Source organism: Cinclus cinclus, chromosome 2, assembly GCF_963662255.1.
Source record: "Cinclus cinclus chromosome 2, bCinCin1.1, whole genome shotgun sequence".
NCBI lineage: Eukaryota > Metazoa > Chordata > Aves > Passeriformes > Cinclidae > Cinclus > Cinclus cinclus.
In genome coordinates, this window is record NC_085047.1 from 274816 (window position 1) to 398886 (window position 124071).

General features: G+C 45.0%; 3 protein-coding genes across 6 annotated transcripts; 2 read left to right on the plus strand and 1 right to left on the minus strand.

Moving 5' to 3' along the window:
• Nucleotides 1–26510: 26510 nt before the first annotated feature.
• SYNJ1 (synaptojanin 1) lies at nucleotides 26511–73857 on the plus strand. 2 transcript variants are annotated; one of them, XM_062515266.1, is made up of 28 exons: nucleotides 26511–27208; nucleotides 33162–33248; nucleotides 33641–33908; nucleotides 36202–36427; nucleotides 37663–37746; nucleotides 38301–38362; nucleotides 38650–38746; nucleotides 40016–40185; nucleotides 41910–41991; nucleotides 43203–43355; nucleotides 46378–46543; nucleotides 50798–50989; nucleotides 51363–51447; nucleotides 52471–52611; nucleotides 52956–53148; nucleotides 54358–54516; nucleotides 56462–56618; nucleotides 56948–57065; nucleotides 57174–57389; nucleotides 58018–58096; nucleotides 59102–59264; nucleotides 59893–60099; nucleotides 60751–60879; nucleotides 66103–66141; nucleotides 66233–66273; nucleotides 67382–67490; nucleotides 68430–68641; nucleotides 71740–73857. In XM_062515266.1, the coding sequence occupies exons 1-28, from the start codon at nucleotides 27085–27087 to the stop codon at nucleotides 72589–72591; spliced, it is 4611 nt and encodes a 1536-aa protein (XP_062371250.1). In that variant the 5' UTR covers nucleotides 26511–27084; the 3' UTR covers nucleotides 72592–73857. The 2 variants fall into 2 exon arrangements, with proteins under 2 accessions (XP_062371250.1, XP_062371252.1); XM_062515268.1 differs by lacking the exon at nucleotides 66103–66141.
• Nucleotides 73858–74032: 175 nt separating this feature from the next.
• On the plus strand, nucleotides 74033–81446 carry CFAP298 (cilia and flagella associated protein 298). 3 transcript variants are annotated; one of them, XM_062510879.1, is made up of 7 exons: nucleotides 74033–74156; nucleotides 76072–76239; nucleotides 77406–77473; nucleotides 78961–79119; nucleotides 79437–79568; nucleotides 80862–80957; nucleotides 81046–81446. In XM_062510879.1, exons 1-7 carry the CDS (start codon nucleotides 74057–74059, stop codon nucleotides 81154–81156), a joined length of 834 nt encoding a protein of 277 aa, XP_062366863.1. In that variant the 5' UTR covers nucleotides 74033–74056; the 3' UTR covers nucleotides 81157–81446. The 3 variants fall into 3 exon arrangements, with proteins under 3 accessions (XP_062366863.1, XP_062366853.1, XP_062366872.1); XM_062510869.1 differs by lacking the exon at nucleotides 74033–74156 and adding an exon at nucleotides 75115–75260; XM_062510888.1 differs by lacking the exons at nucleotides 74033–74156; nucleotides 80862–80957 and adding an exon at nucleotides 75115–75260.
• Nucleotides 81447–85805: 4359 nt separating this feature from the next.
• On the minus strand, nucleotides 85806–117983 carry EVA1C (eva-1 homolog C). The gene is made up of 8 exons (XM_062510903.1): nucleotides 117857–117983; nucleotides 104973–105169; nucleotides 101484–101607; nucleotides 98520–98672; nucleotides 91119–91262; nucleotides 87768–87839; nucleotides 87045–87137; nucleotides 85806–86200 (listed from the first exon to the last, which is right to left on the minus strand). The coding sequence occupies exons 1-8, from the start codon at nucleotides 117981–117983 to the stop codon at nucleotides 85806–85808; spliced, it is 1305 nt and encodes a 434-aa protein (XP_062366887.1).
• Between the last annotated feature and the right edge of the window lie 6088 nt (nucleotides 117984–124071).

Genomic DNA, 124071 nt, shown 5'->3' on the forward strand with positions numbered 1-124071 from the left:
TACATTTCAAGGCTTCTCCTTCTGGCACTGCATGCTTGCAGATCTGGACGGGCACGTTCAACTCCCCTCATGGCCACATTCAAAAACAATTCACCAGATTTGGCAGAGAATTCCCAAGAAAACTCAGGTGCCATCAGTGAGCAGAAAGTCCTTCGGGGTTTAGTTCCATCTCTCACCTGCTCCCAGTGGAGGGAAGATGGGCTTTAGTCACACATCACAGCAGCAGTGATGGAGCGGGGCTTTTTTATTCTAAAATGTAATGAAAGGTAATAAAAATAAACCAGGTCTGAGAGAAATGCCCTTTAAAGCCATTAAAGCTTTTTAAAGCCAAGGAGACCATCACCATGCCCGAGTTCAGTCTCCTATTCCTACTGGTTTTGGTATCAGCAAATCCATCAGGCTCTTTTCAGAACTAGTGCTTCATATCAACTAAACCTCTGGCTCCTCTTTATTTGCACTTACAGCCCCTTGCAGGAAGCTCTGCAGCCTTTTGTCCCCCATCCTGCATTGGAGAGAGGAGGGATATTAGTGACACACGCATGCACAAACAATCCTTCTGGCTCTTCAAAAAGTTCAAATCGCCTGTAATAAAATTGATACCAAGTAATATTGAGTCTCAGACTGTTCAAGAAAAGGGAAAGTGGAGCTTTCATGTCCCACTGAGTGCTGCTGAATAAAATCTTCCCCGTGAGTTTGCACACAGTAATAACATTTTTTTGACCAAACCAAAGTAAGAGTTTTTTGACCAAACAACTTAGGTCTGTGTGAGCACACTTTTTCCTTTGATGCTGATGGGAACAGAGCTCCTCTCTCTCACCTGAGTGCTGCTGAATAAAACGTACACCTAGGAAGAATGCAGGTGGGGAGAGATGAAAGGGTCAACTTGCTCCAAAGTACATCTAGCAGCACATAGGAGAGAAGCACACACTACTGAAACATTGTATCCAGAACCACAGGAACAGCGGGCTCGGAATTCTCAGCAGCTGCTCCCTTTGGCTACTTCAAGGACTTTCCCAGCCAGGGAACCCAGCCGGGGCTCCCGGCTAGAAAGGGCACCTTTGCCATAAAATGCCATGGAAACCTGCTCCAAACCAGCGCTGCAGCTGCTGCCGCATGCAGAGGACATCGGGCTGCTGCCAGCTGAAAGGGCGGGGGGGGGGGGGGGGGGAGCTGGAATTGTGCCTGGGAATTCTCCCGTGCCCGCTCTCCCCCCCCGCCCCGTCCTTCCGCCCCTCTCACCTCTCCGGCAGAGAGAGCAGCTGCCTCCTCCTGCGGGCTGCTCCCGGCTGCGGGCAGGGCGATGGCTCCGGGAGCTGGGCGGCCGCTCTTCCTTCGTCGATGCGTTCCCCGGGGGGCGGGGGGGGGGAGCGGAACCGGGAGCGCGGAGAGGTGGCGCGGCGGGACGGGAGTCGCTCTCCGCGACGGCGGCCGGGGAAGGACCCCGGCAGAGAGAGGGGCGGGCCCGCCGCTGCCTGTCGGCGCCCGCCGGGCTCCCGCGCGTCCGCGGCGCCGCTGAGCCCACAGACCGTGTGGGCACGATGGGAAACGCCGCGCAAAATCGCGCCGGGGCAGTGAGGGGGGGGCGATCGGCGTCGGCGTCGCGGGCAGGCAATGCAGTAGACACCCCGTGAGGGGTCCTCTTTTTCCCCGCCCCTTTCTGGCCGCCCTATGTAGAAGGTCGGGCGAGTGACGGTTGAGTCGCCATCTTGAGAAGGTCGAGACGCAATTTCCGCCCTTCCCTGCCGCCATCTTTGATACTGGCAGAAGCCATTTCCGGTGCCTCCGCCATCTTTGTTTCGGGAGGTGAAAAAAGAAGGCCCCCTACATTGGCGACTATTCAACTCGCCTGCCTGAATCCGGCCCCGAAACCGATCCCGCGTTCTCGGCGCGATTTTCCGTCGCCTTTTACGCGGCGCGGACGGGCGCGGACTGGCCAGCGGTGCTGGAAATGGCTCGTGGAACAGGCGGCGGGAGAGCGCGCGGTCGGCGCCGGGGGTCGCATTCAGGCAGGCGACTTCAATAGACACCATTATCTGGGGCTTTACAGTTACCACGACAACGGTGACAACGCACCGGAAGTGGCTTCTGCCAGGACCAAATTTGGCGCCAGGAAGGGCGGAAATTGCAGCGTGCCACTCCCAAGATGGCGACCTGGCCATCGCTCACCCGACCTTCTACATAGGACGGCAAAAAAAAGGGCGGGAAAAGAAGGACACACACACCCCCCCCCCCCCCCCCCACACCCCCCAGCGTATCTCTGCCGGGGCCCTATTGCGTCCGCCGTCCCGAGCGTCGCATCGGTCCCAGTGGAACGGCATCGTCACCTTGGGCCATCCGCCATCTTGAGAAGGTCACACGCCCCCACCGCCCTCCCGCAGCAGCGCCGAGGAGGAGCCCGTCGCCGCTTCGGGGCACGGCTGCAGTACCGCGCTGTGTCCACAAGGCGGCAGCACTGCCCGGGCTCCGGCTCCGGGCACGGCTGCAGTACCGATCTCTTCCCACAAGGCGGCAGCACTGCGGCCGAGCTCAGCCCGGGGCTGCGGCTCTTTGGGGACACGGGGGACACAGACAGAGAGACAGACACACACAGACAGAGAGACAGAGAGACAGAGAGACACACACACACACTGAGAGACAGACACACTGAGAGACAGACACACAGAGAGACACACAGACAGAGAGACAGACACACACAGACAGAGAGACAGAGAGACAGAGAGACACACAGACAGAGAGACAGACACACACACTGAGAGACAGACACACTGAGAGACAGACACACAGAGAGACACACAGACAGAGAGACAGACACACACACTGAGAGACAGACACACACACTGAGAGACACACAGAGAGACACACAGAGAGACAGACACACACACTGAGAGGCACACACACAGACAGAGAGACACACAGAGAGACACACAGACAGAGAGACAGACACACACACTGAGAGGCACACACACACACACACACACACACAGAGAGACAAGGGGCCAAAAAACATCGAGGTCCCTCCCTTTAAAAAATCCTACTAAACGAATGCCCCCCAAAAAACCCCGACCCAAACTAAAAAATCCCTGCCATGAATAAATTAAAAAAACCCCAAACCCATTAGATAGATATATATATATATAAATATATATATATATGTTTGTTAATAATTAATTTATATTCATAATCAATACCTATTTTTGGATATTGAATTTAATGTGTATTGGCATCAATTACAACATGGGTACAATATTATTTTTATTAAGAAATCTTTATATTACTAACATTTATATTTTATGTGTGTGTGTATATATGTATACACACACACACACACACACACACACACACACACACACACACACACACACACACTTATATATTCTATATCTTCACATTTTTACATCCTTTATGGAAAAGCCCGGCCTCTAACAAAACAGAAAATTAAAACCCCTTTATTTTAAAACTATATTTCAATTCATTTTTCTATTTATATTTGGCATACTTACGTGGAATTCATATATCCATATAGTCTACACATTATAAACCAGACACAGAGGACACGAGGCAGAAAGGGAGAGTGGCAGCAGAGACAACACGGGAAGAAAATGAAGATCGGGGTGCAGGATGAAATTAAAAAAAAAAACAAACAAACAAACAAAAAAAAAAAAAAACAAAAAAAAAACAAAACCAGAAAACAAAAACACGGCCAGCGGGACAGAGGCTCACCAAGAGAGGGTACAGTCAGGGAGCAGCACTGGGCAGCAGTCAGACTGGGCAGGGCTCCTTTTGGGCAAATATATTTACACGTAGGAGCCATTCCCTCCCTGGCATCTCATTTGTATTTAACCCCCACCCCGACCCCCCCAGAAAAACCTGAATTCCTATCACAAGGAATGTGCAGTCCTGGCTTCTCCCCGCCCAGGATTTGGACAGGGGACCTGGGCACAGCACACACACCTGTGAGTCAGGTGAATAAATCCCGGTTTACATTTCAAGGCTTCTCCTTCTGGCACTGCATGTTTGCAGATCTGGACGGGCACGTTCAACTCCCCTCATGGCCACATTCAAAAACAATTCACCAGATTTGGCAGAGAATTCCCAAGAAAACTCAGGTGCCATCAGTGAGCAGAAAGTCCTTCGGGGTTTAGTTCCATCTCTCACCTGCTCCCAGTGGAGGGAAGATGGGCTTTAGTCACACATCACAGCAGCAGTGATGGAGCGGGGCTTTTTTATTCTAAAATGTAATGAAAGGTAATAAAAATAAACCAGGTCTGAGAGAAATGCCCTTTAAAGCCATTAAAGCTTTTTAAAGCCAAGGAGACCATCACCATGCCCGAGTTCAGTCTCCTATTCCTACTGGTTTTGGTATCAGCAAATCCATCAGGCTCTTTTCAGAACTAGTGCTTCATATCAACTAAACCTCTGGCTCCTCTTTATTTGCACTTACAGCCCCTTGCAGGAAGCTCTGCAGCCTTTTGTCCCCCATCCTGCATTGGAGAGAGGAGGGATATTAGTGACACACGCATGCACAAACAATCCTTCTGGCTCTTCAAAAAGTTCAAATCGCCTGTAATAAAATTGATACCAAGTAATATTGAGTCTCAGACTGTTCAAGAAAAGGGAAAGTGGAGCTTTCATGTCCCACTGAGTGCTGCTGAATAAAATCTTCCCCGTGAGTTTGCACACAGTAATAACATTTTTTTGACCAAACCAAAGTAAGAGTTTTTTGACCAAACAACTTAGGTCTGTGTGAGCACACTTTTTCCTTTGATGCTGATGGGAACAGAGCTCCTCTCTCTCACCTGAGTGCTGCTGAATAAAACGTACACCTAGGAAGAATGCAGGTGGGGAGAGATGAAAGGGTCAACTTGCTCCAAAGTACATCTAGCAGCACATAGGAGAGAAGCACACACTACTGAAACATTGTATCCAGAACCACAGGAACAGCGGGCTCGGAATTCTCAGCAGCTGCTCCCTTTGGCTACTTCAAGGACTTTCCCAGCCAGGGAACCCAGCCGGGGCTCCCGGCTAGAAAGGGCACCTTTGCCATAAAATGCCATGGAAACCTGCTGGAAACCTGCTCCAAACCAGCGCTGCAGCTGCTGCCGCATGCAGAGGACATCGGGCTGCTGCCAGCTGAAAGGGGGGGCGGGGGGGGAGCTGGAATTGTGCCTGGGAATTCTCCCGTGCCCGCTCTCCCCCCCCGCCCCGTCCTTCCGCCCCTCTCACCTCTCCGGCAGAGAGAGCAGCTGCCTCCTCCTGCGGGCTGCTCCCGGCTGCGGGCAGGGCGATGGCTCCGGGAGCTGGGCGACCGCTCTTCCTTCGTCGATGCGTTCCCCGGGGGGCGGGGGGGGGGAGCGGAACCGTGAGCGCGGAGAGGTGGCGCGGCGGGACGGGAGTCGCTCTCCGCGACGGCGGCCGGGGAAGGACCCCGGCAGAGAGAGGGGCGGGCCCGCCGCTGCCTGTCGGCGCCCGCCGGGCTCCCGCGCGTCCGCGGCGCCGCTGAGCCCACAGCCCGTGTGGGCACGATGGGAAACGCCGCGCAAAATCGCGCCGGGGCAGTGAGGGGGGGGCGATCGGCGTCGGCGTCGCGGGCAGGCAATGCAGTAGACACCCCGTGAGGGGTCCTCTTTTTCCCCGCCCCTTTCTGGCCGCCCTATGTAGAAGGTCGGGCGAGTGACGGTTGAGTCGCCATCTTGAGAAGGTCGAGACGCAATTTCCGCCCTTCCCTGCCGCCATCTTTGATACTGGCAGAAGCCATTTCCGGTGCCTCCGCCATCTTTGTTTCGGGAGGTGAAAAAAGAAGGCCCCCTACATTGGCGACTATTCAACTCGCCTGCCTGAATCCGGCCCCGAAACCGATCCCGCGTTCTCGGCGCGATTTTCCGTCGCCTTTTACGCGGCGCGGACGGGCGCGGACTGGCCAGCGGTGCTGGAAATGGCTCGTGGAACAGGCGGCGGGAGAGCGCGCGGTCGGCGCCGGGGGTCGGATTCAGGCAGGCGACTTCAATAGACACCATTATCTGGGGCTTTACAGTTACCACGACAACGGTGGCAACGCACCGGAAGTGGCTTCTGCCAGGACCAAATTTGGCGCCAGGAAGGGCGGAAATTGCAGCGTGCCACTCCCAAGATGGCGACCTGGCCATCGCTCACCCGACCTTCTACATAGGACGGCAAAAAAAAGGGCGGGAAAAGAAGGACACACCCCCCCCCCCCCCCCCACACACACCCCCCAGCGTATCTCTGCCGGGGCCCTATTGCGTCCGCCGTCCCGAGCGTCGCATCGGTCCCAGTGGAACGGCATCGTCACCTTGGGCCATCCGCCATCTTGAGAAGGTCACACGCCCCCACCGCCCTCCCGCAGCAGCGCCGAGGAGGAGCCCGTCGCCGCTTCGGGGCACGGCTGCAGTACCGCGCTGTGTCCACAAGGCGGCAGCACTGCCCGGGCTCCGGCTCCGGGCACGGCTGCAGTACCGATCTCTTCCCACAAGGCGGCAGCACTGCGGCCGAGCTCAGCCCGGGGCTGCGGCTCTTTGGGGACACGGGGGACACAGACAGAGAGACAGACACACACAGACAGAGAGACAGAGAGACAGAGAGACAGAGAGACACACAGACAGAGAGACAGACACACACACTGAGAGACAGACACACTGAGAGACAGACACACAGAGAGACACACAGACAGAGAGACAGACACACACACTGAGAGACAGACACACACACTGAGAGACACACAGAGAGACACACAGACAGAGAGACAGACACACACACTGAGAGGCACACACACAGACAGAGAGACACACAGAGAGACACACAGACAGAGAGACAGACACACACACTGAGAGGCACACACACACACACACACACACACAGAGAGACAAGGGGCCAAAAAACATCGAGGTCCCTCCCTTTAAAAAATCCTACTAAACGAATGCCCCCCAAAAAACCCCGACCCAAACTAAAAAATCCCTGCCATGAATAAATTAAAAAAACCCCAAACCCATTAGATAGATATATATATATATATAAATATATATATATATGTTTGTTAATAATTAATTTATATTCATAATCAATACCTATTTTTGGATATTGAATTTAATGTGTATTGGCATCAATTACAACATGGGTACAATATTATTTTTATTAAGAAATCTTTATATTACTAACATTTATATTTTATGTGTGTGTGTATATATGTATACACACACACACACACACTTATATATTCTATATCTTCACATTTTTACATCCTTTATGGAAAAGCCCGGCCTCTAACAAAACAGAAAATTAAAACCCCTTTATTTTAAAACTATATTTCAATTCATTTTTCTATTTATATTTGGCATACTTACGTGGAATTCATATATCCATATAGTCTACACATTATAAACCAGACACAGAGGACACGAAGCAGAAAGGGAGAGTGGCAGCAGAGACGACACGGGAAGAAAATGAAGATCGGGGTGCAGGATGAAATTAAAAAAAAAAACAAACAAACAAACAAAAAAAAAAAAAAAAAAAAAAAAACAAAAAGAAACAAAACCAGAAAACAAAAACACGGCCAGCGGGACAGAGGCTCACCAAGAGAGGGTACAGTCAGGGAGCAGCACTGGGCAGCAGTCAGACTGGGCAGGGCTCCTTTTGGGCAAATATATTTACACGTAGGAGCCATTCCCTCCCTGGCATCTCATTTGTATTTAACCCCCACCCCGACCCCCCCAGAAAAACCTGAATTCCTATCACAAGGAATGTGCAGTCCTGGCTTCTCCCCGCCCAGGATTTGGACAGGGGACCTGGGCACAGCACACACACCTGTGAGTCAGGTGAATAAATCCCGGTTTACATTTCAAGGCTTCTCCTTCTGGCACTGCATGTTTGCAGATCTGGACGGGCACGTTCAACTCCCCTCATGGCCACATTCAAAAACAATTCACCAGATTTGGCAGAGAATTCCCAAGAAAACTCAGGTGCCATCAGTGAGCAGAAAGTCCTTCGGGGTTTAGTTCCATCTCTCACCTGCTCCCAGTGGAGGGAAGATGGGCTTTAGTCACACATCACAGCAGCAGTGATGGAGCGGGGCTTTTTTATTCTAAAATGTAATGAAAGGTAATAAAAATAAACCAGGTCTGAGAGAAATGCCCTTTAAAGCCATTAAAGCTTTTTAAAGCCAAGGAGACCATCACCATGCCCGAGTTCAGTCTCCTATTCCTACTGGTTTTGGTATCAACAAATCCATCAGGCTCTTTTCAGAACTAGTGCTTCATATCAACTAAACCTCTGGCTCCTCTTTATTTGCACTTACAGCCCCTTGCAGGAAGCTCTGCAGCCTTTTGTCCCCCATCCTGCATTGGAGAGAGGAGGGATATTAGTGACACACGCATGCACAAACAATCCTTCTGGCTCTTCAAAAAGTTCAAATCGCCTGTAATAAAATTGATACCAAGTAATATTGAGTCTCAGACTGTTCAAGAAAAGGGAAAGTGGAGCTTTCATGTCCCACTGAGTGCTGCTGAATAAAATCTTCCCCGTGAGTTTGCACACAGTAATAACATTTTTTTGACCAAACCAAAGTAAGAGTTTTTTGACCAAACAACTTAGGTCTGTGTGAGCACACTTTTTCCTTTGATGCTGATGGGAACAGAGCTCCTCTCTCTCACCTGAGTGCTGCTGAATAAAACGTACACCTAGGAAGAATGCAGGTGGGGAGAGATGAAAGGGTCAACTTGCTCCAAAGTACATCTAGCAGCACATAGGAGAGAAGCACACACTACTGAAACATTGTATCCAGAACCACAGGAACAGCGGGCTCGGAATTCTCAGCAGCTGCTCCCTTTGGCTACTTCAAGGACTTTCCCAGCCAGGGAACCCAGCCGGGGCTCCCGGCTAGAAAGGGCACCTTTGCCATAAAATGCCATGGAAACCTGCTGGAAACCTGCTCCAAACCAGCGCTGCAGCTGCTGCCGCATGCAGAGGACATCGGGCTGCTGCCAGCTGAAAGGGGGGGCGGGGGGGGAGCTGGAATTGTGCCTGGGAATTCTCCCGTGCCCGCTCTCCCCCCCCGCCCCGTCCTTCCGCCCCTCTCACCTCTCCGGCAGAGAGAGCAGCTGCCTCCTCCTGCGGGCTGCTCCCGGCTGCGGGCAGGGCGATGGCTCCGGGAGCTGGGCGACCGCTCTTCCTTCGTCGATGCGTTCCCCGGGGGGCGGGGGGGGGGAGCGGAACCGGGAGCGCGGAGAGGTGGCGCGGCGGGACGGGAGTCGCTCTCCGCGACGGCGGCCGGGGAAGGACCCCGGCAGAGAGAGGGGCGGGCCCGCCGCTGCCTGTCGGCGCCCGCCGGGCTCCCGCGCGTCCGCGGCGCCGCTGAGCCCACAGACCGTGTGGGCACGATGGGAAACGCCGCGCAAAATCGCGCCGGGGCAGTGAGGGGGGGGCGATCGGCGTCGGCGTCGCGGGCAGGCAATGCAGTAGACACCCCGTGAGGGGTCCTCTTTTTCCCCGCCCCTTTCTGGCCGCCCTATGTAGAAGGTCGGGCGAGTGACGGTTGAGTCGCCATCTTGAGAAGGTCGAGACGCAATTTCCGCCCTTCCCTGCCGCCATCTTTGATACTGGCAGAAGCCATTTCCGGTGCCTCCGCCATCTTTGTTTCGGGAGGTGAAAAAAGAAGGCCCCCTACATTGGCGACTATTCAACTCGCCTGCCTGAATCCGGCCCCGAAACCGATCCCGCGTTCTCGGCGCGATTTTCCGTCGCCTTTTACGCGGCGCGGACGGGCGCGGACTGGCCAGCGGTGCTGGAAATGGCTCGTGGAACAGGCGGCGGGAGAGCGCGCGGTCGGCGCCGGGGGTCGGATTCAGGCAGGCGACTTCAATAGACACCATTATCTGGGGCTTTACAGTTACCACGACAACGGTGGCAACGCACCGGAAGTGGCTTCTGCCAGGACCAAATTTGGCGCCAGGAAGGGCGGAAATTGCAGCGTGCCACTCCCAAGATGGCGACCTGGCCATCGCTCACCCGACCTTCTACATAGGACGGCAAAAAAAAGGGCGGGAAAAGAAGGACACACACCCCCCCCCCCCCCCCCCCACACCCCCCAGCGTATCTCTGCCGGGGCCCTATTGCGTCCGCCGTCCCGAGCGTCGCATCGGTCCCAGTGGAACGGCATCGTCACCTTGGGCCATCCGCCATCTTGAGAAGGTCACACGCCCCCACCGCCCTCCCGCAGCAGCGCCGAGGAGGAGCCCGTCGCCGCTTCGGGGCACGGCTGCAGTACCGCGCTGTGTCCACAAGGCGGCAGCACTGCCCGGGCTCCGGCTCCGGGCACGGCTGCAGTACCGATCTCTTCCCACAAGGCGGCAGCACTGCGGCCGAGCTCAGCCCGGGGCTGCGGCTCTTTGGGGACACGGGGGACACAGACAGAGAGACAGACACACACAGACAGAGAGACAGAGAGACACACAGACAGAGAGACAGACACACACACTGAGAGACAGACACACACACTGAGAGACAGACACACAGACAGAGAGACACACAGAGAGACACACAGACAGAGAGACAGACACACACACTGAGAGGCACACACACAGACAGAGAGACACACAGAGAGACACACAGACAGAGAGACAGACACACACACTGAGAGGCACACACACACACACACACACTGAGAGACAAGGGGCCAAAAAACATCGAGGTCCCTCCCTTTAAAAAATCCTACTAAACGAATGCCCCCCAAAAAACCCCGACCCAAACTAAAAAATCCCTGCCATGAATAAATTAAAAAAACCCCAAACCCATTAGATAGATATATATATATATATTTATAAATATATATATATGTTTGTTAATAATTAATTTATATTCATAATCAATACCTATTTTTGGATATTGAATTTAATGTGTATTGGCATCAATTACAACATGGGTACAATATTATTTTTATTAAGAAATCTTTATATTACTAACATTTATATTTTATGTGTGTGTGTATATATGTATACACACACACACACACACACACACACACTTATATATTCTATATCTTCACATTTTTACATCCTTTATGGAAAAGCCCGGCCTCTAACAAAACAGAAAATTAAAACCCCTTTATTTTAAAACTATATTTCAATTCATTTTTCTATTTATATTTGGCATACTTACGTGGAATTCATATATCCATATAGTCTACACATTATAAACCAGACACAGAGGACACGAAGCAGAAAGGGAGAGTGGCAGCAGAGACGACACGGGAAGAAAATGAAGATCGGGGTGCAGGATGAAATTAAAAAAAAAAACAAACAAACAAACAAACAAAAAAAAAAAAAAAAAAAAAAAAAAACAAAAAAAAACAAAACCAGAAAACAAAAACACGGCCAGCGGGACAGAGGCTCACCAAGAGAGGGTACAGTCAGGGAGCAGCACTGGGCAGCAGTCAGACTGGGCAGGGCTCCTTTTGGGCAAATATATTTACACGTAGGAGCCATTCCCTCCCTGGCATCTCATTTGTATTTAACCCCCACCCCGACCCCCCCAGAAAAACCTGAATTCCTATCACAAGGAATGTGCAGTCCTGGCTTCTCCCCGCCCAGGATTTGGACAGGGGACCTGGGCACAGCACACACACCTGTGAGTCAGGTGAATAAATCCCGGTTTACATTTCAAGGCTTCTCCTTCTGGCACTGCATGTTTGCAGATCTGGATGGGCACGTTCAACTCCCCTCATGGCCACATTCAAAAACAATTCACCAGATTTGGCAGAGAATTCCCAAGAAAACTCAGGTGCCATCAGTGAGCAGAAAGTCCTTCGGGGTTTAGTTCCATCTCTCACCTGCTCCCAGTGGAGGGAAGATGGGCTTTAGTCACACATCACAGCAGCAGTGATGGAGCGGGGCTTTTTTATTCTAAAATGTAATGAAAGGTAATAAAAATAAACCAGGTCTGAGAGAAATGCCCTTTAAAGCCATTAAAGCTTTTTAAAGCCAAGGAGACCATCACCATGCCCGAGTTCAGTCTCCTATTCCTACTGGTTTTGGTATCAGCAAATCCATCAGGCTCTTTTCAGAACTAGTGCTTCATATCAACTAAACCTCTGGCTCCTCTTTATTTGCACTTACAGCCCCTTGCAGGAAGCTCTGCAGCCTTTTGTCCCCCATCCTGCATTGGAGAGAGGAGGGATATTAGTGACACACGCATGCACAAACAATCCTTCTGGCTCTTCAAAAAGTTCAAATCGCCTGTAATAAAATTGATACCAAGTAATATTGAGTCTCAGACTGTTCAAGAAAAGGGAAAGTGGAGCTTTCATGTCCCACTGAGTGCTGCTGAATAAAATCTTCCCCGTGAGTTTGCACACAGTAATAACATTTTTTTGACCAAACCAAAGTAAGAGTTTTTTGACCAAACAACTTAGGTCTGTGTGAGCACACTTTTTCCTTTGATGCTGATGGGAACAGAGCTCCTTTCTCTCACCTGAGTGCTGCTGAATAAAACGTACACCTAGGAAGAATGCAGGTGGGGAGAGATGAAAGGGTCAACTTGCTCCAAAGTACATCTAGCAGCACATAGGAGAGAAGCACACACTACTGAAACATTGTATCCAGAACCACAGGAACAGCGGGCTCGGAATTCTCAGCAGCTGCTCCCTTTGGCTACTTCAAGGACTTTCCCAGCCAGGGAACCCAGCCGGGGCTCCCGGCTAGAAAGGGCACCTTTGCCATAAAATGCCATGGAAACCTGCTCCAAACCAGCGCTGCAGCTGCTGCCGCATGAAGAGGACACCGGGCTGCTGCCAGCTGAAAGGGGGGGGGGAGCTGGAATTGTGCCTGGGAATTCTCCCGTGCCCGCTCTCCCACCCCGCCCCGTCCTTCCGCCCCTCTCACCTTTCCGGCAGAGAGAGCAGCTGCCTCCTCCTGCGGGCTGCTCCCGGCTGCGGGCAGGGCGATGGCTCCGGGAGCTGGGCGACCGCTCTTCCTTCGTCGATGCGTTCCCCGGGCGGGAGCGGAACCGGGAGCGCGGAGAGGTGGCGCGGCGGGACGGGAGTCGCTCTCCGCGACGGCGGCCGGGGAAGGACCCCGGCAGAGAGAGGGGCGGGCCCGCCGCTGCCTGTCGGCGCCCGCCGGGCTCCCGCGCGTCCGCGGCGCCGCTGAGCCCACAGACCGTGTGGGCACGATGGGAAACGCCGCGCAAAATCGCGCCGGGGGGGGGGGGGGGGGGGGGGTGATCGGCGTCGGCGTCGCGGGCAGGCAATGCAGTAGACACCCCGTGAGGGGTCCTCTTTTCCCCCGCCCCTTTTTGGCCGCCCTATGTAGAAGGTCGGGCGAGTGACGGTTGAATCGCCATCTTGGGAAGGTCGAGACGCAATTTCCGCCCTTCCCTGCCGCCATCTTTGATACTGGCAGAAGCCATTTCCGGTGCCTCCGCCATCTTTGTTTAGGGAGGCGAAAAAGAAGGCCCCCTACACTGGCGACTATTCAACTCGCCTGCCTGAATCCGGCCCCGAAACCGACCCCGCGTTCTCGGCGCGATTTTCCGTCGCCTTTTACGCGGCGCGGACGGGCGCGGACTGGTCAGCGGTGCTGGAAATGGCTCGTGGAACAGGCGGCGGGAGAGCGCGCGGTCGGCGCCGGGGGTCGGATTCAGGCAGGCGACTTCAATAGACACCATTATCTGGGGCTTTACAGTTACCACGACAACGCTGACAACGCCACCGGAAGTGGCTTCTTCCAGGAACAAAGATGGCGCCAGGAAGGGCGGAAATTGCAGCGTGCCACTCCCAAGATGGCGACCCGGCCATCACTCACCCGACCTTCTACACAGGACGGCAAAGAAAGGGCGAGAAAAGAAGGACACACCCCCCCACCCCCCACCCCCTTCCAGCGTATCTCTGCCGGGGTCCTATTGCGTCCGCCGTCCCGAGCGTCGCATCGGTCCCAGTGGAACGGCATCGTCACCTTGGGCCATCCGCCATCTTGAGAAGGTCACACGCCCCGACCGCCCCCCCGCAGCAGCGCCGAGGAGGAGCCGGTCGCCGCTTCGGGGCACGGCTGCAGTACCGCGCTGTGTCCACAAGGCGGCAGCACTGCCCGGGCTCCGGCTCCGGGCACGGCTGCAGTACCGATCTCTTCCCACAAGGCGGCAGCACTGCGGCCGAGCTCAGCCCGGGGCTGCGCCTCTTTGGGGACACGGGGGACACAGACAGAGAGACAGACACACACAGACAGAGAGACAGAGAGACACACAGACAGAGAGACACACAGACAGAGAGACACACAGACAGACTGAGAGACAGACAGAGAGACACACAGACAGAGAGACACACAGACAGACAGAGAGACACACAGACAGACAGAGAGACACACAGAGAGACAGACAGAGACACACAGAGCGACAGACACAGAGACAGACAGACACACACACACACACACACACACAGGCAGAGAGAGAAGGGGCCAAGAAACATCGAGGTCCCTCCCAACAAAAAATGCCGCTAAACGAATGCTCCAAAGAAACCCGGACCAAAACTAAAAAAAAAATCCCGGCCATGAACAGATAGAAAACCCCCAAACCCTTTAGATATATATAATAAAATAAATCTGTTTGCTAATATTTCCTTTCTATACATAATCTTGACGTATTTTTACATACTCAATTTAATGTATATTATAACATAGCTACAATATTATTTTTTGGATTTTTTTCATATATATTTATATTCCTAATATTAATTTGTATTTTATATATATATACACACACATTTATATATATTTTCATAGTTTTATCCTATTTATTGTAAAGCCCTGCCTCAAACAAAATAGAAACAAAACCCCCTTTATTTAAAGCTATATTCAAATATATTTTTGTATTTTTATTTTTCATACTTATGTGTAACTTATGTATCTATATTATGTATATGTCATAAAACGCTATTAGAAAATATGCAATGGTAGGTATATTAAATACTACATATATATTTCTATTTATTTCTATTTCATATTTATATCTATACTTGCACATATTTATATTTGCATCTATAAGAATTTGTCTGTATATATATCTATGCATAAATATATAAATTATTATAATATCAATAATATCAACGATATAAATATTATATTATCCATAAAACATATGTTAATATTGTTTAGTATTGTAAATATATTTATGAGTAAATTTGATACATAAATATATTACTGTCTATTTGGATATTTATATTTTTGTTCATATTATGTATAAACAGCCCCACCTCTAACCAAATAAAACCAGTGCAACGTTGATTTTAAACTATTTTTAATTTTTTTATATATTTCTGTTCTCATATTGATAAGTTATATTTATACATTATATTTTCATTATTTATATTCTATACTATATATTTGATATAAATTTGTTACTTACCTTTGTTTGCATTTTCTATTGATACAAATATATTTCTGTTTTTCTATTCTTTATGTTTTGTATTTATTCTTTAGGTATTTGTATTCCTCACCCCCAAAATGAAGGCACAGAACCGCTCCAGCTGCCCTGGACGGCAGCACGGCCCTTGATGGGAACCCTTCCCACGGGTCCATGCCCCCAAAAAGGGACCCTGCTGGCACAAGGAAAGGGGGGGGCAGCCCCCAGGAGGGCTAAAGTTCCTCCCCAGCCCCGCAGACACAGAGGACACGAGGCAGAGAGTGGCAGCAGAGAGGACACAGGAAGAAAATGAAGATCGGGGTGCAGGATGAAATGGAAAAAATTAAAAAAGAAAGCGAAACCCAAAACAACGGCCAGCAGGGCAGAGGCTGCCCAAGAGAGGGTACAGCAAGGGAGCAGCACTGGGCAGCAGGTGCACACAGGTACGGGCACAGGGACAAAAACACAGACACGGTGCAGGACTAAGGGAAAAGGAGAGGAAGAAAGAAGGCAGGATAAAGACACAGGCAGGCAGGGAGACAAAAAGCAGGACAGAACAGGGAGAGGGACTGAGCGACATTTAGTTAATAAATATTAAGGATTTATCTCTTGAAAGAAAAAGGAGAACAAGAGAGAGTGAAGAAATGAAAGGGAATGAGAGGGGGAGCACACAGGGCAAAAAAGGAGCACAAAAGACACACTGGACTGGGAGAAGGGGTGGGAAGTTGGATGCAAGGCTGGAAGAAGAACAGGAACAAACCCCAGGACTAATTATTACAGAGCGTGGCTGGCGAACGTGTCAACAACCAGCAGCTCAAACAGAACAGGTCACGCTCACGGCTCGGCCCGGGACTCATCAATGAACATCTGGCTCTGGGCAGGGCCATAAAGCCCCTGATGGAACACCAGGTGAAAGCTGAAGGGCTGATGTGCTCCAGCTCTGGTCCTGCTCAGCCCCAGTCCCAGCCCGTGCTGCCAGTGAGCACCCTGAACCTCTTCTCAGCTGGTTTCTGCACAGCCAAACTCCTTCCTTCAAGTTCCTTCCAGCTCCATCTGCTCCTGGCACTGGGAGAAGTGAGAAGTGCTTAGCACAGCACAATGAATAGAACGCTCTCATTTTCAGAAGACACAGCTGGACAGACAGCAGCACTGCTTCGAGCCAGTTTGGGCACACCTTTCCCTTTTTGCAATCTGAGCTTTATTTTTGTGTCACGCCTGAAATTCTGAGTTCCTTAGTACTCTGCCCCAGTCCTTCCCTCTCCTCTCAACGCTGCTCTAGAATGATGAAAATTATACAATTTGTCACCAAAAAGAATTGCGTTGCACGTATCAGGCAAATGCTTTTATTCCTGGTCTGCTGGGGGAGGGGGGGAAACCCACAAAGGATGTGGTCATTCATTAGTGAATTAAATTTAGACTGAGAATTAAAAATATAACCCCACGTGAAAAGACAGTACTAATTTCTGGGGGAAAAATCCAGAGTCATCCTGCAGCTGTAAAAATCAGAACAACAGCCTCTGTTACACGTTGCTGTTGCTCATCATTCCTTCCAGGTGTGGCACAACTGGCTTCATACTTTTTGTTCCAGGCTTTCAAACGTGCACGCAAACTGTCAGGGTCCAGTGGAGAATTGCTGGCACCAACCTCACTGCCGGCTGGTATGCAGCTCTCTGCTTCCTCATCTCAGGAGTGCTTCTCTGCCTGTGCTGTTCTTAAAAATAGACACACATTAAAATATGAAATAACTTGTGTTCTGTGTTAAAAACACTACTGTCAGCTCTGTTTGTCAGCCTGTTTTTGACCTCAGAGCTCTTGGTTTGCATACAAATATCACAACCCCTGCTCCTTTACCCTAAGGGCCACTTCGTGCTGTCAGCTAACAGTGACATTCAGTATAATCTCTTAGAACTGCTTTCAGAAATGCAGAGTTTAATGAAAACTGTTTTCATTAAAACGTCGGCAGTGCTTATCCTGTAGCCTTTCAGAAAATGAAAATGCATCCGAGTTGCATAACAACTGTGAAATGCAGTATTATCATTTTCTAATACATACTACAGTTTGTTTTGCAAGGTGATTTGTGATTTCCTTTGCGTCCAAAATCACGCTCGATGGTAGGGAGGACACTTCTGCAGCTTTTAGTCCTGAACATACAAGACACAAATCAGGATTTCCTGAATGTAATTTTTATCCTTACCTTCCATTTTACGCCTTCCAGTATTACCTTTGCCTGTTTTTCTAAGGGGTAAAGATTTAATCTTTATTACAATAATTTTGGTATATTTTCCTCTTTCTGTGGTATTTTCTTTGTTTGGTTGGTTTTTAGGGGTTTTTTGACTTTTTGATTGTTTGTTTTGGATTTTTTTTTTTTTTGTTAATAAACAGTAAGGTTCAGAGAGTTAAAGACTAAAATGTCTACTTTGGTTTGATGCTGTCTCCTAAATACACCCCGACATCAAGTTACTGCTGGCAATTCTGTAAATGGGTAGAATGAGACATATTAGGGGGCTAAAAGGGGAAAAAAATACGGCACCATGGTGTCAACATCTTTCTCGGTTCAGCTTTTTAATTTGGCAGAAAATACAGAGCTTTTGCTAACTGCACTCTCAATTATATCCAGACATCCACTGGACATGGATGTCATTTCCCAGCTTCTTTGTCACCAACAGCCAAACTTCCAGATACTTGGGGTTAGAAAGAGATGTAAATATTTTTTCCTGCCCTAACACGATTTTTTTCAACTTTTCCTTTGACTGGAAAGTACCCCTGGAAAGTCTGCGGTTCATTGGGTGGTTTAATACTGCAGGTTTGAAAATGAAAAGGTCTCATGAAGAGCCCTTGCACCCTTCCCTAGAGTGTGACTTTTCTCAAGTAAGGTGAAGCCAAGACACCAGCACTGAGTTCCTGAAGGTCTCCTGTTCTCAGAGATGACTCTCTAGACACCCAGTTCTTCAGAGGCAGTGGTGGTGTAGCATCTAAAACTGAGCTTGTGCAGCCAAAATTAAACAAACTTATTCTGAAATGCCGACCAAGAAAGCCTTGAAGTCCTGTTACCTGAAGCTTAACTGGAATCATTTCTAGTCTTTGGTTACCAGAAGCTTGCAAAAGTCACGTGCAGCTGATTTCCTCCTGATGAAATGCTATCTAAATCAAGGAAACAACATCCAAATCTAGCGTTTGGAAACATGCAGATTTCTTGCAACGTTTGCCATTCACTCTTTCCTTTATTGACCCATACTTCATCAGCTGTACAATCTACACTATTACTTATTCTAAAGTTAAAGGAGAAATAAATCCACTTTACAGAGAGCACCGATGCTTTTGTAGACCCTCTCAAAATTGTCTTAGCCTAATATACTGTAAAACTCCTCTCTTTTTTAAAAAAACCTTGATGCCTTTTGCTGATGAAAAAGGGCCAACCTGCTGTTATCCAGTGATACCACTGCTTATGGCAGACGCATCGTGAGGTCTCTCCAGAACAGACATTCACTTCTGCAAGCACAGATTAAATCAACTCCAGCAGCCTGTGCTCAGAATGACTCCGCTCATTCAAACAGACACGAATCAAGGATACACCGACAGCAGGAAGATTGTTTTTTCACTGCAAAATATCATGTTAAGTCCTTCATACTACCCAAAACTGCTCTCTCTCTACGTAGTTACTTGAAGAAACACACCCCGATTTGGAACAAATTCTACATCCGCAGGTCTCTGCATCTCTCTCTTTGAGAGAGGCACAAACTCAAGAGAAACCTGTCATCAGAAAAAATACTGTTAGATGCCTAAAGACAGAAATAACACCTTGTGTAACTTTTGCCAACCCTAAGTCCCAGGGAAACCAGTTACCACAGTTCTTTTCCTCTGTGCATCCCTTAGAAAGTGTGTAAGTGTAAGCAATTTCCTCCTTATTTCCAGCACTGCTTCTCACACGCTGCACTTCAGCACAACTGGGATATAAAGCATCTCTATGACGTAGTTCCAGGAAATGTGTAGCAAACTCTATAAATGCCTCAATAAGGAAACAAGAAAGCAAATTTATTTTGGCAATGACCCAGACATAAAGAGTAATAAATGAGGAAAACTGAATCATCTCACGGATGTCCAGGTTTTCCTCCAAAGCACTGAAAAGCTAAACGAAAGCAAATGAAAATCCTTAAGGGATGAGTTCTACCATTGGCAAGTACATATTCTCCAACTCTCCCTCTCATTTCTCAACAGAAGGAACACATCAGAAACAAAAGAAAACCCAGATGCTTACAAAATCTGACCAGTGTCAGGAAAGACTGTCAAATGGTTGCTGAATTCACTCAAGGTATTCTTTATCAAAAGTGCAAGTGACAGAAAGTATCTGAGCTTTTCAAACCAAAACACCCACAGAATAAACTCTGAGGAGAAACAAACACCTGCACACGCCAAAGCTTTGGAACAGCCACCTGAGCTTGATGACATAACTAGCAATAGAGGTGAAACCTGCAGTCCATCTAAAATGATCTTCCACTTTTCTAAACAAGTTTCTAGCCTCTCTGACAAGTTCCTAAGCTGCGTGGTGGTTACTACCAGGCAACCACCAGGGAAAGAGGTTCACCTTTAACGTTCAGGCACAAAGCAAAACTCCAACTAAACTAAACAGGCAAAGCTAAACAGACTGGGTTATTTTCTTTCTAGGCAGTTACGAGCTTGCGAGCAAGCTGGAAAGAGAGGGTGAGCAGGGTACGGGTTTTAGATGAGCCAGAGGTTGTTTTCTCCACAGTAGCTCGTGTTGTGCTGGTTTGGGTTTGTGACCAAGCCAGGACTGACAACTCCCCCGTGTTTCAGGCACTGCAGAGCAGTTTGCACAGCGCCGAGGGCTGTTCTCACCCTGCTGCTCCTCACCTGCCCCACCAGCGAGCAGCCCGGGGGTGTTCCTGGAGCTGGGAGGGGACCCAGCCAGGATGGCCGGGCCAAACTGACCCGGGCGTGTCCCACACCATACTGCACCACCACACCACAAACCGGGAGCAAGGAGGAGGGAGGAGGGTCGCTCGGCCTGCCTGGGAACAGGCACTGTGAGGAAACGCCCGGACATCTGCCTGCCCTGGGAAGTGGGGAATGAAGTCCTCGTTCTGCTCCTGCACACGGCTTTCCTTCACTCACCGAACTCAGCCCACGAGTTCTCCTGCTTTCACCTTGCTCATCTCTGCCCCGTCTCACTGTGGGGAGCAGGTGAGCACCCGGCTGGTGCTTAGCAGCAGCCTGGGGTTAAATCACAGCAGCTTATGTCAGCACCTCATTCCTCTAGCACCGTAATTCTTACTGTCCACTGGTTATGAAAAATACCATAGTCACCCAAGAAACCTTTGCAAAAAAAAAAAAACAAAAAACATGTTAAATTCTGAGAAAATACTGCAGTTACTGCTTTCAGGATGACAAAACAACTCTAAGGCTTACATTTCTCTCAAAACGGAATTGCCTTTAAGTTCAACAGATATTCACAGGCAGCACAACAAATGCCAAAACCTTCTTGGGCACTGGTACCTCTGCCAAGCTCTTCCATAATGATAAGTGGCATATCATTAGCATTTTGTATGATGTACGTTAAATATTCAAAATATTTAAATAATTAATATGAAAAATATTCAAAGGGATATAAGTCCTACAAATGTGTATTTTTTAAAAAGGAATTTTTCATGTTATTCAGATGGAACATAATGCTGAATTTTTTTTTTTAAAAAATCTCTCGAGATACAGCAATTTTACCTCTTCAGAGCTTTCAAACAGCTGTCAGTTCTAAACAAGCCAAGACCTAAACTACAGCACTCTTCCACTGAACATATCACTTACCCTCAGGATGGGATCAGCTCGTGAGAGGAAACTGAGAGAGCTTAGGCCCCCACAAATGATAATGTAAAGTCTAAGCAAACCCAAACCTGTTGAAAGTACTGTCCAACAAAGCACTGATTTTGACTCACGCTGGAACATCTTTCTATCCAAGAGACCCCTGGTTTCCTGTGGTTTATCATAAAAGAGATGAAGGCTCAAGTTTGGATTGTTTTCCAAAGTACACTCTTTCGGTGGAAATACACCAGTACAATTTCTATTAGTTTAACAGTAACAATGGGCCTTGGACCTGGATAACTGTATTGCATCCCTCTTTCATTTCCTTCATGAATCTTGATGCATTTGTTTCCATACCATCATCCATACCTATTCTGGTAAAAAGCTGCTCTGCAATTCGAAAAGAACAAGACTCTGCTGGGACATAAGGACCTACAAAGCAAGTAAAATACAAGTTTGTCTCATCACTATGACATCTGCTTGAATACTGGGAACAAAAATTACTTTTCCTCTTGGCTTTTGTGCACAGCAGAGAATGCATCTTACTTGATAAAGTCTTCATGTTCTACCATTAATTTATAGTAGGATAATTAAAGAAGCTTATCACTGGAACTTGTAAGACATCATATGCCTGAAGCTGTTTGTGCATCTGAAGGCATGCAGAAAAAACAATCAGCTCTAGGATTGTTTCACATTTCTGTGGCCACTGATTTACTATTAAGTTTCCCAAAACATTAAGTTTCCCTAAAAACATTAAGTTTCCCAAAACCAAGATTATGTTGCCTTTATCAGACTTCAAAGCATAGTAATTTTACCCAACAGGAAAGAACAGGAACCTTTTGCCAAAAAGTTCACAGCCTGCTTTATTCGCATTAAACTCACGTCTTTGGGAGTCATTCCTCAACAACTTGCAGTTATCGGGGACTGAACCCACAGATGCACGATGGATACATTTTATTCTCCACTGCTAAGTAGCTTCCTTGTACAGAGCTGGGTCTTTGACTTGTGCTACCAGACTTCAAAGAAAAAAGTAATGAGGAATTCCTGAATATAAGAATGGGTCTGTTGGACTTTGCAACTAGTTGGTTTGCTTTTCTAACTTTAGTACTAGAACCTTGCAGTATTTGTTACTACTTTAATTTGAAGCGGTTGATCATTTCTCTATTCATCGCACCTGTCTGGAAGCATGTTTCTCTATGTAATTTAGGGATGCTCAAGGTCACGTGTTCCTTTGGCATGACTCACACACGTGTCCGTCTGACCAGCACGCTTACACGGGTGAGGACACTCACTACCAATGCAGCCTAAGGTGCTACACTGGGTTTTGGTGCTCCAAAGAACTAGGGCACGCAACTCTGCTTCTCTGAAGGTGGGCTGGGAAGGCTTCAGGAGACACAAATGGGGCCCCAGAAGTTTCCAGGGGCAGATCAAAAACCTTACAGTTACCTCTGTCAGCAACACAAGAGCTGGCAAATTACCTGTTAGCATTTTAGTTAGACATAATGTTACTCTGGAAGCTAATTCATTCAACTTGATAAATATTTTTAACCAGGAAAAAAACCCCAACAAAAACGTGCTGCAGAAGAGAATTACTCTCGGCCACTCTAACTCACCAGCCTGTGCCATCATTTGGCAGAGAGCAATCTGTTTCAGGTAGGTCAATTTTCGACTCACGTTCGGTCCTGTAGTAATGACAAAACTGTTGCCCTCTGTCAGGTACGTGTTGTCAGACACAGGTTTTTCCAGAGCTATCTTTTCAAGAATGGGATGCCATCCCTGCTTGATTGCTAAAGCATCGTTAAGTTCTGGACCTACTAAATGAGAAAAAAAGATGTAAAACACTGAGGAGTTAGTGTGGGAACCTTTACATTAATAAACGAGTATGTCTCAAAATAAAGTTGATTCTTCTGGAGCAGAACTCTTGGGAAGAATTACCGGCTGCTTTCAGGTACAGATTCTGATTGCCATGCAAGCCTTCATGATTTATACTATAAAATATATGATTTCTGATACATATGATTTACACTACAAAAAAAAAAAACAAACATAACTAAAACTCAGTTTAGAAATTAATGTTCCGTGGTTTTGTTCCCTAGTAAGTAGGGCTGGACTCCAGTAATAAAGAACGCAAAGAGCTGAAGCATTTTTATAAAGGACAAGGGCCGTGGACCTCTGTTACTTCTACATTTGTACCCTGTATTTGCATGGTGAACAAGAAAGTAGCATTCCTTCTACTTTTGCTGTATCTTACCATCTTAATTATTTGGCAATATACCGTGCCTACAAAGATCCACCGGATGCTGTAACTATCTCTACGGATTTCTGTCAGAATACAGTCCAAACACACAATCCTGGACAAGTGGCAGTAATTCAAACCCAACATTTAGGGCACGGCTCAGGCTGCAGCACCAAGTCAGTGCAGACAAATGATCCACGGAACCGTGGGACTTGCTGCCCCTCCTGCGCTGACAATTATGGCTGAGCAGTTCAGAACAAGAGCTGAGCAGACAGGACAGGAGAATCAACACCAAGCAAAAACCCCCTGTGCTTGGCAGCGGCGCGGCATCTCGGTCCAGGCTGTTGGTTTCTTTTCCCTTTCTTCACTGCAATTCACCTGGCACGGAGACTTCTCAATCCATCCAGTGAGACACATTTCCCTAAATAGACCCTCCGCACAAATGGGAAGTACAGAAAATCTCCCTGCCGCATTCATAAACCCTTCAACAAAGCCCTTGGAAAAGCAAGGGTGGTGTGGGATTGCCTGGAGTGCCAGCGGACTGAAGCGAAGGTGGAAAAGCCACACATGGCAAGCAACTGCCACTGCTTCCCTCTCCGGCCACTACAGCAAGCCCAGCTTGCCCGGAATTTCACGCTCAGTGTCTCTTAAAAGCTCAACAGATGAACAAAGGGGTACTCCAACATCTCCTTCCTGCGTACTTTAGGCAGCGCAGACCCACCGGGAGGAACTGGAATCCGAGGGCAGATCAAACATAGGATTCCTGCTTGCCACTCTCTCCACAGCCCTAGGCTGGGAAACAAAAGACAACAAACCTTTCAAAAACATCCTTGAGGCGTCTTGAGGATGCCCAGGCCCGGGAGAAAGCCCTTCCCCCCAGCCTCTTGGCCCTTTCCCACTCTGAGGAACTGTGCAAAAACACACCCAGAGCCAAGATGGACAGCCTGGGAAGCTTTCTGCACACCAAACACCATAGCCCTGAGCACCGGGAGCCTCAAGATGCTCTGGATACAACTCCCAGCCTCAGCGAACCCTGGGGAGTGAAACTCAGCAGAGGAAAAGAGGAACCCCGTGTCCCTCTGACGGACCCCTCACCACGAGCAGGCCCAGGCGCACTGCGGATCAGGCCGGCAGGGTCCCGCGCGGCGACCTCCCTCCTCAGAAAGGCGTCCTCCCGTCTGCCGGAACCCGGACCCCACGCTTTCAGCGCGACTTTCCGCGGCTCTTTTTGGTGCGGGGACACGGCTGGTGGGGTCAGTGTCTCTGGGGCAGGGCGGCAGGCAGCGGCAGGGTCGGCTCCGTGCCGGCCGCGCAGCGCGGCTCCCGCCGAGGACCCCATGGGAAACCCGAGGCGCGTCATAGGCGCTCGGGGAGCTCTGGGGACGGCGGAGCGGGAGCCGCGGGCGGTACCGCGGGGCGAGGCCCGGGCCAGGTGCGTCACCGGCGGCCGCGGTTCCGGCCCGGGCCCCGCCCGTGTCCGCCCGAGCAGCGCGGAACGCGGCGCTCGCTGACCTGCGGCCGCCCTGCTTCTGCCGTGCCAGCGGCAACTGCGCCAGGAACGGGGAAAATCCGCTTGGCTCGGGCAGCTGTGGAGTCTGTCTCCGAAACTGCTGGGCTTGTTCAGCCGGAGAAGAAATGAACGTGAGAATTCTTGAGGGGTCTGCAGCTTACTCCCGAGGAGCAGCTCTGACCTCTACTCTCTGTGACCGGTGGTAGGTCCCAGGGAGGGGCTGCAGTTCTGTCAATAGTGGGTTAGGCCGAGTAGCGGGAAAGGCTCTTCCCCCAGAGGGTGTTGGGCACTGCCCAGGCTCCCCAGGGAATGGCCACGGCCCCGAGGCTGCCAGAGCTCCAGGAGCGTTTGGAGACCGCTCCTAGGGATGCACGGGGAGGGATTGTTGGGGTGCCTGTGCAGGGACAGGGGTTGGACTGGATGGTCCCTGTGGGTCACTTCCAGTCCTGGGTATTCCCCGGTTCTATTCCGTGACTGCTGTCGGGAAGACGCCGACTTTAGCCGGCTCCCAGCCGAGCCGAGGAGCTGCGAGTATCGCAGCCCTTCGCGGTGGGCGGCTCGGTCCGCACAGCCGTTTCCGAGGCTGTCCCTTGGTTTTTGCTCCTCGTACCAATCCGGCAGCGGGCCTTGGGGCTAGCCGCGTTCGGCACACGGCGCGGTTCGCTTAAAGCGCAGCTCCGTCCCGCCGCCGCCCCAGCGCCCGCCCCCTTCTTGCCCTCGCTTCCGGGGCGGGCGGCGCAGTGCGGAAGGACGCGGGGCCGGAAGGAAGCGGATCGCGGTGGATGCCGCCGGCTCCGCGGCGCCGGGCGGTGAGCGCGGCGGTACCGCGGGTCCGGACCGGGGCCCGGGCGGCTCAGACGGGCTCGGGCGCTGCCGAGTCGGGGCGGGCGCTGCCAGGCGTGTCCCGCTGCGCTGTGCGGGAATGTGGCGGCCCGGCGGTGGCGGCCCCGCGGCTCGGCCGTGCCCTGAGCCCGCCCGGGCGCGGAGGGGGCGGGCGGAGTTCGGAGCGGGCGGGGCCGCGTCCGCTCCGGAGCTCGGGGAGCTGCCCGAGAGGGAGCGCGGAAAGCCCCGCTCCGGGTGCTCCGGAGCAATCTTCCTTCGCTGCGTGTTCCCGAGCCTCAGCACGGAAAACTTGGCTGCTCTCGCACTTGTTTATGGTTTGCTGCAGTGGGAGGGTTGTGGGTTTTTTTTTTCAAGATCTCGCTCGTGTGTGGCTGGCGGGCAGCGTCACCGCTACGACACTGCGATGTTTCAGCCGCCGCAGGGCAGGGTTTGAATCCAAACCAAGCCCTGGTTTCGTTTAAAGAAGGGAGGAGAAAAAATCCGGAAATAGGTTGACATTTTCCTACGATCCTTTCAAATGTCTTGACTGCTCCCGTGTTTAAAATACACTGTCCTTTTTACAAGGTCAGTATTAGTAAAATAGATGGAAAAAATTAAAGGCTGCCCCTCTGCTTTCGGTACTAGTTTACCATTAAGGTGGTTGCTAGTCTTCTGTATTGCTGGTAGCTGGAGAACATTTTTTTTTATTATTTCCCGAAGAAGAAATCCTGTTTATTAAGTATTGGGGCAGAAATTGCTTTAAACTAGAAGAGAGTAGGACTAGATGTAGCTTTGTTGCCTGAGAAGGTGGGCAGGCCCTGGCACAGGGTGCTCAGAGCATCTGTGGCTGCCCCTGGATCCCTCGCGGTGCCCAAGGCCAGGCTGGACACTGGGGCTTGGAGCAGCCTGGGACAGTGGGAGGTGTCCCTGCCGTGGCAGGGAGTGGAACTGTGTGAACTTTAAGGTCCCTTCCAACACAAACCAGGCTGGGATTCAGTAAAATTCTAGTCATCTCAGAAGCTTTTCAATAGAATCCACATTTTGAAAGGTATTTCTCTGGGTAGTTCTGGTTTTGAAACACTCTTATGTCACATCTTTAGGTAATCCCTGTATTTGTTTGGTCAGAGATTAGCTAAAGTGTCATGAGGCAGAAAGAGGGAGCAGGGGGTTTTGTTTGTTTTTGTTGAACATGTAAAATCCCTAGGAAAGGGTGTGGGTCAAAGCTGCTTTGCAGGAGGTGTCTCGAAGCACAGGGAGGTTTCACTAACATCATCTTGTGTTGGACAGGGCTGCCTGCGTTTGAGGCAAAATGGCTTTCAGTAAAGGATACCGTGTCTATCACAAGCTGGAGCCACTTCCCTTCAGCGTGATGGTGGAAACCAGGAACAGAGAAGAATGTCTCATGTTTGAGTCCGGAGCTGTGGCTGTCCTCTGTGAGTCGATCTGTTTTGATAACTACTGTGTCAGAAAGGTGCCAGGCTTGACGTTGTGTGAGCCATTTATATGTGGAATGGAAAGGAGCTACTCTTCTGTTTTTCTGTTTGCTGATGGTGAGGCTTCTGATTTACATGAGAAAAGAGACGTTTTCTTATTGTCATCTGTTGAGAGAGAATTTTGCATGTGTAATTACATTTCTTTATGCATCTGTATTTTCACGTTCACTGAATTTTCTTGTAATTGCTTCTAACATCATCTTGTTTCTTGGTTCTGAACAACCCTATTTCAAATACATGATAACTCATTGATGGGCTAATTCTCTGTGTTGCATTTCAAAACAATAAATTCTATATTCTTAAATGTTACATCATAATTTGGTTTTACCTCATTTTGTGTGATTTTTGGTAGCTTTTTGGTTGGTTTCTAGCTTTACTCTGTCGCTGTATTTTTAACCTATCTCGAGACTCTGTATTGATTTGTCTTGTGATAAAATGAGTAATATTTGCAGCAAGGTGTCTTGCACGGCAAAGTTATTTTTGCATGTTTTAAGTGAAAAATGTATGAGCTTTTTCCCTAAATTGTTGCTCCCTTCCGCTTTATTTTTTGGTGGAGGACAGTAAACTGAGAAATGCAGAAGAGAACCATAAGGCCTATACATAGGCTTTTTAAATATGTAAAATTATCAAATATGTTCGTGTTCTTTAGGAAGTGAAAGCATCTGGTTGCACGGCATTTCTGAGCTTGTTTTTGGTCCTTTGGCAGAAAGCTTTCATTCCATGGAAGTAGTTTTCTCCTTAGCCAGCACCTGTTAGAGGCCAGGCGGTGACTGACATGGTTGCTGCAGCTGTATGATGGTCCAGGTGAACAGTGGGTGCTTTTCTCCTATTTTTGAAATTCTTTCTTTTTCTGGTACAGTTTCTCCTTACTCTGCATTTAAGTAGTCTCCTTGACTTTGGTAGCAGTATCCATAAGGCACTGTAGTGTGGATTGGGGATAAATGTCCCATTCTAAAGGTAGTGAGCAGGTTTAGTGCAAGCCATAAAATGCTCTGAAGATTTGTGGAACAGGTTGTTCTAGCCTGTGTTTAGTAATTACGGGGCACGCTTGAGCTACTTAAGGGCCAGCAGATGAAAATTATTCATTCCTGAAGGTTATGCTCAGAAGGGGCAGCGAGTCACTTCTCATGCCCGGATACACTGCGGGCACCCGGATAAATATCTTTCCCTAAAAATTAAAATCCACCTCAAAGTTCTTGCGCACTTCCCTGCCTTCTTGTTACCAAGCAGAGGAAGCCAGACCTGAAGGAAGTTGGAAAGACTCACTCCTCTTGGATTCTGTACTCAGTGATAGCTGATTTTAATCTGCAGAGCACTATCCTTGGAATTCTAATTGGTAGGTTATGTCATAGTAAATGCTGATACTCAGCTGGAAGTAGTCACTGAGTATCGTTCTCAGTAACCTGAATGAGGAAGCTGCTTACTCTCTCTCTGTCTGCTGCATGGGCCTAGTTTTCCATTGAATATTTAGCAGTGGTGTTTTTCTTTAATTCCCTCTATTTTATTTCCATATAATTCCCTAAATTCTCTTAAGTACTGATAATTTTCTTAATGGTTGGGAGGTGACAGTCTTAAAGTGGTAACAGAAAAAGCCCAGGAATCCCCTAGGTCAGGTTTGTTTCTTCTCTTTTTCTGTTTTCTGTTCCCACCTGGTATCTGTTCTTTTTGGTGCCTATTTAAACAAGTACAGTTTTTGGTGCTTGGGCAAGATTTGTGAAGTGCTACCTCTCCATCTTGTAGGTCATGTCACTAGAGTCCAGCCACAAGACTCCAGTCTGTAGCTGTACAAATTTACAAGTATTTGTACAAATCATAGACCCAGTTAATGAAATACTACTGTCCCCTGAGGAAGATTTCCCACGTTTGTAAAATCTGTGTAGATTTCCCACGTTTGTAAAACCTGTGTGTAGATAAAAAAATGGTCTGATCAAGTATATATAGATTTAAATCCAGAGCAGCATCACTTTAAACTGTCAGAAACTTCTGTGTTTTGATGATGGTGCTACCACTTTTTAGATGACAAAAATTGACAATACTGACCTCAAAACTGTTAGACATTTTCCCAAATAATTTAAGAAATACTGGAGATTAAGTACCATGTTTAGCCTTATACCTGATCATAATTCTTACCTGTATGTACAGTGGATAATACAAGCACAGCTTAGTAAAATACATTTTAGCATTACAACTCGTTCTTGTGGTTCGGTTCTGAAAGCCTTAGCCAACTGCATCTCCTGGAATATCCACGTACAGAAATTTGGGGTTGAAATGGGCTAAGAGAAAGGAATGGAAGCTTCCTGATCCTTTCAGTGTCTTCTCAAAGGAAGCACGTGTGTCATTTTGCTGAGGGCAGGATAGTTTCGTTAACCTTCCTGGCCGTGCCCTCGGTGAGGCCCTGCAGGACGATTCAGAGGCTTTAGCTCAGCCTGGCTAGGAAATGCTGCCCAGCTCCCTCCGGTGCTGGGTGATGTTCAGCGTGTGCCACGCGCTATTCCAGGCAGCCAGGTCGGGGGGGAGCCAGGAACAGGGTGGAAGGGATCTTTCAGAGGGGGTGGTTGTGGAACTGTTCAGTCTGAACCAGGGAGCAGCCAGGCCATGCTTCTGCTGGAGGTGTTGTTTGTGAATTAACTCCTTCTGCTGTGACTGAAGCAACTGAGAAGCACTTTGCTTTCTTTGGAACATTTAACACCTCTTTGGTCGGTACTGTCCTGGTATTGGGTTAGCCCGAGGTGCTGGAGTGTGGGGGATCCTCCTCAAAGCCTGGCCTGAACACTTGTGTTTAAATGTCCGCGGATTCCCTGCTGATGTGTTTAGAATTTAGCGGGAGGATGTCATAGATGTGTTTTTCTAATTTTCCATACCCGATGGGCAGTATGTTTATTCTTGGAAATAGCTCTCTCTGAGATGTCTGATCTGGAAAGGTTTCCCTGCCTGGGCAGGAGTGTGTTCTGTCTCCCTCTGCCTGCTCTGGGTGAGTCATCCCAAAGGAGTGCCGAGCTGTCTTTTTACTCCTGTGCCCGTGGAGAACGTTCTGTCTGGGAAAACACTGAGCCACGAGCACCTTGAGCAGGAGCATCATGCACATCCTTGGACTTCAGTGTCCCAGTCAAGCTGAGCAGAGAGCAGCTGTGGGCAGGAGCAGGCACAGGGCCCAGCCGGGCTCTCTGGAGCTGAAGTAAGAGCTGTAGTAACTCGTGTGCAGCACCCTGCTGCACCCTGCCCTGCCTGGCAGTGCTACTCGGAGCACTTCTTAGGAAATTCTTCCTTGCGCTTAAACCGTGGTGGTCTCAACAGGCCTTGCAAAGCAGTCTGGCAGGGCTTCCTCATCCCCAGCATCCTGAGCTAAGCCAGTATTAGGGGTGTGCCAAATTAACAGGTACCAAAAGTAATCAAATAGTTCTTTGGTTAGTTAATTTAATAAACGAGAGCAGTGACTCTGTTCTGATTTTAATGTCACCTCTGTTGTAATACTAAGATGTTAGCTTTATTTGAAATACCAAGAATTTAACTGTCCTAATTTGGATGTGGACTTTTTCCTGTGTAATGTAAGTTAGAAGTCTTAGGTCTGAAGGAAATGCGCACAGTTTCAGGACTGTGCTTTTGTTCCCAGCTCTGAGTCCCATATTCTACTTGGAAACTGTAGCCACTAACTTGAAGTGTGTAGTCTCCTGGGAGCCCTGTGAGCTCACCAGGAAGAGAGCCAAACCCAGAAAGCCTCCATGGTGACCTTCCAGGTCATCTGAACCTTTTAATTGTTAAAACCGGGAAACTGATTTCTGGATCTGGATTGAAGCGGAATGTGTGTTGAAGCAGACTCTCCTGAAAACAGGATTGTTGATGGGATTCCATTTCTGTACCACTGGGCGGGCTGACTTACTCCCTTCAGAATAATTGAATTGGTCACCTTTTTTATAGGAGTCCGTGATTGATATGGTGTGCTTATCGCAGATGGCATTTTAAAATGCTGTTGCCTGGTAATCCTTAAGAAACAGCGACTTGAAATTTGTTGGTTTTCTCTTGACACTGCAAATGGGGCTTTCTGGCTTTCTCCTGTAAATTTGTAATTTACATTGCAAATGGATTTGAAAATCACTTTGTAAGTGTTGTGGTTTTGTGGAGCTTTCTGTTAGTTTGGTTTGGGTTTCTTGATACTGCTTAATAGTGATCACAAAAGGATAAAATCTTTGCATTTTCGGAGGGCTAAGGATAGGGGTCAGTAGAGCTGGTGCCTTGGGCTTCTGGAGAGCAGACTTTGGCCTGATGAGGAGACTGCGTAAGAGTCCCTTGGGAAGAGAACGGAAGGGAGTGTGGTGAAACTGCGTCTTCCTGATTTCATCTTGGTTTTCAGAAGTTTCAAATGCTTTTTCTTGATGTTGCAACACTCCTGACCACAGGAAGTTCCTTAGTGGGCACTGCATCGAAAGTAGAAGCTTGGGGTGAGTGAGCATGGACCAGGGCAGGCTGGAGGAAATGATGCCATATTTGACATTTTCCCATGTGAATTTTGGCCTTAAAAAACAAATTGAGGTGGGAAAAGTGCAGGCCGTGTGAGAGAGAAACACTGAGAGGGTCACTGTGGAAAAGCTTTGAGTTCACACTGAATTAGGTCCAATGTAAATGAAAAACATGGCATGAAATGCTTTTGGTTGGTTCTTGGGCACTTTAAGAAAATAATAATTGACTAGCCACAGGAAGTTTCTCTGGTTTTGGTTGGTTGGTTGGATTTGCAAGCCTTTGCTGCTTTATTAGCTTTTGTTGGCCTTTTTTGTTGGTCTGAATTTGCAAAGCCCGTGTTACTTAATTTACTTTGGGCATTTACTTATTAAGTCTTAACAAGGATATCCAGCATTCTCTGCAATGGAAAAAGAGAATAAATCCACAGAAGACAGAAAAGGCATTGTTCTGAGATGTCATTAAATCCGAACAGGCACCTTTAAGGAAAATCCTGCAAGAAGTTTGAAAGGAAACCTGATCTTTCCAAAATAATTTCCAGTGTGGAGGAAGAAGACGACAGCTTTCTGATTATAGGAGGCTGAGTTTAGAAGAGTACTTTGGTGTCATTCAACTCTTTCTAAAAACAGGTTGAAAGAACCCGGGTCTGAAGTTTAGAAGTTGTTTCCAGCCCAGTGGTTTTCTGCTTAAGAAAAACACAGTTTGATGATGCTGACAAAATGTTTTTAGATTGGCTGCAGCTTTTTAACATTCACCATGGGTGAGGGCTTTGGAAGGAAATCCTCATGCTGCTATAAAACTCTTTTTATTGCATCTGTATTACAGGAATGTTAGCGCAATAGGTATCAGTGCAATAAGGCAAAGAAACTTTTTAAAAATCCACTTAATAAAACATTGAATGGGGTTGGATTTCAAGCTATGGTTAAATAATTGTTTCATCTCTATTAAATTGTCTGATCCACTTTAATAACAGAGCTGGTGGATATTTGAACAGAAGCAGCAGGCTTGTGCACAGACACGGCTGTACTAATCTTAGGGAATACTTGTAAGGAACAGCAATTCTAAGTAAAACAGAGTTTTTTTTTAATTCTAAATAAAATACAGATTATTTTATTTATTCTCAGGCATCTTATTTGCCTGTGTTCTAGAGGCTTTTTATAATAAGAGATTATGTTAAAAATGCCCGTGTTCTCCTTTACTATCACCTGGATAGTCCTTTTTTTATTGCTTAAAAGCATAGCCCGATCATAGTTTGTCACAGAAGCAAACCCTCATTTTCCATTATGAAGTGCCATATGCTCATACATTTTGGTTTCTTTCCAGAAGCGTCACGTAGGCACTGCTTTTGTAATCCCTCAGCTTTTTGGTTTGGAGTGGCTCGCTCTCGCTGCCACAGTATTGGGGCTTTTACATCAGCAAATCTTTCTTTTTCTCTCTACAGCTTCTGCAGAAAAAGACACCATCAAGAGTACCTACTCCAAAGTCATGGATGCCTATGGGCTCTTGGGTGTGTTAAGATTAAACCTCGGTGAGTCAAAAACTTAAAACTTGAATTTTTCATTTGGGGCAGGGTACTGACTGTGCTGCTCTTCTAAGACTGGATCTTTGCAACAGGAGCAGGGCTTATTTTTTTCTATTTGTTTGTTTGGATTTTTCTTTGCAGAGTAACTTCCAAGTTTGGAACGCTCCCAGAGATGAGGGCGTGGACAAAAATGACTTCTCTTTTTGCAATCCCTGTTCTTTGCAGTGCACTTCGTCCCTTTCTTCTGTAGAATTTGGGAATGTGTTCTCGGCGTTGGTCCTTTTTGTATGTTTTTCAGGCAAACCGGGGTTGGCTCGTGTGCCTTTAGCACATAAACAAGTCACCGTGCTGCTCTGCTAAGATCCCTTCTGTTACCTGTGCCCTTCCGTGTTTTGCAGGAGACACCCTGTTACATTATCTGGTTCTGGTGACAGGATGCATGTCTGTGGGAAAGATTCAGGACTCGGAAGTGTTCCGAGTTACCTCCACCGAGCTGCTTTCGTTGCGAGCGGACCCCACGGACGAGGATCGTGTTTCAGAAGTGCGCAAAGTGTTGAACTCCGGGAACTTTTATTTTGCCTGGTCTGCGACCGGTGCCAGCTTGGATCTGAGTCTCAGTGCTCACCGCAGCATGCAGGAGCACAGCACTGACAATAGGTTCTTCTGGTGAGTTCAGAATTGCTTCAGCAGGCCTGAGTAATTCATGGAGCAATGAATTCTTCTACACACTCATGCCTGGCAAGTTTTTCTCCTCACCTTTCCCAGCTCTTGCATGTACACCTTTCTCCTACAAATCTTGAGGAGACAGAATAGCATTACTTGAACTCTAAGGGCAGAAGTCTGTTAGTAATGACAGGATGTTTTTGTGACCTGTTGTGAGTTTCTTCATTGGAAGACACGGGTTTTTCACTGCTTTTATTGCATTTTCACCTGAACATCTCCTGTGATGTTGTGTTTCAGTTTTGGTGCCTCTCAGTTCTTCGTCGGTTGTAACAGTTTTTTGAATGGGTATGGTTATGAAGCTTCAAAGGAAAAAAAAAAACTGTTTTCTAGAACATTCTGGATTCTAAAATGGTGTGGTGTTTATAGGTAGATTCCAAGGGGGTTTCCAACATATTAACTGCACTTCAAAAGCTTTGTTTCTCAGAAAATTGTGATCTTGCCGGTTTTGTTGAGACAGTTAGGTAGGCTCTGCTACCAAGGGCACTTTGCTTGGCTGCTGCGCTCACTATCCTTTTACTGGATATTTTTGAATAAAGTACAGGTTTTCACACCAAGAATTTTTGGTGAGAGGAATACTCTCACCGGATTGGCTGTTTGTGCCAATCAGCATGTTAAATACTGCCAGTAATGCACACTCACATGTCAGAATTTCTGTTCCTTTCAGCCTCTGTTAGAAACCCTCTGTGTTTCCAGGAGTCTTTGAAGGGTGCTGAGGACTTTGCTTTACACACACTGTTAGAACAGGTGAAAAGGTACATCTGTCCCCTCTTCTGGCCAAAATACACCAAACCAGCTCTGACGTACGAGCCATTGCTTCTCTAGTCTTAGCTGCTATTTCGCTCAGGTAGAGGAATTTGATCAAAGTGAAGTATAAGAAAAAAATTAAAAGCTCAAGTCTAGTGAGAAATGCTACTCCCTTGATGTAGGTTTCCAGGGAAGGTTTTTGTAGAAACCTTGCTGTCTGTCAATGCTTCTGGAAAAAGACTTGGCTCTCCATTGATCAGTCAGTACTTCAAGGCCTGAGAAACGATGCCTCTTGGCCCTGTCCAAAGAAGCTGGGCTGATTCTGACCCCTTTGGTAAAGCTTCTGTAGTTACCTGGTTCTATTTTCTTCAGTAAGAACCAATCCTCCTAGGAGGTAGGTGGAATGTCCAAGATGTAGAAATGTAACCGCTACAGGTCAAGAATAGGAGGTGTGCTGCGTATGCGCTTCAGTGATCTTCCTGGGGATTTTTCTTTGCCAAACATCCAGGCTCAGAGTGCCCAGAAAATGAATACTGTTTGCTTTCAGTATCCTATTATAATGGACCTGTATACTCTAGGTTTAGGATGAAAAGGCTAAAATTAAAGGGCTTCCACCGTTATAGTGAGCATGCTGTTTACAATTCCAGTAGAATTTTCTGGACAGAGACACAACCAGTCATCTTCCTGGAGTTTGCTTTTCTTTGCTGTGCAGACAACTTTGCTCCCTTTTTATACAAGTGAATGTTTCTGAGGAAGATCAAAAGCCCCAAGCCCCACTAGAGGGAGGGAAACAAAAAAATTCACAAAACCCAAACTTTAGTCTTAATACAGCATTGATTAGTGGTGCTAAATGTGCAGGAACTCATGTGAACAGTAATTGCTATTAGAAGCTGATATATGCACTATATAAAGAACCAGCACTTAGCCCTGAAATTGGTGTTTAAAGAAACTTGAGAACCAGTTGTCTGGGAATGTATTCCTGGAAGCCTGTCTGGTGGGTGGCATAGGGTTAGGATTAGGTGGCCGATAATGAAAGTATTCACTGTATATTGGCAAGAATTTATTTTCTAGCTTTATTTTGTGATGGTGTGAGATTGAATGGTGTTTTACCCACTACAAAAAGTAATCCTGGAACTGGAATTCTGTCCTGCTTTTCCTGAGTCTGTAATCTTTGGTTTCTCAAAACAAGGCTGAGCAGAGAAGTGGAAACTAGCTTGGAGCTAGTTGTGTTTTTTGGTGGGTGACAAGCAAAGGCTGTAAGGGTTATTATTTTAAGGTCGTTGAAATTCATGGCTTTGCTCCCTCTTCTTGTGCTCTCTGCTATTTCAGGGACATTTAAATGAAAGTTCTATCACAAAGCTGTAGCCTGCCTATTTTCCTGGTCTTATTTGTGTTAGTAGGTGTAAAATGTAAGGAGTCAGTAGTTGGCTTAACAGTGGGAGCTGAATTGTAATTCCTTGTGGTTAATTGGTGGCTGTTTTATCCCTGGCAGGAACCAGTCACTGCATTTACATCTGAAGCACTACGGTGTGAACTGTGATGACTGGCTGTTACGCCTCATGTGTGGAGGAGTGGAGATCAGGACAATTTATGCAGCTCACAAGCAGGCAAAGGCTTGCCTCATTTCACGACTAAGCTGTGAACGGGCTGGCACTCGATTCAACGTCCGGGGAACAAACGATGATGGTCACGTTGCCAATTTTGTGGAAACAGAGCAGGTGTGTTACCCCTCAGCCTGGCTGATAAGCCCTCCCCCCCCCCCCCCCCCCCCCCCCGCCTGGTTAGATTTTTACTCTGAATGAACAAATCACAAGTCAAGTCTGCCAGCAGCAGATACTGGAATAGTTTCTTTGATGCTAAATTAGGAAGCTAAGTAGGTTATGTCATTTGATGATCTTGGTTTTTAGCGTGGCTTATGGTCAGGGCGTGCCTGGGTCTGGGTTGTGGTAGCTTAAGAAGGTGCTGAACTCCTGTGGGTGGCTGTGCTTCCCCTGAACCCCTTGAGCTGCACGGCAGCATGTACCACTTCTGGCCGGAGCTAATCTGAAGTAATAGAAGCAGGCAGAAGGGATTTCTGGCAAATAGCCAACACCTGTACCTTGTGGCTCAGGAAGGACAAAGGCACTCAGCACAGCTCCTCTGAAATGCAGCTTGCATTCTCCTGCCTTGGGTTTCATAGCTCTGCCCCCATTCTAATGAAATGCAAGAAGCTGCTCAGTCTTTCTTTCTTTCTTTGCTGGCCTTCCTTGGCTCCCTTTCCACGGTAGCCTATTCCCAAGAAGTTGTTCCTGCAGCTGTGTTGGTGCTCCTAGGTTTGTTTGGCTGACTGGCTGACCCCTTCCAGAGCCCAGGAGGCTAAAGGAGGACTTTGTGCAGGAAGGGCTCTGCTTGTACACCTCCAGTTTCAGGAGCTCAGTCACAGCACTCCGGTTACTCTTTCTCTGACTAGTTTCCTGGCGTGCCAATGCCACTGAATGGCTGTGGTGTGTTATTCCATTTATGTTTTCCTTTCCTCAATGCTTCACGGGCAGTGATATGTTGGCTTCTGACGTAGAAAATCTGTGCAAGCATTCTGAGTAGGCTGCATGGTGATTTTCTGTGCATTGGTGATCATTTTAACCGTTCCTGCAGCGAAGTCTTACCAAATTGCTTAAAGCATCTCGCTCCTAGTGCGGAAGTTACTGAAGCCCAAATAATAAAAGCTGTGTTTCCTTACACGTTGTGAATTGTGATTCCGCAAGGGAGCATGAGAGTGACGGAACTTTTTGTAGGAATCGTTCGGAGTGGCTAAAGAGAAATCTAGGAAACAATATTGGAGTGGAATACAACACTGTGGTGTGGAGTACGTAATACAGAAATATAATTTATTTGCTCCATGTTTAGTTAAGGCTAAGAATTCTAAAAATCTTACGCTGTGATAATTATTTATGCTATGCTTTACTTTCCTTAACAGGTGATATATTTGGATGACTCTGTGTCATCTTTCATACAGATTCGAGGATCTGTTCCGTTATTTTGGGAACAGCCAGGACTGCAGGTAAGCAGGAGATAGATTTAATTATACAGATAATTCTTACTCATGTCCTTTCAAACATCATCTACTAGCCTTTGGGCTGTTCTTCACAGTAGCCTGTGAGGATGAGGCGATCCTATGGGAGCACGTTGGTGCTGCTGTGACTCACCAAGCCTTCTCTCAAGTGTGAAAGTTGCTTTGCACACGACTTGAATGTCCATTCTGTTGTTCTATGTCTACTCTTTGAAGTTCTGACTTTGTCCTTTTTGAAATGGGTTATCTAAGGGCATCCAAACAGACTGTTTTCTTCTGATTTTTTCTTGAGGAGAAGTCTTTTCAGGAAGTCAGTAAGAATCATAGGTAACTGTAATACAATTTCATCACGACTTTCTTGAAAGAGGGACTGATTCAGCAACTAGTACTGTAACGCGTTTTTTACAGGAAAGGTTAAAAAATGCTTGTGACTTACAGGGACTCTAGGTTCTTTAGACATACCAGCATTGTGCAGTATAACTGCTGGAACATTCACATGCCTTTTACTCAAAACACGACAATTTAATGTAACCTTGGTGTCCTAGGTGGGATCCCATCGTGTCAGGATGTCAAGGGGTTTCGAGGCAAATGCACCAGCTTTTGACAGGTAAAAATCATCTGAAGTTGTTGCTACTGCACTGAAAACCTCTGATAAGTTCTGCTGCATCACAGAGATGGGATGTATTATTCCAGATGATAGGCTTTGTCTCTGCAAATGTGGGATTCAGCAAAGCTGGGAACTCCCTGGGGATTGCTTATGCCTTTCAATGCTTTGTTGGAAAGAGTAAATAAAATTTATATTGAATACTTTACAACTTTTGTCAGTGTTGCAGATGTTGCTGTTAATTTTCTGTGTGCCAGAAGATGACTGTGGAGTTTTTCTTCTGTTAACAGGCATTTCCAAACTCTTAAAAATTTATATGGCAAGCAAATTATTGTAAATTTACTTGGGGCAAAAGAAGGAGAGCACATGCTCAGCAAAGCTTTCCAGGTGAGTATGACACTTCTTTCACTGTTCATAGCCTTGGAGTTTGCTTGTTTGCAATGAAGCTTTTACATAGCCTTTGGAAGCCAGATCCCCCAGGTATGCTGTGCTCTGGGAGCTAAAACTGGCTTTATCATAACAGCACCGCTTACGATGCGTGGTGTGAAATGAATTGCTGAAAGCTCTCCACGTAATTCCTGTTTGGTTCTGTTCAGACTGGTTAACTGGTAATGGAAAGTGGTAACAGCAATGTAGACAGCGTTGAGGGATTTTAAGTTATTTTGATATTTCATGCTTACTAGTGTCTTATTGAAAACATAAGTCTTTTTTACACTCTAAATTTGATTATTAAATACATGATACTTTACGGTATTTAATGCTGCAGTGTTTCCTTTGGGCGTATTTCTTTTGAAATTAGTGGCTAAATCCCTTAATATTTAAAAAAAATTACAATTTATCAATTTAAATATGGAGCTGCTTCACGATTAGCAGGAAATGTTTGTTCAGGAGATGTTAACTATTAACTGCTCTCATTGATTCCCACTGGCTAGTTTAAAAGAAAACCTCCCATTGCAGTTCATAAATACCGACCATTTGAGGAATTCTGTCTGAAGCCAGACAACATGTCAGTAGCCATGTGTTATTTCCCTCTCCCTTTCCCCCTGTATTGTCGTGATTGAATGGCTTGGGGCTTTCACTGGGATATTTGCTGTATCCAGCCCTCGTGGTGGGAGACAGGAGCGTTCCCAGACGTGCATCGGTACCCGGGGCTTTGCCAGCAACATCCTGTGGGCACTCAAGGCTTCTTCGGGGAATATTAGGGCAGGTTTTCCTCAAGCCACTCTCCACAGCAGCCTAACTCATTTGGGTGGGCTTTTTGTCAGGAGTAGCTGATGAAGTGTTTGCTCAACCCCCGTTGCTGACCAGCATGTCAGTGACTCTTGGTGAAAAGGGATTTCACTGAAACAACCTTTTGCAAGTCAAAGCATTTGAACAGCGGAGGAGGCTGTGGGCTGCCTCCGTGACCCCTGGGGTAGTAAGGGGAAAACCTGACTTTGTGACAAGGAAATCAAAAATATACATGAAATATTGATCAGTTCTGAGTGATTGGTTTCAATGGTGATAAAAATTGTTTCATTTTACCTAAAAGAAAGCTAACAAAACAACTTATTTTAAAATATTTGTAATCTCTTGTTTAGCTCCTACTTCTGTATGTTTAGCTACTGGTATATTTATCCTTTTTTTTTTTTTTCTTTTTCCTGTTTGCAATACCAGAGCCATTTGAAAGCATCTGAACATTCAGCTGATATCAAAATGGTGAACTTCGACTATCATCAGATGGTTAAAGGTGGAAAGGCAGAAAAACTACACAGTGTGCTCAAACCTCAAGTCCAGAAATTCTTAGAGTGTGGATTTTTTTATTTTGATGGAAAGGAAGTGAAAAGGTTTGTGTGTGTAACTTCTGTATGTTTCCTCAGGTTAAATTGTGGTGCTGGGATGTGTTTCAGCCCTCAGCAAGAAGAGAAAGAGTGTTGCCTCTGTTACTGTGGTTTTAGTGTAGCCTGGGTGATGCTTACCAGCTGAAATATAAGTCACCTGTTTTACTCTGGTAAGGTCTTGTCTCATTCTGTGCAGGTCTAAAACTGTCTAAGGAAGGTCTCTGTGAGACATTTAAGGGGCAAGAATTAATTTTAGGCCTTTGACCTCAGGATTTAGTGAAAATGGTCGATAATGCTTTTTCTAGCAGGCAGCCACATGGAATTAATGCCTGTTTTTCCATCTTCCTGTATAACAGGCTGAGGATTTCCCTCAGTGGTGGAATGCACCTTTTTCTGTGAGCTGTAAGTGCTCCTGTTCAGAGCAGTGGTTTTGACTGCACTGGATCCCCCATTGGAGAGGTTCCTTTCTCTCAAAGCAGGATTGAGATGCATGTTTCCTGCTCTACTCTGTACTTATTCTTGAACCCTGGAGCAAAGGCTGTGCTCATCTCAGGAGGACAAGAGAAGCAGGGATAGAAGTAGGCAGCATTACTTGGGTTCTCCCTTCCACACGCTTCTTCCTTTTAACTAATGCAAGGCTGAGTGAGGTTCTCCCGGAGAAAAAGTTGCTGAATAAGGAGGGAATGAGCTCCAAAAAGCTTTAAAAGTGGTTTTTATTATTTTTATTGGGGGATTCAAATAATGCCATCACAAACCAAAATGCAACAGACTGGAAGCAAAACAAAGCTGTGGCTTGTGACAGCTCAAAGACTTGTGCTGATGAAAGATACATTTATCATGCTTGTGAGTTCATGGACCATCTCTTTTGGGAGATGTCAGGTTTTTTGCATTGTATTTCAAATCAAATGCAGAGATAATAATGCAAAAAAAATATATTGAAGCAAGTTCTTCAGAACATGCTGCAGTTTGTGGTTAGCTCTCCAAGTAAAGGTGCTGAAACCATGCTGACTTTAGTGGACAAAGTGTGCGGTGGGAATGACAGAAGTAAGGGATAAGTGTGTGTCCTTGGGAGAGGTATTAGGATTTTGTTCTCCTAGCTGAGCAAGCAGCACGTGGATGTTGCTTAACGTGATCCTTTGGAGAGCTTTCTGGCAGGAGTTACTGGGCTTCTCCCAAAGGAAGTGGAGCCGTTCTGAGTGCCTGAGGTCCTCCAACATCCCTTGAGCTCAAGGGGAGAGGCTTGTTTTTCATTGTTATGAGCAAAATGGGCTGTTGCAATTGGCTTAGTTATATCACAAATTCTTGTTACGTTTAGTTAAATAAAATTCAAGGACTGTCTCAGTACTTTTTATTTTTCTTTTTATTGTTTTGTTGTTGTAACTAAGAGTTACTTCTTTCTGAGGTTCTTTGGAAGTGTGTCAGTTGAACTGTTTGAAAGGAAACCTTAATCTTGCATAGCACTTTAAGCAAGCAAGCAGGGAGGGTTGGGAGAAATGGAAGCAGAAGGACTAATGTTATTTATTTGCAGAAAATGCCTGAGCTGTGCTCCGTGAGCACTTGAAGCTCAGCCTCCATTGCTGCCACGTTTATAAATGCCCTGGTGGGGCAGGAACTTCCTACTGGCAGTGCCCTGATGTAGTGCCCTGGCTCAGATCTCCCTGTCTCCACTGAGGGGCTGTGTTGAACAGGTTACTGCAGCTGTTTGCTCTCTGCTGTTGTCCTTGTCACAGATCCCAGAGCGGCACTGTCAGGACCAACTGCTTGGACTGTCTGGATAGGACAAACAGCGTGCAGGCCTTCTTTGGCTTGGAGGTAGGAACCCCATGCAGCTGCTGCTGGGCACTGGGCTGAGAAAGAGGTGCCACCTTCCCAGGGAGGGCAGGTGAACTTCTGAACTTCTCCTAGGTGGGTTCTAGTGGGAGCTGCCCCTGTTCTGACTGCCAGAGGGAAGGCCTTCAGCACATGTGAAAATGAGAAAATACGGGTGCTGGAAGGTCAAGTCTAGGAAAATCATTATCCTTCTGTTTGCTGGATTTTATTTTGTTAAAATGCTCCTCTTAAGAGGAATTCCTGTGAGAACTTACAAGACATTGCTTGTAGAGCACACAATTCTAGTTAGGGAATATGCGGTCATTGGCTGCTGCATTAGCGCAAGTTTTCTATGGTATAAGGATATCTTTCTACACTCTTGATGTGTAGAGTACTTACCTGTCAAACTTAGCTTGGTAGCTCTGTTTTTATCTTTCATATCCTTTTAGGAACTGTATAAATACAACTTTTTTTTTTTTTTTTTAAACGGGCTGTGCCAGATTTTTCAGCAATGAGAATTAAATTACGATTTCAATTAAAGTGTGAGAACTAAAAGCATAAAAGTAATTAGTAAGAAGGGAAATGGTTAATCCTGAAGAACTGCTTCCTTAATTTTAAAATTCTGTTAAATGAGATTTATGAATTCTTACTTGATTTCATCCAGTAGGTACTTAAAATAACAGGTACTGAGCTCTAGATGGCCCCCTAAAAGTATAAGAACAAGCACCCAATTTCTAAAACTTGTATATTTCTTCTTAGTTTTGTTTTGAAGGTTTCCTTTTGTGTCTTTCATTGATTCAGAATTTTGCCTTTGTCATTTTGCGTCTATTATTCGAGGCTCCTTGCTGTCAGGCACCCTAAGATTTTAAAGATTTTTTTAAAAGCTCTTGAAAATAGCTTTTGTTTTTAGTTTGGTGAACTTTAAGATGAAAACATTTGCAAATTAGCTACCTGATTTTTTTCCTCTATTACTACCTATCCTCAAAGGAAAATGAAGTGTTGGTGCTAAATTGCAGTTATGATGCAGCCTTTCAAGCATGATCTGGTGAGCATTTGCTCAGAATGGTTCGTATAAACCAAAGATTTGTGGGGTTTTGTGCATGTATACTGAAAAACAGGATGTGCCTTCTAAGAAATGTATTTCAACTGGGGTTTTTGTTTGCTTGTTTCTGGTTTGGTTGGGTTTTTGCTCATGTTGTCTTTACCTGTTACAGATGCTAACAAAACAGCTGGAGGTATTGGGATTAGCTGAGAAGCCTCAGTTAGTTACTCGCTTTCAGGAAGTGTTCCGATCCATGTGGTCTGTGAATGGTGATTCTGTCAGTAAGATTTATGCTGGAACTGGAGCCCTTGAAGGAAAAGCAAAGGTAAAGTACATCTTCTCAAATACTTTGACAGTGTTCAGTATGACTTTTAATGAGTTCTGCCATGTAAATATAGCAACGATGAGATTTTCTCTAAAAAATGTGCTCTTAGTAACCCTAAAACAATCCCAAACAAAACCCAACCAACCAAAAAAATTAACTTAAAACGGTTGGTTCTGTTGATAACCAGGTTGTGTTCCTGTACATCCCTTCCTAGCCATGCTCCTGCCTCCCACGTAACACCATTGTTTAGGAAAGGATGAGGCTCAAATCTTCCATTTCTTTAGAACGTAGCTCAGAAAAATGTATATTCAAATCAGCTTTAGTTTTGTTGAGTATTTTTACTTTTCTCTCTGTACCTCTTCTGCTATTATTTCAGCCCCATTCACTATATCTCCTTTTCTAGTGTGTTTGATGGGATGTTGCTCGCGTTTTCAGTGTTTTATAGTGTTAGTACACCAGTAGCCTGGTGGGTTTTCTTTGCACGTTTGTCCAGCTTTTTCTTATTAGTTTTGCAGTTAGTGAAAAAAACCCCAAACTTTGTTTCTACCCTGCTTTCTAATGCTGTGAGAACAGTTCCGTGCTCCATGACAGTGTAATGTTTCTCTTCAGCTTTTGTCTTGGGTGGTGCCTGAGTTGTTCCCATTTTAAAATGCTGTCTTTTGGTTTTTTTCCCTCACAGTGTTGCTTCTTTGTTTCCCTAATCCTGTGCCAGGTGATACCTGTCAAGACAAATGTTGACCCCTGGCAATTTTTGCCCTTAGTTCCTTCAAGAATGTCTTTTCACACTGTTCTTTGTGCTAAAGAATGTGCTGCTTCTCATTCCATGTTATATTCTATGTACCCATAGCAAGCTGTTTTGGATTTTCCATCATTTGTTCATTCACACTGTGCCAGGGTCCTTCTCTGCTCATGTAGGAGGTATCACAGCAAAATGCACAAAACCAAAAGAATCAAATAACCTTGTTGCTTATTCTGCCCCTTGACTGGTACATACAAGCCTTCTTCATTTGGGAATTGCTTGTATTTTACTATAGAGTGAAATTGGGTTCAATGTGTTTGGTTGTATTTTCTTACAAAAATGTCACCTAGACTTCCAGGAAAACTGCAGTGAGTATTTTATGGAGTGTCCCCCCTTGTCTTGGCTTTCCCATTCAACCTTCTTAGTTCCTTTTCGTAAACTAATAGTTTTCCATTTCGTCTGGTTCATTTGGCTGTGGTTGTTTTTTGGCTTTTTTTTGCTTTTAAAAAGGCATTTAATGTATTTACATTTTCATTTCTAATGTTTTAAAACACAGAGTAGATGTTCTAGTTCCAGTTTTTTAAACCACAACCGTACATTTACTCTGCTGTCTCTGGAATAATTCTGGATCCCTGCCCTGGGACAGCTCTAATTAGTACCATGTCTCATAAATCAAACCAAACTTCTCTGACACGAGTCCCATCTATTCAAAAGAGAATCTTTAATGATTGCAAAGCCATACAATACTTGCTCCTGTTTCAATTAAACCTGACTCAGTATGTTTTTGAGTACTCTGAGTATATATTTTGAAATGTTGTTTTGAAGTTGCATTCTCATTTCTCAAATGACAAGTCTGATGCCTGAATTCTTCCATTTCTTACTTGTCAGTTTGATTCTTCAAAGACCGAGAATACTTAGAAGTTAAAATACAGAAATTTCACATAGGAGGAAAATCTTTAAACCTTAAGTGTGTTAATATACATTTCTATACTGAAACCCAGTTCTTTTTAAAGTATTATAATACTCGTTCCATCTAACTCCTTACCTGCTCTTTCTTTTGCTTTCTCGGGGTTCCTTTCAATTAATTGCCTGATAATGGGAATGGTGAGTGTGGTTTTTGGGATCATCAGTTGTTCGTTGTCTGCCAGGAAGGGAGTGCATCCTATCACAATCCCATTGCAATAGAGTGCTCCCTACAGCTCATCCCCATTGTCTGCCAAAGTCACTTAGCCTTGCCTAAAGAGTACCTTCTGTCTCGTTGTCCGGTGCAATCCATAGAACTAAATCCTGGGGTGGTTTTGTTAAGCTTTTGCCTTCTTTCCACATGCATCTAAGGGGCTTTCATGGACAATGCAAGCTGTAAACTTGGATGTGTTTTTAATAACAACACAATCCCTCGCAGCATCCCTGATGGATCACAGTCTGTACTTCATGTACCTGCAGCAGTGTGTGTTCACAGACACCTCACAGGCAAGGCACATGCAGCAGCACTTGGAATCGGAAAGGTTTTTGTGTGACCAAATCAACACTGCCAGGTTTGGGATGGAGTGCCAGACTGCATTCTGTGTTAGTGGCATTATCCTTGAGGTGTTTGTGACCCTGGGTACACTTGCAGCAGCATGTTTTCCTTGTCTCTTGTTTAGCCCAGCTGGTTGGACACAGTTCCTCCAGACTGCAGCTCAGTCAGTCCCGAGCGCGCAGAGACGGTGTCTTGGGGAAGGGGGTCTGTGTTCCTTCTGGGATGCTGCCTAACACTTGCATGGTGTTCCTACAAGTTAAGGGGGGGGTCTTAAGTCGAAGCTCTCTGTTTTTAACATGGATATTCCAGAATGTGTATTCTGGACTCCTAGGTGCATAAACATATACATTCACGTCTCATGGCATTTGGTCTCGAGTGCTTGCTCATCTCTCACTATTTGGGGAAAAGCCCAAAATCCCTGTCATGGTCTAAACATGGTGCTATATCAAATTAATTTTTAACGGCCTAGATTTTAGGGGGAAAAAAATTGCTCCCCTCCCTGCAGTATTTTATTTTATTTAATTTCATTTTAAACTGCTTGCTAGATTTACCTTGTAGGTATTACTTTGTTTTTTAGCGTTTGGGGGAGGGGGAAAAGCACATGTAGCACAGTAGGCTCAGACCACTTGATTTAACACTTTAAGAAGGAAGTTGCCTTAGCCCTTAAAATCATTAGCACAATTTACGTGTATCTACTGAATGTTGCCAATGTTTTGTGAGCAGTGTCCGACATAAAATATTTTATACGTGTTCCTCCCTAACAGGCTGGAAAGCTGAAGGATGGTGCTCGTTCTGTGACCAGAACGATCCAAAATAACTTTTTTGATAGCTCCAAGCAGGAGGCCATTGATGTTTTGTTATTGGGAAATACCCTAAATAGTGATTTAGCAGATAAAGCACGGGCTCTCTTAACCACCAGCAGTTTACGCGGTATGTGTCTTTCAGGATTTTAATCTCTGATAATTATTTGGTGTAAGAAAGCTGTACAGAGTTTGTTTTCAAAGCACTGTTGGAAAGTATAAATGCTGTTTTATGTTCTCTTGGCTTATTAAAAAAATAAAAGTTACTTCTGCTTTGCTAATAGTGCCAAACTAACGTGCTGCAGAAATTGCTTTACCTGTTTATGATTTGTGGGTGAAGTTCCACGTCAAAACTAGAGAGATTTCTATAAGAAACTCTGCTTGTGCAGAGCAGCCACGTGAGTCTTGGGGGGTTTGGTACCAGGAGGGTGGCTCCCCTCATGAGAACAGGGTGCTGAACCAGCATCCTGTATCACCAAAGAGGGGTAGCCTCTGTGGTCCCCAGGACTGCAGTCAACCCATCTTCTGCAGGTCTGGTGGACAAGAAAATAGTGGGTCAGTCATAAGGCTGTGTTCAGTCCCCTCCTAGGACATCAAAAATACAGGAGCTCATATTTGGGCAAAGAAGGAACTTGAATTTGTGTCTTCCTTCCAAGATCCCAGGTAATAATGTTCTGGATTACTGCAGTTTTTAGGGATTAATAACATTCTGAGTTGGTTTTTTTTCCCCCCTTCTTCTGGTGTCACACCTTAACCTAGAATGAGGAAAATTATGTCAAAACTTCAGTGCAGATCTGTGGGTCAAGAAGAAAATCATTGCCCAGTTGCAGCCTTCGTCTTGAGGGTCCACATCTTCATCTGATGTGGAGTCCAAGGGAGTGTTTTTGTCCCATTTGTGTAGCACAAGGTTTCACGTTATTGTTGCTTTGCTTATATCTGAAAGCTGCTCAATGGGCATCACCTCAAAATTAGTTCAAATTAGTTTTCATTTCTTCTCACTTTTTCCGGGAGTACAAGCTGTCCTTTCCGTATTTGCAGCTCCCGACAGCTGAGGAGCATTAATCTCTCTTCTCTGAAATCTCTCTGCATTCTCTGCTGGGTGGCAAGGTAACCAGTGGGGTACTTCAACATGAGTGAATCCATTTTTAATAAAGGAGGAAGAGAGAATTTGCTAATCCTCTTGTGAAACTTGGTTGATTTTGCAGCATAAAACATGTGCTTTGACTGTAAAAGGTTTTGTGCAATAATTTGTGTATTAACAGCATGTTTTCTCACACATTGCTGGAAAATCGTAAAAAAGCAATAACTTATTTGACTAATCTTTTCTTGTTTCCCTCTTACTGCATCCGTAGTTTCAGAGCAATCATTACAATCAGGTATAGTATAGTAGAGTAAGATAATTTGTAAATACCTAACCAGCTGTTGTTGTTGTCCTCTGGCTTTTCTTGTGTCTGTTTATGTAATATGTGGCCATGAGCTCACATTTTCCTGGTGCTGTTTGGGTCTGGCATTCTTGTGCCCTAACATCCTTTAATCCAAGAAAAGTGAGAATATAAGAGGGGGAAAAATGTTGCAGTTGAGCTGGGGTGCGAGTTAGGAAATGAGGTAACCAGTTCACAGGGTTTTATTTTTTGCATGTGCTCTGACTGTAAAGGAATTTTCCTTTTTCTCTGATTTGGAGGCCTCTGTATTTTTGCTTGATTAGGATAAGAGGTGAAGTTCTTCAGTGTAATTTGTATATTCATCTTGCTGCTGGAAGGCTCCACATGCTCGTGTTCTTGCAGGAAACTTGTCAGCGGCACAGCACTTCATGTTCTTGTTCCTAATGCTCTTCTGTTCAGATTTTATTGTGTGTTAGCAAATTTGAGTGGCCTTTACATTTGCCAGTTTTGTGGGTTTTACTCTACCTACTTAGCTCTTGGTGAGTATCTAAAGAATGAAATCTGAGTTACAAGTAATGTCCGTGTGAAATGAAGTGATTCACTGGCATTTTGCCAGAGTAACCAAGTGCTTATTGGAATGGCTGTTTGCACTCTCACTGGTGGTATTACCTTCTGTCTTAGAACTCTGGAAGAAGGGCCAACTATTTTTATATATTCATAAGTTATTGTTGTTATTTAGGTCTAAGTTTCATTATTTGAGTGCCTATTTTTTAAGAGTTATAAATCAACTGGTTTTTAGCATTGCAGGGTTTCACCTGGGTACGAATTGCATATATGGAAATATTCCAACAGGAATTTGGATGTTGGGGTAAAACAGATCTGTCAAGTTCCAACAGTTCCACTCACTTGCACAGAGTATCCCAAAAATAATTTTAAATTAACGCTCCCTTTGTAAAACTGATTTCTAAATTTCTGCTTGCCCAGAACAGCAGCAGCGGTCAAAATATTTTTGCGGCAAATAACAGAAAATGTAGCTGGTTGGATTTCCTATGTTGTAGAGTGAGGCGTAGTTCTACTGAACAGATAAATAACTAGAAACTGGTAGGGAAATGAGAGTCTCAGGACCTCTGAAAAAAACTTGGTTCACTGGGTGTTTTGGAAAGCAGTAGAAATTTTTATTTTAATTACTCTTATTTATAAGAAGAGTCATTCTACAATTTAGGAAGACTGCTAGTTTAAAGATGCAATTTTTTTGTTTGTAATAAGCCTGTTGTCAGCTCACTTCTAAAGTTAGAGCCTAACCTGGTAAGGCTTTTCACATTAGGGTCTCATAACAGCATCAGGAGTTCAACAGGCAATAGAGACATTTTGCAGCTTTTAAAAGCTGCTCAGTAGCAACTGAATGCTTTGGAGTCACTACAAATGCAGCTGAAGTGCAGGAAGTTTTCCAAAGCAAAAGATGGAAGCCGAGAGGAGGAAGGTCCAGGCTGTGCCCTTGGACTTGCTCAGAGTGCTGCAGAGGCTAATCTCTGCAGGCCTGCCCAGCTGCCTACGGTGCTCTTTGGGTTCCTGGGCTTCAGCATCCTTGGGATGATTTGGGTTTTGGGATGTGTTGTGGCTGCAGCGTTGCTGGGATTGTTTCCCTTCAGCGGTGGGGCCTGAGGTAGCTCCTGTTTCCACCCTCTGTGGCCTTTGGGGCATGTGCTGGATTTGTGGCTGGAGTCACCTGGGATGTGGGTCAGAGGCACACCTGGGATTTAGCTCTCCTGGGGGGCCCAAGTGTCCTGTTGGCTCCTTGCTGTTTTTCTAGGCTTCATTTCCCTGCATTTTGATGAGGAAAGCGTGGTCCCAAGCACGATGTGCTTGAAGCACCCCCAGGAGACACCAACCAGTTCATTGTCTTTTCTATGTGGTTGGCCCATTTGTGGATGTATGGTTTGTTCCATAGGGAATAAGGGAAGGCATTCACAGCCAACAAACACAATATATTTTCTTCTCTTGCTTCCAGCTTTTATCATACCCAATAGGGATAGAGTATACCTGATTTTTGTTTTAACCAGGTAGCCAAGATGACAAACTTAACGAGAGTAAACTGAAAAGACAACAGCAGCTCACCAATCATCCTATTTGGGGAATTTAAATGAAAATGCTGTTCCCAGTAGCTGACTTACTTTTCAAGACAGCAACAAGTGAAGGGAAGAATTCAGTGTAATATTGTTTATACGGTTCTTTTGGACTCTGATAACCATGAGAACATTAAAAATAGGTACATTAATATAACTTAGGTCAAGTACCTGACCATTGAATCAGCTTTTTTCTTTCTGTGTTTCTCACAATGTCCTTTAGATATGGGTCATTCCTCTCTTCATCTGGCAGATGACAACAAGGCACAGTGAAAGGCTGATGGGACAGAGAAATCAGTTGAATAATTTTGAATCCCAGCCTACTGTCCTCACTAAAGCAGCTCTTTAGGAATTCAACTGACCTAAAAATAATTCAGATTTGTGGCTTAGATGGACGTACTCTGATACAATGATGTGATGAAATTACATACCTTCTCTGTTTTAGTACTTGTAGTGTACCAGCAACTTTTACACTTCCAGAGAAGACTGTAAATCATATATCTGCATATTGGTTCTGTAATGGAGATCAGATTTCTTAAATTTAATCTGCGGAAATGAGGTAGATATCCTTGTTGATATGCACGGAAAGCGATGGTTTCCTTAGAGAATCACGGGTGTGATGAAAGAACAGCAGATATTTATAAAACATGGAAATAGTTTCCTTCATGTATTATTTCTCTGTATATCATTTTGAACAAATTGCTGCTGTTTTTAAGTCAGTGTCTTACCCACACAAGTAATATGTCTCTAAGGGTACTTTGCCCTGGGAAAGCTGCGTTCCCTGGGCTTTCCACGGTTTAACTTTGGCTGTGCGCATACACTGCCAAGTTTTCTGAAACATTTGCTATAAAAATAATATCTTCTCCAATGTTTTTGCAGCATCTGTGAAAGTACTGAAGAGCATGTGTGAGAATTTCTATAAGTACGCAAAACCGAAAAAAATCCGAGTCTGCATTGGGACATGGAACGTCAATGGGGGGAAGCAGTTTCGAAGTATTGCCTTCAGAAATCAAACCCTCACTGACTGGCTTCTGGATGCACCAAAGTTAGCTGGGATCCATGAATTCCAAGGTAGGATTTGTGTTCTGTCATTACTTTTTCTTGGATACTCTGTTTTTTCTAAGTAGATTACGAACATTGGAGAAGGTATCACCAAAGTGTAGAAACTGTGTAAGAAGGGACTGTAAAGATCCAATGCTACCCCTTGCCATGGGCAGGGGCACCTTCCACTGTCCCAGGCCGCTCCAAGCCCCAGTGTCCAACCTGGCCTTGAACACTGCCAGGGTATATGTGTGTGTGTGTGTGTGTGTGTATATATATGTGTGTGTGTGTATATATATGTGTGTGTGTGTATATATATGTGTGTGTGTATATATATATATATGAGGTATTGATTCTTCATTTAATTAGAAACAAGAAATAATTTTTCCCTATTTACCTCAAGATCGCAAAAACAAACCTGTGGACATTTTTGCCATTGGATTTGAAGAAATGGTGGAGTTAAATGCAGGAAACATCGTGAATGCCAGGTGGGTGATCCAATCCACACGGTACCAGTTTGGCTGGTAATCACCTTTTTCAAGTCATATGGTATTTAAAATTTTGGTTTCTCAAGTGCTTCTTCACTGTGTTCTTCAGTTACTGCATCTTGTGTTGCTGAGAACAGCAAATCCTGTGAAATCTTTCCAAAATCACGTGTTGTTGGTATGCTGTTATGTTACAGGCTGTGATCTGTATAAAGGAAGGCTTCCTTCCATACTGTTTTCACTGCCGTTCCATGTGCTGCAGGGATATATTACTGTGCAGTTGGGATTTTTTACTCCTAGCAGACTGAGTTATGGAAATACATTCTTCCCAGTGGTGGGTCTTAGCAGTGATAAATGTGTGTGTAGTCCTGGGACCCTCTTCCCATTTTCCTGTGTTTTCTCTGCTTGCTTTTCTTGTTTCCTGGTGTTAGGGAAGGTTGAACTCATCGGGAAGAGTGCCTAAAGCCTATAATGCTGTAGCCTTTGTGCAGATTTTGTCTTTTGGATACCAAGTGTCAGCTTGGCATCCCCTAGTTTCACCCTAGGTGTAGCTAATGCCATTCCCAGGCCTTGTATTTTTCATTCCTACCTGCTGCTGGCTCTGAAAACCACAGTCTGTTAGGTCTCTAAGGCTATTTTGTCTTCATCTGAGACTGTGGACAGCTGTTTTCCAATACTGACTGAGCCCTAGGCCAGGAAGTAACTCTCTATAACAGTTCTTAGGTTTTGCTCCTCTAGTCTAGGCTCATAAATGCAGCAAAGATAGCCGTGGCTCCTAGAGTTGTCCGTGGTGCAGGGAAAAGTGAGGCAGCATCTGTAGAGGCTGATTTTGAAACAAGGATGTCATGACAGTCTAGAGCCTGTGTCTGCTGGGAGGCACTTGAGCACCATTCCCAAGCTGGCTTTGGTTTGTAGCCTCAAGGTTTACTGGAGGTTCTTGGGCGTAGCTTTGTCAGCTCAGTTGCCAGCTAGAAACCTGCTCAGTTTGGTTTATTTCCAACCTGGTGTTTTGAATCTCACCTCCAGCACCACGAATCAGAAGCTCTGGGCTGCTGAGCTGCAGAAGACCATCTCCAGAGATTACAAGTACGTGCTGCTGGCTTCAGAGCAGCTGGTGGGCGTGTGCCTCTTCGTGTTCATCAGGCCCCAGCACGCTCCCTTTATCAGGTCAGTGAGTCCAGCGAGCTCCAGCCTGGGTCACCTTCCGTTGCCTTGTGCTGCAAGTTAACACCCAAACATCCTCAGAGCCACGTGGGGCTCTGCAAGAGCTGCTCCACCTTCTGGTGAAGTAGTTGAGGGAAGTTCTTACAGCTGAGCTTTTAAATGCCTCATTGATGGCCCAGAGAGCTTGGAAAGCTGAGGTTTTATCTTGTTACTGCTCAGTGGCTGCTGGAACTTTTTAAAACTGCCCTGTGGCTGGGAGAACAGTGTGTCCCTCCCAGCCCAGTGTCCCTCTCAGAGCCATCTGTGCCGGGTTCCCGGAAGGTTTAACAGTTGTTTCGTTATTTCAGGGACGTTGCTGTCGATACTGTCAAGACTGGCATGGGAGGAGCCACTGGGAACAAAGGTGCCGTGGCCATTCGGATGCTGTTCCATACCTCCAGCCTCTGCTTTGTGTGCAGTCATTTTGCCGCAGGGCAGTCCCAAGTCAAGGAGAGAAATGAAGACTTTGTAGAAATATCTCGCAAGCTTGGTTTTCCCATGGTAAGCAGGGTGTTCAGACTCCATAACAAATGCTAAGTGAAACTTTGGAGCTCCAGCAGTGTCATCCCGAAGCTCCACTTGTGTTTTCCCCCCTCCCCAGTTTCCTGTGGAAGGCAGATTTCCTCAGGTTGGAGATCTCAGGGATACTAGAGTTCCCACAGTATTTATTCAAGTAGAAGGCTGCAGGAAGCATAGACCTTGCCGGTGCAGTGATGGAGGTGATGAAACGTGAGCTCACTTGGCATTTGGAATCGAGGGCGTAGCACGGGAAAGAGACCTTGTAAATCCATGACATGCAGTAGAACTGTAGGCACAGGAGACCTGTGCCTTTTATGTGAAAAAATCACTGGGAAACAGCACTGTTCCCAGTACACAGGCATGATTCTGTGCCGTGTTCTCATTATCAAACAGCAAGTTGAAAATGTTATCAGTGCAACAAAATGCTTCCTTGCGATTTAAAGCTATTTTCAATGTTGTCATCAGACTGTAATTTGTTAATTTGTGTGGCACTGTGCAGGATCTGCGGCATCTTATTTTGGGGGGGGTTATATTCTAAATTTGTCCCCACTGTCATGTTTCAGTCTTCCTAGCAAGTTCTATATCCAACAGTTTCCTAAAGGCTGCTGTTTTCAATCTGGCAGTGTATCTGCTTGGTTTTACTTATGGGCAGTGGAAAAATCAAAACAAAGGGGGAAGTAAAAGTTCTCACTCTAAGCCCTGGGCTTTGTTTAAACTAATAAAGCCTTTATGTTTCTTTCTAGTGATGAAAATCAGATGTATCTGAAAAGTCTTCAATTAAATATGAATGATAAAATTCTGGATTTGCAATTTGTCAGGAGACTGCCACAAAGTCCCAGTGGGGTGTTTTGTTCTCTGACACAGGCAGCAGCCATTGCCATTGAGCAGACTTCTAAAACAAGAATAGGAAGATGAACAATTTTAGAATCCAATTCAGTTGATCTGTGTTTCTTTCAAAATGGAAACTCCGCAGGAAATGTTACCTTTTTTCGTGTTCCGTATTTAAACACCACACTGGTGATTGTGTTGTTCTAACCATAGGGACACGAAATTCTAGGCTGTATGTCAGTTGTCTCCATCGCTCAGAAATCGTAGCTATTTCACAGCTAAAAACTGAATTTCTGAACCTGGAAGGAGTACATTCGTCACTCAGTTGTTTTTAACTCCAGTGTGTGCTGTGTTTTTTTGCAGGGAAGGATGCTCTTTTCCCATGACTATATTTTTTGGTGTGGGGACTTCAATTATCGAATAGATTTGCCCAATGAAGAGGTGAAGGAGCTAATACGACAACAGAACTGGGATCCCCTCATAGCAGGAGACCAGCTTATCAATCAGAAAAACTCTGGACAGGTGTGTTTAAACATCACCATACTTGAAAATTCTTCAGGTTTTTTACTGGTTTTAGCAATTATTGTGATGCTCCTGTAAATCTGTCTCCTCAGCATGGAGTTTTCTAATTATAGTATTTTTCTTTTTGTCAGATGTATCTATTTAAAAAGAATATTTGTCATGTTTGGTAATGTTACTCTTTAGTTAAATTTGTAATAGGTCTAATGCTGTTACTGTTGGGAAAAGGAGTAGTCCAAATGGCATCTTTTTTATTTACAAGGAAAACACGGAATAACAAAGAGTGAAGCAAGCTGCATTTTTTTAGATTTGTCAGGTTTCTTGCTGACTCTTTGCAGCTCTCTGTGGGAAGGCTGGGTGTGGTAAAAGGAGAGACAATCTTCTGTGGTTGGTTCTGTCTGCTAGCCAGCACTTTGATCACAAGCAGTGCTTTTGCTGATTTAGAGTTCCCTTCCATTTGTGCTGCTATCTTGTGCACCAGAACAGGAGGCAAAACGCTGGATATTTTTAGTCTCTATTTTGTTAACAGCTGTTTCCTAAAGAAAGCAACATGTTACATTCACATGGGCAGCCAGCATTGATTTTCTGTTAAGTGGATCAGTACATGATGTGTAGGGGTTTTGGAGACATGTCCAGCAGTTATAAATCTGGAGAGATCAATGGAAAGTGCCAGTATATGAAAAGGACTCCTGGCTGGGGGAGCAGGAGTAGCATTGCGCTGATGGGGTTCTATTTCATGATTCAGAAGCTGCTGGCTGGGTACCAGCCCTGTCCCTGGGGGAGCTCTATGGCTGTGGCAGCTTCACCTCTGTACCTGCTGCCCAGGAAAGGTGTTTACATAGCAACTGGCTTCAGGAAAGTAGGTTAGAAAATAATTACTGAAGGCAAACTAATTAATTGTCTCAGAAGTTGTGTCATGTCTAGCATTCTGACATTGACCTTCTACTATTGACTTTTACTGGATTTCAAATTGTATTTCCAATAAAATACAGAAAAGAGGGTCAACCTGTCTCTTGATGCAGATTTGACTATAAGATCCACGTTAGCTTTTTCTTTCATACATCTCTGAAGTTTAGGAAAGATGCCCATAGTAGGTTCACCTCAATAATAGAGCTGACTGAGTTAGCAAAAGTGTTTTATCTTGTGTCCAGTTTAAACACTTAATGAGTGAGAAGCTCGCTTTGAATGCATTGAATGTATTAAGGATTTTTTTTTTTTGGTGTTTGTATGGGTTTTTATTTGTTTGTTTTGGGGAGGGTTGTGTGTGTATTTTTTTGTTTTTGTTTGTGTTTTGTTGTGGTTGGTTGGTTGGTTGGTTGGTTTTGTTTGTTTGGGTTTTTTAAATCCTATTTATTTGAGGGGGCATCTTGTGTCAGCTTTTTTCTGGAAGTGTTCGAGGCCAGATTGGATGGCACCCTGAGCAACCTGGTCTAGTGAATGGCATCCTTGCCCATGGCAAGGGGTTAGAGCTGGGGGATCTTTTGGTTCCTTCCAATCCAAACCAGTGTGTGAGTCTGTGAATTGGTGAGGACATTTGGCATGTTCAGGTAGATAAAAAGTAAAGCTGAATTCCCAACTTTTGCTGACACAGGAACAAGTAAGCACCAGATTAAAATGCCATGTTACAGCATCAGTGTTCAAGGTGACCTCCAGTTGGTAATGACATTGAAGGAACAATAGATTCTTCGTAAACCTGGGCTTAAAGATACTACTGTTGGCATACTTCTGTTCTTTGATGATTGTCTGGGTCACTATTTAGTCATAGTGTCAACAGTTTTCAGCAGACAGAATGTGGAGATGAATGCATTTTAACAAACAACAAGTTGTTTTGTTTTGTTTATTTTATTTTATTCAGAGGTGCTTTTACAGTGTCGTCAGTGTTGGAATAGAGAATTCAGATTAGTTTTGAGCTGTTTCCCATCTGTTTCTGTCCTTTGTTTTTTTACAGATTTTTAGGGGATTTCTGGAAGGGAAGATCAATTTTGCCCCTACATACAAATATGATCTGTTCTCTGATGACTATGACACCAGTGAAAAGTGCCGCACACCAGCGTGGACAGACCGGATCCTCTGGAGGAGAAGGAAGTGGCCCTTTGACAGATCAGGTGTGAGGGTTTCCCTCATTGTCTGCAATGGTCTTTTTAGGTGACTTAGAGGGTCTGTTGAGTGATGTTCACAATGCCAGCGCTGCTGAGCTCCGGTTCCTGGCTTGGTAGGAGACAGAACACTTGTCAGAGATGTTCAGTAAACGCAGTGAGGGTGAAGAATGGGCCACGAATCAGTTCCTGACATTTGAGGAGTGGAGAAGGAACGTGGGGGGGAGGGAGCTGTTCTGTAGGACACTCAGTTTGGATTTACTTTCTTTGCTTTTTGCAAATAGCACGTCCTTGCAATCACTGTGTTTTCCCTCTTTTATTTTCACTGCTGATTGTAGCTGAAGACCTGGATCTCCTGAATGCAAGTTTTCACAGTGACACCAATGTCCCTTATACATGGAATCCTGGCACTTTGTTGCACTATGGAAGAGCAGAGCTGAAAACATCTGATCACAGGTTCCAGTTGAATTTTATACATTACTTCCTAAGATGTAGTGTTTATGCTGTGTGTTTTGTTGCTCTGATACTCTGCTGACTGGGTTTTCTTGTCTACTTTTATCCAAGGCCCGTGGTTGCTCTGATTGACATTGACATATTTGAAATTGAAGCAGAAGAGAGACAAAAAGTGTATAAGGAGGTGATTGCAATGCAAGGACCGCCTGACGGTACTGTGATGGTCTCCATCAGAAGTTCTGCAGCAGAAGAAAACTATTTTGATGATAACTTGATTGATGATCTTCTTCAAAAATTTGCAAGCTATGGTGAAGTTGTACTTATAAGGTTAGAACAAAAACTTCTTACTTTTAATCTCTGCTTATAGAATCATGGAATTGTTTGGGTTAAAAGGGATCATCCAGTACCACTTGCTGCCATGGGGACACTTTTCACTAGACCAAGTTGCTCCAACCTGGCCTTGGACACTTCCAGGATCCAGGGGCAGCCGCAGCTGCTCTGGGCACCCTGTGCCAGGGTCTCCCCACCCTCCCAGGGACCAACTTCTCCTCAGTATCCCGTCTTAATCTTCTGGCAGTGAGAAGCCATTCCCCCCCCTTGTCCTGTCTGGACTTGGACCTGCTGGATGAAGTCCAAAATTCATTGTTCCCACCAATTCCCTGAGTTATTTCCTTAGCTAGCTTTTCAGTTAGGATCTGCTTCATTGTTAACGTTGGAATTTCAACTTAAATGTCTTTAGAAATCATTTTACATACCTGTATGTGTCTCAGTTTTCAGACGTGATTTTTCCAGATACTCCTAGTTTTGGGAATTTTATGCCAATTTTGTATTCTAGAATTAGGTTAGTAGTTTTAAATGAACTGAAAATGAGGGTGTTGCGTTTTCATTAGGCTGGCAATTGTACTATTAAGTGTTGTGGTATTTTGCTGGTTACTGTTTCCAATGAACTTGGCAGGTTTGTGGAAGACAAGATGTGGGTAACGTTTTTGGAAGGAAGCTCTGCTCTGAATGTTATGAATTTGAATGGTATTGAGGTAATGTAAAAATGACTGAACCTTTGCATAGCAAGAGAAAATGCAGCTTTTTTTTAGTCTTCTTGAGTGGGTTGGATTTTTTGTTGTCTTTGGTTCTTACGAGTTTTTTCTGTTCTATATTAGACTGTTGCATATTCTTATTTTTGCCTTTTGAGAGCCACATACCAGTACGTTGAGTTTCAAAAGTCATATAAAAGAAGTATCAAACTTAATTGATTTTTAGGAGGATTATATAGGAGTTAGAGAAATGAAGATCTCCTACTGAGAAGCATCTTCATCGAATGAGGCGTTTGGGGTTTTTTATGATTTAAAAAGCAGATTTTAGTTTCCTGAATGAACCATTTTAAAGTCTTTATAGCCCGCAGTTATCAAAAATTTAACACTTCTGTACTGTATACTCTGAACAAAGCTCAAAAATTCACCTTGCCTTGATTTCTGTGCGGTCAGTGTTTAATCTTCGTGAAAATGTAACCTCTGACATGCAAATCGTTACAAGTCTGTGGCTGTTAAGGCTTAGAATGTGTGTTGTTTACAGATGGATCCTTGGATCTGCTCAGATGTCACTGGCAGTTCAGGGGGTCTGGGTGGAATGGCAGTTGGCAGAATGAGGACCTGCTCTGTGCCAGCCTCTAGAAATGACTTTATGCATGTAGTTTATAAGCAAGTCTGTTTTTCTTTTTAATTAGTAGTGTTTCTGTCAGAGTAAAGGAGCCAGAAGCTTTCTGTTTAACTGAAAAGGAGAACCGTAGGAGATGAGTTGCTAGTTTTTCTACCAAAAAATAATATTTCAGTGGTTGTAATGAACAGTTTAAATTCCATAAATGTAGTTACTTATCAAAATGAAGTGAAAATGGGAGTTATTTTTGTTTAGTTGCAGAAATTCTGATAACCTTATTTGTGATACTTTCAGGAATTACTTTTTTCTTTTTAAATCTAAAATGCTGAGCTTTAATATTCCTATTCTTAATGACTTCTGTTTTGTGCGTACGTTTTTTGGCAATTCAGCTGCAAGGAAGGATTATAAATATCAACTTGAAAAATCCAGATTGGATCAGAAGTTTGGAAGATGAAATGAATCTAGAGAAGATTAATATTGGGCTGCCTTCATCCACAAGCTCCACTTTGCTTTGTGAAGATGCTGAGGTTACTGCAGACTATGATATGGAAGGTTTGTTGAGATAAAGCATTCCTTACTTTGAAATGCTTACAGTCCTAAATAATGTGGTTAATTTCATGCAAATACAAATACATAACAGATTTATGCCCATCTAAAACAGATTAGAAATCACATTATTTCCAACAGTGTCTCGACAATCTGCTTCACTGTCGTCTACATTTAAATATGTTTTAAATTGACATTTTACTCTTCGAAAGGGCATCCATGTTGAGCCCTTTTTTTAAGCACCATTCCACCTTTTGCAGGCAGAAGTTATTACAAATAATAGATAGCTTGAAATCCCCTGCCCAGCCTTCTGAAGAACAAGTCAAGCTTGCCATATTGCAAACCAAGGAAATAACCCGTGAAGCTAATTGTTTCTTAGATTAATAGGCTTCACACTTGCCACACGGTTAAAATTACTTAAGGTATATATATATATATGTGATATACATTACTCCTTTGAAGTATTTTCAACTGGTTTGAATACACATTTGTTCTTTGTGTGGAATTTTGGGACGCAAGAATCGTACTTTGGTTGCTGAGCTGATTCCTTGGAACTCTGGGGCTTTCCTTGCGTAAAATGCCATGCCCAGAATCAGTTTTTACATGCTTTTCTGCTCTGGGGCTTGTTCTTTAGGAGACATCGACGACTACAGTGCCGAAGTAGAAGAAATCCTTCCTCAGCACCTGCAGCCAACGTCGGGCTCAGGGCTGGGCACCTCTCCGAGCTCTTCCCCACGTTCCAGCCCCTGCCAGTCCCCGACGCTGTCGGATGGACCCGCGCTGCCAGCGAGGCCCAGCCAGGCTCCAGGAAAAGCCCCCGGGCCTCCTGCGTCCGCACCCGGTGAGTATTGCATGGCTCCACCTCCTCAAGGGCTGCCGTGCCCAAGTTCTGCTGCATCCGTGGCGTCTGTGGAGCGCCGCTCCGCCCCGGTCGCACTCTCAGAACGCAGCCCCTGGCAGCGCCCGCTCCTGTCGGCTCCCAGACAGAAATTGTAATCAGCACCTTTGTCCATTGGGAGCACAATAGGAAAACTCCTGTTTACACACAGCCTTTTTTAAAATGGGGAAGTGAGCGTGTGAACGCAACCATGGCGTTCGGAATGGCTTCTAATTGAGATTTGTTTTAACTGCTCAAATGCCTTGAGAATTCCCTTTGTAGCATTTTTTTCCAGAGACCTTAGCTCACAGGTAAGGGTCAAAAATGAAAATCTGGAATGCTGCAATTGGTGAGATTGTTCAGGATTTCATGGAAAGCGTAAATTTATTAAAACATGTGAGGCAAATGTTTTGGTTTAGAAGATTGCTTCTTTTTTGTCACTGGTTCATTCCTCTTGCTTTCCCTCTCTCAGAAACTCCTGGATGGTTGTTTCCAAGGCTGGGGTCTGACTTTCCTCTCTGAGAGGAAAAACTTGCTCCTAGAAAAGCTTTGCTGGGATTAGAATATCCAAGATACTTACTAATTTTTTGCGTTGTTTTCTGTCGTACCCTTCAGCCGAGTTCCAGACTGGTGGCCAGCAGAAGGAGCCTCCCCAGAGCCTGGAACCCAAGCGCCCGCCACCCCCTCGGCCCGTGGCTCCTCCTGCACGTCCTGCTCCTCCACAGCGGCCACCTCCACCCTCAGGTAATGGGGGCACCTTGTCAGGCCTTAGGAATACTTGGTTTCTGGTCTGTGAGATGAACTTGAAAGTGCAAACCCAAACTGCTTATTACACTTCGGACTCGCTGGTTTTTAACTGAAATATTTCACTGGTACGTTTAAAAGTGATAACAGTGTGGGAAATAACAGGATTTTTACTGTCTAAATATTGTTGGTGAATAAGTTTATAAAAACTTACTTTCACAGTTTTAAAAATGTAAAATTTTACAGCAATTTTTACTCAACATTTTCATTTTCTATAGCATCTATTTTAAAATAAAATAGAAATAAACTCGTGCATTCATCGATTCATTGCTATTCCTTTAATTTTGGCATCAGTGTATGTGCATTTTATCACGTCCACATTTCTGATGTAGACTTCATTTGGATCATCTGACTATGTGAGCAATTGTCAGTAAGAGAAACTGGATGTTCAGGAGCATTTGGGCAACACAGTTAATAACAAACTGACCCGCGTGATTTTTAACTTTCTCATTCTTTTTCTTTCCTCCTACTATACTGATATTTTTCATTATTGCTGCATTCATTTCTTAAAAACTGTCAGGCGGTAGGAGTCCTGCACCTGCTAGAAAAGAATTTGGAGGTAATGATTTTAATTGTTTTTGAATACCACTACATAGCAAAACTGCCATGGGGATCTGTTGTGACAATACTTAACATGATGATTTCCAATTCTCAAAGTTACGGAACTGGATAGTTTGTGAATGTCACTGTCATTTTTTTTCTTCCCCCTCTGAACTACGCTTGACTTTACAGTGAAATAGTCTTTCTCTAGAAATTAGTATTTTAAAGTCAGAGATGAAGGTTGTTCCAGGTTTTTATTACTTTGTCCTGGGTGGGTACATCCAGCTAACTTTTCTGTGAAGGGCTTCTTCAAAGTAGTCTTTGTCCTTCTCTGTCACGCGTTTTGCTGTCCTTTGCTGCTTGGACTTAAATCAGTTCATCAATACATGAGGGAGGGTAAGAATTGTTTGTGGCACTTCCAGGCACTGCCCCTCAGTGGGTAGGAAAGAGGAGGTTTTGACAAAATGGTTCGAAACTTTTGAGTAATCTCAGAAAATACATAACTATTTTACATAGTCAATAACTATCCGCTAGCTTTGGTGTCAGGCAAAAATGTACTTGACTCTTAGATACTGGTGAGAAAAGGAAGTTTTTATGCCCAGTGTGTAATATTTGAAATGAGTTCAAGTGCAGAAGCTTTAGGAAGCAGCTGATAGGCCACATTCAACATAGGTGAGATTTAATTTGTTGTTCTTCGGTGCTGTGTAGTTTTCTGTGCACTGACACAATCCTGTTTGCCTGCTTTGCATCAATTGTGCAAAGACTAGGCAGTGGTCTTCTTTTATCCTCTTTCCCAACATAGCTTCCCATAGAGGTGTAACTTGCATAAAACTTGCATTTTTCGCAATCATTTGAGACCGTAGCATATTTTTCCATATATTATTGCAGCCTAAAGCTCTTCACTTTTTTTCTGCTCTCCATTTTCCACTCATGGTGTACATGTATAAGCATAAACACATGTGCTTATCACGGGTGTCTGAGCTCAGCTCAAGCAAGTTAGCACGGGGCTGGAACCAAAATGAATGTCCTTGTGTGTTACTTCAGTGGGGAAAGGGCACCTTTCTCTTGCCTAGGAGGAGGGCTCCTAAAGCTCTGTGAAAATATCCCTGTGTAGTGTGTAAGTGGATCCAAACTTCGGCTTTAGACTTCCGTAGCACATGCAAAGGGAAGTTGATAATTTCTTTAAAATGTTGTGCCTTTTAAATGTTACTTTTTTTCTCCTCACATGTTTTTGACCTTTTTTCCCCAAGTGCTTGGGTCCCTTCAGTGGCCATGGCACTTGATGTAATGGCTCGGTATGCCTTGAAGATCAAAGGAGGATTTGGGCATCTAAATGTTTCAGTTTGGTTGTATTTTATATCAAAAGTAACTTAGAATTCAGGTGAACAAGGCTCTACACTCATTGTCGGGCTTTACAGTAAAGTGTAGGCCTTTTGTATGCTAATACAAAAAGAATTTCACAGAGGATTCTATAAGCTCCAGTTGCTTATAGTTAATAATTAAAATGTTGCAGTCTGTTTTCCCAATATTGTTTTAATACATTACAAATTAAATTTTCAGAGAACACCAAAAACGATACAGTCTGCTAATTGTCAATTGAAGCTAATAAATGACATTAGTGTTTTTTTTTTTCCTTTAATATTAGTAAGTAGAGCTTTCCCGACTGTTGCAACCAAGGCTTCTATCATTGGTTTAAGCTGTTCTTCATTGTCCAAGATGAAAACATTGCTATGCTGCCCTTTGTGATAGCATTATCACAGCACGAGAATTGTGCTTTCTCACTACTGAAGAGTGTTACGAGGCAGTGAAGTCTCAGGTATTTACCCTCTGTGCCGCTTCTGCCCTGCAGTGAATATTTTTTCATTTGCTAATTCCTGGTACCCAGAGCCTTGCTCTCTCTGCCTGGTGCACTGACACAGGAACGTGTGCCTGTGTCCCCCTGCTGCTGAAAAGAGCTTCAGTCCTCCTGCACAAAGCAGGAGCAGTGCAATGGTCCCAGTCAGTGCTCCATTCCTGTGCAGCTTCACTGCTGCTCCTCTCACCGAGTCATTCACAGTCAGAAACTTGTGATGGCGATTGGCAGAGCCTGACTCTCAGCCAGAACAGATGGCACATGCTAGGATTTAGAATCTTTGAAGCAGATGTTCAGCCGAAGCAGAGATCTGACATTTCTGGAGGCAGTTGCCTTTCAGCCTCATGTGCTGCCTTCGCTCTGCCCACTCTGTGACAGAACTCGGAGATCGCAGAGAGCTCCTGGGCAGATCTCACACGTGGGCCCATGGTGAGAAAGCAGGAGGCTGTGTCATAGCTAAGTGATGCCTTCAGGATTTCCATCATGTCTTGTGTCCTGCCATGTTTTTGCCATGCCATGTTAGGAACCCAGTATCTTCCTGATGATATTGCAGGAAAAAACAAAAATTCAGCATGATTATGCATGATTGAAAATCTGCTTTCTCTCAGTCTGAACTGTTAAACCAATTGGTCCAGCTGTCCCAAGTGCACAGTGCTGTGTGGAGGCAACTTAGTAATACAGTTCTTCAGACCACAGTACCTTATACAAAGTGGGAAGCATTGCTTTCATCAAATTTCTCATTGAGATGTACCATGGCAGAAACAGACTCAGTGTTCTGAATGACAGGGATCAGGCTTCATGTTGCAGGGTCTAAGTGCTGTGCTCATTTATTCCCCAGTGTTTGAGTACAGGTCTGTGCTCTGCTTCATGAGAGCAGAGTTCAAGACCAGCATGTCAGATCACACTGGATAGCCAAAAGTTAGTGGAGAGTGAACATTTTGAAGGAATGAAACTCTCTTTCAACTGTAATGTAAAATTAAAACAATAGATTTATTATCACGTTATTAAACGTGATTGTACTTGATGATTTGTAATTCACACCAGTCTGGTTGCCCATGCTGCTACAGTTATTTCCTGCAGGTGACTGTAATCTTACCTAGACCAGAGTTAAATTGTGTAAAGCTGTCTTGTGGTAGTGATCTATCTGGTTTTTCTTTCTCAGTCTGCTGCTTTTCTTATGCAATGTACAGCTTGTCTTCTTTCTCTGAAAAGGTCTTGGAGCTCCTCCCAGTCCTGGGGTAGCTAGGAGAGAAGTAGAAGGTAACAGAACAATTTTTGTATTCTAGAAATGGATTTCTAATTTAACACCTGAGTAATATTATTGCCCTTGTGATACTAAAGGTGGTTCCATGAAGGTATCATGTGGGATCTTTCTTCTTTTATTTAGCGTAGCTTTCGCCCAGCCAGGTTACTTCCTGGTGTTCAGTGGTGGTGGGAATTGTTACAGAAGGCATTTATGAAAAGTGAAGTGAAAACTTAAGAGTGCCCCAACCAAGGGTTCTTTTAAGGCTGACCCTCAGAGGAAGCTGTAGCTGCCTGGGCATCAGAGTGACTATTATACCTGTAATTAAATCAGGAATCTATGGAGCCTGCCTCTTCGTAAAGAACTGCATGCATTCATATATTCTGGGGAGAGAAACTCCCATTTAAACCATTTGGTCTATAAGTGAATGTTTTGCCTCTTTCTGAGAGCACAACGTGGTTCTGATAGCCAGCTGTGCGTAACACACAGTTACGAGGAGCATTTCTCTTGCACCCTGCTGGTTGGAGTACACGGGACTGCTGCTGGACGGGTCCTGCTTTAGCCATGCCAGCAGAGGCATGGGCTTCTTCCTTGTCCTTCACAGCAAGTAGCAATACAACTCCTAATAGAGTCACGGGCAGGGGTTCCTCCTGGATGCTACAATTATTTTGGCTGCATTGCTGGTTGATTTTTCTAAGTTGGCAAAGTCACTCTGTACATACAATATTGGAGGTTGGAAGGCACCTTGGTAGTTATCTACTCCAGCTTCCTGTTCCAAGGAGGGTGAATTGGCACCAGCTTGCTCAGGGGGAATGCTGCATCACTGAGAACGGTACCCAGAAACCCATTCTGACTGGTTCTGGGGCAATCTGATAGCTGGAAGGTGATTTGATCAACTGTGTGATGCACCACGGAGTTCTTTCCACTCACTGTCACTGACAAGGTAACTTTGCCCTCCTGGGAAGTAAGCAGCAAAAACTCAAGCCAGAATCCTAAGCCTCTGGGCCTGTTAGAAATTGTGCACTTGTCTGAGCAAGGTAATTTTTTCATCTCTTGCACTACCCAGTTTGAATGTTGTGTCTGAGGTTGCCATCAGTGCGGCTGTGGCGAAGCTGGTGCTCTAAGAGATCTATCCCAGAAATGCAGAGAGTGGGCTCAGGAACTGTTACATCAGTTCTCTTTGGTTTAACCTGTGCTGGTAGAACAGCTACAGAATGAACCACAGAACAAAACAGCTTCCAACACAATTGAGAACTCGGGGTACCTGTGCAAGTGGGTGTCTTTAGCTTGCAACAAATAGGATGTGATTTAAATAATTTGTAATAAAATGGGTCCAGTTATTTTGTGTGTGCAGTGGGGTAGAAGTGTGTTAGAGACAGCTGGTGGATATGTAATAAATCTTGGAATAATCACTGCTATCTCCTTGCTTCCATTCTGAGTAGTAGTAATAATGTAACATAGCCATCTAATACCCATTTGTGGCTTATCTAACACAGACAATCTAATTTTTTTTTTCCATGCTTCAAAGCACAAAAAAGCCCTGGAACACAAAGAAAAGATACCTTAGGTAATAAATAGATGCTTTGTACTGATTATATACAGACAGAAGTTGATTTTGACCTAAGTGCTAAGTCAATGATCTCTGATGTCTGTTACAGTTCGTAATCAGCCTCCACACTCAGCGGGTACAACCAGACCGGTAGGTATTGTTTTAAGATCATTCTCCTACTTAGTGTCTGCTCTTTATTACATCAAGGTTTCTGTTAGTTGTTACAGATCTAAGAGATCTGCATAGCTGACTGGTCAGTTTACAGCTTCTATGAGTTAATTATCTCAGTAATTCTTGTCTATTGACTAAAAATACTATGGGGGAAAATAACCCACCACATATATACACACCGGATGTACTTGATTGTTTTGCACTCTGCAATCACACAGTAGGCTCCCAAATACACATTTTATCTCTCCTTTCAAACAACTGCGAAGTTAGTCTCTGTATTAGATGTCCTTACTGAATTGTTGTGATAAATTGGCATTATCTTCTGTGCTAGAGCATAAATCCTGATAGCAGCTAATTGCTTAGAGGCCATTAATGGATTGACATCTTATGATTACTTGATTTGTTAAGGAGTTTCGTACCTTGTTTATGGAATGTCCTCTAGTACACAACATTTTACAGGAAACAAATCTTACAAACTACCTTGTCTCACAATCCTTTTTCCCTGAAACTCTGGAATTTTTATCCCAGGGCCTTTTATTCAGCTTTCAGTGTGGTGTTTGCAATTTACTTTGCTTGAACTTAAATCTGGAATAGCTTCCTATGTCTCTTTAAATACTGATGTAGAGTTTTAAATTTACATTCCCAGCATATTAACTCCTATTCCATCAGTTTCAGGAATACTTCAGCCTTCAGATGAGGCAGAATGTGTGTTTCATTAATGCTGTTTGTTGAGAAACAGACCTCCAAATAAAGTAGTTGCTCTTGTTGTTTTTCTTGCTTGCAATTCACAGACTTGGGTAAATGATCCTATTAATACTAGCAAAACAGTAACTGTGTCTAGCATTGTTGCACAGGTAAATATATAAAGTTGAGAACCATTGTAAAAATCCTTTGAATTGAAGCATCATCATGCTTTGAAAATATATTCTTTGTTCTTGCATATGTGTAAAAAATCCATTCAGTGGCTGTTATCGAAGAATTTATTTTTCACAGAATCCCAGTTATTCTGGGTCATTTAGCAGTAGATGACTACAGACCCAAAGTTGAACTAAAATACTTTCAAAATTTTTGCCCGCTTTGCTGTCAGACTGTTCCTCCTCGAGCTGGAGTTATCAGTGCCCCACAAAGCCATGTCCGTCCCTCGGGGCCAAGAGCAGCACCTGAAAGTCAGACCAAACCAGCTGAACCACCAAGGGGTAAGTTTGCTTTAGAAGTTAAATGCAAGTGTCACTGTTCAGTCAATTGCTGCAGTCTATGGCTTGCATGCTTCGTTGTCAACAGGTGTCTCCACTTTTCACTAGAAATTAAAATTCTTGAATGTGATGGCATTTGGCAGTTTGTGTTAAGGATCCACAAGGATTGCAGACCCTTTCTAGATGCTAATCTCATGATCACAAGAGATCTTGACCCCCAGATTTCATTGTGTTAGAGAAAGTGTGCAGAGGTTGCCATTTTGGGTCCGAGCACACCGGTGGGTCCCCTTCTGGCTGTTGATCACCAGACACTCTGTACATTGGTAGTTCTGTAATCGTAAGATTTGGAATAGCATTTATGTCTGATTCTCAGAGCAACTTCCTGAACTTAGAGTTTAAAAAAATCCTTGACCTTTATGAGTATAGAAATATGTTTTATAGTAGTGACTTCCAAAATACTTATCAACACAACTGAAATACATTTAGGAGTGACGTGACTTCTGTTTCTGTTTTGTGTAAAATCACTGTATGGTTTGTCTTGGAAGGGACCTTGAAGATCATTTAATTCCAAGCCCCTGCCTGTGGGCATGGCCACCTTCCACTAGCCCAGGTTGCTCCAAGCCCCAGTGTCCAGCCTGGTCTGGGACACTTCCAGGGATCCAGGGGCAGCCACAGCTTCTCTGGGCACCCTGTGCCAGGGCCTGCCCACCCTCCCAGGGAACAATTCCTTCCCATTCTCCCATCTAACGCTGCCCTCTGCCGGCTTAAACTTCAGTAACAATTTGCAATGGAGATGTGCTGAGTTTTTGATGGTTTCCAGTCCCATTGCCATGAACACCTGCTGTTCTTACAGCCCCCTTCTCTCTGGTGCTTCCACATCCTGCCATCCTTAAGATTCAGGACAATTCCTTACCATGAAAATCTCTGCAAATGTACTTCCAGGCTCGCCATTGCTTCCTGAACCACTAAAGCCTCAGGCTGCTGCCCCTGCTCAGCCCAGCGCTCCTGTGCTAAGGATGCAGGAGCCCCTGATCCCCGTGGCAGCGCATCCATCTCAGGCCAGTGCCCCGCCAAGCCTGGAGCCCCCCCAGCCACCGCCTCGTAGCCGCTCATCTCACAGTTTGCCTTCTGATCCTGCTCCCTCCCAGCAGCAAGTAAGTAAAAAAGCCTTGTAGGTACCTTCTTCCACTGTGTAAATTAGCACAGCTCGTACTGGATGCTGCAGACTTGTGGGGAGCCCTTCAAGCAAGCACAGAAACTAAAAAGAAGGGTCCGAAGATTAGATGCAGTGGTCATGGGGCTCTAGGAGAGTAGCAATTGCTTATGTATTGTCCGTCAATAACTAACAGCTTAAATACTAAACATTGAATTTAGGATTTCTTATGATAGCCTTACAACATATGGACAGCTCATTCTTAAAATGATGTTGTCATTTGGCAACTTTGTATGGAAAAAGACTCAATCTAAGAAATTTAATTTTATAATGATACGTGCGTGACAAGCTGTATGGTAAGTAGCTAGCACAGATTTTAAGTTGGTATTGCTTGGTGTTGTTCTTTATGGTGGTGATCATTCATTGAAGGGAGATGGTATTGATAAATTAGTTAATAAATTAAATCAATATATTAATAAATACTTAAAAGAAATAAAATTTTCCCCATTCCCCAGTGTCAGTTAAAATACAGGAACCTATCCACATAATGTGAAAATTTCATACAGTAACATGAGTATTCTGTTCTCTGGGACCGTTTAGGCTGTTAAGATAAAAACCCACCAACTTTTTCTAGGAAAAGCCATAGTTTTGTAGTACTGCTTAAAAATGCAGAAGCAGGTTTTCAGTTTTGCTGCTCAGGTTTTTCCCTTATGCCTGTATCTGAAGCCCTTGATGGCTAAAATAGTTAATGCCTATTTTGTACCACAGCGAAGCGGCCAAATTCAGTCCTTACTGAGCTGATGTTTGAGTTCAAATTGAAAAAAAATTCTTTAAATTCTTTTCCTTGCTTTTTCCTGAACCTCATTCTTTGCCCATGAACTGCTTTTCATTCTGGAAACTTAACCCAAAAAAATCGCAGTTTTCTGAGGAAAGGTCTTTAAAGAAATACAAGGTCTTTTGAGAGGCAGTGAATTCCAAGCCCATCCCTCTATGCACATCTTGATTGTGATAGCAAAGAAACTAAATCTCTCCTTATAAAAATAATTGCTTGTACAGTGTGAATATTCAGGGCTATATACAATCCATACATTGAAAAAGAGAATTATTTATTGTAAATCCACCGTCTTTGTAAAGAAAGGAGATTAAGAGTTCCGCAGATTAGGAGGCATTACGGTTTTTTCAGCTTGCTAAACTATTACTATAGATGAGCTCCCAGAATGAGAGCTGTGGGGCTTTTCATGTTAATAGATGACTAGAATTACACCATCCCTGCTCAGATTCATCCCCAAAAAGTAGCACAATCAGCTGCACAATGAGTGTCTCTATGGAAATACCATTAGAAGGGATTCGAGCTGGTTTTTCATGACTCTTAGTGGTCAAGCTTGCAGTAGAAGAAAACAGGAATTAAACATTTGGTGTAGTTTGTAGTAAATATTTGTGGTTTGTATTCCTAGCTCAAAAAATGGCTTTGTGAAAACCTCTGAAAGTATTTTTAACGTGAGGTTGCTTTGTTACTTGGATTTCTTTCCTAATTTTCTTTCCTTTGATGTCTGTTTCTCTTTCACAAGCAGGAGCAACCGTCAGGGTAACAGGTATCTGACTATTTACCAATCTTCTATGTGGTCTCCATCTACTCAAGCAGAAAAGATGTATGAATGTTGTTTTCATACATCTGCAGCCCCATCCCCATTAAAAAACCACCTGTCTGCATTCATGGATTGACTGTCATGCCATAGTTTGCTTTTTCCTTTCATAGTGCATTTAAAAATGAGACTTCATTTATTAGGGCCAGAGCAACTATTTTGCATCATCTTTTATGAAACAGTTGGACCCTCACCTGTGTTGCTTAGTCACTGCTGAACTTCCTGATCTCCCGTCTGTTCGGGGGAAAAAAAGATCAGTGTTGTCAATAAATGTTCTCTCTAATGCAAATAAATCCTGTTGCAATTGCACAGGCAATTTTTTTTTTCCAGAACAAACCCCATATATCACATTTCTCAAGGAGCAGAGAACTTCCTGTGACCAAAAGTAAAACAAACTGTTTGTTACAATTTTAAAAATGTTTGGTTCTAGAATTACTCAAAGCAAATTTTTATTTAGAATAAGGAGCAATTTGGATTCGTAGTTTTTTGGGGATCTTGTACTTTTGAATGACCTCAGGACTCAACCAGCTGGTGCAAGGCTGCATTTGTTTTCTATTCCTTCTACAGTTCCATTTTTTCACATTCTCCCCAAAGTTACTCAATGCATTTGTTTTAATATTGCTCTGCAAAAAACTTCAACTAAAGACAGTCAATTCAACTGTTGGGGTATATTAAATTTTATCTGTTAAAATCATAAAATCTTTTTGTGACATTTGAATTCTTAGAAGCTGTTTTAACTTAAGCTTAATTCATTTGATAAGGGGAAGCTCCAAACTCTGCTCTGTCAGTGTGCATACTGAACAAAGTAGATGCTCCCCCTTTTTGGACAGTTGGTACAAGGTAAAAAAGTTGCATTGTCCTTTGATGCAGTGTATAAAAACAGGAATATTTTGATTTTAAAAGCTGAGAAATTCTGTGGAGAAAACTGTCTTCTCCAAGGATAGCTTGTCATTTTAATTATGAAAATGGTGATTGTCCCTTTCCATGCCACAAAGTACTGGAGATGCCTACGGATGCCTGTCTAGATAGAAATGTCTGACTGCATATTCTAATAATACTAATGTTTCCTTTCATTGTGGTTCTTTAATGCTGCTTGTAACATCGGTGTGATAAACTCCCAGGCACTGTGACCTGGAGGTTTTCATTTCATAGTCGTGCTGGGCTATCCCTCACTTAGAATACAGTAGCATTTCCAAACGTGTTCTTAGCCAACCTCACTTAGTGCTTTTGCTGGGATTGTGACCTGCAAGAGGTAGCTTCCAGCTGTATCAGGCACCCAGGAGGGGGGAGTGGTGTTTGATGACTTCCTGGCTTTTTAGGCAGGGGTTCAGGCTGTTGTTCCCTTTCTAGTTAAAACAAAACTGGGTTGAAGTTTGAGCTGAGGAGTGAGAAGGGGGAAAGTAGGAATAATCTGGAGCCAGCTGCATGGTTGCTGAGCATGTTGTTTCCTTTGCAGCTGAATCCCAACGGGATGTCCGGCGCTAAACCTGAACCCCAGCTCAGCAGTGACCCTTTTGAAGCCCTGTCATTTCAGCTGCTCATGTCCACCATGCAGATGTCTGTCCGAACATCACCTGCTCCAACCTTAAACCAGAAGGAGTTGACACAGTTGCCTTCGTCAAGGCAAATAAATGCTGATAATTCGGATGCCGTAAATTGCATGCCAGCAATGCCTCCCGTTCCAGCCTTTCACTCATCCCGGGAACATCAGCACAGCTCTCCAAATCCATTTACTACTGGGCTGAACTGCTCAAATCCCTTCACGGAAAGAACTCCTAGTGCTGGGAACCCATTTAGGACGGAAATGCGGGAGTCTGGGGTAACCTCACAGGTACAGGTAGAACCTGCTGCTTCCCACCCATTCCCTCCTCTGCCCGCCCCCAGCTGTAGCACGAGCAAGCCTGCCTTTCCTCCGGGTGCAGCTGAAAGTACGTTTTGCTTGCGAAGTCAGTCTCTCAAGGTAGAAAACATCCAGCCCAAAGGGTGGGTGACGTTTGACGAGGACGAAAACTTCAACACGAAGCTAAAGCCATCTGCGAGCGTTCCGGATTTTAAGCGACTCGGCTTCGGGAAGTCAGCTGGATGCCCGGGTTTGCTGGGAGCTGAACAAAAGACTTTCCTCGGTTCAGACGTTAACTTTGATGGTGACAGGAATAAAAGTTCTACTAATTGTTTCTGCACAATGCCAGCAAGAAAACCACCTGCACCCCCTGTGCCGTCCAGAGCTACCAGCAGCAGGTCCCCTGCAGATCCCTTTGTCTCCCCGGCACCCAAGGTGTCACCAACTCCTGATTTTACAGAAAGATAGATGGGCAGAGATACGAAGGGTTGTATTTGTTGCTACATTTATCCAGTAGAATAATTGGGCATTTGAGATTATTCTGTGTGCAATAATTAATTGTTAAATGCACTGAAACTTAACTCTGCTCATAAACAGCCACTTCTGCTTGTGTATAAATTTTGAATGTGTATATATGGTAGAGCACAAAAAATGGTCTGAAGTTTATTCAAATCTCGATGTAATAGTACTTGAGTAGACAAAAAGAGAAGAAGGGTGAGCTACTGTCTCACTAAAACCTGTCAATCCTGGACACAGATTTTGCTTAGGGAGCTCTTTCATTTCTGTTCTCCTTTGTGGAATTTGACGAGAAGAGGTTCCTTGCTGGTAGCCTCCCCCCTCCCTTTTGACTCTTTTGTTAGTTGATATTTATAAGTATTTACCAAAGAGCTGCCAAAGTTTATTGAGATTTGAATGTTGAGAAGTATTGTTTAGAAGCTGTTTAATTTATAACAGAGGCTATGGGTATTTGTAAGGCTTATATTTGAATTTGAGGCACAACAAAAATAGTTTACTTTCAAAATGGAAACAAAACTTTGCGTATTAATATATTCAATTAATCTCCTGTGTCAGTACATTTCAGTCACTAAATGCTATTGTGATATACACTCGCTAGCACTAATTCAGAATAATTGTTCCATATCATCCATTTATTCATTGCTATTTTAATTATACTTATTTTTTTTTTTCCAAAAAATTGGAAACAGCTGATATAGCAAGCTTTCCTTCAGCCTCTGGGAGAAAGTCCCCTTTGGCTTTTCAGATGCAAAACAGTATTTACCAGTTGCAGACTAAGTAGTCTGCCAACCAGGGGGCGAAACAATGCACTTGGATTGTATTTAGAGTAGTGAAATATCCCAGGCCAGCAGGCTTTTTACATCCTCACATGCTCTCACAACCACGATCCATGAAATAATCCCTGTTCCTTCGGACAGCCCCTGGTGAGCCACGAGCTGCAGCCGCCTAGAGGAGTGATAGTGAGTTTTCCATTGCGCTTCTTCCCCTTCTGCTCCTTCCAGTTGTACGTGGGCAACAGCAGTGCTACTGCTTGTGCTTTGGTGTGTGAGTTACCTTGTTCTATGCTGTTGCTGCAAACATCTGTGTGGTTGGTGTTCTGGAGTATTCTTACATTAGCAAACCAAATTCATGGGGGAACTTTTGCTAGTGGGAGTCGCGTGATAAATATGTTGTCAAATATTTAATTGCAGTGATTAAAAGATACCTGTCTTAACTGTACCTGGCGTGTGCGGCCCCTCTGCACTTCACAGGACTGTGGGGACCACAGGGAATGCTCAAAAATTCCTCTTTGTGCATGCGTGTGTGTGTATATATATTTGTGTGTGTGTGTGTGTGTGTGTGTGTGTAACTGTAGTAAGGCCCCACCACGTGTTGACAGGAGCAATGAGCAACAGCAGACACTCTGAAAACACAGAGGATGGAGATGAGACCCACTCACCACGTGTCCCTGGACTCTCAGTGTTCTGTCCCAGTGTTCCTGCTCACCTGTCCAGTGCTGTATGCCCCGGGACACCCAGGTATGCCTGAAATATTCCCACCTTTATGGTCTGGGTGGTCATTCTCTCTCTTCGCCCCCATGTTAGCAAATCCTCCTGAATCGTCAGGGTAAATAAAACCTGCTGCAACAGTCTGTTGTTGTCAGCCAGTCAGGCGTTACCTTATTCTTTCTATTTATTGGCCAGGGACTGTGTGCCTGATAAAATTCCAGCATCCACACAGAAGCCTTTAGAGAAGTTTTTTATTTATTTATACATTTTTAGTAAACAAAGTCATTCATGATCATTGGTTCTACATTAACATCATTACCTTTCATTAATTAGTATTCTGTCATTTACTGGTTATTGATTTCTCACTTCTTATTCCAGTTAGTCCGTACTTTTAGTGTTATTATTGTCTTTCCCTTCAGTAGGGAATGTTCAGTGCGCTCAGTGAGTTTTTATCTGGTAGTTTCTGTAGAGTGTCCTTGTGATCCATCAATTCTGCATCTAGATGCCCAGCCTCACCAGTCCCTCTCTCTCCTGGGCCTTGTTCATTGGACCTATCAGAATTCGCTTCTTGGGAATGTTTCCCAAGCTCTCCCCACAAAAGTAGCTTACAGCAACTTTGCTAAATAGTGGCTGAGAGTAATTTATATTTATATTCATGTATGCGACGATTAATCAAAGCAATTAATTGAACAGGAATGTAAACCCGAACTGCGGTTCTAAGGCGCTGTAGCGTGTCCGAGGCCGGGCAGGGCGCGCGGCCCCTTTAAGCGGCTCCCGTGCCCTCACGGGGGACCGGAAGTGGAAGCCGTCCCGGCACCGGCGCCGTCCCGGCGGGTCCGGAAGGATCCCGGCGCTACCGGCGGGGGCGGCAGCGGCCCCCCCCCGCCTTCTCAGGGCCTCCCGAAGCTCCGGGCGCGGCCGCTGTCCGCGCTCCCTCCCCGCCGCCGGTATCCAGGGACTCGGCTCCGTTGCTGAGGGGCCGGCCCGGCGCGGCCATGGTGCGGCTGCACGTCAAGCGCGGCGGCGAGAGTCAGTTTCTGCTGGAGGCGCCGGGCAGCGCCCGCCTGGCCGAGCTGGCGCCGCTCGCCGCCCGCATCCACAACGGGCGGCTGAAGGTGCAGCGCCTGTGCTCAGGTACCGCTTGGGGCCGCGGGGGTCCCGAACGCGCCGCCCTTGTGCTTAACGGGGCCCCGATCGCACAGCGCAACCGCGTCTCCATGCCCGGCTGCGGTGTGTTAGCGAGGGCGCTGCGCAGCAGCGCTGGAAACACCCGCTGCGCGTGGCGGTAATCGCTGTTTAAATCGGGGAATCGCGCAATGGTGTGGTTTGGGAGGGACCTTAGAGCTCACGCAGTCCCACCCCCCCCTGCCATGGGCGGTACACCTTTCACTAGCCCCGGTTGCTCCAAGAGCAGTCCTAGGAGCGGCGTGGCCTTGGACTCTTACAGGGTTTCAGGGGCAGGCACAGCTTCTGTGGGCACCCTGTGCCAGGGCCTCCCCACTCTCTCCTCAGTGTCCCATCTAACCCTGCCCTCTGGCAGTTTGAAGCCATTCCGCCTTGTCCTCTTACCCTAGTGGTAAAGTCTAGTAAAAATAGTCTAGTATCAAGTCCTCCTTCAGGACACTGTGAAGTGCTCCCTCGGGACCAGCAGTGCTGCAACGTGTGAGTGAGGCTCTACTGGCCGCCACCAGGATTCCCTGCCATGCAGTGGAGCCAGTGACGTGTCTGAGTTGGTGCCGAGTTCACTTCTGAGGCAGCTTCATGAAACATTTCCCGCCCCACCGTGGTGCATGTTTATATCCCTTACTGTTTGTTCCCTGTACCTGCCTGTTTAAAAACTAAAAGGTAAGGGCAAGGCTTACCTGCATGTACATCATGTGAAAAGCTGTTATAAATGGACTGTAGTAACGGGGACTTTTAATCTTGTTCTCTAAACACGCTAAAGAGATGGAGGAGCTGGCAGAGCATGGTATTTCCTTACCTTACAATATGCAAGGATTGACAGATGAGCAGATCAAAGAGCTGAAGTTAAAAGATGAGTGGGCAGAGAAGTGCCTTCCAAGCGGTGGAAGCATCTTCAGGAGGGATGAAATGGGGCGAAGAAATGGATTTGGTAAGTCAAATGTCAGTGCTTGTTTCTTTCCATTCAGACACAGACAATCCGTAATAAAACAGGGAACAACAAATCCCTAATTCTGGAATGGAATAGCCAAACTGTAAGTTCCACACACACGGGAATTCTGTTTTGGGTTAGAGAATCTGGGGTAGTGCTGATGAACAAGCCTAGAGAGCAGTATCTCCCTTCAGCCCATAAACAATCACCAGGAGCAAGTTTGACTGTTCCAGTTTAGTTTACTCTTCCCATTTGTGAATGTACAATTGAGAACTATTTTTTGCCAGGGGCTCCAAGATACATTAACAAGTTGTTTTTGTAGTATTTCTCCTTTTTTTTACATTCGCTGGGATTTGGTTTCACTGAGGGTGTGTTTGTAAGCCTTGTGATGCTGACAGAGTTAAAGAGTATTGAACAGCGTGTGTGTGCGAGCCAGACCAAGTACCATCAATTGATGCACTCAAGTGGGACGTAAACTGGATGAGTATGCTTTATTTGGATTTTTGTTCTTGAGGACAGGTTTTTTACAGCAGTTAAAATAGATAACTGTGATATGATACGTACAGTATATTTGCGAAACTGCCTTCACTGTAAGATTGAGATTTCAGTTAGAAAAGAAAAATCAGAAAACTGCAAGCTGTTATGCCCAGTTAAAGCATGTCTTCCAGTACAGCCCACAGCAGTCCAGCAGGGAAGGAGCCTTGGTTTGTTGTGGAGGGTGTATGGGATTATGGCTGTTGCTTTCTAATGAGGACCTTTGTCCCAAATGAAGTTACGGATCATAGAATCACAGAATAATTTGGGTTGGAAAGGACCTTAAAGCTCATCCACTTCTGCTGCCATGGGCAAGGACATCTTCCACTAGGCTTAGATTGCTCCAAGCCCCATCCTGCCTGGCATGGGACACTTCCAGGAACGGGGCGAATGCCACTCGCGTGTCTTTGGGAAAAGTTGTTTGTCCTGTCCAGAAAAGTACTGCCTGTTTCTGAAGGTAGTAAGACATACAGGAATGAACTATCTAATTGGTAAATAGGCTGCAGCCTAGGGGTGTTTCTCCTGTTTATGATTTAGTACTGCTTCATTTGCTCACAGCAGAGTCTGGACAGGATGTGTGCTTGGTTTCTTTACAGTAAGCATAGACTATGAAATATGTCTCTTACTTGTAGCTCCAAATGAAAAAATGCAGCAAGTTATAAAGAAGACAATAGAAGAAGCCAAGGCACTAATCTCTAAGGTAAGTTTCCTTAACTGATTCCTGAGGCTTTCCCAGAAAGTGCTGTCGAGTTCGGCATCTTAAATAAAACCAGACTTGGTCAGTGGGAAGGCTGACAGTTGTTGAGAAATGCCATGAAGTGATGTGAATAGTCTAATAAAACCTGACGTTTTGGTTAATTTTTTTTTTAAGGCTTTTGGAAATGGTTCAACAGGTTAAGGAATCAGATAGTAAACTCCAAGGGAATGCTGGCAGCCGAGCCCATGTGGAGTGATTAAATTGCGTTCAGTTTTGTCCTTGCAATTTGCTATTGATGTATTCTTTGGGTGAATGCTTGTCGTGCTTTCTGGTGAAATAACTGCATTCTGTGCTGTTCTCGGAGTTAATGAAGCCTTTTGACTTTTATGTGTAATTAATTGAAAGATGTGTTCTAATCTCTTAGATTATCACAGAATCACAGATGGTTTGGTTTGCTTTGGAAGGGACCTTAGGACTCATCCAGTCCCACTCCACTGCCATGGGCACCTTCCACTAGACCAGGTTGCTCAGAGCTCAATCCAGCCGGGCCTTGAGCACTTCCAGGGATGGGACAGGGCTTAGGCCTTGGGTTGACAAGCACTTGGACTCATGCTCAGTGCTGCTGAGCGTGTGTGTTCAAAGGCAAGCCCTAGGTTTGCCCTGGTGGGACGGTGCCCTCAGGCATTCAAATTGACATTTCCAAATCTGTAGGTGCTCCGTGTTGTGCTTCCGCTTTTGTACGGCTTTGAAACGCGAATTTAGTGATATTTCTGGATGGAGTTAAGGATAGTTTGGGAAGTGGTTTGTTTGGCTCACCACTTTATAATGACAAAAAAGAAGAAACGCGCCTGTCTATTTGAGGTTGTACTTGCCGGTTAACCGGATCAAGAACGTCCACAAGGGGGCAGCGTTCCCTTACCCTTAGTGCTTAAGAACGCGTTAGCTCTGCGGGGAAGGCATGCATTTATTTTCTTCCAGATGTGGGTTCGAAATGATCTCAAGTGCTTGGCCTTACAGATCTCTGCATGAGCTGCGCAGAGCTTTACACTTCTGCTCACACGTGCTGTTGTTTTGTTTTTTTTCTCAAGTTTTAAGACCCTTCTCTGTCCCTCACCTGAATTTTACTGGCTTGAATCATGTTCATGAATCACAAATGCTTGGAGCCAAAGCATCCTTGTCTGGTATCTGTGGTCATATGTGTCCTGGTTTGAGTCCTGCGTTCCACAGGCATTTGTCTCCTGCACAGTTTAGTGAAGGTCTCAGTTTGTTGTTTCTTCTCCTACCCCACGTAAGCAGGCTAAACAGAGGGGACAGAGGTGAGAGATGTACTCCCAAGTCAGTATTCCAGTGGGGAAATTTGCACTCCTAATGTCTTTGTGCAGCCTGTTGGCTCTGCTCAGATATCCCATCACCTAACCTTTGAACTGGCCACAAAGCAAAGTCTTCCTGCAGGTTTGCTTCTATTGCCAATCATGCTGTCTGTATTTCAGAAACAAGTTCAGGCCAACGTGTGTGTTACTATGGAGATGGTGAAAGATGCGTTGGAGCAGCTCCGAGGGGCTGTGATGATTGTGTATCCAATGGGATTGCCTCCACATGATCCAATTAGGATGGAGTTGGAAGATAAAGAAGACTTGTCAGGAACTCATGTATGCAGTAATGTATTCCCATTATATGTCGTCCTGGGTTAAGCATGGGCTGTGCTGTTCTTCATCTTATCAGTCAAGGTTGTTTTCACCTCCAGTGTGGAGACTCTGTTGCCCGAAATGTTTATGTTAGATCAAGATTATATGGAATATAAATTAAAATGCCATACATGAGTACGAAGAGAAAGATGTAGAGTGTAAAATTCCACTTCATGTTAGGAACTCTGGAATTATGTTTTTCCCCCAGAAAAAGAAATCTGGTTTTGAAAAAAAAGTTCGAGAAACAACCCCAGCTCTTTTCCCTGTTTATTTTGTCACAGGCTGCAACTGAAGTTGTGAAAGAATCAGAAGCACAGTTATGGTGGGCAGGAAAGCAATTGGAAGAAACGAAGTTGCTCTCTGACTACGTAGGCAAAAATGAGAAAACTACCATTATTGTCAAGATCCAGAAAGTGAGTATTGCTGGGAGAGTGCTCTACACGTTCCTCACCCTTGGTAGTCTATTCTCTGTGGAAGAAAACTAGCTGAAGGTAGGAGTATAAAATGGATTAGATTAGTTCCAGCTTGAGCATCTTAAAACTGTACATCTATTTTAAGGTTAGAATAGATTATACTCTGAGTTTTTCTTTAGTAAATTCCTTAGCCTGTCAGTTACATACTGTAGCTGCTGTTTCTTGCTCCATAGTATTTTTGTGAAGTACAACAAAGAGGCATTTAAAGAATAGATGAAATGCAAACTGAAACGTTGTGTGGCAAATGTTGCCACCTGCAGTGGATTCTGCGGTGCATCCCTGACAGGTAATTCAGGTGATTTATGTGTTTGTCACTTAGAAGACCAGATTTGCTTTCTCTTTCCTCTCAGGGTCACTGGGAAATGGTGTGGCATGTCAATAGCCACTGAAGCGTAGGCTCCCGGGAATGTTGTCTAGCGTTGTTTAGTTACTTGCAGGACTTGCTCAAAGAGCGAGAGCAGTACGGGGGTTCCTCTCTGCCTAAACCGCCTCAGACCCTGTTTGTTCTTGAGAGCATCCTCTGTCTCCATGCAAGACACTGTGTTGGCAGTTGCTTACAGCAGGTGTTTTCTGCTTTGTCCATCATTTCTTCCAGGAGCACAGTTGCCTGGATAAGAAATTTCCTTTTATTTGCAGTGGTTTGTAACTCCCTTACTTACCTGCTTTACTGAATCTTATGTCATCCTGTGTCTGTATCAGTAGGGGAGCTAAAGATATGAACCCATTCAGAGGTACCTAGAGTGACCTTAAAACAGACTTATTGTGTCTTTAAGAGTGGAAATTTAGGTAAAATAGACTCAATCCTCTTTTCACTTTCCACTGATGTCCACAAAATTGACATCATGATTCAGGTACAGAGATGAAAAAATAAACCTCACTTAAACAAATAGCCCTGGCACAGGGTGCCCAGAGAAGCTGTGGCTGCCCCTGGATCCCTGGAAGGGCCCAAGGCCAGGCTCGACAGGGCTTGGAGCAGCCTGGGACAGGAGAAGGTGTCCCTGCCCATAGGCAGGGGCTTGGAATTAAATGATCTTCAAGGTCCCTTCCAGCCCAAACCATTCTGTGATGCTATGAATGCAGCCACAGTTTCTCAACATTTATTTTCCTGTCCTAAGGGACCTTACTAAATTCAAGCAGTCCTGTTGTCTGAAGAAATGTTTTTGATGTCTTTGTGTAGCAGCTTCTCCTTTGTATCACAAATGCCATCAGCAACATTTACAATTACCCTTCCAGAAAGGCCAAGGAGCTCCGGGGCGGGAGCCTGTGATCAGTCATGAAGAGCAAAAAGAGATGATGCTGTACTACTACAGGAAGCAGGAGGAGCTGAAGGTAAGTGTTCTTTGGTGCCCCAGAGCTGGGCTGCTCCGACAGAGCTCAGGCTGCGTCCCTCACCGCCTCCCTCCCCTCTCTGCCGCAGAAACTGGAGGAGGAGGACGACGACTCATTTCTAAATGCTGAGTGGGCAGACAGCCATGCTCTGAAAAGGCAATTCCACGGTGTAAAAGACATCAAATGGGGTCCCAGATGAAGCTCTGCAAACCCCTTCTTAAGCTGCTCAGTTGATGCTCTTGTTTGCAGCAAGGAGTTGTGTTGTGTGTGGTAGATTCTTCTGACAGCAGCTGAAACTGTCACTTCTGTGGCCTTAGATGTTCAATAAATCTTCGTATTTCTCTGTGACTGCAGCAGCACTTTTCTCTGCAAAAAAAAATGAACAGATTCTCTTGAAGTTTGGTATTTTATTAGAAACTTGTGATTTGGATATGGAAATGTCAATCTGTTTCATAGGTAAGAGATGTAGTAAATATGTACTGGAATGTTTGGTGTTGTTCAGAGTGGTCTTTATACTCTCTTCTTTCTTGCATTACTATTAGATGGTGTGCTCTGGAGAAGGTGATTTATTTTATAGGAAATCAGCTTCCCCCAGCTAATCCAGGGAGAACTTAGGTTTTTTTATATGCTTGTTCACATTTCAACATAACTGTTTCCAAATTGTCATTTTGAAATGAGTTAACCTCTTAACAATTGTTTAAAGGAAGTGGGTTTTATATAACCACTACTAACATCCTCGTGCGATGCTTCATTTTCATTCTTTGGGTTTAGTTTTTGTTGCTGGTATGTACAGGTTGACAGTAATTTGTATACAAAAGTAAGCATGATTGGCAGGTAGATGGGATAAACCCAAGTTTAATAGGACCAGATCTCTTAGGATGGAAGTTAAAAAAATAGTCATAATTTTCTGTATTAGTATCTGTATTGAAGAGAAACCAATCAAGTTGAAAGTCAAGTGTTTGCTGAACTGGCAGCTTGCAGGTTGGATGCAGAAAAGATGATGAATGCAGTTCGGTGACCTATAAATGGTGGTTTTACTTCAATCACCAGTTTTTTTTACTTTTAGGGAAGTTTGGTGTCTGGCAGTTTTTCTTGAGTCTCAGCTTTACAGTAACATGACTTTTTACAAAAAGAAGAAACAGTGTTTTTTAGTTGAAAAACTTGAAATATTTTTTATTTAAAATTTATTTAGAATAATTTCACATGGCAAAGGAGGTTTTTAACAAAACACTTCATTCTACCAATTCCTAAGAGGAAAATCAGTGTCCTGGAGCTTGTAATATTCTCATTTCCTCTCTGAAAGCAAGGGAAAAGCAGGCATAGGAAATATTTAACACAGCTTCTGCACCTCTTTGACTTCTGTTCGCTGCTGTGATTGGTGCTGGGTTATTTCTTTAGCTGAGCAGATTTTCCATAGCTTTGATTTTTTTGGAGTTCTCACAACCTTGTTTGTGGGTCTGCTGGATTCATTTATTGTGGCTGAAATGAAATGAACTCACTGGAAATCGACTGAAGTGTACCAGAACCCAGGAAAGCCTGTGGGTATTTAACTATCCAAGGAGATAATGAGGTAGGAACACCACACGTAGGTTTGCAACTTTGCAAAAGCGTTTTGTCTTTGTCTTAAACCACTTACTTCTGGAAGTTTGAGAGTAGCCAAACTCTTGTCTCCCTTCCAAATAGAAGATCCATTCTCTCTCAAAGGAGACACAAAGCAGAACATTGCTAAAATTTTTGTTTTGTGGCCATGTCAGCATCCTGGTGAATGGAAATGATCTCCACACCTGGTTTCATTCCTTTTGTCCTTTTCACGGTTTTGCTTTCCCACATTGCTTCATTCTCTGCCTCACCCAGGATTCGGAAGGGTTTACTTACTGCTTCCTGCAACCTCACCCAGCGTTCCTGGCAACAAACTTGAGCCTAATTTCAAGGTAGGAGTGGGAAGTTCAAACAGCCACAACAGCACTGCGTGTTGCCTTCCAGCAAGTTCAGATGTTGATGCTGGGTCACGTAATTTCATGTGTGTCATGCTCACAGCCTTGTGTGGGACACGAACCAAATAGTCCAAACAACTTGCAAGCTCTCCTTTGCAGTATTTTCTCCTTAGGCTGCTCTTCTGGGAAATTGCAGGGATTGTCCTGCTGAACTCCATCCCACTGCCAGCCCTGAGTGTCCTTCCTATAGCATTGCTGCTGCTGCTGCTGCTGCTGGTGGATACCTCAGCCCTGAGCCTGGAGAGAATCCAGCTATGGCACTTCAGCTGCTGGTTTATTCAGGGCTTGGGACAGCTAAGTGCATACCTCATTACTTTTCTGTTTTGTCTACTGGATGCTTTGGGTGTTGTTTCAGAAAGATCCAAATAATTCCGTATCTGTTTATCAGGTTTTTCCATGTTTGTCTTCATTCTGACTTTCAGACTGCTGTCAACAGTGTACATTTGGAAATGAGGGGAACCACTAATTGACAGCTTTCCCCAATTAGACTTGGAAAGTTTATGCAAAAGAGTAAAATAGCAGTCCAAATTCAGACTATAAATAGTTCAGCCAAAGGAACAGCTCCTGAGTGAAGCTTGACCTCCCACCCAGGAGCACCAGCTGCTTCCCCTGCTCTGCTGAGTTGCTCCTGGTGCTGGGGTTTGGACAGGGTTAGTCACTATGTTTGAGGATTTGAGGATCCATTTAGACAGGCATGCATTATTAACCACTGCACTTTTTTTTTCTTTTTTTTTTTCTTTTTTTTTTTTTCCCCCTCAAAGCACATGAAATGCTCCATCTTGGGAAGCAGCCACTTCTCTGGCACCTGCAGGAGAGTTTTTTACTGTCTGCCTGCCAGTGTATGGTGGCAGGCAGGGAGGAAAATCAGGAGGGGATCAGGCCATCAATTAAATCGCTATTTCAATACAAAAGGTCTTTTTCCTCTAGGGTTGTAAAAGCAAGGAGAGGACTGGGAGTTGGGAAGAGAGAAATGTTTTGTCCCAAGGAAGGGACTAACTTCTAAGCTTCAAACTGGTTTCTGCTGATCGGCTGCCACTGCAGTTGTTTTGCCACCAATGAAGAATGAGGAATGAAGAGCCTGGTTTCAGCTGGGAATCCCAACAAGGGGTATCAGATGGCTGGATGCCTGGATGAAGTGAACAAAGTGGGGAAGGGACCTGCATGCCCAGTGGCAGGAGCAAAGGCAAGGGGCACCAAGTGAAACACGAGAGGGTCCCTTTGAACATCGGGGAGCACTTTGTCACTGTGGGAGTGGCCAAGCACTGGCACAGGTTGCCCAGAAAGGTTGTAGAGTCCCACCTTTGGATGGAGCAGGTGTTCTCCAGGGCCCTCCCCCCCCAAGGGCACGTTGACCTTGCCTAGTCTTGAGCAAAGTGAAGTTTTAAGGAAAGATAACTCCTGGCTTTTGTTAGTATGCCAGCTTATGGGCTGAAACCCCACTGAGCCTTCCCACTAAAAAAAGGAGGGAAGAAGATGCAGACATTTTAGCTGCCAGACAGATAACTTTGAAAACAGATCAGCTGGAGATGAGCTGGACCCAGGCTCTCCAGAAGGGAGTTTCACCTGGAGTGAGAGTTTTGGGGAGCCCACAAGAGCAGGGGCCCCTGGAGCCCCTGCCCTCAGCCCTGCGGGCCAGAGCCTGCTCCAGTAAAAATAAGAGGATCAGGTTTTTTCCACTAGGATGGTTTGTCAGCAGGAGGAATTGTTGGGATGTAGTCCCTTTGTGTCTGACCAGGAAATGGGTGGCACCTGTCCCATCAGCCAGGAGGAAGGAGCCAGCTCTGGCCCAGAGCCCTCCCCAAAGACAAACTTGCCTTCTTCCTGCGTCAGGACCAGGGCATGGGCTTCTCCAGCCCTAAACCTATGAATCAATATCGTGCACAGCACGATGACTTCCTGCTTGAAAGGGGAGAGCAGTGGCCCAGCGGGATTGCAGCCAGGCGCTTGAGCTGTTCACAGCCTCTCCTGCAGTTTCCCAGTGCTCTGGACAACCTCAACCCTCTGTCCATCTCCTTAACCTCTCTTCCTTCCGCTGATAGGATGCTAATTGCGGGTGAGATTTTTCCAGTTGAACACAGGATTGTGCCTTAGTCATCCGAGCAAGCTCCCTTCCTCCCTTTAAAGTTTTTCCAGGCTTAATTTGACTTTGTATCAGTAGGAAATGACAAGTCGTGTCACTGTTTTCTTTCCAAGTGTTTCATACTACGGTCTACCTGGACACACAGCATCTGAGTTGGGAAGCACAGTGAACCCATGAAGTATTACCAATAGGAAGTGACATTTTTCCTCCTTTTGTTCAGTAAATTCCCTATGGGCTGCAGCTAAAATATTGGAGACATTTTTAAGACAGGAAGACTCTTGTGGTTTCAGCTTAGGTACATTACTGATTTAATTTTCTCTCCAACTGAAACCCAATCTGGCTGGTCTTAACAATTTTCAAGTGAAGATTGCAAACTGATAGAAAATCCTGAGACTATGACCTGTGTTCAAGTGCTGGCCCTAACCCTGCTTTACGATGAGAAAAACCCAGTGCATCTTGGGCAGGTCTGTTCTGATGGTTGAATATGTCTGCTTAAATATTTTCCACTTTTTTTTAATATTCCTAACCATGCATTTGGCAGTTGATCCCAATTACAGTGAGAAGTAATCCGTACCATGAGTTGAAACTGTAGAGTGTTTTTCAAAGAAGGATTTATAGACAGACAAGGGCATGAAACCCTGCTTTTATTGCATATATTTCTTTTTATTTTACAAATAATTATATTCACTGATACAAATGTTCCTTCACAGAAGGTACATTCTTTTTTTACTTTTTTTTTAAAAAAGGGATAGAGTGTCATCCAAAATAAGCCATTTATTGTTCATTAATATAAAATGTATTCATATTTCTAGGGGGTGTCATATCCAAACCACTGTTCATCCAAATTTCCTGTATGATCTGCTCCCTGCGCTCAATCCTTTCGGCCAGTTCTGCTGCCTCTGCTGAGTTATAACCTGAGTAAGAAGGTCTGTAAAGTCCGTCTATGTCGTCCTGGCTGTTTGAAAGGGAGGAGTCCTCCTCCTCCTCTTCCTCCTGCTGTTCACTGCTCTGGTAGGCTCTGGCACTCTCTGGCACCAGCTGATCCCTCTTCCTGTGCAGTTTCTGGATGTCCCTAGGACATGACACACAGATCACCAAGGCACACAGTGTGAGGATTAGTCCCACACAAACACTGGACACAAACAGGAGAGCGGCTCTTTCAGGATGATCTGCAGGCAAGAAAGCCAGGGATTAGTCATTTTACAAACTGCCAAGGCTGGTTACAAACCCCCAGCTGCCATTCTTGCAGTGTCCAGTAGCCACAGGGCAACCAAACCTCCCGACACTGACAGCCCAGCCCTGCCAGCTCTGCCTCGCTCAACTGCTGAGCAAAAATCCAGTCTGGTTTTAACACTGTAAAATAATAATGTGGCCCCAGCCCTTCATGAGCAGCTCAGTGCTGTTTTCAACCAGCTGCCAGAACTCTGCACACCTTGTTTGGTCTTTCCAGCCATCCTGCTAAAATGGACCTTGCCCACACAAACAGGGTGGGGTGAGAAGAGCGACTCTGGGCTCGGCAGGGCCTCAGCAGCATCTCCAGGGCAGCCTGAGTAGGGAGCACTTTTCTTCCTTCGCACTTTGTGTTGCTAAGTCACTAAACCTGCTTCATCTCACGGCAGAGACGGCTGGGTTTGGGATGGCTTTTTGCCTTTTTTTTAATTACTCCTTGATGATCCGTGTATGTATGAAACCCAGCATTTCCAAAGACGGATGGCTCCAGTGCTCTTACAGGTCAGGACCAGGATTTCAGAACTACTGAACAACCAACAGTCCCCATCGAAAATTTAAAAGTGTCTTGGCTGCAGTTGCTAAGAGAGTTTGAGTCCTTCAAGGTAAGGAATATTCCCTAAATATCACTTACGCTGGGATTGTTCCATCCACAAGATTGTGATTGTATTGTAATACCATTACCATATATATGGGATTACTAGTTGCAACCTTCAGAGTTGATCCTCCCTTTTCCCACAACGCCACGATTTGGTGAGCCAGACAAGCTCAGCTTCATTTTCCTACCTCTAATGTATGCAAGTGTAGCCAAGTAGTTAGAGCTAACAATAGTTCCATCTTTCTTTGGAAGTCTCGATTCCCTTGGATCAAGGTCAACACCTGTGACATGAGGAGGTAAAGCAAATCCAATGAAGCTACTAAACTGATATTCACCCAGTAACTTCCCAGACAACAAGCCCACCCAAAACACAGGCAGGCCAGTGCCATGCAGAAGGAGCTGCAGAGCATGAGACCAAAAAATGGTTGATAAGTTAAATTAAGTATAATTAACAAATTGTTAAAATTATCAAATATCTAGAAAATGGCAAATTCATTTAAAAGAGTCTATTGCCAAGTGAAACCCCTTGTGCCTATTCCCACTGTGGTTTCTGAAATAATTTTACTTTATGAAGGTTTATAGTTCGCCAGTGGCCTTCTCAGCCCAGCCATGCCATGTGCTCCTGTTACTGGGGACACACCTAACTTTGTGGCCTTCGGGAAGAGCTGGCGTTGGCATAACTTTTAAAAGATTCTTCACCCTGAAACAGCTACAATTTCACTTTTACTCTTCCCAGCATATTGGCTCTGGGCAGGCTGGGCAGGTCATTCTTCCCGCAGCGTTGCTGTGGCTGCAGGACTGTGCTCACATCCCACTCCCAGCCTGTCCTCTGCACTCCAAAGGGAAGAGCAGCTCTTTCAGCAGGGTTTCCACTACCTCTTCCCAAACCCTGTGTCTGTGGTGGTACATACCGTTGTTCTGTTTGATGGAAGACCTGTTGTCAGGGACCAGGGGGTTGACAGCTGTGAGGATAAGTTTAGGAACTGCAAAGACAAAAGACAAATTGTGTTCTCTTAGTTTTAAGAACCCTCTCCCCAGTTAATTATGAATCCCACTGCTAACCCTGGGTTGGTTAACTGGGTCCCTGGCTGTGGTATTGAAGGTTGGACTCGATCTTGGAGGTCTTTTCTAACCTTAGTGACTGAGCGGTTCTTGCGATGTCGGGACAGCTCTGGGCCTGTGACTGGATTCACACACCAACCTGCTCCAGGAACATCAGTGCATCTCCATTCAGCCTGGCAACCTGCCCCTTGTTTTCAACCCCTCAACGGTGTGCCAACCAGTGGGTGGAGACAAAACTGGCCTCTAAATTCAGCATAAACTGGGCTACAGCCAGATGCTGAGTTGCATCTAGTTACTGGGTTTGGATGGGGATAATTGACTATAATTCTAAGATAAATGTTGGAAGTCTCGTGCGATGTCATTTGTGAAGCTTCTGAGATGGGCAGTTGCTGAGGAAGGTGGGTAGGATGGGAATAAATGAGCTGCATCTTTCTCCTGTAATTAATTTATTCCCTTGATAAGCATTCACAGTCCTCTTCAAATAATTGAAAGAACTACGTTGTATAGACACTGAGAGTTCACATATTCTGTAATGGATGAGTGGGCCCTTCATCCACCCAGATCTTGGCACCTGTTCCTGTACTATGTGAAGGCAGATTGACTGATTTTCAGACTGATGGGGGATAAAACAGGAAGAAATTTCAAATATGACACTCACCTCTATCCCACATAGAAACACTTGTCAAGAAATAGTGTTGAGAGAGTTAAGCGAAACAGAGGAGACTGAGGTTTGCAGCTTAGCATAGTTTTCATTTGGAAAACAACTAAAAATAGCACTTCTTTCTGAGCAGAACTTTTCTTTCTGTGTGGGCTCCAAGTCAGAGCTGTTTCCTTTCCTGATGAAGGAATCCTTTTGGGAGTCTTAGCTCCTGTTTGCAATGGAACACCAACAGATACAGGGGTAAATAAGCTCATTTCTGTTTTGTCTTGTATATCGTGGTAGCTTGTAGCTGTTTTCCAGTGGCAGAATACTTTCCTCGGTGTGCGGGGCAGATGGAGCAGGATTGTTTCCAGCCTGCAGTCTGCATTTGCAGGCCTGGCTGTTCTGAACAACATGCCTCTGTTATGAACAGCGTCCCGAGAGGATGTTCTGTCTCCAGTGCCCACACGGGACTGAAGCTCCTGTGGCATGGCCTGGTACTCCCTCACCTGTGCTGATGTTCCTCCTGCTACACTGCTGGGGGGAGCTCCCCAGGGCTTTGCTTGCTCTTTTCCCCTATGCCATTGGAGTATTTATCGTAGGGGAATGTTGCATTCAAAATGGCATGGAGAGAAAGAGCCCCTGGCTGCTTGCATTGCTTATGTTCATTATGGGACCTTTCAGACACAAGGACTTGAACTAGTATAGGCTACATCGGGTCGCAGAACAGAACGTCTGGTACCAGCATAGAATTTTTTATGAAGATAGTCACATCTGTATGACAACTTGTGCCAGCACCACTTTGGCAAGTAGGAGTCAGTCACCTCCTGCAGGCTGCCAAAGGCAGCCCGCAGAGGGACTCTGGCATCCGTGGAGTGTGGCATCCACAGGGCTGCAGGAGCCATGTTTCCTGAGAGAGGATTCCATGATCCTCAAGTGCAGGCTCAGCAACAGCCAGGAGGTCCCACCTCACACAGACAGGAGATGATGCTGAGCAGGTCACTGGGAGCACTGAGACTTCAAGAAGTCGGCACCTCCCGGTTCCTGTCATGTTTTTACTGCCAGGAATGAACTGCAAATGTAAAAATGCAGACAGACTCACTACCCCTAAACAGCTGCTGACCACTGGGTGGGGAGTATGGGGTTTTTTCACATTCCTGACTAGGACAGAAATACTTCAAAGTGTGGCACAGCCCTGATAACAAAAGTGCTCCGCTCTGCTGAATTCCTGTCACTGCAGGGAGAGATCTATTTGCATTATCTTGGGAAGCGTCAGATTAGCAGGCATCCTCTAGTGAGGAGAAGCAATGTAAAATGTCATTCTGGAATATGCCAAATTCTTCTCGTGTTCATTAGATGCTCTGTAAAATAATCAGACCTGCAAACCATTGGCTAATGCTTCAGATGGCACAGCCCAGTAAGATCCGGCAGAAAAAAACTCTTCCAAATATGCCAGCAACACAAAAGAGCACTATTTGTTGCCCACGTGTTTTTGCAAAACCAGATCCCTATACAACAGAGTGCATAACTCCAGGGTGAACAAACTCACTCTGCTTTTCTGGTACACAGAGGTGCAAAGAGGAGCAACTTGTTGTAATTAGATTCGTGCTAATTAAAGAGAATTACCTTAACTCATTCATAAAGGCAGCTGCACAACAATAAAATGTATTGGTGCAATGGCAGATTCCCAGGTCTCTCCAATAATAGGAAGCTGAATTACTGCACCACCTTTCACGGCTGACAGTCAGTTCCTGGGGAGACTGAAAATCACTTGGGGGTTATTTTCCTCTGATCTTCAGGTAGAGGTAATCTGGCCATCAGTCCTACACTGCTGTTTTTAAAAGCATGTCTCAGGTAACCTGTGCCTTTTACTGCTTCTCATAGGGATGCAGCCAAAGGACTCTTCAGTCTGTGCCTGTGGAGCTGCTCCTGTTGAAGTATTTTTGGGAATTCTGCTCACCTCTGATGAAATTATATTAGTCTATAGAAAACAATATGGAAAACCATTCCCTCTTTTCTGAGGAATGAGCTGAAGTACGTTTCAATCCTGCAAAAGATGTATGCCCTCAAGCCTTTACTCTTCATAAACCTTCACTTTCCTTGCCATAGCAAAGGAAAGCCCTCTGTGTGGGAGACACTGTAGATGTACTCACATGAGTCAGGTTTCAGGACTGGGCTTGTACACAGTACTTCAGTTTTGCTGGACTGTTTTGCCTGCACTGATGCCAGGCAATGCCACGTTATTTTTCCTAGCTCTGTTGCAGGTGATCTCTGTGGAACAAACTCTTATCTTGATAGTATTTCTCAAAAGTATTGAACAGCATAGTTGATACTTTATTGTTGGTTGCATTTTTTAATAGCAAAAAACCCCTTAGTGCCAGAGTGTTTGTTATGTGCTGCTGTGCCCAGGGGGCTGCTCATGTATTTTGTATGGCTGTCACAAACTTCCTGTGTTAAAGGGAAGCGGATCTTCAGGGGAGCTCGGTGCCCATATGTGGACGTGTATGTGTCATTGCAAGCAGAAATGAGAGCTTGACAATGACTGTGCATTTGCTCTTACCACATGCATAGCTGACATTTAGGTATTTTGTCACTCCAGGTAGGCACGGACTTCCAAAATCCCGGCTAGTGACAATGATTTTGCATCTCTGTTTCCCATAACACTTCTTCGATAACACTTCCAGCGCTGTGTAAGATAAACAGTCTGAAAGAAAAAAATATGTACAGTAAATACACAACACCCTGGTGTTATCTGAAATGAGACCTGCTGGATGCATGACTAGAGATACAAATCTGCACCTGATCTCAGGTGTAACCTTGCCTTAGCAGGATTTCAGAGGTAAGTATTAAGATATGTCAGTGCAAGGAAGTCAGCTGCAATAAAAACGTGAACTTGCAGCGAGATAACTCTCCCATGTTGCCTTACAGGTGCACACTAAGGGTGCAGGAGGAGTCTTGTTAAGCTCCAAACAGGTGCTCAATAAAGGGTCTCGATATTCTACTCTGGATGTCTTGGGAAAAATAAGCCCATCCAAATGGTGCTCAATCTATTCCATCTCCAATCAAGAGAGATGAAATGCTGTTTCCAAGTCTGTTTCTTGGCCCCAGGTTACTGAGATGAATTGACTGGATATCCAAGTTCAGTTCAAGTCAGGTGAGATCAATTTTTATGTGTTGCAACAGCTCAGGCTACAGGGAAGTTCAGGGTATTAAAAAGTAGCTTTTGATTTACTATGAAGAGGTCAAAATGGGCTCAATATTTAACCAGGGAACCTTGTGGCTTCCAAGAATGGGCTTTGCACTGGAGCTGAAATTATTTGAGTGGGAAAGTGTGTGAGTCACACTCTGCTTTGAAAAAAAAAAGAACGTCTCTAAATGTGATTAAGTTCTCTTTATCCACGTGTGCTAAACTCCAAGCCCACGTAATCCTTCTCTGAATTTTTCTGCATCATCCCAGACACTGCAGTTTTCTGTGTATGACAGATATGTCTCACTCCAGGCTTCTGAGGCAAGGGTGCTCTAGAGGTCTGAAACATCATTCTCTGGGCATTAAGAAAGTCCCTCTTCCTACAATAAAGGATGGCCTCCAGTCACGTGCCAACTGCTGAAACTCATTTCTGCCTCTTTAGATGAAGGACAAACACAGTTTGCAAAGACACTCCAAAGGTTCCCCACATCTGTTTGAAAAGAAGAGAAGGTTTGAGACGGAGTTCTTGAGATTTAATGTGTGAAAATGGAGCAGATTTGTGATTTTTTGAGTTAACTTCCTGACACCATCACTAAATAAGTCGTATACCTGGGTAGAGCCATCAGGAAATATTGGGCTGATCTGTCTGGCAGAGGGCTTGTGGGTTGCTTTGGACATGGATTTTAGAATAGAGTTCTTTGACTTTTCAGAGACGTAAAATCCCAATACCTGTGTGTGTCCCAAGAGACTGCTGGGAATGCAGAGAAGGGCTGACCTAAAGCAGGTAGTTCTTCTTAAAGTGGGTAGTTCTGATTAAGTAACTCAGCAGTTTTAGTTTCCCTCCCTGGTAGTTTCAGATGAGTGAGGATATATTTGGATGGATGCTTTAGACAGCCCTTGGCTTACTTCGGCGAGTACAAAACCAAGTGGAGAGTATCAGGAGGAATTGTCAGGTGATTCATAAGTGAATGGATTGAGAGTACAGCAGCAAACTGGCAAACTGAATTATGTTTTCCTATAGAATTTCCTGCCCTGGGAGCTACTCTCAAAGGAGTAGCTCCCAGGAGGGATGCTGTGCTGACGGTTTTCTACATATTCAGAGGTACGGCTACATGAAAAATGTTATGTTTCATTTTGCATTTGCTCATGTTTCTGTGGGACTTAATAGCGTCTTGTCATCTCTATCCATGTTGTATTTGGCTCCTCTCCCTGAGGAGCCAGTCATCATATGCCTGCAGGTTCTTGGCAGGCCAGTTTTTGGAGAACCTCCCAAGGCTTTACTGGTGCTACAGGTGAGTAAATGCAAACCGTGGCCCATTTCTTCTGCAGGACAGGACAGATGTTATGTGCACAGTCTTATAACATAAAAATATGTTTTTCATAACATAAAAACTCTACTTAAAACTTCCTGCATTCTGAAAAAAAAATTGTGTTTTAGTGATTCAATAAAAAACCCTGTCTGGTTTACATGTGGCCTTGCTACATTCCCACTAATTCTCCCAGTAGCTGTGATGGGATTAGCTTGAATAACTTACCCTCCTCCTGGTCAAACACCTTTTTCCAGTGACTGGATGAGGAGAGGTCAGTGATGTGTTTTGAATAAAGGCATCTCATGGAATGGCCCCAAAGAAACCATGAATTGGGAGATGAACATAGATACACAATGTCAGTATTTCTGACTAGAGTGCTGTTTCCTCCACACAGATATCCCTGGGGCTTTTTAGACTGCTACCATTCATTTCCAGTTACCTGCCTCTGGAAAGGCACATTGCTGGAGTGCTAAAAGGCTGCTGGCATCCAGTGGTGGCAGACAAGGCAGCAGTGTGTGGCTGGGAAAATACTCCATTCACCACGCCTTTCTCCCAAAGATGCTTGTTCCACACCAAGACTGTTGGTGGCTCTTTTGTACCAGACACTGCTATGGATGGCACAGGGACACGGGTGTCAAGTCGAGGTTCTTAATGCAATAATAAACTATCCAATCTGACTGCAGCTATTTAATAGTTGGAGTAGAAAGCCTTGTTTCTGGAGCAAAGGCTCTTTTCAGCTCCCTAATGAGCTTTGTTTGGGAAAGTTTTGGCATGCAAATAGCATGCCATAAATCACGGTGGCTTTAATGAGAAGTAATTTGTCTTCTGGTTTCTTAAAGCTTCTCTCAATTCAGACAGGAGGAGCTTTCCCTCCCTTTCTTTGCAGCCTGCCACAGAAAACCTGCAGGTGATGGAGCATCTTGTGCCAGGCTCCAGTGACAGCGTCCTGTCCCACCCTCTCCAAATGTTTCCAACTGCTTTCATCCCCAACTGCTCCTTACGCCGCTTTATGCGTTCTGGGCTGTGCCCACCCACAGAAGAATAAGGAGCTCGCTTTTAAAATCAACTGAAAGCAAAGATTTCACACCTCCAAATCAGGATGGCTTGTGCTTTGTGGAGCCCAGATATCCAGTGTGGGGACAAGAACTGACAAGGGGGAAACTGGAGTTTGGAGCAAACTCAGGCTGCCGACTCCTAAAGAAAGTTGCTGAAATAATATGGTAATTTATGCAAGAGCATGGCACCCAGGGTCCTGCCTATGCATCAGAAAAGGGCCACTTGGACTGCTGATTCCAGCAGAAACACACAATGTGATTGGCAGCACTCTTGTACAAAAAAAACAACCTAAACTTGGTCTCTCTCCCCTCCTTGCACATGCATGTGCAGAGTGGGGGATCCATCCCACCAAACACAAGGGCAAGAGCCAAGTGTGGCTCTCCATTTCCTGACAGCCGGAACCAGGCTCCCTGCTCCTGCATGTGCACAGGCAGGAATTCCTTGGCTCCTTTTAGACTTGAGGGCCAAATGTACTTTTCCAAACCTTTCACAAATGTGAGCCATGAAAAAATAGACGCAAGAAACCCCTGAACTGCTGGTAAAGAAAACATTACTGGTTTAATTGATTTGTGTCTCAGTGTGCTCCTAGCAACTTCCACTAGCCAAATCTGATCTTTCCTGCTCCTCTTCAAAGAAAGTTATTTGGATACTAAAAATGGTGGCTGGTCTCTTCCTCCCTTGAAACAATCACTCCTCATTCTGCCACTGCTCTGAAAACCTCTTCTTTTAAGAGAGTTTTGTCTTGACAACATTTACTGGGGCAAAGGGTGCCAGGGGTCCTGCTGGCACCTCTTGGGGCACACAGCACCTACTAAGGTTCCCAGTTTGCTCAGGCTGACACAGGCAAGGACCCTTTTCATATCTGATGTCTGCACACAGAGGGAGGTGACTCAAGGGGTTTTGTGGTGGAAGCCAAATTGAACTATTTTATCCTTACTTTTGCATCCACAAAATTAATTTGACTCCTGTGTCCCATGCCCAAAGTGCCAAGGCAACGTGGAAACATATCTAGATCTGCCTGAAGCTGCTTGTGCCTTCACTGCTGTTACTTCTGCTCTCAAGAGACCTTCCCAGGGGACAGGCTCACACCAAGCAAAGAGTACATCTTCTAGTAAGAGACAGAAACCAAAAGCTTTTCCATCAGTCACTGAGTAAGAGACATAAGGCCCTTTGACTTAGCTGCAATATCCAAACAAACAAAAAGAATCACAGCATCATAGAATCCTGTTACATTAAAACAACTCATGACACCTAGTTGGACTGTAAGGAACCTACAGGATTTTGGAAATTCCCCTCGGTTGACTTTCTCACCCCTCCCTCTTACCTGAACTCCACTGGGAGGAGACTAGGAGGACAAAGCCCAACCCCAGAGTATGTCACAGCACGGTGCAAGCTGTGATGAGAGTTTGTGAATTTCCCACCTCGCCTCTCAACCCTCCAGAAGTGGGGCCAGGTAAAAGGGAGGGCTGTACTGGAAAGAGCCCGACCTTCCAGCAATGCGAACCATGACAGGGGTGTAATTCAGGGCTCTGCTGGTCTCTGGTGCTTGAGGGGGAACACACATCTGACCAGACAGTATGCATCCAGAGGAATTTCTGGGAAGGACATTGCAGTGTTCTAGTTTGCAAGTTGAACCTAGAGGCAACCCTCTACCAAGCCTTCTTTCAAGTATTTTCATGTATTAACAAGACTAATTTATTATTTGAGAAGTGTTTGTTGACCTCAGTCTTCCTGGTGCTCTCTATGGTAACCTGTTCTGGCACAATTCTTTAACTTCTTCTGACCAATAAACTTTCTGTTTCCTCATGCACATGTTAGTACAAATATAAAAGAGATAATGGGTCAGGAAAGGCAGCAATTCACACAGGAACAAATTGCTGTGGTTTCCTGCTTTGGTGCTGGGCACAATGGATTCCTCTAGGCAGAACCATCTGCTACAGAACCACACCCCGAATCATCTTGTGAAGTTTTTGACAGTCTTAGTGAAACAGAGAAGTTGCTTGCTGGAAATTCTGTACAGTCTTAACAGTGCCAGGCATTTGGACAGCTGCAGAAGCTGTTTTTTTACCATTAAACTGGCTCAGAAAACCAGTTGCATGAGTAGATACTCATGCTAAATGTGGAGGTGAGGCTCAGGATCCTACAAGTGCTCAAGGCCACACAGATATCTCCCACAGCAGAGATGGATTTATATAATTTATTTCCTACATGGAAAAGAGCCTTTTTGCCAAAGAAATGTTATGTTTTCCTGGATTCCCTTTGAAGCAAAGCTCTGAAATTCTGTCAGATGATTTGACAGGTAGTTCACAGAAGAGTGATGCTTGAGAACACATCTGTCCCAACCCAAAGCTGCTGTTTGTCATTGCTATCACACGTATCAACAGGTACCCGAGATCTGGAGGAGTATCCAGTTCAATACCCAGTACACCTGGCAGGACCGTATCAAGTATGGAGAGATAAAAAACTTTTGAGCTCACCAGAGACTTTCTGGGCATGTTATTAGCACCTATGGGTGATTTCTCTTCTGCATAGTGCTAAAAAATCGCCTCACAGTTTCTCTGTGATGCAGTGAAAGAACTGGAATCGCTTAATTGCTGCCCTTAGGCCAAGTGGCACCAGAGTGAGCAGAAACAGTAATGGATGCGTGTTGGAGCCAATTCAGCTTTTGGTGCAAACATAAATAGGTACGTGGGCTGTGATTCATGAAGCAAGAGCTGTCTCAAGGCATTACATTCAAATTGCCATTGTTTTCCCTGAGAGAAAGGTGTGCAGTCATTGCAGAATTCTAGTCATGCACCCACTTCATCTGTAGGTGCTTAAATAACCACACAAATAAGATTCAGGCTCGAGTCAGATAGATCTGGAGCCGATTTGATCTGACTCCTAAGTGCCAAGTCTTTTCGGATAACTGAATGTGAACTCCCACACCACACAGGGGCTCTTGGAAATTCCACTGCCTGTAGAAAGTCACTGGTACCACGCAGGAAGAAGCCCAGTACTTCGATTAAGTAGTAGGAAATCTATACGAGGATCTACCTTCTCTAGATCTGCTTTGTGCTTGTCTCAGGTTTTCTGCTCTCTCCTATTACTAGTGTCTTAGGCTGCTTTACAGAGCACAAAACCAGTGCCAGCCAGGGTGTTGCTGCACAGGTGCTTGTGCACAGGGGCCACAGCAGAGCTTGTTGCTCTTGCGAGTTCTTTCTCTTTATCCTGGGAACGTTTATCCCTTAGGAGAGGTTTGCCGAGTTCTCATCTGTGACTTCTGAGTGCTGACATTAGAGGCAAGGGAGTGATTTTGAGAGGTCACTGGAATGCAAGACCTAAATGTGGTGACAGCCTCACTTGATCAGGCAAGACATCTCCGCTCTGCCTTGTGTCACCTGTTAATGCCACTGTCATTAGGGGTGTGGGGGCCTGTCAGAGACCTGCTAAAATGTTTACTCCACAGAACAGACAGGCACAGCTAAGTCTGTGTGAAGGCTTAAGAGAGCCGGTGTGAAGCACAGACCTGGCAATACTAAATAGATTCTTGTCTAAGAACAGACTGAGATTTTCAGCCAATACATCTTTAATAGTATCTATGTAACTAAATAGAAAGATTGGCTTGCAGACAAAGGGCTCTTAAGAGTAATTGTTGATCTCTTCTTGATGTTCAGAGATGCTTCTCATAGATGACACATAAAGCATGTTTCTTAGGAGCAGTGTTTAGCCTTTAAGCACAGGGCTGCCCTTTCCTGTGTAGCACCAAGGGCTTTGAACAGCACACCCATCTCTGGTGCTGAAAAGTTGCTCTCCATGGCATGAAAGTTACCTTAATGCCTTCAGTGTCACCACTGAACATATTATTCAGTTTAGGACATTCCTGACTTGGTGCCAGGGAGAAATCCCAGGTACATTTAACATTCTAGTGTGCCACCACAGCCTTGGGGTCTGGTCATACAGCAGCATCTAAAGCAATGGCCCTGCCCCACGGACCTTCTCCGTACAGTGTGCATCTAAGGCAGGGAATATATGGCAGAAACAGGTATCAGAGAAGAAGGAGCAGTAAGACACAGTATTATGACACTCAGGTCACCTGGTCATTGTCAGAAGCTGGAGGAAGAAGAGGGGCAAACAGCTGATATTCAGTCACCTAAATTCCAGACAGGCAAGGGAACTAGTTTTTGATGCTAGTCATGCTAAGAACTGATTACCTCTGTGAAAGCTTATTACTTTGCTGCATTTCTTACTCTGTGTTCCTCCCTCATATTGGGCAGTTTGTTTGAGTTTCAGAAATAGCCTCTCTCACATTTCCATCACTGATGCCTTCAAAACACCATTGCTCTTGCACCTGGAGTTTCTCCCCCCTGTGTCCACTCTTCCCTGTGCTTCTGCCTAGAGAACGTCCCTCAATGGTGCCCAAACATACCAAAGGGGGGGGTGTGCTCCGCCTTTGTTGAGCAGACGCTCTCCTCCTGTGCCCATCTGCCGTAGGTGGCCGAGTAGATGATAAGGAACTTGGATTCCTGACAGTGGAGCTTCAGTTCCTGGTTTTCACATGCTGATTTGGTTTTGTATTCAGCTAAAGTAGAAGCAAACACCAATATGATAGCGTGAGGCAATTTAAATAGCTGGACTGTTAATAGCAAAGAGCAGCAGGACAGAAACCAGCTTTCCTGCAAATGCTGTTGCAAGTGACACGTGGCATCTGTACAGCCAGACACAAAGTCAGGAGCAGAGTGCTTCTTTCAAATGAATTGTGCCCAAGCGACTGTCTAGAGCCCGTGGCTCCATTTTGAACAGAATAGAAAACCCTAATTTTGCCAATCTCCTTTCACGATGGAACAGCCTCCCTGCTTTCCTGCCTTTCTTTCCACTCCTGCTCAGCGAGAGAAGCTTCATCCTTCCCTTTTGTGTCTCCTCGGGACACTGTTGCATTCTACGTGTTCCTCAGCTGCCTCTGAACACTCATCAGTCACGGGCAGGGCTGGCAGTGTCAGTGACAGCCATGGCTGGGGCACGGACCGTGGGAGGACAAAAGGCCAGGACGGGGTCCGCATCCCAAGCCAGACAGCGCTCCCAGCTATGTTTGCGTTGCTCCAGCAAGGGCTCCTTTGTAAGTTTGGCTGACAAAGTGATGTGAGCTAGGAGCCTGAGAAAAATCCCTCCCTCCCTTGCTGAGCTGGCCCAGGCACCCTGGCAGCACCCTCAGCAGATGTGGGGAAGACACTGAGCTCAACTTCATGGCTTATCCCTCTGAGGAAAGCCCTTTAAGCCTGCCACCTGGCCTAAGCAGGTTCATGGCCTTTTACCTTCTTAAGTTTACCTGGTTGAGCTGTGGTGCCAAACCTTTTTACGGCAGATAAGGCCAGGGAGAAGAGTTTATTCTCCTCCTTTTTTTTTTGTCCTCAAAAATGTGAAAACGGGAAAAGGAGATTCCTGAGCTGAGCAGAAGAAAAGGCAAACCTTATTGTTAGTGAGTGGTGTCCCTGTAAGTGGAGGGTGGATGCAGTTCTTTGGGAACTGGAGAGAGAAAAACCTCCGATGTACTCAGGAGTGTAAACATTATTGTTTCATCCGAAACAGTACAGATAGAACAATGGGTTAATGTTCTTGGTAACAGTCCGAGCTCATCAACAGCCACAAGCTTGAGTGTAAAAAAGAGTGATTTTGAAGAACACTTTGAAAACATTTTTGAAAATATTTTTTAAAACATTTTGAAAAATGCTTGACCTACTGCAGGTTGTGAGTTCTGCAGAAGCACCTCCAATGCTGTGCACACATAAATAGGCCAAAAACCTGGGGTCTGTGCCCAAGGACTGACAGCCTACAGCTGGACTTTGAGTCTGCCTGGCTGTGCTGGAGAGGCTGTGGAAGTACACATAACCCCAAGTGGTATCAGACAAAGAGAAGAGCCAACATAAACCTCTGCAAAGATATGGCAGCAGTAATTCTAAATGGATGAAAAACTAAGGGATTTAGGCAACTGCTTAAGTGCCCACTTGAAGGCAAGGAGATTCCAAAATATACTTGAAGTTATCCTGAAGTGATTTCCTGAGTAAGGATGTTTTCCACTGCCAAGACTAACAATATTGGTATCTTACCTACAAATATAAATTTCCTGTCACAATAAATCATGTTATTTGCAGTGGAATTGGACTATTCCTCAATTCTGAAGGCAGCAGTTGCTGTTGAATATGCTTGTGACTTGTTGAATATGCTTTTTGAAAATTCAGATCACAGAAAATACGATATACTCAAAGAAGCTCATCTCCCATGGGAAAAAATATTAAGCAGCGTCCGAAAGTAATAAACAGGATCCCAATCCACTTTCGATTAGCAAAAAGAATTAAACTGTTGATCTAATAAAACAGATAATGAAAAATTGAAATTTCAGGCATTTTATTTCCCCTAATGATTGGCCCATTTTATCTCCCTGGGAGTTCTTGAGTCAGTGCTTCACCAAAGGTAACATCTGCTTACTCTGCTCCATCTCTCTTCTCTGACTTCTGCTTTCCAGCGTGAGCTGGCCTTTCAGTTTGCTTGCCACCTACTCCCGTTCTGCCGCTGATGTCTATCTTAGTGCTCTGATCAAAGGAAACCCCCTTAGTGCTTTCTCCTTTGCTTGTGGGTTGGTGTTCCTGTGTTGGCTGGTGAACATACCCACAAATCATCATTCAGCTGTTTTCTCTGGGACCCATTGCAGCCACACTGGGAATTCAGTGCCAAAAGAAGTGAGCCCCTAAGCTGCTGAAGCTTGTTCTCATATACCATAGCAACAAGGAGAATGATTACAAACCACTGGTAAAGGCAACTTTCATGAGGATTGTCTTCATCATTCTTCCCCTTTCTCATGTTTACAGAGTAGATTCTCTTTGAGGCAAGGTTTGTCCCTTCCTATATCGGCATCAAATACCTGCACAGAGTACAGGTGATTCTACAGTAAAAGCCTCTAACCAAGTCAGCACATGTGACTTTTGGCCATTATTCCATAAATGGGAGGTATTTTTGAATCTTTAAAAGCTTTGGACGCAGCTCCTAAAGTATTTTTGCATATTCCTTCCTAGGATACCTTCTTCATTTGGATCCTTAGCCCAAGCACTTGGTTTTGCTGTTTAGCTCTTTCTAATACACCATTATCGTTGCTATCTCACTAAAAATAGTTTCCATAACATTTCTTCTTTCTAGTCTGATGTCTGACATCTGTCCCTGCCAAGCTACACTGGTCATTAAACTGGCAGCAAGCACCCTGAAGCTGCAAACACAATGAAGAGCTAAGGTAAAGTAGAAAAGAAAAATTTGTTATCAATCCAAGAGCCCCAAAACTTCATTTTAACCAAAACAAGCAACAAAACACGCAGAGAAACACATTTGCCTGATAAAGATTACTTACTAGGTTTGCATTTAAAGGAGACAAGGAGGAATTTAGTGGTCCCTGGACACAGATCAGGCCCAAAAACCCGACTATTGACAAGGAGTTGGCAGGATCTCAGGTTTTGGCATTCATCCAGTACTTTCTAGAACAATGGGCAAAAAGGATAGTCTTGACAACAAGGTATGAAGCTATACAGCAATGAAAACACTTAGTTGTACTTTGTTCTACACAGGAGAGAAATCACAGCTTTTTGGCTATAAACATGCACTAAACATCTGTATCATTGGATCTAGGCCATGGCTCTGCTGGACTTGGAATCATGGCTAACTCTATGGGAGCACATTCATCACAGTCATATTCACAGCAAATTAGGATGTTACCAACTTGCTGTTGTTTGTCACTTTTCCCTCTGACCTGGGGAGGCCTGGGGAGGTTTGCCTAATTCCCCTGAGTGCTACCAGATCCTCGGTGGTGCAGAGCCTGAGCACGTGGGAGAACACTAAGCCCTCAGCTGTCTCACTGACACGCTTGAGGCGCTCGTACACTCCTGAGCACATTTATGAGAGTGCAATGTCCAGGGAAAGCATGGCAACTAAAAAAAAAGTGTGTTTTTAACCACTTCTTCTTGATCTCCTTACATGTACCTGAACATGCTCTGTATGTAATCTTCACTTGAAAGAGTTCTGAGTAATGGCAAGCACAGCCCGAGCTTTAAGCCATGTGTAGGACCTCTTGCTTGAGGGACACTTCCTTCTCGATTGCAGTTACTCACATTATCACATATTTACTTGACTTGCCACGAGCAAATACCGAAATTAGTTTGATTGGATAGCACAGATGTGCAAGTCTGTCCTCAGCCTCCTTGTCTTGTTTTGTGGGGTGTTTTTTAATGCTGTTCTAGTGGCATATCTATTCCAAATGTATTGACCCAGCAATATATCCTGGTTCTTACTGTGCTGCTTCTCTGGGAGTGGCAACAGAGGAAGAAAACAAACAGGTCAGCAGTGTTACACACAAAGGGTCGTGTGGGCTCTCTCCCAGTGTGGCAAAAGGACTGAGTGCTCATACTGCTCACCCTGGTGTTCCCACTCCAGCTGTGCTCTTGGAACTGTAGCTGCAGAAAATATGAAGACATTGCCAGGTCCAGTCTGTCCAATTTTTAACACAGTCACAAGCCAAAGCACCTAAAAGCACCTAGTTTAAATGCAGCAGTGAATTTCGGAAATACTTACTCACCTCCAAAACTCAGTTAAGAGAAGGCTTTTCTGGCACTATTTTTGGATAGGCTGGGTGACTGTGCACAGGATTCATGATGTTTAGAATCACAGCAGGCTGTGACAAAGGAGGGTGTTATCTCCAGGTCACCCCACTCTTAACAGGAGTAACAGCAATAAACCATTCCAATAGTTTTAGGTAGTCCCTCAAAATCTATGGAAATTTTTGCTTTGTTTCTCATCAGAAGAGGTCTCAGTCGTACCAAGAGACCAGATCACAAATCTACTGCTGTGGTGACACAAGCTGCATTTCTGTTTCCAGGCTGAGAAAGTTGGCAGTGGCTGGATCTCTGCTGTCATCACTGGAAACCTTCCCTCCCAAGCAGCAATGACACACACTGGCAGCACACTGTAGGGATCCTACAGCTCCCACTGCCAGAGGAAGAGGACATGCATCCAACACTCTTTGAGCATTAAATGCACTCTAAAGAGTTTGAAAGGGAAGGAGAGCACAGCAGACTTATCAGTCAGTTTTCCTTTTACAGAGCTGCAAGTCAAACAAATAACTCCTCCTTAATTGGGATAGCTCTGGAAGGGACCAGTGAAATAGAATTACGTCTTTAGTAAATAGAGATAGCTGTCCCCTGCTGAGTCGCCTTCTGTTTGCACCTGAGCTGAATCATCTCTTGTGCATCTGTTTGTATTTTCTCCTGCCTAATGTAACAGCAGTTGCATTTTCTGTCATGATGTTGTGCAAAAGCATGCAGCCACAAAAGCAAGCAACAATACTGAAAATAGCACCGGGCAGTTACTGTCGCTAGCCAGATCCAGCTTTGTGGTGATCCCCCTGACGGGAGCTCTCTGTAATAGGTGCTTGTGATGCTTCCTCCCAGTTACAGGGCATCGTCTCACCTGCCTGTGCAGACTGCAGATCCACTTCCCAAGGGAACGGGAGGAGGGATGAGGTCACTGGTGCTCTTTTCTAAGAAATCAGTTTACGAGATGTGTCCCTTGTCCTTAACAGAACTGGAACTCCTTGAGATGCAGAGCATTTGTATCTCACACAAATTCATGGCCTTGCCAAAATGCTTTCATGCCTTTGATCAGTCACAGTGCCCAAATGATGAAGGTAGTTTATAGAACAGTTACCCCGTGCTGTGTTTATTATATTCAAGGAAAAAACTGTCCATGGAGACCTCACAAAGGCACTCACAAGCCCAGAATAATCATTGGTGATGCTTTGCTGCAGTCAGTAATGTAACGTTAAGGATGCATTTGGCCTGCTGTTTTTGGTGGGGACAGGTACTGTCACATGGCCCATAGGTCATGTCTGGAATGTCCGCAAAAATTGCAGTATATCATGGGCGAGCCACACCTGTAAAATTGCCCTAATACTGTTTCTAGAGAGGGGATATTACTGCCAAACCACTTCATAATACCCTTCAATTCAGTAGTGGTGGGAACAGACATTCCCTGATGTCAAGAAGGAACCTGTGGTCTACAGACACAAATGTTGCAAACTCCCATCAAAACTTCCATTGAGCATTTACAAGTTTAACCAACAGAACATGTTCAGATTCCACTGACTACACGTTTTTGCAATGATTTACTAAATTTGGAGCAGCACTGGGTATCTTTTACTGAGATGAAACAAGCCTTTGACAGCAGTGTAAGTCAGACATTGTCACAAAAGTCTCCTCAGCAGAAAGTAGTAATTGATGAAGTATAAATAGTTTCAAGCTATACTGAAGCAGGCCCAGCAAACAAACCATGGGATGTTGCTGACATGAATCAGGTAGTCACAGAAATGCAGGTATCTGCAGAAATTCTTGGGATTTGCTGTTTAGCTGTTGCTGTGCCTTTTCAGTGAGGGAAGACAGACATGTAGCAAGCCAAATCCCAACCAGGATGTCATCTTATTCACTGGCTTTTTAACCCCGCTCTGTCCAATGCTTGTGTCCTCCCCTGGGGTCAAGGAGGGCCTGTCTGATAGATTAAGACTGGTCAGCTCAGTCATGCCCAGCCCTTGAATGGAAAGGAGTGGACTATTTTAGGGAACTTGAAGCATGGGGTTTCCAAAGCAAGATTCATCACAACGGAAGGCAATCTTCAAAGTTCTCATAATCCTACGGTGACACACTGCTGTCCATACAAACCCTTCCAGTTGTAGCACTTTTGGTGGTAACCTGCCAAACAGCGTCATCTCGTTCAAGGCTGAGAACACTTGCACAGAAATGGCAGGGAAACCATCAAAAACATTCTGTACCTTAAGAACCTTTACAACCTGTGGTACCTGCAAAGAGGTGGGTGCCACGCAGTTCCTGGGTTCTGTCATCCTGGTTTCAGGCTCCCAGGCACTGCACATGTGGGGGTCCTGCCCATAGAATGCTGACTGAACGCTGATGGTTGAGTGCCGAGGGCAGTGCAGGCTCAGGTGCTGCCCATCGCAGGCATAGGCGGTGTGATTCTGCAGGAGCTTCGTTAAGTAACCTAGAAAATATTCAGCTTTGTTACAACTAGCACAGGAAATGACAATCTCGTTGGATAATAAGAAAACCACAGTCAGTCTCCGGAAAGGGCATTGTAGTCAAGGTTATACATCTGGCCTGCAGCCACCCAGTTCTCTGAATGGGTCACCCCTTACGTGCTCGTAGCACTCCGGGCTGGAAAACACGAGGTCTCGTGGCCTCCCAGCACTCCAGCAGCAGCAGGATGTGCTGTACGGCCAATATGTGGCTCAGGCCCTTGCCAGTCCTGGCTGCTCACGATCCCAGGGCGTGTCTGCAGCAGTCAGAAGGGTATTACTGAGTTTCCTGGGCCAGGTTCTTGCATTCCAGCTGCCTAAGGTATTCCTTATACGTCTTGTTAAAAGGATGTGCTGCACTTTTGGACTCGTGGGCGTCTGTGTTTCATACACTCGTAAGTATAGTGGAGTTTTTCTTGTGGGAGCATTTTCTTGTTGAGGCTGAATCAGGGGCTTTTTTGTATCATTAAAACAAAAATCAGTTTTCTCAAAGAAAATACTGAAAAAGGGTTTGCTCCTTTCAATTAATAAAAAATTGCCCTTTAAATAAAATGTGCCATTTAATTTTCACACTTCTGCCCTTCATAAACTTTTCCCAAGGGTAAGCAATTTTCAAAAAGGTTTTTAAGTAGAAAACTTTAGTACTCCAAGCAAAAGATAGGAAAATCATATAATCACAGAATGGCTTGCGAGGGAAAAGTCCTTAGAGTAGAGATCTCCCAGTTCCAACCCCCCTGCCATCTTCCACTAGAACAGGTTGCTCAGATCTCCACCCAGTCTGGCCTTGAACACTTCCAGGGATGGGTCAAACGTTTTGGTTCTCTGGCATCTTTTCCAGCTCCAGCTGTGCATCTGGATAATGAAAATCAGCTTCCCTGTCATTTATGACGTCTGGAGGGAGGAGAAGCCTGCTCCACTGTTGTCTTAACTGTTCCCCATCTAAAGCCCGGGGGAGTACAGAAGTCAGGCAGATGCACCTTCCAGCACAGCAGAGCTGTAGGTGAGCTCCCCACCTCACTGACCTCAGTTTGAGCACAGGCACTGGAACTGGGACCGAAAAAATCTCACGCCCCGCATTTGCACTCTGGATCTCGAGGAGACCAGTCGAGCAGCAATCCCCACAGCTTCTCACAGGTTAAAAAGAATAGCCAAGCCCACAACCAAATCCATCCCCTACATTTTCTGTGTAATTGAGATCACAAATAATTGAAGTTCCTTGCCAGAGCCCCTCCTCTGTCAGCCTGCTCCTGACAGATGCTGAGCGCTGCCAGGAAAATGGGCCGAGTGCCCAGCTGCAGCCAAGTGATTGGCAATGGGCAGAGCTGCAGAGGGCTTCCTGCGGCGTTTGCTGAGCGCCTTTGGCATCGCCCTCGTGCCATAAAGGGCCGCGGTGTCGAGAGTATTCAGCCCAGCGTGAGTTGTGGGCGCTCAACACCCCCAGAGATACCAGGCAATATTTTTAATCATTTCAATTCTTCAGGGTTTAAGTTACCTGGGGCCAAGAGTGCTGTATACAAAACAGTCCAGTATTCCCTAAAGAATATCGGCTATGCTGCAATTTGGATGAGTTCCCTGGCATCTTAACTGCTACTTTGATCCCGCAAATTCCTAATCCAGAATCTAAGCACCTTTCTCCAACAATTGAAGCTATTCAATCCTTAAAGAAAATGTCTTTATAAAAAAGACCTGCTCTGATTCCGTAGGAGAAGTATGGTTCACTTGTAAAAAATGACATTAGATGGACTGGTGAAAATAATCATATTTCATTTTCTTGCTCTCCAGCCCTCCAAGCAGCTTAAACATGACTCTGCTGTTACTAAAATCCTTGTGAATTTGCACACAATACAGGATAAAAATAGTAATGGAAATTGCTGAAACCTAATGTTCTCTGATAAGAGGAGTGGTGACATAGTATCTAAATTGCTCATCTCACAAGGCAGACCGAGTAAACCTGCATTTTTCATTACTGCACGCAAAGACACATGTGGAACAGTCAGTCCTTTTCAGCTCACAGCCCATGCTGAGGAAGGATTCCCGCTCCAAATGTCATTATTCCCTCTTACCCTTCTCTGAGAAATTCCTGATTCTTTCCTGTCTTCATGCTGGCCCTCTCCTCATAGCAGGGCACCGTTTGCCCTGCACTCAGCAGTTTTCTCAGCCACTGCTGCTTTGCTCCTTTCCTGGGCAGTGTGGCTTATACCTGGTAGAAGCTAGAAGCTTCTGGTAGAAGCTTCACCTGGTAGAAGCTTCACCTTCTTGAGGCCATGAGTATCCCTATATTGTGTACTGACTTCTGGCCAGAAACACATTTTTTTTTTCCATGGGGACCAAATTCAGCCAAACAACAGTGTAAGGTTGGGAGAAAAACTGGTGTGATCTCTACCAGTAATAACAGCCATAGTGATCAGGAGTGAGGGCATTGCGAGGGTTGGACTCTTCCTGGGGCAGCTTCCTGTCCTCTCCCTCTGTGTTTAGTTCATCAATATCTGTTAGTTGTGAATTTGGGGGAAACTTTTTTTACTGCATTTATCTAAATACGGGAGCTGGAGGCTATTCCTGGACTACAGCAGACCTCCAAGTCCTGGTCCCCTCCATGTCAGGGAAGTCTTCACTAGCTCCTAGATGCCGAAGGAGATTCCCTGTCCCTGAAGAGCAGGGCAGTGGGAGGGCTGGAGCACAACCGACATGGACAGGGTGAGGTCATGGCTCTGTGTGCACTTGGGCTGGGCAATCAGGAGACTTGTGAGAGACTTTTGGGGTTTCTTACCCTGAGCAAAGAGAATCATAACCAGACCCTATTAAAAAAACCTTAGATGACTTAATGTTTTAAAACTAATATTGGGTTTTTTTCATTGTTTTCTGGATTGGATAATGGAGGGGGAGATGGTGTTTGGCTGCAGCAATTGCTTTTCCAAGTGTGATTGTGTAGTGAGGAGGACTATAAAATTCCTCTTTTTTCAGAAATAATGGATGTCACTCTTTAAAACAATCTGAAACTACACCAAAAAAGTAAACTGCCGTGAGAATTGACTAAATTAGAAAACCTTGGCAACACTGCGGTGTCCCAGTAACATCTCTACACCTCTGTGTGAAAGCCCCACTAGGCGTTTTCCCATTTATCCAGGACACACATTCATAAGCAGTGTATGGGGTGCTCTGCATCTGGAATCGCGTACGAGACATTAGAGGCTGACTCAGAAGTTAAGCCTAAAGCACACAGGAACAAAAAGATCCCATTGATTTGGAGGCCAGAAGGTATCATCCCACCCAACTGTCTGTCTAACCCAGGCTACTCATTCATTGTAATCTTTTACTGAGACTCAAAACACCAGTACAGAATTCAAGCATAATCCTTTCTTCCAGAATTAGCCAAATTAGTCACAGCATCCACTGTGTTGACAAAGAAGTTCAGCTAAGAAAACATAGCACTAGAGAACCACACAAAACACTGAGGCTGAGCAGCTGAACAAAGGTTTCAGCCTTACCGATCACTTTTTACTGAAAAGGAGGACTGATAAACTATTAAAAAAATGACTGGCATAGGAGAGTAAATAGATGTTTCTTTGTGTGAAAAAAAATTCTTAAGAAGTTATAGCTTCTCATACTTAACCACTTCTCCTGGCATAATCACTTTGAATAGCAACAATAAGGGTAGCGGTGCACCCGAAGGTATGGAAATCCAGGTTTTTTTTTTTTTCTTTTTTGCTTAAAAACACTGAAAATCGGGAAACTTAGAAAGTTCTGTGTATGTTCTGTTCAATCCAGCTTCTCTACCCTGGCATGAGCTCCTTAGATGCAAGGATCAAGGAGAAGAGCATTTCAGGCTGGGAGCCCAATGCCCAGCACACATTAAAAGCAATCTCAGCATTGGCTCAGGTAATGCCTTTTGGGTATGAGAGCAGCTTGGCAATGCAGTATTTTTAGAGGCTGAGGCTGAGTAGTCCTCAAGCTATGAAGGCTCTCAGAACTGGGCCTTCATACACAGATTTAGTAATATCAGTTCCTGTGCATTGTTCAATTTAGTTTAATTAGCACAGAAATTTGCTAGCTCATTTTAAAGGCATACCAATCTATTTTAGATCAAAATAGATCGAAATAGCACACATATTGTTGTGGGAGTCCCAGAAGGCTAATCCATCCGGTAAATCTCCATCAGCTCCCACAGTTTTATGAAGAATTGTGCCAACACTCATTAAAAATACACAAGCCAGATTGGTGAGTTTAAAGGAAGAGATTTCATGCAGTGATAACAGAATTGTTAATGAACTCTACTACAAACACCATTAGAAGCACAACTCTGATATTGATTGGTGTTTAGGATCCAACTGCAGTACTGCTCAAGCAATATTTTCTCCTCTCTCTTCTATGTTGGTTTGTGAAGGAAGCATTGAGGAGAAATTAACTCCTGAATTTCAGCCCAGTCCCATCTGCCATACCCTCTGCTGGTCTCGAGGCAGCTATGCCTCAGGTCATGCTGTGCCTGCGCTGTTCTCTGCCCCCAGGGACAAGGATCGGCCTCTCTGCATTCCCTTTCACCAAATTTCTGCAAATTCTGCCTGTAGCATTAGGAATAGTAATTGAGGAGGGCAAAATGTTACCCAGGAAAGAGACTGTTTCTAAAATTCATGTCAGTATGTTTCTTGCTTCATCACTTTATTCTTTTTTATCTAAGTGCTTTGTAAACATCCTGTTTGACTCATGGTAGCCACACTCCATGTCACAGTCTTTAATCGGCAAGAAATACACTTAGACAGAAGCATTCTTTATTCTTCTTGCTGTTCAGAAATAAAGACAACAGCTTTACTCAGCAGATGCACATAAAAATCTCTAATTCCTTAATATATGCCTTCTTTCAATCTGATTTAATTTCCCTCCGTGTCTTGTTTTATCAGTGTGCCTTTTTCCACTGTTCCTCTCAACCCTTGTTCTCTTTGCTAGTGACTACCATCCTACAAACTTCAAACTTTCACTTGTACTGCAGAGATGGCATGAAAACTTGGTTTTCTGTGCAAGGAAAATATTTTTCATATAATCACTATTTTTTGTATTATTTAAATAGTTTTTTTTAAGCAAGAATAGATGTTTACTTGGAAAAACTAGGGATAATCTAGTTTCACTAGTAAGATAGTGACCACAAAACCCTGTTCATTTCCAGATGCCTACTTCGGTTTCAGAGCACTCAGAACTGTTGTTTTTCTTAGATTTGGTCCTTGAGAGTGCCCATTTCTAAAGGAGACAAAGCTTATGAGATCCTGACCTCTGTTCATCTGCCATTCCCTTACTCAACTCAACACCTTTTAAGCTTAATAGCCAGTTTCAAACCTGAGGGGTGCAAGGCTCAGAGAAATAAAAGTCCCTACAAGCTTCATGGAAATTGAAGCCTGAGCTGCCACTTTCAAATCAGTTTCAATGACTAATGCTGCAAGTGCATTGGCAGCTGGAGAGATGGGATGGTTATCCTGGAGAGCCATCAGCCTGATGCCAATGGAGCAATTTGTTTCCCATGCCTTACTGACAGGTGAAGGATTAAGTCTGCAAGAAGAAAATGTTTAAGTTAGTAGTGAGGATGCTATTGGGACAGTACGGCAATCAAAGCAGTGGTCGAGATACCAGGCAGGTTTTCTATGAACTGTTTTATCCCCATGCATGCTTTCCTAAGGAGAGTGTCTTCATTTTTCCCCCCTGATGGGTCATAACATGAATCATAGCCATCTTACCAAATTTAATTCCCACTATGTGTTAAATCTGAGGGTCAAATTAAGCAAGAGCTTGGTTCCACTTAAGCCAGAGAAAAGGTCAAGTGACCAGCAGATAGTTCAGCGCAAAACCTCATTCACACTCGTCTGAACAGGGTTTATTCAGAAAGCAGCAGCACACACAGGAAGCCAAGCCATGAGCTGAGCTCTTCCTAGAAAAACAAAGCCAAGCCATCAGGAATAAAGAACAGACCTGTAACTTTTTGGTCCTAGTTTCTGCAGGAGCCCCACAACCTGTTCCTCTCTGTGCCACTCAGCTCAGACCTGCAGTTAAGGGAGTTACATTATTGCAGAGTGGGAAAGCCCACGAATCCTGGACTTACACACCACATGCTTGTTCTGTTTCTCACATCCTCCCCCAGGTGTTCTCTGTCCTTCAGATCTACACTTTCACATGGCCTTGTGTTGTGTCCTAGAAGTGATGCCTGGTTTATTGTATGCCTATGGCTTTCTGAGGAAATTGGAGAGATCCCTATGCGCTTCTGTTTTCTCACTTGCTTTCTGGTTTTATTTCCTTCTTGTGTGAGGAAGAGGCAAACTGTTTTTGATCCCCAAGATCTTGGGTCTGTAGTAAACTCCACCCTACAGTCAGTTGTACTCGTCTCAGCTATTCCATGAAGCCAGAAGGGCAAACACTTGTCCTGGGAGGACCTAATATGGAGCTACTCCAGTAGAAAAGGAAGATTTTCTCCATCCCATCTAAAGAAGCTGACAGGAGGCATGGGTTAAGGGAGACTTTGAGGCTCTTTTCTCCCCTTGCCAAAAATCCTCCCTTTAACTGGAGACAGAGTAGCCTCTTCTAGTGCCATTAACAAGAAGTAACAAGAGAAAGGCTCAGTGGGCAGCAACTGTTTCTAGAGACAGAATGAGAGACTCTTTATACCCAAAGACAAAAAGCTTGTCATATTCCCAAAGACAGCAAGTAGGAGAACCTCAGGGACTAGAGAAAAATGTTTGTCTGAAAACTCAGAGTTATGATCATGAACCTCCATGTTCATGTTCCCTAAGAGAACCAGGGGGCTGTTCATTGGCAGCTCAGAGAACAAAACCCAGGTTTCGTTTTGCAAACAGAACTTTAACTCAAGCTCTGCACTTTTTTTTCTTTTTTTTTTATCCCCACCTATATTTGATGTTCATTAAAAAAAAAATCAGAAAGCCTGGAAAAAAAACAGAAAAAATCAGAAATCTGGCAGCTCATAGATACGCAGTGTTATGATAGTTTATAGTACAGTAAGTCCAAGCTAGAAAAGCAAAAATACACCCCCCACTTCACTCTCAGCACTCGATGATTTTCTTTACAGAAACATTTCTTTGTCCTCAACTCAGTTCTAGCCTGAAGAAATGAAAAGTCAAAAAACTGCAAAATTATTCTGAAATAATAATTCTTGTATTCTCATCCAAGATTAAATACAATGAAGAAAAATAAATAGATATTTGTGGGTTGAGACCCTCATCCAAAACCCAGTGAAATCCTTGGGAATCCTTCCAATGACCATAGGCTTTCAATTAGGTCTTATGTAGTGAGTGATGTTTTAAAATTAATTCTAAATTAAGAGCCAAACCTCACTGGTATTTAATGTGTTGCCAGAAGCCACACAATAGACCTTTGAAGCAAAACTCTTGAAATGCCTAGAAATTCAGATTAAGTGACTCACCAATGCTGAAGAAATAAGGCGCAGCCACGCCTCCTTCTACTCTTCAGCTCCCTTAAGACACTATTTTCTCTGTGTTGGGTAATATATCAAAATATTTCAATTTTAATTGTAGATTATGGCTGGCAGATGACAGAATTCTGCTAAGTGGTGACCGGTCAGACTGTGCCTTTTCTGTCTGGGGACACTTCCAACAAAAGCTGAATATTTATCTGGAACAAGTCTGTAGTCCATTTCTCTAATAAAGTTGAGACTGGAAGCTCTTCCTTTCTGGGAAGGATATCAGCAGCAGATGGAACAGGAAGGCAGGGGGGAGCTAATCCCTGCTATTTATTTTGAATAAAAATAGTATATGGTGTGTCAGGTGCCAGCAATATGCCCAGGAAGAAGAGAGTTCTGCCCCAAACTTCCTGACCCGAAGTATATCAGAGAATCTGATAGACTCAGACATGGTGGTCTCTGAGTGGTGGAGTTCAGAAACTCAAGTTTTGTGTCTCATGTCTGAATTTCCCAACATCTATAGGGGCAAGAACATCACATTGCCCCTTAATTCATTTCGGGAGAGCTTTGGGGGCAGCATCCCTTCTTGGGGATGAAGCCCTAGCTTACTGTAAAGGCCTCACAAAATGTGTAAGGACTTGACAGGACCAAAGCTTTTACTTCTCTGACAAGGATAACTAAATCTCATCAGTGGATTTAACAAGAAATACTAGCACATCTAAAAGGTGGTTTCATAAGTTACACTTCCTCAGCAAGGCAAAAAGAACTGCAGCAACAAGCCTGAAACAAAACCTTGGGTCTCAGCACCATGATCTAAACTAAAATCTCAGTTCTGACACACACCTCTTTATTCCACAGAACAAATCCCTGACCAAAGCCCGCTTCACTCAGAGAAACTTTAAACCTTTGAGGTTTAACTCACATACTACTGAAGTGAAACTCATTTGTAAAGTGAAATGTTTTTTCTTTAAATAAAGGAACGAACACTTGACTTTTACAAGGCAGTATTGAGAAGATGCATCATTGCATCACTCCTTCCAGCAATTCTTTAAATATCCTGGTTGAAGGACACGCTACAATTGCCGTGGTGAGTCAACACAACTGACTCAAGAAAATTTATATAGGATTTTATCTTACCAACACAAAGCTAACAAAAAAGCCTCTGCAACATTGTGGTTGGTAGTGATTGATCCTGCCACGTTACTACAAACAAAGCATTTGCTCAAAGAATTTGTTTGCTTTCCTTTTACCGGGGGGAATCTGGGATGGGTGAATGCCATGGAACTTAATAGAAACTTTTAATGCAGAAAGGTCACAGGAGCAGAACGTATTTGTTGGGTGAGCTGGTTTGCTTTTTCATTAGATCCACTTGTTTCTGTGGTTGGGTCAGGAGACCAAGTCTATGGAGTTACAGTGATGCTCGGTTCCATCTGAACTGTTTTGGAAGAAAAGTTGACACCAGTGGACAGAGATTAAAAGCAGCGGCTGCTTTCTGCTCACATCCACAAAGTCATTCCTCACCCCGGTTATGCAATCACAATTACTTCATTTTTGATCTTCAGTTACAGCCACATTTCTTGAAAGCTGCCCAGAAAACCTGGCTGGGACTCAGGTAAAGAAAGGGAGACTGACCGGTGAGTGAGCCAAAGAGGCGAGGTCAAGCCTGAGCTCAGAGCAGCAAGGAGAGCAGCAAAAGAAGGAGGATGAAAAAGGGGTGTTCCTCCGTGTTGCCAGAGAGAAGGAGTTGGTGCCCAGATGGATAAGGGGTCAGTTCACTTTGTCAGCAGACAGGGAAAAAGAAGGAGAAGGAGTGGGGATAGGATGGAGAGCTGAGGCCTTTTCCCACTGCCAGCACGGAGAGCAAGGGGATGAGAGGAGATGAGGAGCAGTGATCCCTGCTGTCAATAGGGTGCCCACCATCCCCAGCAAGCCAGCTCAGCCTCAGCAGCTGGGCTGTCTGTAGCACCAGGCCACCTACAGTGTGAAATGCTGGGAAGAAGTTTGCTGAGTTTGCCAGCTCCTTGTTTCGCCAGATTTGGGAACCAGTCCTTGAGCAGAGAGGAGCTGTGGGGAAATGGCTGTCATGAGGCCCTGATGTCCTGAAAAATGTCTCTTCTGACAATGTCCAGGGAGCCCAGGCTATTCAGAGAATGGAGAACCAGCAAAATTCACTGCATCCCCCTGGAATGGGGCCCGATCCAAAAGGTGAAAGCTACTAGTGATCACCGAGAAAATAAACAAACGTTTTAGTTAAAAGGTTTTGAAGAACAGCCATGAGGGGAGGAAAATTCTGTAGTTGTAGGATCACTCCCATATTCATGAAGGTCTAAGGAAAGAACTGTAGATTAAACCTCTCTTCTTCCAACCTTCAGCTTTCAGTTTAAATATGGGTACAAATTCCACTTTGAAAAATTAATCACACAGTGGACTGCAGACCTTAGAGCACACCTCCACTTTTAGTAAGCGGTGGAACTCATAAATGTAGATTCATAGAATCATTAAGGTTGGAAAAGATCATCAAGTCCGACCTCTAAATCTCTTGTTTGTTGCTTCAAGCTTCTAAAGAAAGATAGATTATGCAGATCTTTATTATGTCCAACATTACTTCCAATAAGAGAAACTATTGAGTTGTTCTCACAGAGTTGAATTTTAAACTGCTGCTGGTGTCTTATTTCAGAACATTTTTCTTCCCTGGAAAATACCAATCCACAATATGTTATTGCACAGTGAAGAAATATCTCTCTTTAAAAAAAAAAAAAAATTCTCATAGTTAAAAGCTAGACAGATGACAGCAAGAACCTGCTGCTCAAGGCAGTAGAAAGGATATAGACCACAAATACAAGTCAAACTTATAAATAGTAATAATAGCCTTCACTGTACACTGCTCCCTGCTCCTCTTTGCAGAACATCAAACAGATCCCACTGGGGAGCATCTCTGGGTTGTTACAAGCAAAGGGAAAGGTCTGGCAATGAACAAATGGGCTCTGGGCAGAGTGGAACTGCTGGCAGAATTTAACACTTGCATTAAGGGAACAACAGAGATTACACGGGCAGGTGTTGGAACCTGGTGGCAGTCTAGGAAGGAACTCTGGAAAGCTGTCAGAATGGTGGGAGAGGAGGAGAGAGGAAAAGAGTTTGGGCTCTTGGGGTAGAGGCCTCCTTGCACTTGGCAGCTGTAAGGCACTTGAGACGGGCCAGGATTGTGGCCATGTATATTCAACAGTGTTTGGGAAAATCGAGTTGCTGTTCCTGCCGAGGGAGGGAGCAAATAAGGGAAATCAGCAACTCCGCAAACTCATCCTGCTGTTAGGGAGCTTGTAATTCTTTAAGAACATTAAACAGGCTGGGGATGGCACTGCAGGGGGTCCTCTCACCTCCGGCAGCTCCTGGTCCAGGGCACCTGCTTTTGAAGCTGCTAAAAACTTCTCCCTGTGCTCTGGATACATTTTTTTTTTTTTATGTTACAGTAACATTTTGGTCTTTTCGGTCATTCTGGATTAGATCTCCATGTTGAAAGTGAAATGTGAGCAGAATTTGTTCAGGCCTGAGAACTTCCCAATGTGGTAGGAATTCTGGAATCTGCTTCCCTTTTCTACATCTTATTTACTGAAACATCTGCACGTCATGTTCAATACTGATCTCTGGGGTGAGCTAGCTTTTCTCCTCTGGTCATTCCACCTATCTGGAAAGCTCAGTGCACAATGAATACTGAAGACAGCTGTACTTCTGAAATTGATCTTAGATAACCTTATCTAAATAACATCATTTGAGAAATGAACAGACTTTTGTGAGAGGAACTTTCCTATATGAAGGGACAATTTTTAACTCAGTGGCCAGTTGAAAGGGAAAATCTGAACCTTTGTTTTATGTTATTGTGGAGAACCACCATGTGATTCCAAAACTAACATCCCAAACCAGCAGCTAAGCAAACAAACAAACAAACAAACAAAAACCTAAAACAAAACAACAAAAACAAACAAAAAAAACCACAACACAAACAGACAAACAAAAAACCCAAACCACCAAAGAATGAGACAGCAAGCATTTAAAAGCCTTTTACGTGCAAGGGGAATTTAATATGAGAAATGTAGCTTATCCAAGTATATAATTCTGGTCTTTATATTTCTTTTTATTTCATGGCTGCTTGCTTAGAAATTTTCAGGCTTGTGGAGCCACACACAATTTTTAAAAACTACAAACTGTATTTTTCTCTTGCTGAGGAAGGATTTCTACAGAACCATGACCAGCATTTGAACTGTATCAACAAGAACTATATTAAAATGCATAGCAACACATCATTTGGGCTATTAATTATGTATTAACTTTGTTCCAGTGCACTCGACTGGCTTTTGGGAAGTTCTGCTCTGTTCAATACGGGTGAGGTTTGCTTTCTGCCCTAGAGGCAGTTCGTTAAGTTTCCAACTGCCGGGAATATGCTGTGCTCACTGTGACACATAGAAAAGAGAGGAACAGCTCTTCTAAATAACTTTCCAACGGCAGTGGGATGTTCTGGAGTGCTAGAAAAGGTAACAAGGGTGCAGTTTTCACGAACAAAGAATAGAGATTGCTTCCTCATCTTGATGGAAACAAGGATATTTTCCCGGTTCCTGCAGTCACTTCACTTCGCAGTGATGCAGCACCCTCGCAGGGATCACGTCTGTGATTCCCGGGCGACAGCTGGTGCCTGTGCTCCCGGGGAAGGGACTCCCCTCATCCCGGTGCTACGAGGCTTGCCTCCTGGCAGAGAGAAGCACAGCGCTTGTTGGCTCCCTCAGGGCCTGACTCCAAGTCTCCAGGAGAAAGTGGGAACCTTTCCAGGGACTTCCACGCACTTTTGGTCAGGCCCTGGCCGATCCACGCGCAGCGCTCCCACCGCGCAGCGACAGCTCGGCTCCGCGTGTCCCTTCCCACGCGGCCCCTCTGGAAGCCCTCCACCCTCTCCTCCTTGCTGCCTTCTTCCCAGCACAAGGGACCCGCGCTCGGCGGGGCGCAGGCCCGGGACACGGCCCCGCAGGGGGGTCACGGAGCACCGAGCGCTCCGGGAAATACGCGGCTCCGTGCGGCGGGTCCGGCCGGGAGCCCGCGGCCCCTGCCCTGCCCTGCCCGGGGGGGTCCCCTCGGGGCGGTCCGGGGGGCTGACAGCCCCCGCCAGCCCCTGCCCGCGGCGTGCCCGCCCCCGCCCGGCCCCTCGGAGCTCCGCAGCCCCCCGCACCCGGGAGCCCGCCACTCGATGCCCGCCCCGTACCTGAGAAGTCGGCGAGAGCCGCGACCTCCGCCCCGCACACAAGGACCACGCAGGACAGGAGGCGGAGGAACCGCCCGGGCTCTACCTGTGCGCGGCGTGGCTGCTGCCCCGCATCCCCGTCCCTCATGGTGCGGGAGAGGGCGGCTCGGGCCGGGGGGGCAGCTCCGCTGCTTCACATGGTGCAGCCGGTCCCGGCTGGCGGTGCGGCCCCCCCGGGCCGCCGGGCGCCCTCGGGGCTGCCCTTGCCCCGCGCGGGAGGAGGAGGAGGAGGAGGAGGAGGAGGAGGAGGAGGAGGAGGAGAGGGCGGAGCAGCCCCGGCAGCGGCCGCGGCCGGAGCGGGTCCGGCCGGCGCGGGCACTCGGGACGCGGGGGCGGCGGCGAAGGGACGGGAAGGGACGGGCAGGGACGCGGGCTCCCGGCGGCGCCGTGCTGGGCACTGCCCCCGGCGCGCATCGTGCGGCCGGCCTGACTCAGAGCCGGCTGCGCCTCGCCCGCCCTCCCCGGCTCTCCCCACCCCTCTCCCAGCACTTCGCGCCTCCCTCCCGGTCAAGAGGCTCGATGTCAGCGTCTGCCCCCGTATTCTTGCTTGGCAGTGGTCGGAGGAGTGTCGCGGACTCTCACAAACACACACCGCGACTCGTGACCGCGTTTCCCCGCTTGTGTTTTTCCCGAGACAGGTGCGAGGTGCTCCCCACCACTCCCTGTCCCCCGCGGCCCCACTTCCCCGCTTTCCGTACTCCAGACGTGCCGGACCCTGCCAAGCCTGCTGCTCCTGCCCTTACATCTCTGCTCACGGGTCTCTGAGGGGAACCCGGCTGGCACCTACGCCTGGCAGGATCTCTGCGTGAGGGATTTCAGTGGGCAAAGCACTGACCCTTCCGTGTTGCAAAGGACCTTCTCTGTTTCCTCACACCGGCGGTGTGTGACACCACCTTACCGCAGCCCTGCAGCTTTACGACGCTAGTTCAGCGTGCCTTCAGTTTGAAGTGTGTAGGCTTGGCTTAAAGTTTTCACTGAGAAGTGAGGAAACTTCTTGAGGTTGCTCTGAGAGAGTTCAAGTTGTTCCCTGAAATCCTCTGTGGTACAGAAAAGTGAACCAGTGAGAAGTTCAAGCAAATTGTCAATATTAGCTACTAAACTACCCTCAAATGTAACTTGGTGCTTTCTTTGGGATATGAGGGACTCAAGGGAATAAATCAGGACACTCATTTCCCAGTTCCTGTAAGAGCTGTCCTCAGGGAAGAGAGCTTAGAACCAACATTGGAAATGGGGCATGAAAACCTTTTTTTTTTAATTTTTTTTTTTCCTGGGGCTGTGCTGGGATATATAGTGGGTAAATCTGAATATCCAGCTGTTTACATCCTGCCACGCATGTTTACACTGATCTTTCTGCAGATAAAAAGAACCGACAAGTGAGTAGGGGAAAGATGATGGAACCAAACAAATTGTGTTAAACCTATTCCTCTCCTTCTGTTCCAACTGAAGTTGGAACGCATCCAGATTTGAATTTCCAAAGTTCGGCAGCTCTTTTCAGAGGTTACGCTCAACTTTGACCAACTCGGTCTTCACGTTTGAATCTGAAAACACTTTTGTTCCTTACCATCTCCCTCTTCACACACAGAAAAACAACCGGGTAACACATATATTAGACTATACTTCCTTAGTCTTGGGCAGATAAGAGCAAAACAGATTTCGCTTGAACCTGTCTGAGGTCAGGGACATTCTGTCAAGTGTTGCCAAACTCAGATAAATGGGATCAAAGATGCCGAAATAGTAGTATAAAATCACTCTGAAACATCTGCAACTGCAAACACAGCTGGGGAGAGAGAACAGTAGCTCTGCAGGTGAAGCTCTTGCTTCTGGCTGCTTCAGATAAGGACACTGTTTGTCTCTGACCTCAGCCAGTCACCCTCTGCCTTCCACCTGGGGAAGTGGAAAGAGACTTGTGGGAGTCTTCCCCTACTCCCCTCCATTTTCCCTTTGACTTTGCCTTACCTGATCTTTCAATCTGACACTTCTGCACTTGCTGTCTCAGGTCAGTCCCGCCAAAGGCAGCAACGAATGCTGGGGAACAAGTAGCACAGATTTTTATGAAGAAACCATTTGGAGGGCATACTTGGATCCTCTAGAATGGTGTTCAGATGATTAGGGTGAACTTACCTGAATATCCCAACTTCCAGCTTCCTAGCTGCCATAACTACATGTCTGCCATAACTTCAGGTGAGTGCAGTCAGACCATCTGTGGCTTCAGGGTGCCAAACCTCCACTCCCTATACAGCCAACAGAGAGATGTCTCGTATTCAGGCCAACTGCTCCAGCTCTAACCGGAAGTGTTTCACCTCCTTCTCTCACATCTGCTCATTAATCCCTGGAAAGTAGATGTCAATAACGACCACTCAGTCTGTCGTGAGCAACTGAGTGGACAGTGGATCTGTGACAATCTATCATCATCATCATCATCATCATCATCATCATCATCATCAATGCAGAAGAATATATAAAGCATCGAAAATAACTGGGAAGTATCCCATATCTGTGCTTGAAAGGCTTTGGATCAGAAGGTCTGCCAGGGCTGTTGCCTGATAAGCACTTGTGAATCTTCTCTTCCCAGTAAGATAACAGAGCTTTTTCTAGCCTGGTGGTGCTGTAAGCAGAAGACCATCCCCAAGTGCAGGAGTTAGCCTGGTATGCATTTGGCACTGTGCAGGTATAGCCCAAAGGCAAAGGCAGCTCCCGAGTGGAATGACTGAGCTGGGAGAGGTTTGGAAAGTAGGTAACCTCCAGGGAGGTGAAGCCGTGAGGGTTGAATGACAGCACAAGAGGCAGCTGGGTACTCCTGCTTGTACACATCTGCCTTCAAGGGAAGCCTTCCTGTGGAGGAGGAAAACTTAATGGACGCTGTGGCTGGCAGGAACTGAAGATATGCTTTCAGTAGAATGGCACTGGTATTTTTTTAATAAATATATTTTATTTCCTTTTCCCTCTGAGTGGGGGCTACTTTGCTATTCAACATTAACCTAAAACCAAGTAACCTAAAGTATAAAAAGTATTCTTGCGAATCCCGCTATTCTCTGTGATGGGCAGTGCTTAAACAGTAAACTTGGAGACAGTAGTGTAAAACACAAAGGCAGGAAAGGAGAAAGTGTTTATCGTGATGTGCAGAGTGTGTCTCTTTGCTGCAGCCTTGAAAGCAGCTCCTACAAGCTGGCAATGCTCCGTCGCTGGAAGACAATATAACTGATCCAGACATGTTCAGCATGTGGAATTACAGAATCTAAGCCTTGTCCTTTCCTCACAAGCAATAGGAATTTGATTCCTTTTTTTTCCCCCAAAGAAAAAAAAAATCACATGAAAGTCCAGGAATTAGAATCAAGGAGAGAGATCACATCTGCTTCAGACAGTTTCTCTCTTTTGGACTTGGGGAGAAAAGAAAAAAATTTCACAGTGCCAGAAATGCAGGAATTGTGTTGTTACATGGAAGTTTTGCAAAAGCAAAGCCAAAATCTGAGCACTTAACTTATTTTTCTCCATATTATTCATTTTCCCCTGAACTTCAGCCAAACTGCCAATTCAAAACTCATATCATGGCTTAGTGTATGGAAATTCCTGTAAAATTAGTTCTGTCAGTTAAGAAGTAAACAATGTGAAATAGAAAAAAATGAATGTGAAAAGAGGAATATGGAATTATAATATAGACAGTTGAGTTAGATGGCCTAAAATTTTCTATTAGTGAAAGAAACCTCTTGATCTGTTGTCCAATAACAAAAATTATCAGAAAAATATCTCAGAAATACTTCTGCACACACACGCACACGCACACACGCATGCATCTGTGTACACTTCTCCCCACAATACCCCCTAGTGCTTTTTCTTCCTGCTTTTTCCCCTATAAATTTTTCTAAGAGCTGATAGTTGTCATTTTCATTCTGTTTTCCCAGAATAAAGTTTCCAAGAAGTTCCCTAATGTTCTTTTTGTCTTTTGAGGATTAAAACAAACAAAAAAAAATTAAGAACAAAACCCCAGGCTCTTCCCACATTTTTAAAAGCTTTGTATTCCTGCATTCTGACACAGACAGAATCTACAGGATAGTTCAAACAAGTGGGTTGCTATCCTCTCTCTGTTTCTATGGAAATGAGTGTCAGACCAGTTAAAACAAAGCAAATACTTTACAGTAATCACTGTATGGCGATTATTTAAAATAACAAGAGTGCATTTTTCCCAATCCAACCTCTATTTCTATGGATACAAGTGTTGAAAATAGTTGTCGAGAATCCTGTTTGATAATTTTTTCTAATTCTCTATGTGTTTTGGATGCTGTAAGTTCTCACAAGGTACTATGGATAATAAGATCTAATGAGGCCCTCAAGTGTGCTGTAATTTTAATTTGAGAGGACCAGTCCTGTGAGCCAGAGTTAGGAAACATTCTGGTGTGTGTAAACAGAAGTTTGAATGAAGACTGAGTGCAGTACTCCACCTAGCAGGTTTAGAAGGAGGGGAAATACTTGCTGTTTTCTGCTGTTTCTTTGAGTTTTGTGGTCATGAGCTGCTCCTTGGCCAAACTAGTCATAACACCATAGAGACCCTGACCACTTCACAAGACAGAAGACGTGACCTGTGAAGTTTGCAAAGCCAGTCTCACGTTTTGTTTGGAATGAAACCTCACTCAATTTCCTCACCAGATGCAGCAGAAAGTCCCCACTCCTCACCCTCCTGAACACTGCCAGTCTTGCTGGCACTTCTCCTGCACACAGATCATTTTTCTAGCAGCGCACCTGGCACTTGTATAGACACGAAGCAAGAGGCATGTCCCATCTTACAGAGCTTACTGCTGGAAACAAGAGAAAACATGACCTGAGGTGGAAGTGGAACAAAGGGAAAGGTCCTGGCTTTGTTGCTCTTGCCCTCTTAAAGCATCCAAGTGGTCCCTGGTCACTTCCTGACATGATGCTTCAAAGACACACTGGGAAAGACTATGTGTCTTGCCTCTCCGTTTAGGAAGGGCACTAGGACAGAGCTGGTGGGTGGACCGTGCTCTTGGAAATCAACCTCTTTGTGAAAGTGCTTTATTATGGTTTTATGAGCCTGCCTTTGATGGGTTGCTGTCACTGTTCCCCTTTAATAAGTATTTAAGCCAAGGTCTTCAAAAATGACTAATGATTATGTACTTGAAATTACAGACAGAAGCTTTTTAAAGCCACAGAATCAATGTCAAAACACTGAAAAAACTGCGGCTTTTCCAAGAGCCTTGAAAAAGGTCAGGCTTCAAGGTGTCTCAAGTTAGGTATGCGAAGGCATGGAAAACTGGTAGTCTTTCAGAAAAGAGTAGCCCATATCAGTAGCTAATCAATGAAAGCTAATAGTTTTTAGGTCCAGACCTCAGGCTAATTCGACCTGAGCACCGTGAAATTGGAAGCAAATTACAAAATTTGAAAATAGCATTGCGGTGTTTGTAAGTTCCTGCTTTTCCCATCAGGACTGTAAGGGCTCCCTGGTAAATTCTGTGACTCAGTGACTATGTCACTAACTCAGAATTGGATGATGCTTAAAGATTATTCCCTGTGTAGGAGGTGGGAAGGACTTCAGTACAACAGAAGATACCCCGAGTATCGCAGTAGATACTCAGGGTTGCTTTCAGCACATGCCTCCTCTAGCTCTTCCCGGCCTGCTCATTGGCCTCCCCAATTTTCTGTCCTCTTCCCTTCTTTCCTGATCTTTCCACCCTTCTGGAGCAGCTGGGCACACAGCCCAGTTCCAGACTCAGCCCATGCTCTGACTCAAACCCCTGATGCTCCTAATGCATCGTTGGCAGATCCTTCCATATTGACAGGCTCTGATGCTCCTCATGGGAGGAAAATAAATTGCCATTAGTCAGGCTTAAAACACAGTCCTTGCACTTCAGCTGAAATCACTGTGGCATTGGAGGAGAAGGGAGAAGAGGTGGAGAAGTAATTTTGTTTTACAGCATCTAGAGCAAAAAAAAATAGTGATTTTACTTCAGCCTTGCCAGCCCACTCATCTCCTGGGTCCATACCCTGCCCTCACTCATCACCTGGACTCCTCAATGCCACACTTGTGGAATTCAAGCTCTGCGATGACTACGTGTGAGCTAGCACATGGGGCTGATCCGAGCAGGGATCATGGGACTATGGGACACGGGGCATTCAGACGCGTGATAACAAAGAAGCGATAGCCTTGGGAATATTCCCTTCTCGGA

Bases quoted from the DNA above. Each gene is read 5' to 3' on its own strand.
- CFAP298 (XM_062510869.1), top strand. From the start codon at position 75,122: ATGGTGCGGCTGCACGTCAAGCGCGGCGGCGAGAGTCAGTTTCTGCTG. The intron at 77,474-78,960 runs GTAAGTTTCCTT...TCTGTATTTCAG, and splicing joins CCAAGGCACTAATCTCTAAG to AAACAAGTTCAGGCCAACGT. The intron at 80,958-81,045 runs GTAAGTGTTCTT...TCTCTGCCGCAG, and splicing joins GGAAGCAGGAGGAGCTGAAG to AAACTGGAGGAGGAGGACGA.
- SYNJ1 (XM_062515266.1), top strand. From the start codon at position 27,085: ATGGCTTTCAGTAAAGGATACCGTGTCTATCACAAGCTGGAGCCACTT. The intron at 38,747-40,015 runs GTGAGTATGACA...TTGCAATACCAG, and splicing joins TGCTCAGCAAAGCTTTCCAG to AGCCATTTGAAAGCATCTGA. The intron at 56,619-56,947 runs GTGTGAGGGTTT...TGCTGATTGTAG, and splicing joins GTGGCCCTTTGACAGATCAG to CTGAAGACCTGGATCTCCTG.
- EVA1C (XM_062510903.1), bottom strand. From the start codon at position 117,983: ATGAGGGACGGGGATGCGGGGCAGCAGCCACGCCGCGCACAGGTAGAG. The intron at 87,840-91,118 runs GTAAGAGCAAAT...TTGTCTTTGCAG, and splicing joins AAATGTCAGCTATGCATGTG to TTCCTAAACTTATCCTCACA. The intron at 87,138-87,767 runs GTATGTACCACC...CTCATGTCACAG, and splicing joins TTCCATCAAACAGAACAACG to GTGTTGACCTTGATCCAAGG.